Source organism: Nicotiana tabacum, chromosome 16 (assembly GCF_000715075.1).
Source record: "Nicotiana tabacum cultivar K326 chromosome 16, ASM71507v2, whole genome shotgun sequence".
In the NCBI taxonomy this organism is placed as follows: domain Eukaryota; kingdom Viridiplantae; phylum Streptophyta; class Magnoliopsida; order Solanales; family Solanaceae; genus Nicotiana; species Nicotiana tabacum.
The window spans coordinates 68,225,901-68,370,079 of record NC_134095.1 but is presented as its reverse complement, the minus strand read 5'-3'; the positions used below and the strand labels follow the sequence as shown (position 1 = coordinate 68,370,079).

The 144,179-nt window shown below is 39.1% G+C and overlaps 1 protein-coding gene across 1 annotated transcript; it reads right to left on the bottom strand.

Annotated features, from left to right (window-relative positions):
* Positions 1 to 90,288: 90,288 nt before the first annotated feature.
* On the bottom strand, positions 90,289 to 91,580 carry LOC142170552 (uncharacterized). The gene has a single exon (XM_075232467.1). It carries the CDS (start codon positions 91,472 to 91,474, stop codon positions 90,845 to 90,847), a length of 630 nt encoding a protein of 209 aa, XP_075088568.1. The 5' UTR covers positions 91,475 to 91,580; the 3' UTR covers positions 90,289 to 90,844.
* Positions 91,581 to 144,179: the final 52,599 nt, after the last annotated feature.

The window sequence follows — 144,179 nt, the reverse complement described above, 5'->3', positions numbered from 1 at the left end:
CATGAATGCCAAATCTCGAACCTTACGGTCGGCATAACTCTTTTGCCTGGACTGAGCTATACGAAGCCTATCCTAAATAATCCTGACCTTGTCCAAGGCATCCTGAACCAGATCCGTACCCAACAATCTAGCCTCTCCCGGCTCAAACCATCCAACTGGAGATCGACACCGCCTACCATATAAAGCCTCATAAGGAGCCATCTGGATACTCGACTGGTAACTATTGTTGTAGGCAAACTCTGCTAAAGGTAAAAACTGATGCCACGAGCCTCCAAAGTCAACGACACAAGCCCAGAGCATATCCTCCAAAATCTAAATAGTCCGCTCGGACTGCCCGTCCGTCTGAGGATGAAATGATGTACTCAACTCAACCTGAGTGCCCAACTCTCGCTGAACTGCTCTCTAGAAACTGCGTACCTTGGTCCGAAATGATAGATATAGGTACACCATGAAGACGAACAATCTCCCGAATATAGATCTCAGCTAACCTCTCGGATGAATAAGAGACTGCCACAAGAATGAAATGCGCTGACTTGGTCAGCCTATCAATAATGACCCATACTGCGTCGAACTTCCTCCGAGTCTGCAGGAGTCCAACAACGAAATCCATAGTGATCCGCTCTCACTTCCACTCGGGAAGCTTGATCCTCTGAAATAACCCACCAGGCCTATGATGCTCGTACTTAACCTGCTGACAATTCAAACACTGAGCTACATATGCAATGATATCCTTCTTCATTCTACACCACCAATAATGCTACCGCAAATCCTGATACATTTTCGCGGTGCCCGGATGAATAGAGTACCGGGAACTATGGGCCTCCTCTAAGATCAACTCTCGGAGTCCATACACATTAGGCACACAAACGCGACCCTACAATCTCAAAACTCCATCATCATCTAAGGTAACCTGCTTGGCACCTCCACGCTGCACCGTGTCTCTAAGGACATACAATGGGGATCATCATACTGCCGATCACGGATACGCTCCAATAAAGAAGAATGAGCGACTGTGCAAGCTAATACCCGACTAGGCTCAGAAATATCCAAACTCACGAACCGATTGGCCAAGGCCTGAACATCCAAAGCAAGAGGCCTCTCACTGACCGGAATATAAGCAAGGCTACCCATACTGGCTGACTTCCTACTCAAGGCATCGGCCACCACATTGGCCTTTCCCGGGTGATATAAGATAGTGATATCATAATCCTTCAATAACTCCAACCACCTCCTCTACCTCAAATTCAACTCCTTTTGCTTGAACAAATACTGAAGACTCTTGTGATCCGTGAACACCTCACATGCCATGTCATACAGATAATGCCTCCAAATCTTCAATGCGTGAACTATGGCTGCCAGCTCTAAATCATGGACTGGATAGTTCTTCTCATGAATCTTCAACTATCGCGAAGCATAGGCAATGACATTGCCATCTTGCATCAACACTACACTAAGCCCAATACGAGAAGCATCACAATAAACTGTATAAGGCCCTGAACCTGTGGGCAAAATCAACACCGGTGCCATAGTCAGAGCTGTCTTGAGCTTCTAAAAGCTTACCTCACACTCGTCCGACCATCTGAACTAGGCACCATTCTGGGTCAACCTGGTCATTGGGGCTGCGATAGATGAAAACCCCTCACGAACCGGCGCCCAAGAAACTCCAAATCTCTGTAGATGATGCTGGTCTAGGACAGTTCTTGACTGCCTCAATTTTCTTCGAATCAACCTGAATACCCTCTGCGGACACAACATGACCTAGGAATGCAACTGAACTAAACTAGAACTCACACTTCGGGAATTTAGCATATAACTGACTATCCCTCAAGGTCTGAAGAACCACTCTAAGATGCTGCTCGTGCTCCTCCCGGCTGCTGGATTATATCAAAATATCATCAACAAAGACTATCATGAACAAATCCAAACAAGGCTTGAACACTCGGTTCATCAAATCCATAAAGGTTGCGGGGGGCATTTGTCAACCCGAATGACATAACCAAGAACTCATAATGCCCGTACCGAGTGCAGAAAGCTGTCTTAGGGACATCGGATGCCCTAATCCTCAACTGATGGTAGCCAGATCTCAAGTCAATCTTCAAAAATACCCTGGAACCCTGAAGTTGATCAAACAAATCATCAATCCTCTGCAATGGATACTTATTCTTGATTGTAACCTTGTTCAACTGCCGGTAATCAATACATATTCTCATCAGTCCGTCCTTCTTCTTAACAAACAACACCGGCGCACCCCAAGGCGAAACACTCGGCCCAATGAAACCCTTCTCAAGCAAGTCTTGCAATTGCTCCTTCAACTCTTTTAATTCAGGCGGGGCCATATGATACGGTAGGATAGAAATGGGTTGAGTTCCCAAAGCCAAATCAATGCAAAAGTCAATATCCCTATCAGGTGGCATACCTGGCAGGTCTAAAGGGAAAACATCAGGAAACTCTCGAACAACGGGCACAGAATCAATAGAGGGAACCTCGACACTAGAATCACGAACATATGCCAAATAGGCCAAACACCCCTTCTCGACCATACGCCGAGCCTTCACAAAAGAGATAACACTACGGGTAGCATGACCAGGAGTACCTATCCACTCTAAACGAGGCATACCTGGTAAAGCTAAGGTTACAGTCTTGGCATGACAGTCCAAGATAACGTGGTAAGGTGATAACCAGTCCATCCCCAATATAACATCAAAATTGACCATGTCTAAACGCAATAAATCTACACGAGTCTCAAGACGCCCAATCACCACAATACAAGAACGATGGACTTGGTCAACTACAATAGAATCACCCACCGGTGTAGACACATAAACGGGAACATTCAATGAATCACTAGGCATAACCAGATATGGTGCAAAATAAGATGACATATACGAGTAGGTGGACCCTGGATCAAATAACACTGAAGCATCTCTATCACAAACCAGAACCATACCTGTAATAACTGCATCTGAAGGCTCAACCTCAGGCCTGGATGGAAGAGTGTAACTTTGAGGCTGGGCCCCACCACCCTGGACTACATCTCTGGGACGGCTTGTAGCTAGTTGGCCTCCACCTCTAGCGGTATAAGATCCACATCTAAATCCTCTACCTCCACCTCTATCACCTCTACCCCCACTTATAGCTGGTTGGGCGGTATGTGGAACACCTGGTGCCTGAACCATAGCGCGGGAACCCTGCTGCTGCGATTGAGTACCCACTAACCTCGGACAAGTCCTCTTGATATGACCATACTCACCACACTCAAAACTTCCACCTGAGTGTTGTGACTGAGGAAACTGAGACTGACCCTGGTGACCCGAATGACCACCTCGAAAACTCTGGAGCGACAATGCAGTGATAGGAGCTGATGGTGCACTATAGGATTGCTGATCTGAATATTGCATCTGCGAACCACGCCTGCCTAAAGCACCATGAGAAACTTGAAGAGCTAACTGAAAGGGACTAGGATGATGGCCTCTACCATATGAATCTCTGCCTCCAAACGAGGCACCACTGAATCTACACGAATGACGGGGCCTCTTATCTGACCCATGACTACCTCCCTGCGACAGAACCACCTCTACTCTCCTGGCCACATTGGCCGCCTCCTGAAAAGATATCTCACTCCCAGTCTCTCTAGCCATCTGAAGAAGAATCGACTGAATAAGTCCATCAATAAACCTCCTCACCCTCTCTCTCTTGGTAGGAAGTATGACAAGAGCATGGCGAGCTAAGTCGATGAACCTGGTCTCATACTGGGTAACAGTCATGGAACCCTGCTGGAGGCGCTCAAACTGCCTCCGATAGGCCTCTCTCTGAGTAATGGGGAGAAACTTCTCCAGAAACAACACTTTGAACTGCTCCCAAGTCAAGGCTGGCGATTCGGTTGGTCTAGCCAAGCAATAATCTCTCCACCAAGTCTTGGCGGATCATGACAGGCGAAATGTAGAAAAATTGACCCCATTGGTCTAAACAATCCCCATGTTCCTGAGAACCTCGTGGAAGCTATCTAGATAATCCTGGGGATGCTCAGTAGATGCACCGCTAAAAGTAGAAGTGAAGAGCTTGGTGAACCTATCCAGCATCCACAAAGCATCGGCAGACATAGCCGCTCCATCGCCGGTCTGAGCTACCACACCCGGTTGAACTGCTCCAACTGGCTGAACTACTGGAGTTTGAATCTGGGGAGCTATCTGCTCCAGAGTGCGAGTAGCAGGAGTTTGGGCCCCTCCTCCAGCCTGAGAGACGGCTGGTGCTACAGGAAGCAAGCCCGCTTGGGTGACACTCTCTATGAGGCCCACTAATCGGACAAGAGTGTCCTGAAGGACTGGGGTAGCAATAAACCCCTCTGGGACCTGAGCTGGGCCCACCGGAGCTGCTAGAGCCGGAACCTCATCATCAAAGTCAACCTAAGGCTCCGCTACTGGGGCTGCTGCTAGGGGCTGAGCTCTACCCCTACCTCATCCTTTGGCACAGCCTCGACCTCGCTCTCTACCCCTCATAGGAGCTGCTGCTGGGAGCTCAGGCTGCTGAGCGGTAGATGAGGAAGCGCGTGTTCTCGCCATCTGCGAAAGAACAGAGTAGAAGTTCGATTAGCATTGAGGGACCAAACCGCACAATAGGAAAGAATAAATGTGAAGTTTTCCTAACTCTGTAGCCTCTGGGGGATAAATACAGACGTCTCTGTACTGATCCCTCAGACTCTACTAAGCTTGTCTATGAACCGCGAGACCCATGTAACCTAGAGCTCTGATACCAACTTGTCACGACCCGGATTTCCCACCCTCGGGAGTCATGATGGCGCCTACTAATGGGAGCTAGGCAAGCCAAACATTAACTACTTGCTGCACTTTTATTTTTGCTTCTTTTAACAAACACAATCTAATAATATGATAAAAGGGGAATTTTAAATAATTAAGGGGAAGTCGGCAATTATATATCTTAAGGCTACGTCTATTACAACTTATAAAACCTCATATACCCAAAACCTGGTGTCACAGTGTCACAGACTGTCTAAGAGTTACTACATACAAGGTCTGAAGAAATACAATGGACTATTTCTGAACAAAGGAAATGAAATAGGAAATAGAGAAAGAGGGAGACACCGGGGCCTGCGGACGCCTGCAAGTCTACCTTGGGTCTCCGAATGGACTGACGGAAGCCCTTCAACTACTGTCCGAAAGCTACTCCTGGATCTGCACACAGTGCAGAGTGTAGTATCAGCACAACCGACCCCATGTGTTGGTAAGTGCCTGGCCTAACCCCGGCGAGGTAGTGACAAGGCTAGGTTCAGACTCTAGATAAACCTGTGCAGTTATATAATATATGGCAGAAAATAAACAGAAATAAGCAGTTTAAAATGGGAGGGGGGGTACATGCTTCGGGGTAACATATCAAGTCCAACAGAAACTTAATAAAATATGAAAGGACAACTCAATATCTACAATAATACAATAACAATACTGTTGCGGCGCGCAACCCGATCACTTATCACTTAACACTTAACATTGTTGTAGCGTGCAACCCGATCCAATATAATATCTGTTGCGCTGTGCAACCCAATCCAATATAATACCTGTTGCGGCGTGCAACCCGATCCAATATAATATCTATTGCGGTGTGCAACCCGATCCAATCTTGCTACAACATCTAACTACCTCAGCTATAACCAAACTTGTTACAACATCTAACTACCTCAGCTATAACCAAACTTGTCACAACACCTAACACTAAGAATCATCAACCTAAACATCCGTAATATCAATTAAGAACACAATGCAGGGGGAACCTCAACTCAACAATAGCCCGGCAAGGGGCAACATAATGATCTCTTCTCTTTCTTACTTTTACTTCACAATTCACTTCACAACTCGAGCCAATACCCTAGAGTTTCAACTATCACTTATACTTTCACAATTTGTTATACCACTGGAGCCAGCGCTCCTCAATGTTCATAGGTCACAATTATTTTCCACAACTTTACACAACAAGTATAAATCTTCACCAAGGCATGGATAATACAACGAAGTCATGAAAATCACAATACGAGACCCACGATCATGCTTGACACCAACGTATAGATACTCGTCACAATGCCTATACGTCGTACTCAACAAGAAGAAAATAGCAAATAGGACACAACTCCTAATCCCTCAAGCTAAGGTTAGACCAAACACTTACCTCGATGCCTCGAACACAACTCAATCTTCAATTATAGTTTTACCCCTTGATTCCACCACCAATTCGCTCGTATCTAGCCACAAGTTACTTAATTATATCAATAAACGCTAAATGAATCAATTTGAATGCATGAAAATGAGTTTTCCAAAGTTTTACCCAAAAAGTCAAAAATCGCCCCGGGCCCACATGGTCAAAACCCGAGATTCGAACCAAAACCTGATTACCCATTCCCCCACGAATCCAAGTATGTAATTTGTTTTGAAATCGGACCTCAAATCGAGGTCCAATTCCCCAATTTTTGAAAAACCTAGGTTTTACCCAAAACACCCAATTTTCCCCATGAAAATCATTGATTTGAAGTTGAAATCATGTTAAAAGATGTTAATAATTGAAGAAAACTAGTTAAAAATGACTTACATTTGATTTGGAGAAGAAAGGTTGTTTGAAAAATTGCCTCTTAGGTTTTTAGTGTTTTGAAAAATGAAAATAATTGGAAATCTCATCTATTTATACTCCTCTCAGGACCCTTGTGCGGATAGCACAAAATGGACTGTGACCGCACAGGCCTTCCTGAGGTACTGCAGTCCAGTGCCCTGTGCGGACCGCACGAAATGGACCGCCACAACATAGGCCTCCACCGCGGACCGCAAGAAATCGAGCGCGGCCGCGAAGGCTTGGCCTTACTCACCGCGGACCGCACAAATCCCAACGCGGTCGCGGAGTCTCCACCGCGGCCGCGAAGTTTCCACCGCGGACCGCGTGACCTGGCTTCAGAGACCTGCAATTTTTTTTTTCCTAAGTTCAAAACTTCCCGAAACACATCCGAAACACACTAGAGCCTCGGGGCTCCTAACCGAACACACGTGCTAACTCAACAACATCATACGAACTCATCCGTGCGATCAAATCGCCAAAATAACCTCAATAACAATGATTCAAACCTCAAAATCAAGAATTTTTTCTCAAACTTCATCAATTATCAAATTCAGCAATTTAGATCCGGATCACGTCAAACGACATCCGTTTTCAATCAAACTTTACATAAATGACTTAAATCATATATAAGATCTGTACCGGGCGCCGAAACTAAAATACGGGCCCCATACCATCATGTTCTAATCAAATTTCGTTTCAAGTTTCTTTAAACAATTTCAGAAAATAATTTTCTCTGAAAATTCATTTCTCGGGATCGGGACCTCGGAATTCGATTCCGGGCTTACGCCCAAGTCCCATATTTTCCTCGGGTCCGTTTACCCAAAACGTTGATTGAAGTCAAATTAGCTCATTCTATAATCAAAACTTATCGTTTTTCACAGATTATCATATTTAAGCTTTTCGGCTACGCGCCTGGATTGCGCATGCAACTCAAGGTGACTCTAAATGAGGTTTTCAAGGCCTTAGAACACGGAGGTTTCGTTTTAAAACAAGTGATGACCTTTTGGGTCATCACGGTTCATCGGGGTCAAATCTCAATATCCCTAACTTTCAAGTTTAGAGTTAAATCTTAGTAATCTATACAACCATGAAAATATATCCCAGTATCTCAATGTAACTCAATATTAAATTTTAATTTCCGTAAATTAGTACTCCAGTTCCATAGTTAATAACCATAGAGTAACATTAAAAAGAAAAAAAATCCTTAGAATACGTAAAGTAAAGACTATGAACAGTAGCTTCAATGTTAATGTCCAACTAGGTTCCATACATTATGGACGAATTCTTGTTAGATATCCAAGCTTGCATCGTTGCCATTATTTGAATAATCATTGTGTTCGCCATCATTGCCATAGATATAAATCATAACTCCATTACTCTAATTCATCTGTGCAATATACGTTAATATGGGGACTAAATAATATTACCTGTATGCTTGGATTTTCCATGAAAGATTCCAGAAAAGGTTAGGCCATTAGAATCAACTTATAGTCTTTCACTAATAAAACCTTGCGCCGTCACTGTTGTCTTAGAAATTCTCCGGCAATCCTTTTTATTTTTGTTGTTCTCTCTTAAGGAACTATATTATAAAATACACTATTTTAGAATCCCTTGCGTAGTAAACGTGATGCCACTACTTTTTATTTAAGGAAAACTTAAGTTGAGTTGTGAGGTTAGCCACTAGCCACTTATTTAATACACTATCTTATATTATAATAACTAGTATTAGTATTCGTGCGGATGCGCCGACACTAATTATGTTAAATATTTAAGTTATTTGGATTGTGTGTAAATAATCTTAAAATTTATACTTTCTCAGTAAATATAGATAATAATTGGATATTAACTACATGAAAAAAAATTATTCATTTCTTCTATTTTTCTTTTTTGATACCATTCTTGCCAGTGTCATTGGATCCAAAAAATAGTGAGGAAGCAAAATAATAACTCATATTTATGGCAAAACAATCAAATGTTGAGACAATAAATGACTCTTTGGATAAGACTTAACTCTTTTACTACTACTTGAACTCTTATTTGATGTGTTGATATCTCTTAAAAAATATTTCTTTCTTAAAATTTCAGTTTCTAAAACATTTTTTTTCAATAATAATTATTTTTATAATAATGTAATTGAAAATATTATTCTTAATTCAAAACTCATTTTAGTTGGCTATCTAAAAATATAAAAAAAATTTTAGCTTGTGAATTTTTTTACTCCATTTTGATATTTGACATTAACCATGTTAAATATTTGAGTTATTTGAATTATATGTAAATAACCTTAACATATAAACCTTCTAAATAATTATAGATAATCGTCAGATATTAATTAAGAGACACTACATGAAAAAAGACTAACATTTTCTCAATTCTCGTAGTGATAATTTTATTTTGCACTATTCTCATATGTGTCATTGAAACCTAAAAATAGCCAAAAAGTGAAATAATAACTCATATTTATGGAAAAGCACAAAGGTTGACACGATATAAACGATTCTTTGATTACGACGTGACTCTTATACTACGACTTGAACTCTTATTTGGTATGATATTATCTTTCAAAAAATATTTCTATTTTGAAATTTCAATTTCTAAAACTTTATATATATTATAATAATAATTATCTTTATAATGATGCAAGTGAAGATATTATCCTTAATTTAAAATTCACTTTAATCGGCTATCTAAAAATTTAAATGATTTATTGGCCGAATTTATTTCAGTAGGACTCTACTTTAAGTTTATTGATATCTCTAACCCCAGAATTTAAATTTTTAATACCCTATATATACAAAAATTTTGTTCTTTGAATCATTAAATGTTAAATTAGTTGATTATTATTATAAAACATTACATATATTATTTTAAAATTGTTAAGTAGTTTATTTTTCGACATCATACTTGGCTTAACCTCAATGCAAACTACTCAAATTGCATTCCAATTTAAATTCGAATATCATATCAGTTTGTTAGTAAAAGTGATTTTGACAACACATAATGTAAATTAAAAAAATATTCGAAGATATCTTTATCTTATAATCTATGTATTTGAATTGAAAAAAATATATTTGAAATCGATGAGATTAACTTTCAAATTTTTTATACTCAACAAATATGAAACATAAGAAGAAATTTGTTGTCATCTTTTATTTCTCGTTTTTAGATATTTCTAACATTTTTTTTAATATTTATTTTTTAATCTTATTTTGTATGTCATTATTTCTGTTGTTACAAAAAATTAATTTATTACTATAAAAGGATGAGCTTTAATGAAAATTGTCTATATATGAACTTTAATTATATTTTTAGTCTTTGGTTGAAATTATTTCATATTTTTCTTTTGGCTTATCTAACCAGCTTAAATAGGTGCTCACCCGACCACTTAAATTAAAAAATTGAATGATGTATAATTTACATATAATCCATATATAATATGTGTATAATCGTGTGTTGTCGGTAAATCATCTATTTATATTAGCTATAAAAAAGTAAACAATAAATATGGCCGGATATTATGTAAATATTCCATAAGATTTCAATTTTTTGAGTTTATCCATGATATAACTTCTATTATAATAATTTTAAAACTCTATACTAATGTTCAAAAATATCTTTTTTTTATCATCTTTGAATTAAAAAAAAAGTAAAGAAATTTTTCGAAATAATTTGTTTACATTAAAAAAAAAAAATTCATGTCATACCAAATTTTCTTTATATATAGTAATACTCTTTGTTACACTTAAAAGTCATTATAGAAACTATAAATTAGAAACCAATTTATCTCTTGTTGAGTTTGAAAAAAAACCTTTCACATAATCTAATGATTCAAAACTAATATTCTTCAACGAAAAAAATATTATACTCTTGCAATATTGGCTTTGCTACAACTAAATGAAGGAGTTTTAGTTTATACCCTTCAATTTCTTGAATGTGCTAAATTGAAATTAATGATAGCAATTGTATAGCCAAAGTTTTGTTATTTGTTTGATGTCCATTTATGCAAATTGACTCTTCAAACAAATATTCTTCAAGAAGAAAAAAGAAACAACTTTTTTTTTTTTTTTAATATTGACTGATTTTGTGATGTTTCTTTCTCCAGCGTGTATGTTTACTTTATTATATATGTAAGTAAACTTTTATTTGATTTTGTAAACTCTTTTTCGTTATTTAGATAAACATAGACGTGTACCCTATATATTACATTTATTTTAAAAGAATTTCGTTTTATTCGAATCTAGCTACAGTATTTCTAAGAATTATACTTATATGATTTTAAATGTGAAAGAGTTTTATAGTTATATGGAGTAGTTTTTTTTGCTAGAGGCGAAGTAGTATTTAAATAATTATAAAAAATAACAAAAGTTCCTAACATGATTGCATATGATCATTAACCGAATTAAGTATGATAACATGATAAAAAAAAGATAAATTTTATTTTTAATTTAAATTCAAATTTTAGAACTTTATCTATAAATTCAAAATTATCTTTTGATTCAAATTCCGTATATATATTATATTTGTATTTAACTAAAATGGTCAAATATAGAATAAAGTTACCATATACTATTGACATTTATTAGCTTTCCATTTGGCTTAACCATAATGATAAAAAAAAGATAAATTTTGTTTTTAATATAATTCGAATTTTAGAACTTTATCTATAAATTCAAAATTATCTTTTAATTCAAATTCCGTATATATATATATATATATATATATATATAAATTCCATATATATATATTATATTTGTATTTAACTAAAATAGTCAAATATAGAATAAAGTTACCATATACTATTGACATTTATTAGTTTGCCACTTGGCTTAACCATAATGTCAATTATATATGGTAACTTTCTTGCTTTAATATATATATATATAGATTTAGAGAGAGAGAGAGAGAGATTCTATTTTCCTTATACACTACAATAAATTTTCTTTCACTAGGTTAGTATTTGACTCAATAACTTCAAAGAAAATTAATTCTTTAGTCTCACAATTAATAAGTACATAAAATATTTCGGATTATTACATTCTCCCCCATTTAAACAAGCTTTCGTCCTCGAATGTGTTAGAAAGTTTACATGACATCTTAAGTGACTGTAGGTACTTGATCTACATGTCTATCCCGCACTCCAGCGTAGCTTTCTTAATCGGGCTAAATTTCGATTACTTTTGAAACTGTGACTATTTTTGAATGACCACTTGTAAATTTGGCTATTTTTTAATTTCTCCCGATATTTTTTTACAAAATTGCTCTTAACCTGTGTTCCGACGAGGGATCCCTCAATAGTAATTAAAACTAATATAAGTAAATTAAAAATGCAATGCAATAGGTATAATTTCACTAAGACCCTATTTTTCTTTTGTGGTACGTCATTTTGTTGTTGTGTATATAATACAGTAATTTCACATGCTATTTATATATACTCAAAAGTAGAAATATTTACCTACTCTATCAGTCTAAAGACATTACAGATGATTTCTTTCAAAGTAATTCAGTTTCATCTTTATGAAAATTTTGAAATTTCTCTACTATTTCATCTACATAATGCAATAGATAAACATATGTCAAAGAGTATTTAACAATTACCTATAGATGTAACATAATATTTTCCCCCCTCCCAAATAAGGAATAGCATGCAAATCATGTATATCATTGTATATGAACAAGTTCTAGTAAATATTTACCCAATTCTAGTTTCTAGGGAAGTTTTATTCAGTGATGATCTTATGACATAAAATATTTAGCATTTATCTACATTTCGGCAGAATTTGATAGTAAACTTAACTTAAGATGCTTGGACCCCCATGCTCCTTGCACCCACACAGTGCAAGGAGCCACCCTTCTTAGATGCTCGGGCCTTCTTTCCCAGTTCACTCTTCTTCTCAAATTTCTCGGTGGTCCAATACCTCTGCAGATCCTCCCATAAATGCGGTAGAACCCATGAAGACTTCTTATTAATCTTTCGAGCCGGACAGAAGGAATCAGATAGTCTCTTACGACATTTGTACTCCGAATTTGCACAAATTTCACGGTTATACAGGTCCTCCCAGGCACACTTAGTCTGCAAATAAAGTATGTAATGTTAGATGAAAATATTATTAATATAATTCTTAAATAGATAAGAATTGTATTAAAACCTTAAATTCGTTGAACATTTGTTGCATGAGATCCGGTGGAAAGTCACTCTAAGTCGGATAGGGTGCACTATACAACCAGCCAAGAATTTCAGTGATTGTCTTTGTAACCCGATTATTAGGTATGAACCTACAACATAGCAATTACATTAAATAAACAAGAGTAGCTATTATAATTTAGCAAAAACAAAGAAGTAATAAATAAATCTTACCCTTTTCCCTCAGGCCTGATGATCATCCTATGATAACGATCATACAGCACTTCATATGGTTCATCCACATCCGATGAATCTGAAGCGTGCGTAGAAGGGGAGACATTTGGCTCAGTTCTACTATCCCGAAGATGAAGTCTAGAAATGCTAGGAGACGAACTCCGTGGAGAGGGAGACGGGGTCCCTAATGAAGATGGCTGTGATCCACACCCATGCATCGATCTAGACCCCTGCTGCGATCCGGCCGGCTATAATCTAGATGGATGCGATCCAGCTAGTGGTGAATAAAATGGAGCAGATGACGGGCGTACCACATGACTCTGTGCCTGCTGACTCGATAGACTCATGTAACTACATGTAGGATCATATGGAGGAAGCGGGGTATAGCCCTATGGCGGAGAATGGTAATAGTACTGGTGGGAGGGCGTATGGTGGGTAGTCTGATGAGTAGATGGATGTGGTGGAATAGATGTGTGCCTAGAAGATTGCTGCCGGCTAGCAGCAGCAGAGGGATGCAAGTGTGGAGTGGAAGGAAGCGAGGGTGTAGCACCATCATCATGTTCAATAGGCTTTTTATCCTTCCTAGACCTACCTCGACCCCTACCAGTCATCTGCATGAATTAAAGAAAATGATAGAATTGAGAATATAAATCTATATAAGTTGAGAGCACTTGAAAAAACTAACATGCTAGTCGTCTTCGTTGACGTATCCTTCCTTGTCTGAAAATCCTTCCTCTTCACTTATTCTTTACCTTGAAAATGGTAATTACAATTAGATTTGATTTTATGGTTCTAAAACTACGAGATTTATTTTTATGCTAGTTGTTAGACAATAGATGCTAAGTTAAAGATTAGATAATAAGATAAGAGCTTGTGGATAGTGTAATAATCAAACCGAATGGCTGGAAATCGGAACCTCGAGCTTGCGTATACGGGGCCTTGAGGTCGAGTCGGGTGCCCGACTAAGGGCAGTCGATGGAGGATTAACAGTTATGATAAATTTGATGGCGGCTCTTTATGACCAATAATTAGCAATAAATGAAGAATAATAAAGAGAACACAACAAATGTAAGCAATAAATGTAAATAGTGAAACCAAGGGAATATGTTAAGTTACGAGCAAAGAGAATATTCTTGTATATTCAATATTATGTATCAGATGATGTCCCTTACAAAATAACAAGGATTCCCTTTATATATGAGGAGGAATCCCAACATAGTACAAATATATTTATTACAAAGATATGGGGCTGGTACAGCCATTTAATGTCATGATAAGGGTTTGAAATAGCCTAATAGACTTTATCAGCTCTGGTCACGTGCCTTGGGAGCTTCCCGTTTCCCCATCATAGCTGTCGATCCACATTGCCCCAGAGTCGGGCGTTTAGAAACTCTATGAGGTTATTCCTCGAGCTCTACCTCGAGCCCTAGGAAGCGTACCTACGAAGCACCATGATGACCACAAAATCGACCCCTCCGATTTTACCGTATACAGATAGTCCCCGTGTTTCCTAGAATGAAATGATAGGAAACGTTTTTGAACTCCTACTTCTTAGGCACTACCATCATGACGTGAGCCTATCAAAGAATTAAATTCCATACATCAAAAAGTCGTGCAATGGTCGCTGTCAATACGACTATCGAGAAGCCCACGAACCGCTATTAGTTGGTCCTTTCCGCTGCACATATGGCTTCTATAAATACCTCAATCGTTTAATGATTCATACTTTTACAACATCTTCAAACTTTCAAAGCCAAGGTCATCCCCTTACAGTTTCTTCTTTCTTCCTTTCTTGGTTCCTCACTTCCTTTCTTAGAAAAGCCTTTCTACCACCATGGCTAGAACCTCTAAAACAGTGCCTTAAAAAGAGGATGCTGCCTCCTCGTCTCGAACATCCAACGGTAAACCCAAAGTGGCACCCACCGTTGAACAGTGTACCCCTACCGAGTTTGATATTGTGAATGATTTTTCTGACGAGAGACCCTTATCTACACCGGGCCGATGCGAACATGTGTCCCGGTATATTAGCGTTGTGACTAATATACAAAGAGTGAGGGACGACTGTCGATGGGAGAGGACAGTGATGGTTGAGATTCCCAGTTCTAATGAGAGCATAACAGACCACAAGGCTGGCTTTCTTTATGTATATACATACCCATTCACTTTGGGTCTCGTCGATTCTTCAGATCCTTCTTCCCCGGCGATAGATCCGATTATTCTTGACTTCTTTCATAAGTATCAAGTGACGCTTGGCCAAATTTATCCATCTTTCTGGAGGATAGTCTATATGCTTAGTTATTTCTCCAAGGGTTGCGGGTATGACTTTCACCCTTTACCACTTGATTAGACTATATAGCCTTCTTCTCTTTAGAGGTCTGATCAAGCTTCACCCTCGATCCACGTATCCATTTTTCTTGAGCATTGATGAGAACAAGGATCGAGGGTGGATGAAAAGGTTTGTCCGAGCGAGGACCTCAGACATCATCCCGACCGAAAGGATGTCATTTCTGAAGAAGTGGAATATGAGTAAGTGCCTCTCTCTCGAACATGCTTTACTGTCTTCTTAAATTCTTCTCAAAAAATGATCTCCCGAAGTGGTCCATGACCTGTCCGGATGGATTAGGCAATTGGATACTTCATTCCCTTATCTCGAGCGTTCTTGGCCCGACTTGGCTAAGACACGATGGCCGGCCAAGAATCATGGTAAGCCTTTTTGTTGTCGCCTCTACCATGTTTTGATATCTCTTTCATATTGACAAGCTTTGAGTATTATGCTTGTGCAGGCCTTGGCAATGGAGTGCTGATGAGACCGCCTCCCGACGGCGAGGAAGAGACCTTAACGCTCGATAAGGGCAAGAAGAGGAAGAAAAAGGCAGCTGCTGGATCTCCTATGCCAAAGAAGCCCAAATCACGCAGGCCTCGAGCTAATGCCAAGGTCTTGGATTCAGCTTCTGGGGCAAGTCCCGGTACTGAGGATGAAGATGACGATGATGATGAGAATCTTCTAGTACAAAGGGCGAGGTCAGGCACGGATACCCCGCAGGTGGCTAGGCCGAGGGACGCTGAATCGAGAACGGTCGATTCGGCTCGAGCCCATGCTGTCGAGGTCCTCGAGAAGGGTGCGAATACGGTCCTCGAGTTCCTGACCGGACGTGGTACAGTCCCTGTCGGGGAGCCCATTGCTAATGACTCCAGAGGGCCTGGGCCCGGAGCTTTTCGGGGGCAGGATTTGCCCTTGGATATATTGATGTCCTGGGTGGCCTTAATTTGGGTCCTCGATTCTCCCCTGGGGAATTCAGGGATGCACAGGACCCAAGGGTCACCAATGTGGGGGGCCCTCATGAGGGGGGAGATGTGCTTGGAAACATCCTCGATGGTGTCAGTGAGGACATTGATCTCGATGCTCCCAAAGGTATAGAGGAGGCGGAGAGGCTCCAGCAGTAGGTGATACCCCTTTTATGTATACTTTTCGTGCTTCAAGTATTTCTCCTCATTTTTCTGACTCTTCTACTTTGTTGTAGGCTAAGAAAATGTATGATCATGCTATCTCCAAGCTGCGAGATGAGCTTATATGCCGTAGGAAGGAGGTCGAGAATCTCACCTCGTGGTTAAAGGAGTTGGAGACCTCTTCTGCCCGAAAAGAGGAGGAGCTGAGTGGGCTCCGGGCGAGGTTGGAAGGAATGTGCCGAGAAAAAGATAAGCTTGCCGAGCAGGTAATACTGTATTTGGAAACTTGCCCTTTGTCCTTGTAACTTGGTGTTTTACCAACTTTCTTCTCCCTTCAGGTCAGGCAAAAGAATGCCCTCGTGGAGCAGCTTCGAGAGGAGGCAGTTGCCAAGGATGCGGAGGTCTTCGATTTAAGGGGACAAAATGGGATTGTGGCCTCGGAGAGGGATCTTCTGAGGACGGAGCTGTCGTCGGCCCGGGACCTTCTGCAGAGTGATAAGGAGGAGGTTGCGGCACTATCATCAGCTAAGTCTGCGATAGAAGAAAAGGCATCCTCGTATAAGAAAGATGCCACCACTGCGAACAAACGAGCTCGAGAGATAGTAGTGAAGGCCAAGAAGAAGCTGACTTGGGCCGTTGCTTATGCTCGTGCGCAAGCGAGGAGCCGGGCTCTTGAGGAAGTGAGTGATAAGGGTGTCGATCTCTCAGCTGAGATCGAGGAAGCCCGAACCTTGGAGGAGAAATCTACTTTTTCAGCCACTTTAGATGAGGGTTCCGATGATGATTTCGAGGGCAGTGGGGGTGAAGAGTAGACTTAGGTCGTCTTTTTTTTTCTTTTTGTGCAAGAATTTCTTAGGGAAAGGCTTTGTAAATGCTCCCCTATTGTAAATGTGTTTTTGGAAATATAACAATTTTTCCACTTCAAGTATTTCGTGTTCCATGTTTTAATGCTTTTGTCTTCGAATTCTGATGTTTGCTCTTTGGGGCATAAACTTGGAGCAGTCAAGGCCATTGAGATCGAGCACAATCTCAAAATTGGACCGATAGTTTCTATAGGGTCGATGCCTGAAATAGTGAAAATTCTCGGGGTCTGATGACTTCCGAGTGTTTGCATGACAATGTCATTTATGTGGCATGGTTGCGAAGTGACCTAGGTGGCCCCACCGGTGCGCTTCCCAAAAAATGATATTGACATGGTCAGATTTTGTTGGTCTCTAGGTCAGGCGAATAGTCCCTGCCTGCTTTGTATATGTACTTGTTTTCCCTTTATTTGAAGATACTTCTATATTGAGCGACTATCTTCTTTATAGGGTTCTCCTTTCCTGCACCAATTTCCCTTTACCTCAATGCTTTTGCCTAAGTCTTCTATTTCCCCTTTCTTTGTTTCACCAAAGTCATGGCTACTGTGCCCACATCCGCTTGCCAAGAAGAGGAGGGTTCTTCCCTAGTTTTGCACTCGGTCGGTGGTACACCGCTGGCATCCGATGAGCTAACATCGAGGTGTTTTGTCTCGAAGAGGGACTTTACGTTAGAGAAACCTCCCAATGTTCTGGGCCACCGGGAGCATGCATCGAGGTTTATCTCCTCAGTAGAGGAGAAGCATCTCGAGACACTCAGAAAAGACTACGGATGGGGAGAAGAGGTGGTATTGCAGGTACCTTTCCCGTAGGAGAGCATTATGGCCCACGTCGAGGGGTTTTTGGACGTATATACATACCCCTTTATGTTGGGCCCTCTTGATAGGGTCGTGCTCGAGTTGTGTAGAAGGTATCAGGTTACCTTGGCTCAGGCTCACCCATCCTTTTGGAAGATAGTGCTGATGATAAGGTACTTTACGGATAAGGTCGTGCTCGAATTCACCCTAAGTCATCTCATTAGGTTATACCGACCTTTGCATTACCAGGGCTTGATTACTCTGCAACGTCGATCCACCTGGTCCCTTATCGTTAGCGATGAAGAAGATGAGGACCGAGGGTGGATAAGTCGATTTGTTAGAGCACGGACAGTCGATATTATCCCTGGAGAGTTTCTGCCATTTCCTAAGATATGGAATTTCACACGTAAGTGGTACACTTGTGTTTTTATCGTTTTTGTCCATAGTGGAGGCAGGATCCGTAAAGATGTTTCCCTTTTTATTTTCTTTAGCGATCCCTTGGCTATCGAGCAAGGTTCCTGACTTGGCTGAATGGTCCCGTAAGCTGGCAGCTTGCTCGACTTATGATAAGTGCAAATGGCGAGATCTGTCCAAGGGGAGATGGGAGGCAAAACATCATGGTAGGTGCTTAGTGGCTTGTTTTCTCAGAAAAGTACTTTCTTTTTAGCGCATTAACTCTACCACTACAGGTATTGGAGAATTTCCTAAGATGAGGTCGTGTCCCCTCGGGGAGGAGGAAAGATTGCCAACCTTGGGGCCGAGGATTGATAACAAATGGAAGGAATCTTTAAAGGGCGAGGATGCTCGCAGTGGGGCGAGCCCTGCACGGAGGTTCAAAAGAGACGTGCCGGCCGAGCCTACGGCCTCTGAATCCTCTATTTTTGGAAAAACGGTTCCTTTCTTGCCGCCGTCTCCCATTCCCGTCTAAGGCACTTCGAGGGACAAGGGTTTCCTGTCGCCTTCCTCTTCCCCTACCAAAGGTACTTCGAGGGAAATTCGAGGCCAGAGGCCGAGTGAATCGAGTGGAATATCGGGCGACCGCGCTCCCATTGGGAGTAATTTTACTGGGGCCAATGAGGCCAAGCCAGTAAATGTGTGCTCGACTTTTGACGAAGCTCAACGATTCAGTTCCATGGTGAGTTTTTGTAGTCGGTACAAACTTTTTTAGTTGCATGCCTTCTCTTTCTTATTAAGCTCCCTTTTCGCAAGCCTTCGACAAGCTCAAGTCCGAGTTGTTTTGTCGTGAATCCAGGTTGCGGAAAGCTTTAGATGGGGAGAAATCACTCAGGCTTCTTTGTAAGAAGAGGGGAGATGAGTTCGACTACCTGCGGTACGAGGCGGATCAATGTCGGAAATATGAAAGCTATCTCGAAAGATAGGTAACCTTTATTTCGAGTCGATGTATGTTCCCCCTTCTTCTTTCGAAGATTAACATTCTCATGTTTCAGTTGCAGAGAAAAACAGAGAAGCTGGAATAACTTTGTGGCGAAGTTGGCCGGGTTCGGTATGAGTGTAACGAGCTAAAGGCTCAGGCAGATGCCCAAGTTGCAGCCAAGAGGGGTGTTTTGGCCAAGGCTTCCTCCTCTAAGTGCAACTTCGGAATGCTCGTGCAAATAGCTCGGTCCAAATGAGCATGATTTTGAGGCTTGAGTCTAAACTTCTAAAGATAAAGGCTGAGGTTGTAGATGCTCGGGCTGAAACCGAAGAGATCTGAACCAAGGTTGATAAGAAAGCGGTCGTCTATTTGCAAGATGTTGTCGATGCTCGACCTGAGCTGAGTGGGGCCCTCGACCCGGAGAGTAGGAGTAAAAAGTATGTTAGGTGTAAATCTCTGAGGGAAACCCTAGAGGAGATCCATGCTAGGGGCTTCAATCTCTCGGAAGAGATAAAGCAGGCAAAGGCGGACGAATGTGATGCTAAGTTCCTTCTATCCGATGCCAAAGATAGCGAGAAAGAGGCCGATGGGCCATAGTCCCCAAGGGGGATGTAGATTACGCCTTTCTTTTCTGATTTTGTGTATAGTGATTTTAAAGAACATTGTAAATGGAGCTTTATATTTTTTTCACGTATACGTATAAAAGGAAGCCTTGCGGTTTCATTTTTCATGCACTTCCCTTTGCTTCAATGTTTGTCAGTCATTAGCCATTTGAACTAGTCTTTGAGTCAAAAGAACCCTTAGGTTTATAGTACGGCCCTAGGGCTCATTGGGCTGGCTCGTAGGCTCTTACGCATTTTGTCGATACGACCTTTTAGTATAAGCCAGCGTTTAAGCTCTTATGCTTTTGCTCTTAGGCATATTCAGTCTCTGAGTCGGGTTTCGACTCGAGCTTATTGACCCTTAAGTTTTTGAATTTAAAGTTAGCCCATAGGCTCTTACACGTTAGGTCGATACGACCTCTCATATGGGCTGGTGGTAGTGGCTCTTATGCATTAGGTGGGTATGACCTTTTATATGGGCTGGCGGTAGTGGTTTTTATGCTTTAGGTTGGTACAAACTTTTATATAGGTTGGCGGCAGTGGCTCTTATGCATTGGGTCAGTATGACCTCTAATAGGCTTTATTTTTCCCTCGTTAAGGACTTTTTGAAATAGTGTTTTCCTAACTCTTCGACGGTTCGATAAAAACCTTGATTGTGAGTCCTTATGTGGTGATGATCGAGCACCTTGGGAGGTTTTACTCGGTGGCTGAATGTTTCAAAGCCTGTAATTTGCTGACATGGCCGAAGCTCTTTTGCCTATGTTGAGGGCAGCCTGTTTAACCGGTTATTTTTGAAGTACTTTCGAAGTAATTGAAGGCCTGTGATTTTATAGCGACGTGGGGGGGTCTTACAAGTTCGAATATAGCCTTAACTTTAAGATCGGGGTAATGCCTTTTTGTAAGGTCTTATAATGTTTACATGCCTTGCTTGAGGTCTTACAGTTTTGGTTACTTGGTACAAGTATGGTTCATGCCTTGCCTGAGGTCTTACAGTTTTTGGTGTTGCCTTATAAAGGTCTTATGAGGTCGAGGTTGCCCATATGGGGTCTTATGGCCTCATGTTTTGATAAGTCGATAGGATGGCAATTGGCGGCAGTCCTCGAAACATTGAAAGTTTCCTTGGCTCTGGTCCGTTTTCGTAGACTATACGTTGCCTCATTAAGGGCTTACGAGTTTGAGGCTTCTGAGCCGGAGGCCATACGGTTTCGAATTTTTGATGCCGGTCCCCGAGTTTTTGGGACATTTTTAGCTTCTGGAGCTATTTTTGTAACCTTGATGTTGCCTTGTTGAGGTCTTACAAGTTTGAAGCTTCCAACCCGGAGGTCATACGGCTTCAGGTTTTTGGCGCCAGTCCCCGAGTGTTCGGGACGTTTTTTGCTTTAGAGCCATTTTGGTAATAAATTCCGAACTTCTTTGAAATGCGAAATACTTTGATGGAGGGGAAAGTATTATTTGATTACTTGGTACAAATATACACGTTTTTGCTATCAAGGGCTCGGTTATTCTATTCGGACACGGTTCGTTCGACCGTTTGGCCCGGTACATCGTTTTCCTATCGAGACCCCATTTAGCACATCTTGACTTCTCCGAGAAGGTGGCCTTCTGGAGGGATGCCCCCCCAGTATTCGAGGTTGATTGAAGACAAGCCTTGAATACTTGTTGAGTCTTCCTTAGGTAGCATATGGATGTTGCCTCGTTAAAAACCTTACCGGTAAAACCCTTCTTCGGATAAAAGCCCGGTCGAAGGAAAAGAGTACAATGTACGATTTTGGAACCTAAGGCCTTTGAGTTGGAAAATGCTTCGGCCATTTCGATCGGATACCTGCACTTAGGTTAGTATAAAATGTAACTACTAAAAAAAAGAGGAGATGATCATACCTTAGTGCTAACGGCGCTTCGGGCCTCGATATGTTTCAATCGTTTGTTTTGAGGATGCGGTATGGTCCTTTGCTTTGTTTAGTTGGATGTAGCCGAGAATATAGCTTGTTATTGCTATTTTACTGTTTGCTTATCCTTTGGCTCCCTGAACGGTGGAGGTATTGGCGCCTGTGCCACATCGTGCACCGCAAACATCTCTTTTGCTCCATGCTGTTCCTCATAGACGGTTTTTATCCCATCCTTTGTCGGAAATTTCATCATTTGATGGAGGGTTGATGGTATTGCTCTCATGCAGTGTATCCACGGCCTTCCGAGCAATGCATTGTACCTCATGTCTCCTTCAATGACATGAAACTTGACATTTTGGGTTGTGCCAGACACGTTGACCAGGATGGTGATTTCTGCTTTTGTTATTTCGCTTGCCATGTTGAATCTGTTGAGGGCTCGAGAGGCGGGCACAATCTAGCCGAGCAGTCTGAGCTGCTCCACCACCCTCGACCTGATAACGTTGGCCCAGCTCCCTGGATCCACAAGCACACGCTTAATTTGAAATGTATTTACAAGAAAAGAAATTACCAATGCATCGTTGTAGGGATGAGATAGAGCCTCGATGTCTTTGTTACTGAATGTGAGGGCGTCCTCGGGTATGTAACCTCGAGTTCGCTTTTCCCTGGTGATGGATATTTTTGTTCTCCTGACCATGGGTTCTTGTGGGGCATCGATGCCTCCAAAGATCATGTGGATGACATGTTGTGGTTCATCTGTTTCATTCTTCTTGGTCGCCTCTCTTTCCCAGAACTGATTTTTAGTTCGATCGCTAAGGAGGTCTCGGAGGTGACCTATGCTGAGTAGTCGGGCTACTTCTTCTCGGAGTTGTCGGCAATCCTCGGTCCTGTGACTGTGTGTGCCGTGAAATTCACACACTAAGTTATGGTTCCTTTGCGAAGGATTTGATTGTACAGGCCTCGGCTACCTGGTATCTCTGATTTTACTGATGGAAAATATGATATCTGAAATATCAACATTGAAGCTATATTCCGACAAACGGGGTGCCTCCGTCGGCCCTATGTGCCTATCGAACCCAGCTCTATTAACGAGTCCTCAAAGATTCTGGCCTTGACCCATCCTTTGGTCATTGCGGGGTATGTTGCACCTCAAGGCGTTTCTTCTATCTTCGGTGTACGGTTGGTATCTTTCTTTGTTTGGCTTTGGCTCCTTTGCTAGAAGCCTGCTAGGATATACCGAGCCCGAAGGGGCTCCTACTTGGTCGTTTTCGACCATGATCTTTGATTGATACCTATTGTGGATGTCTGACCAAGTCACGACAGGATATTCGACTAAGTTCTGCTTTAGCTGCTTCGAAGCTACTAAGCTTCACTCGTTCAAACCTTGAGTGAAGGCCTACACTGCCCGGTTGTCGGAGACTGGTGGTAGTTCCATTCATTCCATTTGAAAGTGAGATATGAACTCTCGCATCATCTCGTTCTCCCTTTGCTTGATTTTGAAGACGTCAGATTTTATTGTGGCTACCTTGATGGCACCAGCATGTGCCTTTATGAAGGTATATGCCAGCATGGCGAACGAATCTATCGAGTTTGGGTCTAGGTTGTGATATCACATCATCTCCCCTTTTGAAAGTGTCTCTCCAAACTATTTTAGTAGGACGAATTCGATCTTGTCGTCCTTTAGGTTGTTGCCCTTCACTGCACAAGTGTAAGCAGCTCGTTGGGGTCCGAAGTTCCATTGTACTTCAGAAGGTCGGCATTCTGAACATCTTTGGAATGGGTTTTGGATCCGCTCCTGTGGGAATGGCTTCTGTACAAACTTCTTCGAATCTACACCCTTCAGGATCGGAGGTGTGTCCGGAATTTGGCCGACCCTGGAATTGTAGGTCTCTACCTTCTTGTCATTGGCTTCTATCTTCTTATCGCCCGACTCGATCCTCTTTGTGAGGTCCTCAAGCATCTTTATGATGGAGGGGTTGGCTGCCGACCCGTTGTTGCTTGATCTTTCCGGTACCTGCTCGGTTTGGGAAGTCGTTTCCATTGCTATCGTGCTGGGAGTATTCTGGTGGCTTTGCAGCTGAGCAATTGCCAGTTGTTGTGCCTGCAACATTTCAAAAATAACGTGAAGGCTAACCTCCTATTCTTCCCTAGCTGGGGTTTTTTGAGCCTCTTGTTGGTCTCCTTGGCATACGTTCCTATTAGTGTGAGAGCTTATATCGACGTGTTGTGTATCACGTGAAACCACATCTATGGGGATTGTCTATGGCGCGTCCCCAGGGTCTAATGGCGGTACGCCAATACCCGGAACAGTTACATCATTTTTCTCATGGTCCTCAAGACCCTTTTTTCATATGCATTCACTGAGTTAGACATTTTGACATGAAATCAAAGATTCTTGGACAAGAAAAAGCGTGAAAGATAACTTGCGTTATTTAGTAAACCGGTAAAAAAAACAATCACTATTATTTTTAGCCCCACGGTGGGCGCCAAACTGTTTATCTTGAAAACGGTAATTACAATTAGATTTGATTTTGTGGTTCTAAAAATACGTTATTTGTTTTATGCTAGTTGCTAGGCAATAGATGGTAAGTTAAAGATTAGATAATAAGATAAGAGCTTGTGGATATTGTAATAATAAAACCGAATGGCTGGAAATCGGGGCCTCGAGCTTGCGTATACTAGGCCTCGAGGTCGAGTCGGGTGCCCGATTAAGGGCAGTCGATGGAGGATTAACAGTTATGATAAATTTGACGGCGGCTTTTTATGACCAATAATGAGCAATAAATAAAGAATAATAAATAGAACACAACAAATGTAATCAATAAATGTAAGTAGTGAAACTAAGGGAATATGTTAAGTTAGGGAGCAAAGAGAATGTTCTTGTATATTCAATATTATGTATCAGATGATGTCCCTTGCAAAATAACAAGGATCCCCTTTATATATGGGGGGAATCCCAACATAGTACAAATACATTTATTACGAAGACATGGGGCTGATACAGCCATTTAGTGCCATGATAAGGGTTTGAACTAGCCTAATAGACTTTGTCAGCTCTAGTCACGTGCCTTGGGAGCTTCTCGTTTCTCCATCATAGATGTCGATCCACATTGCCCCATAGTCGGGCGTTTAGAAACTCTTCGAGGTTGTTCCTTGAGCTCTACCTCGAGCCCTAGGAAGTGTGCCTATGAAGCACCATGATGACCACAAAATCGACCCCTCCGATTTTACCGTATACATTTATTTCATTTTCATTAGGTGATTCTTCATCCTCATTTTCTATGCTTGTTATTTCCTCCATATCAACTTCTTCTAATATGTGTTGAGGATGCTCCAAGTAATTTTCTAACTGATCATCCGACATTTGGTTAACACTTGAGGTATCGTTTTGGTAAGCAACAACTAGCACATTCTCAACTTCCACCCTATCAACAGGCTTTGTTTTGATTACAACCAACCAATCAGCCTTATCCCTTCACATTAGATATGGAGCATAACACACTTGCCTAACTCTTTCTGCAATTATAAAAGGATCATAGCGATCATACTCCCTTTTTTTATTAACCTCAATTATGTTGTACTGCGAGTGTACATTTATACCTCTTCTAGGTGTTGGGTCAAACCACTTGAATCGAAAAAGTATGATCTTCTTATTTGGCCAACCTAAATATAATAATTCTAGAATCTCTTTGATCACACCATAATGATCATTTTCCCCATCCTGGTTGCCTTCACCACCTTTGACACACACCCCACTGATATTGCTTTTTTTATACTTAGAGCATTTCTCGGTGTGAAATTTGTAACCATTCACATAATACTTAGACATAGTCGTAACCGTAGGTGCAGGTCCCCAAGATATGTCTTTCAAAAATTGATTAACACCGTTGTTTGAATTATTGACCTACATGAGCAAGTATATTTACAAGTATGTATATTCACATGTGAGAAAGTATGTAAGATGCACTTACACACTCTTTAAACCATGCCTCAAATGTAGAATATATAGCACCATGACCAAATTGACTCACGAAGTCACTGAGCGACGCATTGAAAATTATTTGTTAGTTGTATTCCCATGTTTAACAAATTGTTTACACTTGCCGATAGCCCTGCACATTGTCATATTATATGATAACATTAAAGAGAATTACAAGAATAAATCAAGGTTTGATCATTACCTCTCGAATGGATACATCCGCCTGCATTGAGCTAGGCCTCTAAGTCGTGCCTCTTGTACAAGGTGAATTGGAAGGTGTTCCATCATATCAAAGAAACCACATGGAAAAATCCTTTCCAGCTTATTACTGATTACAGGAATGTTCTAAGTCATTTGAAATAGGTTTTATTCCCTTAATATGGTAAAACATAAGTCTTTGAAGAACAAAATTATTTCTGTGATGGGTTTCTATATATTTTCAGGCAAACCACAAAATGCAATAGGGATTAATGTTTCCATGAATATATGACAGTCATGACTTTTCATGTGATTCACCTTTCCCTCAACCATATCGACACGTTTTCCCAGGTTCGATGCATAGCCCTCGGGCATCTTTAGGATTGTAACCCACTCACAAATCTGTCGTCTTTGTTCCAAAGTGAATGTGTAGCTGGCCATGGGCTTGAACACCTTACCATTGTTCCCAGACTGCAAAATATAATTCAGGTCGCCTGCAATATCTTGTAAGTCCAGTCTAGCCTTCGGGTTATCTTTTGTCTTAGTCTTCTCATCCATCACTGTGTTGAACAAATTGTCAAAATAGTTCTTCTCTATATGCATGACATCAAGATTGTGTCGGAGAAGATTATCCTTCCAATATGGCAACTCCCAAAATATGCTTTGTTTTATCCAGTTATGAGTAACACCATATCCAGAAAATCTAGAAGGTGGGGCCTCGGTAACTTTAATGAAGTTCTGAACCCTCTCCCAAATTTCCTCACTAGAATAAATTGAAGGTGGCAAATCATGTTCAACTGTATTCTTTTTGAATGCGTTCTTCATCCTTCTGAACTCATGATCAACCGGCAAGAACTGACAATGACAATCAAACCATGACTATTTTCGACCATGTCTTAAAGTGAACACTTTACCATTTTCCATGCAGTAAGGACATGCTAACTTTCCGGCAGTCATCCACTGTCACGACCCAATTCCCGAACCTGGTTGTGATGGCACCTCTCATGAAGACAAGGCCAGCCATTCAACCCAATTCAACCTTTTAAGACAATTAATTAACAAAATTATAGTATAAACATGGTTTAATGATATCCAATAGCGGAAAGTATAGATAAAATATGGAAATCCAACCCAACTCAGCCCTAACCGGGGTGTCACAAGTCATGAGTTGCTATAGAGTTTACTAAAATTCTACAAAGTATGGAATTAGGAACAAAGTCTGAAGATATCATAAATAACAGAAGATAAGGGAGAAAACGGGTCTGCGAACGCCATGCAACTACCTCGATAACTCCGATGAAAGCTGAACAGCAGAAAACTCGCTCTATGCCCAGGAATACTTGTACCTGCACACATGGTGCAGGGAGTAATGTGAGTATTTCGACCTAGTGAGTAATAAATATAAATAATGACTGAAGGTAAGAAAACACGTTAAGGCACACAACATTCTATACAGAAGCAGTGAAATCATTTAAAATAACAATTTAGTGAAACATCATGTGAAATTTCTTTTAAACCAGTAAAACAAGTAATTTGGCAGTAAAATGACGAGTAGAAATCTACCCCTCGGGCTCAATATCAAAACAACAAGTAGAAATCTGCCCCTCGGGCTCAGTATCAAAATAACAAGTAGAAATATGCCCCTCAGGCTCAGTATCAAAATAATAATTAGAAATCTGCCCCTTGGGCTCAGTATCTCAGAACAGTATTAGCCCCTCAGGCTCAGAACAGTATGAAGCAACCAGTCAATGAAATAAGAGCACATAATTATTATGGCAGATAATGCAAGAAAGGAATAAATGCATGAGTGCAATGCAATGTATATGACGGTACCCTCTGGTACCCACTGCGGCGTGCAGCCCGAGCCATCCATATTTATTTATCGTCGACGACGGTCATTGGGGGTGTGTACAGACTCTGGAGGGGCTCCTACAACCCAGGCGCAATATCAAGCCATCTCGTGGCATCAAATCTAGGCCCTCGGCCTCATATCAATATCAGTATAATCACCCAGGCTCTCGGCCTCAATATCAATGTAATCAATCAGGCTCTCGGCCTCAATATCAATGTAATCAACCAGGCTCTCGGCCTCAATATCAATGTAACACTATTGCGGCGCACAGCCCGATCCATGCTCAGTCTAGAAATGCCCCTTGGACATTCGTAAAACAATAGTTCTCAGCCCGAAATATCATTTAAGTTTTCAAATCTTAGAAAGATGGCTGAGTTTGCAAAACAGTATTTAAAACCTTGAACTGAGATCAAATGATATGCAAAATATGCGAAAACAGTGATATCAATCCCTGAAGGATTCAAATAATTGGCAAGAATCCCAAATGTAACAATCAAATCTAAGTAAGGATGATTCTCAATTTAGTTCAAGTAGAAAATACGGTAAAAACATCTCTCGGGACGGACCAAGTCACAATCCTCAATGGTGCTCTACCCCACGCCCATTATCCGGCGTGTAAGTCACCTCAATATAGCGTTACGATGTGAAATTTCGGGGTTTCAAACCCTCAGGACATCAATTACTCACCTCAAGACGGCCAAAAGTCTAGCTCGCTATGCACTTGCCTCTCGAATTGGCCTCTTCGTGCATCGAATCTATCCAAAATTAGAACGAATATGTCACATTATGCTGTAGGAACAATATCCAATCGAAAATAAATGAAAAACATCAAAATCCCGAAATTTGGCAAAACCCGAGCCCCGGGCCCACTTCTCAAAATTCAAAAAAATTAACATCAATGGATTCCTTATCTCGCCACGAGTCTATACATATAAAATTTACCGAAATCGTACATCAACTCGACACTCAAATCTTCAAATCTTATTTTCAAATCCCTAGGCCTAAATCCCCAATTTACTCCTCAAAAACATGTAATCTAATCGGATTATTCGATGATAATTCAATATTATGGAGTATAAATGATCACAAGTGACTTACCTCAAGATTTCCCATGATTTCTTGCTCAAAAATCGCCCCAAGCCGTGTTCTTTCACAAGAAAAACGTGAAAATGAGCTAAAACAACATAACAGTACTAATAAAGCCCATTCTGCTCGCTAAAAGACCTTTCCGGTCGCTATAGGTGCCAAATCTGGTCGCTAAAGGTGCACACCAGAACCTTCTGCACCAGCAATATTTATTTTCACTAAAAAGGCTCTAACTCCACCATACGAACTCTAAATTCAATGATTCTTATTCCTATGAGTCACAAATAATGATACGAACATAGTCCTTCAATCAAAACTCAATTCGGAGCTCGTTTGCTCAGTGCGATATCCATTTCGCTCGTTAAACAATTAATAGATGTTTCGCGTCAAAAACCCAATCGCGACTTGATGAAATTAGACCAAACTTTTCATATCAGTCATATAATTCATTATCAAAATTCCGGAAGTCTCGAAATCAAATTTCAATCTCTAGAACTAAAAATGGACCTTTGGATCATTACGTGCTTATGCTCAAAACGGCAAAAATCTTCCAAAAACTCTTCCAAAACTTATTCAAGCCTCATGTGACCCCGGCCAAACATGCCAACACACACCATAACATCATTCAAACTTTTTCCAATCAAAAAAATACCTCAAACAACATCAAAACCATCAATTCACATCGAATTCAAGCCTAAGTTTTCCAAAAACTTTCGAAACACGCATTTGATCAAAAACACAACCAAATCACCTCCGAATGATATGAAATTTTGCACACACATCCCAAATCACATGATGAAGCTACAGAAACTCTCGGAATTCCATTCTGACCCTTGGATCAAAATCTCACCTATCAACCGGAAATCGCTAAAATACTACTTTTGCCAATTCAAGCCAAATTCCACATCGGACCTCCAAAACCAATTACGATCACTCCTAAGTCATAAATCACCTAATGGAGCTAGACAAATCATAAAAATTCCGATCCGAGATCATTTACACATAAGTCAACTCTTGGTCAAACCTTTCAAATTCAAAGCTTTCAACTGAGACTATTTTTTCAAATTCATTCCGATTTTTTTTTCTGAAAACCAAAACCAACAATCTACATCAGTCATAATACATAACACGGGGCAAGTCATGCTCGAGAACTGGTGATCAAAGCGCAAAAGCTCAAAACGACCAGTCGGGTCGTTACATCCACCCAGATAACATTGCATACGCAGGAAAATCATTAATGGTCCATATTAAGTTAGCACGCAAGTTGAAATTTTCCTTAGTTGATATATCATATGTCTTAACTCCATCATACCACAACTGTTTAAGCTCATCAATCAGAGGTTTTGAAATATACATCAATCAAACTCTTTGGATTGTGGGGACCGGGAATAACACAATTTAAAAAAATATATGGACTAGTGATACACATTTCAGGCGTAAGATTATATGACGTAATAAAGACCGGCCTGCATGAATATGGTGTTGTAGAAACAAAAAATGACGTGAAACCATTAGCACACAAACCCAACAAAACATTCCTCGGTTCACTAGCATAATCCTGATACGTCCTATCAAAATGCTTCCAAGCTTCCCCATCTGAAGGATAACACATAAACCCGGGCGACCTTCTATTTTCATAGTGCCATCTCATATGAGGAGCGGAATTTATCGATGCGTACAACCTCTTTAATTTAGGAATAAGAGGTAAGTAATGCATCAATTTCACAGCAGCCTTCTTCCTGCGGGAAAGCCGCTTAAAATGAGGTTTTTCACAAAATTTATAACTTTCTAAATCTGCATCACCCTTATAATACAACATGCAACCATCTTCACAACAATTGATTCTCATAGACGAGAGTCCTAACTTAGAAACCAATCTTTTAGTCTTATAGAAATCTTCATGTATGTTGAAAGCTGGGTCAACTAGTTCACTCATAAGGTCAATGAAAGAATCCATTTCCGCTTGAGAAATATTGGTATCTGATTTGATACTTAATAATCTAACTACAATAGACAACTAAGAGTGCATACTCCCTTGTCTTAGTGGACGACTAGCGGCCTCTAATTGTTCATAAAAATAATTTGCCTCTTTGATTGGAGGTTGTTCAACACTTTCATGCGTTTCAAAATCAAAGTGCATCCCTAAAGCATCCGCAACCATTTCATGGTATCTAGGATGTTGAACACTATTCTCCACCGACCTACTACTTTCACCAACAACTACGTTATTAAATACACCATCAGTACCATCAAGAATTAATGTACTAGTTTATAGAATTAATGTACTAGTTTATACAATTCATAATTTACATCTTAAGTTACAATGTACTAGTTTATACAATTCATAATTTATACCGTAAGTTACAAAATTGTAGAATTAAGTCACAATGTACTAGTTTATACAATTCATAATTTAAACCTTAGGTCTAAATTTAATGTAGTTCAAACCAAAAACCTTAAAAAATTATATTTTTAGGTAGTTCAATTTTTAATCTAAATCTAATGTAGTTTAAAAACCCTATTTAGCCACACAAATACTAAATATACAAAAACCCTAAATAATCACATAAAATTATATTCCGAAAATTAAAAATTAAATCTAATAATTAAGGTAGATTACTAACCTTGAACAACAATGGCAATGGTGGTGGTCGTGGCGGCGACATAGCAGTGGTGGTGGAGGCGGCGGCGCAGCAGTGACAGTGGTGAAGGAGTGGAACAGTGGTGGCTGTTGTAATGACCCGAACGATCATTTTGAGCATTTGCACTTCGCTCGCCAGTTCTGGGGCATGACTAGCCCGGTATGATAAATTATAACTTATGTAAATTGCCGGTTTTGGTTTTTAGGTATTGGAACAGATATGGAAGAATAATTCTCAGCTTAAAACTTTAAATTTGAAAGGTTTGACCAAGTTTTGACCTTTTAGTATTCGATTTCGGATTTGATTTTTATGAGTTGGTTAGCTCCTTTAGGTGATTTTGGACTTGGTAACGCATCCGGAATGTGATTTGGAGGTCCGTGGTGGAATTAGGCTTGAATTAGCAAAAGTTAAAATTGGCGATTTCTTTAGGCATTGGAAAATTTGATATCGGGGTCAGAATAGAATTCCGGAAGTTGGAATAAGTTCATGGTGTCATTTTTTACTTTTGTGAAAAATTTGAGGTCATTCAGACGTGATTTGGTGGGTTTCGGCACCGTTTGGTGAATATGGAAATTTAGAAGTTCTTAGGCTTGAATCCGAGTGTAATTAGGTGTTTTGATGTTATTCTGAGTGTTGCGAAGGTTCGACTAAGTTCGTGTGTTGGTATGTGACTTGTTGGTATTATTATTTGATGCCACGAGGGCCTCGAGTGTGTTTTGGATGGTTGATGGATTGGTTTTTGGTGTTCGAGGGTTGTTGTGATTTCTGTTGGTGTTTCCACACCTGCAGAAGGGGAGCCACAGGTGCGAGGTCGCATGTGCGTATTGGGAGCTGCAGATGCGGATGCTGTGGAGTTTGGTCTTTTTCGTAGAAGCGGAAGATGAGTCGCAGGTGCGCATCGCATGTGTGATGGGTTGACCGCAGATGCGGAAATGCTACATTAAGTAGGTTCCGCACCTGCGATGAAAATTCCATAGGTGCGGTGCCGCAGAAATGGGAATATGACCGCAAGTGCGGTTTTGCTAGGCAAAAAACCTCATCTCGAGGTTTTGTCCACCATTTTTGATTTTAGGTTTGAAGAACTCGGGAGAGAGGCAATATTTTGAGGGATTTGAAGAAGCAACGTTGGGATAAGTGATTCTAACCTATAATGGGTTATATTTCATGAATCTATGGGCTTTCTAGTTGACTTTCGTTAGATTTCGAGACGTGGGCCGAGGAGGGGAGGGGGAGGGTGAGTGGATTTCGGGATTTGTGGAATTCATTCCATTAGCATATATTGATGGTATTGTTATGGTTGTGAATAGATTTGGAGCAATTGGAGGCCTAGTCGAGGGGCAAGAGCATCGTGGAGTAGGGATTTAACCGGTTTGAGGTAAGTAATGATTGTAAATCTAGTCCCGAGGGTATGAAACCCCGGATTTCGTATCGTTTTACTATTTTTGAGGTGACACACATGCTAGGTGACGGGCGTGTGGGCGTGCACCGTTGGGGATTATGAATTGGTCCATCCCGTAGCAACTATAAGTTGCGTATTTGGTTGAAACTATATGATACTTATGTGTTTTAGAAATAATTTTTCTAATTGGGTTGAATGCCATATTTGGGCCTTGTGCCTGAGTTGTTTGGACTTTAGGGGCCTTTTTCTTATTATCCCCTCACCATTTTGATTGAAATTCTATACTCAGTCATGCTATGTATACTGATTTCATAACTCGGTCTTTATTACCCCATTTTGATGCATATAAAATGTTATTTTGGGCTGAGCACCCTATTTTTACTGATAGCCCGAGTGGCTTGAGAGGTTTATGACTGAGTGAAGCTGAGGACCTATTTTGTGAAGATATTATGGGATCGGGTTGTACGTCGCAACAGGGTGTTACTGATTCATGATTATGTGAGGTCGAGGGATTCATTGATTTATGCCACGAGGTGGCATGATATAGCGCTTGGGCTGTAAGAGCCCCTCCAATGTCTGCACACCCCCAGTGAGCGCGGGTACCCTGAGTGAATGATATGATATTTTTACCGGGGGGGGGGGGGGGGGGGGTCTTGATTCATGTTGTGCCCGAGGGGCTGTTTACGAGTGATTATGAGGTATGCCCGAGGGGCTGTATATAAGTGACTGTGAGGTTGGCCCGGGGGGCTGTTTATGATTCATGTTGCCTGATGGGCTGTTCACGAGTGATGTTTTTCCCTAGGGGTTGTTTATGTCTTCATCATCTTTACTTATTATTTCATCACTTTGTTTGAAAACTGTTGAAAAATGTTTTAAACGGTTTATTGAAACTGGATTTAAATGAGCTGAGTTGATTCAAAACCCTGATTTTAAAAGCCTGTTGTATTCTACTGAGATTTCATGATATGAACTGTATATGTTTTATTGCTCGTCACTATTGCTCAGTCATTATTTACTTTTATTACTTACTGAGTTGGCATACTCATATTACTCCCTGCACCTTGTGTGCAGATCCAGGGATTGCGGGACGTGCTAATGAGTGTTGTTCTCATCATCACGGATCTATTAGAGTTAGCAAGGTAGCTGCATGGCAATTGCAGCCCTGCTCTTCTCCCTCTTATCTTCCTATAGATATTATTAGTTGGTTTCCTGACTGTAGTAGTCTTAGTTTTATCGGACAGTTCTTAGTAGATGCTCATAATTAGTGGCACCCCGATGGAGGGCTTTCTTTTCGCACTTTGTTATTCAGACTTATCTTATAAAGTTTTATTATTCAAATAGCTTGAAGTAATCTTTAAAATGAAATATTGGGTTGTTTGGTAAAAGAGTCGGCTTGCCTAGTTCCACGATAGGCATCATCAGGACATGGTAGATTTGGATCTTGACACATCAATACATCTTATAGAGGGAAATAGGTTTTACGAGTTATGAGAGGGTTTAGTATAGTCTCATAGATCAGTACGGAGACGTCTATACTTATCTTCGAGAGGCTGTAGAACCTTTAGGAAATCCCATATTGTTGAATTCTTATCGTGCGACATTGATTCAGCTTGAAGTGTAACTTCTTGAATTCCTTCAACGCATTCGTGTGCGCATATAAGTGCTCGGTATCAGTTGTGCATTGACGGCTTGTGATTCTATGTATGAGGTGCAAGATGTGATTTCAGTATGTTGATGATGGGCCAATCTGGAGGACTTGAGGCCGGGTTTTGATTGTAGCTTGAGCACTAAGGTGTTGATTGTGTGAGCGCGTGATTTTATATTTATATGTCCAGTAGTGTCCCTATTAGTAGAGTTTGTGGCTGGATGGCTACGTGATGAGTATGATTTGATTGTGAGATGTGTTCAGATTGTTCGAATATGGCGAGAAGAGTTTGTTGGGGATGTAGCGAGGACTATGGGGTACTTAACTTTTGTCTTGAGTCAGCGTATGGCCTCAAGCTATGGGTGTGTTAAAGGACCTCTTGTGTAGTTTAGTTGTGGAGTGGAGTAGATCTTCATGTTGTGTTATGAGTTCAGACTCAGGAAGATTAAGTGATTGCGTAATGTTTATGACGGATGAGGGGTATAAAGATATGTTCGTTTGAGGCGAAGCAGGTGGATTATCTCCTGTGGGGTGTTCTAAGGTTTGTGTGATCCCTATGTTGTTTGTTGGGAGTCCTATTTTACCAGTGAATCATATGTAGTACAATTTGAGTTTGGATCTCTTATGAGAGTGGGCTTGTCTGTTACGAGAGTGAACGCGAGATTTGTAGATGATTTAAAATACTAGATGGTTTGTGTTGCATGAGCTTACGAGAGGATCTAGTTGAATCTCACTATGGTATTATGGCAGTAATAGAGTATGGGCATTGTGAGTTTTATGTGTCTTGATCTATGTCTTTGAGCCAAGTAGAGGAGTATGCTATTGATAAGTTGATTGCACGGCTAAGTATCGTATTAGTTTCAGTTTGAGGTATACTGGCGAATCAATTGTGGCTTACAAAAGTTAAGATCGAGGATGACTCGAGTAAAGGAAATTTTGGATAAGGGTTGTGTGATGCTTTATGGGTATATGAGAAATATTGGATGAATTAGTTGTTGTTGTAAGGGATGTAACGGGTATGGAGTAGGAAATCACTCGGATGCTTAGAAGGATGGGTTACTTCCTTAGGTGTTGTTGTACTAATGGGGCACAAGTCGTTCAGTTCGTTTGATCAGTTTAATTGAAACCTGAGTACAGTGGATGACTCTCGAGAATGGTTCTAATGAATTCAAGATTTATATGTAAAAATCGGGGATCTTCAGGATGTGTAATTGGCTAGAAACCGAGGTTTACATTGGATGGTGTCAAGACTTGTGGCATTTCTATATCATTAGGGATTCTACATATCAGTATTAGGAAGGTAAAGGTGATGGCTTTAGATTCGCAGGAAGTCTCTTCAGGTTAAGTATTTTGAATGTGGTGCTTTTGGGGATATTTAAGAGAGTATTCAGTGGCTTATGAGCCTTAGACGGTGTGATTTTATGCTTGGGTCTCGTGTGGTGAGTCTGGGTTGAGGATTGCGATATTATGGCTAGGAGAAGTATCAATTTGAAGGTAATTCAGAAGGAACTTAGATAAATAGGACAGCTTGGTAGTAGATCGGATCGACATGGTAAGGGATATGATTAGTTCTTTGGGTGCTTATGAGGTAATGAGTTTCTACAGGTGTTTCATGTCAATGCTCTTGGTTTTTTGGTTACCTGCATAGCTTGGTTGAGTTAGAAGGATTCAGTCCTACGGTGTGGTTTTGTGCAAATGGGATTTAGAGAGTTTTTGATGGTTTCTACCACGGTTAGAGATGTATATTTTCTACTGGCGTGAGGAGCATGTGATGTATAGTAATTTTCTCCTAGATGGGATCAAATGGAAAGTTCTTGGCTAGTTGAGTACGTAGTTGCTTGTGGCTTGGAATAGATTATAAAGTTCTCATATTTATCATAGGATGGCTTGGTATATGCGGTATGTTGTGTAGGGTTGAGAATTGCATGTGTAAGGTCACGGTTCCGTTATAAAAGGAAGGTCATAAATTCTTAGGCAGCATGGACAGTTTCAGATGACTAGGTAAATGATATTAATTGGTGTGGCCCGCGGGAGGGGGAGGGTGAGTGGATTTCGGGATTTGTGGAATTCATTCCATTAGCATATATTGATGGTATTGTTATGGTTGTAAATAGATTTGGAGCGATTGGAGGCCGAGTCGAGGGGCAAGAGCATCGTGGAGTAGGGATTTGACCGGTTTGAGGTAAGTAATGATTGTAAATCTAGTCCTGAGGGTATGAAACCATGGATTTCGTATTGTTTTACTATTTTTGAGGTGACGCACATTCTAGGTGACGGGCGTGTTGGCGTGCACCATTGGGGATTGTGACTTGGTCCGTTCCGTAGCAACTATAAGTTGCGTATTTGGTTGAAACTATATGATACTTATGTGTTTTAGAAATGATTTCTGTAAATTGAGCTGAATGTCATATTTGGGCCTTGTGCCAGAGCTGTTTGGACCTTTAGGGCCCTTTTTCTTATTATCCTCTCATTGTTTTGATTGAAAATCTATACTCAGTCATGCTATGTTTACTGATTTCATAACTTACTGTTTATTACCCTGTTTTGATGCATATAAAATGTTATTTTGGGATGAGTACCTTATTTTTACTGATAGCCCAAGTGGCTTAAGAGGTTTATGATTGAGCGAGGCCAAGGGCCTATTTTGTGGGAATATTATGTAATCAGGTTGCGCGCCGCAGTAGGTTGTTACCGATTCATGATTATGTGAGGCCGAGGGCCAGATTGATTTATGCCACGAGGTAGCTTGATATAGCGCTTGGGCTGTAGGAGCCTATCCGAAGACTGCACACCCCTAGTGACCGCGGGTACCCTGAGTGAATGATATGATGTTTTGCCCAGGGCTGTTCTTGATTCATGTTGTGTCCGAGGAGCTGTTTACGAGTGATTGTAAGGTATGCCCGATGGGCTGTATTTGTGCGACTGTGAGGTTTTTTCCGAGGGGCTGTTTATGATTCATATTGCCCAAGGGGCTATTCATGAGTGGTGTTTTGCCTGAGGGCCTGTTCATGTCTTCATCATCTTTACTCACTGTTTCATCACTTTGTTTGAAAACTGTTAAAAGATGTTTTAAACAGTTTACTAACACTGGATTTAAATGAGCTGAGTTGATTAAAAACCCTGATTTTAAAAGCCTGTTGTATTCTACTGAGATTTCATGATATGAACTGTATATGTTTTATTGCTCGTCACTGCTGCTCAGTCTTTATTTATTTTTATTACTTACTGAGTTGGCGTATAGTATAGTATAGTATAGTATAGTATAGTATAGTATAGTATAGTATAGTATAGTATAGTATAGTATAGTATAGTATAGTATAGTATAGTATAGCATAGCATAGCATAGTATAGTATAGTATAGTATAGTATAGTATAGTATAGTATAGTATAGTATAGGAGTTTTTGGTAGAAAACATACCTTATCTATACTTTAAAGTTAAACTACATCCTTAGACTATTACATTGAACAAAGAACATCCTCTAAGTAATCTAAGCTTAACAAAAAACATCATTCCGTTAGGGCTCTGTTGAAAAATTAACAGAGGTACCCATCACGTGCAACTCACGTGAGTTGCACATTTACAATTATCTTCTCTTCCCTAAGAAATGATATGATGAGCTTTCCTGTGAACAAAAACATCTACAGGAGTCAGGACTACAATGGCATTGGAAGGCAAAGAATTAATATATGGAGTAATAATTTTTGTTCAATATTATACAAAAAATGCTGCATTTTATTTTATTCTAGTTTCATCTCAACGTTGTTAAGTTCTCCACTATACCACAAATAGTTGAGCAATTTGTATCCTGCAGGTCACCATTTCGCAGATGACATGATTAAAAGTTATGAATTTTTCCTCTTTCAAACAATACACTATATAGAAATTATATTTTGTTAGTGAATCATGTACATAATCGATGAGAGACAAATTAAGAGCATGCTCGGCCAAGCTTATGCCAAAAGTACTTTTTACTCCCAAATATTGGGTCTTGTATCTACCTAAAAAACGATGATCGATTTAAAGAATGCTCAAATTAAGACTTTTGAAAAATCTAAGAAAATTCAGGAAAAAACCAAGCTAACTCAATAATACGAATCTAGGCCAATAACTGAACGAGGTTCAGCGAAAACCCACAATAGATCATCCCCCAAACTACTGAAGAAACACAGTAAAATAACTGGGTAATCTTAGTCCTGTTTGTTCGTTGTTTTTTACTTTGTATGAAGAAGTTATTATTCAAGGTTTGAGTGAGTTTGGTGTTTTTAATTTTTTTTATTTCAATTGCTCACATACAAATGTTGATAACTCGGAATACTTGTTCAGAAAAGAGCCAGTTTCTTTGTTTCTTCCAGCTTTTGTTTGTTCTCTCAAGAAAATAGAGAAGACAGTGTGGGTCTCTGATTTGGAGAATTTTAATGGCAAGTTGCAGGAGTTGCACATGTTGGTTGGGTCTGTTAGTATTTTTAACTGGCGCCTAATGGAGATACTTGGAGGATGTTTTTTGTCAATGTCGTAGTTTAAGGATGTAGTGCAGATTTGGAATATAGTTTAAGGATGTTTTTGGCCATAAATTCTATAGTATAGTATAGTGTAGTGTGTGTGTATGTATATATATATATGCTATATTCGATTATATCTTACTATAACACATGTAACTGTTGTTGTTGCTACAACTTAAGTATTGATATAGCACTACATCTTATAGAACTATAATATATATATATATATATATATATATATATATATATATATATATATATATATCAAATAATATTAATTAAACAAAGAATATAAAAGCTCTTTATTATTTACACACACACAAATATTATTAAATTTATATTTTAATTTGTATAAAATTGTTTTTCCGACCGAACTCAGTGTTCGGTTGGTTAATTAAATATATATAATTTTTCTATTGGGAGGGAAATAAAAATTTCAAACTTTTCGATCGAAATCGGTCGGAAATTTGGAAAAATATTAATAAAAAATTATTTTTATATATTATATACAAGTATGACATGGTGTTGGTCAAATATTGACCAATTTCCGACATAAATCGGTCGGAATTTTTATTTTTTTGCTGTAGGACCATTATTTTCGGTGTGAGAAAAACTTTTTGTTGAGTTTTGCGACAAAATACATATATTTCCGACCGATTTCGGTCGGTATGGCTTGGGCGAAAAATGACAGTTTTCTAATAGTGCATCATGTTGATTTTCATTTTTTGGTCATAATAATAACATCATGTTGATTTTAAAAATCATTGTTATGAAATTATGATCCTTTATAGTTGTTGGTGCGTATTGTTTGCAACAAATTTTTTGTAATATAAAAATAAATTGTAACCACAATATAAAAATAAAGAAACATAATTTTATTGATAAAATGATGCGCGTACAATTTTTTTTGTTCCCTTGATTCTTCTCTCTAAATAGTTTTCTGTGATTTGAGGGCTTAATCAACGTATTTCTCGAACGTAGGATGATGCGAACTTCCTTAGGATGTATTTTATCTCCAGGAAAAGGAAGAACATTCATTGATCACTTCGCAGGCTCTAGGGTTTTGGGTAGAGTATCTTCCATGCTAGGGTTTCAAGTAGAGTAGCCTCCAAGTAAGGGTTTCAGATAGAGTAGCCTCCAAGAAACCTCGATGGACTTTACTTGTAATATCTTAAATTTAGGATTTTGTCCAAATTTCAAATGGATTTAATCCGATAAAATTTTAATGTCTACATGTATTATTAATTGTTTCGACCGTATATGTTTCATCGAACGTATTCAATAAGCATATCATATACCGAGTTTAAGTGGCCAACAAAGACAAGCCTCAGATGAAATGTTGTTGCCAAGTTTAGAAGATTGTCTATGTATCCCGTCAAATCTAGGATTCATGTTCACTAGCGAGTAGCGACCAAGCACTAAGGCTGAATGTGTCCACACCGTTTATTCCGCTGAATGTGTTTTACGAAAATGATAAATAATTTTTTTCCCCTTAAAATTATGATTTTCGCCTGTTTGGTCAAGCTGCAAAAATTAGCTTATTTTGAGAAGTACTTTTTCTCAAAAGTACTTTTGGTGAGAATCAATTGATGTTTGGCTAGTTAATTTGAAAAGTACTTCTGAGCAACAATTATTGTTTGGCCAAGCTTTTAAAAACTACTTCTAAGTGTATTTTTCTCAAAAATACTTTTTAATTTTGGGGAGAAACTACTTTTTTCTGTTTCTCCAAACTGCTTCTGCGTCTACTCAAAACACTTTTTTTTCTTCTAAAATCTTGGTCAAGCACTTCAACTTTGAAAAAAGGATACTTTTATTTTGAAAAAAAAAATACTTTTGAATTTGGAATAGCTCGGCCCAATATGCTACTAGTCTAGTAGTTCTATATTGAAATAATTAAAAGTTTCTATTGGAAAATAATTTATTTTAAGTTATTTCTACTCACTCCTTATTACTTGCTCCAAAATAAAAACATTATATTCGCTTTTAGCTACTTAAAAATCTATCGCCAAATGCACTCACATACTTTTTTTAAAAATTTAATTACCTAGTTGCAATGTGCTAGGTGGAGTTGAATTCACAAAAACGTCCAATGAAGGGGACTAAACCTTACCTCAGAAAATACAACTTAGTGATTCCATCACCCAAGAAACAGAAGGAGGTAAGTACAGAGGGTTCTCCTTCTGGACATCAAAATATACATCTTAACTAACAAAAAAATTAGCTTTGTCATATTTGGTTCTGATTCTGGGCATTTGCCACTTATCTAAAGAAAGTAGCCTTTAGTGCTTCTAGGTTGTTGTTGATATGAGTTGATAGTCATACTGTTGCCCAAGGTAGTAGCCAACTTCGCAAGACAATCTGCAACTTGATTGCCTTCTCTGAAGCAATGGTTTACCCTCACATTAGCTTGTAGTATGACGCTCAACATTCTATCAATCACTTGCTTGATTTTCAAATTGTTGGTGTCCCTATTTACCAGCATGTTTGTAATCACCATAGAGTCGAGTTCGAGAACAAAATTAGTGTAACCTTGTAGTTTGCACCATTTTATTCCAAACTCTATAGCAAGTGCTTCCACGATATTGTTATTATCACAATGAGCAGCCATTGAGAATACCATGATTAGATCACCATGGCTATCTCTTACGATAACTCATATTCCAGCTTTGTTGCTTTCTCTGATGTAGCTGCCGTCGATATTAACTTTGATACTTTCATGATTTGGTGTCGACCATAGAGCTTTTTCCAACTTTGAATTGGTTTCAATCTTTCAATTCTCTGGCATAGTGTTGGCCAAAGGTACTGGTTGTCCCAATTCGGTATAAGTTTCAAGATGGCAACTTTGATATTCCAGATTGCTTGATGTACCATTATATTGAGTTGGAACTTCTTCTAGTTACCATATTTGCATGATGTCCATTGTTTCCATATCTCCCAACATATTATTACTGGAGTTATTTGTAAGATCAAGTTGTGCACCTAGTTCTTGGAGCTTGTTTCCTACCACCTTTTGAAGGTTCCCAACACAAGCTCCATTTGATGCTTTATCCCTAGTGGATTGCCAATTATATTCCATGTGAATTTTGTTGCATCGCTTCCATTGAAAACATGTTCCATTGTTTCAACCTGCGGAAAAGTACAACAAGAACATCTAGAGACAATGTTAGTGCCAAATTTTCCAATAATATCATCAAAAGGTAATCTCCTTTTCATTAACCTCCGGGATAGAAATGAGATTTTAAAAGGTATAGAATTATGACAAACCTTACTAATGAAGTTATTTTTCGGCTTTTTCATTCTCACTGAATGTCAAGCCGAGTTATTATTGAAATGGCCATCCTCGGCTATATTCCAAATTGGGAAGTCGTTGAAATTTTGATTTCCAATATCAACATTGGTAACAGTTTCCAAAAGGTGAGTAGGAATTATGTCTGCTAATTTGTTGGTGTCCCATGCTCCATCATGAATAAATTTGTTAACAAGCAGCTTTGGAGATTTTCCAGGTCCCTAAATGACCTTGGTCAATGCACTTTTGCCAATCCAATTATACCACCAAAAACTAGAGTTGCCTGCTTGGATTTTCCAAATAATATTTGGCTCAGCTTTGATCTTTGCTTACATCATATTTTTTCAAATGTGAGAGTTAGAGAACGTAGGAACTTTAGTAACTGAGTGAACTCTTTTGCAATATTTGATTTTAAGGAAAGTGGCCCAAAGAGATGGTTGTATCCTGAATCTCCACCATCTTTTCAGAGTGAGAGTCTCTGTGATATTTTCCTTTCTCCTTACCCCCACTCCACCCTCATCCTTAGGTAGGTAGAGTCTATTCCAGGCAGTCCAGTGATAGTTGTTCTTTCCTTAAGAAGACCCCCAGAAAAATTGTTGAATATTTTTTCCATAAACTTGATGATGCTTTTAGGTGGATTCGTAGCACATAGTATATGAGTTGGGAGAGATTGAAGAACATGTTTGATTAAGACCATCTCCGCCCCATAGGATAGCATCTTCCCCTGCCAATCATTAAGTTTTTTCACAATCTGGGCTAACATGTCATCAAATAGGCTGATTTTCTTCCTGCCATGATATATTGGATATCCGAGATAATTGAAAGGAAATCACTTGTCCATGAATCTAGAAGCTCTTCTGATTCTGTTAATTCTACTAGCAGAGGTGTTTGGTGCAGTAACAAAGAAACTCTTGCCATTGTTCACTTTTTGGCCCGATGCTTTTTCATTCCTTCTTATCTGACTCATAATGAGTTTGATAGATTTGTTGTCTCCTCCAGTGAATATCATTATGTCGTCAGCATAGGCAAGGTGCGTAATGACATGACCTCTTTGATCCTACTAAATGGCGTGAAGTTATAATGTGTGGCAAGTTTGTTTAAGGATCTAGAAAGTACCTCAGTGCCAATAATAAACAAGGAAGGAGATAGACGGTCACCTTTTTTGAGACCTTGCGATGATGCAAAGAAGCCTTTTCTAGTATCATTAATCATGATAGAATACCACACTTCATTTACCAATCTCCAGATGATATCAATCCAAGCTTCCAAAAAACCAAATTTCCTCATGACGAGCATTAAAAAATTTCAAGACATTCTATCATAGGCTTTAGCCATATCCAGCTTGATAACCATATTACTTTCGTTGTTGTTTTGCTTTATATTGTGAACAATTTCTTGTGCTAATTATACATTTTCTGTAATCATGTAACGACCCGGCCAGTCGTTTCATGAGTTACCTCTCCGTTTCCTCCCATTATGCTTTTTTGTACCTTGTTCAACTGTAATATGTGTTATCGTATCGGTTGGTTTGGGTTCGGAGTAGTTTGGTTGAGAAATGAGACACTTAGTCTCTTAAGTTGGCCTTTTATTGGAAAAGTCAATCGGAAGTTGACTTGTGAGTAAACGACCTCGGAATTTGGTTTTTATGATTCAGATAGCGTCAGAAGGTGATTTGGGAGTTAGGATCGTGATCAGAATGTGTTTTGGAGGTCCGGAGAGATTTAGGCTTGAATTGGTGAAATTGAAATTTTGGCGTCTTCCGGTTGATAGTGAAATTTTTTATATCGAGGTTGGAATGGAATTCCGGAAGTTGCAGTAGGTCCGTTGAGTTATTTGTATCGTGTGCGCAAAATTTTAGGTCATTCAGACGAGATTTGATAGACTTTTTGATCAAAAGCAAAATTCGGAAGTTTTTGGAATCCTTAGGCTTGAATCCGAGGGTATTTTGATGATTCGATGTTGTTTTGGGTATTTCGAAGATTGGTATAAGTTTGAATAGTAGTATGTGACTTGCTAGTACCTTTGGTTGAGGTCTCGGGGGTCTCGGGGTAATTTCGGATGGTTGATGGGAAGTTGAGAGTTATAATTGTGCAGCTGAAGTTGCTGATTTTGCTGTCAAAACCGCACCTGCGGATTGGGGACCGCAAGTGCGGGATCGCAAAAGCGGAAGAGAAGCCGCATATGCGGCTAAGGGAAAGGATGGCCAGAAAGTGCAGCTGCAGAAGGCTCAGTGCACATGCGAGACCGTAGATGCGACAGTGGATGCGCATGTGCAGTTTTGAGGGACTTAAGTGGAAACCGCAGAAGTGGTTGTTTGGCTACAGAAGCGGTACCGCAGGTGCGAAAAAGGGACCATAGGTGCGAAAACCCTGGGTCAAAAAGTATATAATTCCTCCTTCGCGAATTTTTGTTTATTCCACCATTTTCACATACGGGTTTGAGCTTGGGGGAGCAAATTGAAGAGGGAATTCAAGAGGATTTCGTGGAGGTAAGGTTTTTGGACCCTAAGCTTGTTTCTATGATGGTTTTTAACTGTTTAAGCTTGAAATTTGTGGTAATTAGTGGTTAAATTGGGGGTTTAGGACTTGAAAATTAGAGACCTAAATTTAGGGATTTGAGGGGTCATTTGTGGTCGGATTTTGGTATTCTTGATATGTATGGACTCGTAGGAGAATAAGAGTTCTATTGACGTGATTTTTATCGGATTCCGAGACGTGGGCCGGGGGTCGGGGTTGGACCAATTTCGGGATTTGTGGTGTAATTTGATTATTTTTGCATGGGCTTCATTCCCTTAGCATATATTGACGTTGTGATTCTGATTTTGGATAGATTCACTGCGAGTTAAGGCCGAGTCGAGAGGCAAGGACATCGCAGAGTAGTATTTCATCTGATTTGAGGTAAGTAACCATTGTAAATCTGGACCTGAGGGTATGAAACCCTGGTATTTCGATAGTTTTGATAAATGAGGTGGCGCACATGCTAGGTGACGAGCATGTGGGCGTGCACCGGTAGGGATTTGTGACTTGGTCCATCTCGTAGCGGCTATTAAGCCACATATTTGATTTGAAATCCTATGATATCCCGTATTTTAGAGATTGATACTATATTTTGGATTGTGCGCCATGTTTGGGGCCTTATGCCGACCTGTTTAGACCCTTAGGGGTATTTTTACTACTTTCCTCACTCTAATTGTTTTGAAAGCATATCCTCAGTCATGTTTTGCCTGCTTATTGTTTAAATCCGGTTTCATCACTCTACTTCTTAATATATGAAAACTGTTTAGGCTGAGTTCCCTGACTTTCACTGATATGCCTGAGTGGCCATGAGGTTAATGACTGAGAGAGGTTGAGGACCTAATGGTGAGGATTATATATATACATTATGGATTGGGTTGCACGTCGCAGCGATATTATATATATATATATATGCCGGGTGTGCCACGGATTGAGTGGCGAGGTTCGACTAATTTTGTTCCCAGTAGGGTGATTTCGTTCTTGAAGGCCCAGCGGATGGTTGGGAAAGGTTGTCTTTCATACTTAGCCTTTGTGAGGGATGTCAGTGCAGAGACTCCTAGTATTGATTTTGTCCAGTTGTGAGGGATTTTCCCGATGTGTTTCCTGCAGACCTGCCGGGCATGCCACCGGATAGGGATATTAACTTTGGTATTGATTTGGTGCTGGGCACTCAGCCTATTTCTATTCCACCGTATTGTATGGCACCGGCGGAGTTGAAAGATTAGAAGGAGCAACTTCAGGAAATCCTTGATAAGGAGTTTATTCGGCCTAGTGTGTCGCCGTGGGGTGCGCCTGTTCTATTTGTGAAGAAGAAAGATGGCACGATAAGGATGTGCATTGATTACAGGCAGTTGAACAAAGTTACAATCAAGAACAAGTATCCTTTGACTCGCATTGATGATTTATTTGACCAGCTTCAGGGAGCGAGAGTGTTCTCCAAGATTGATCTCTGTTCAGGGTATCACCAGTTGAAGATCAGGGACTCAGATATTCTTAAGATAGCTTTTTGGACCCGATATGGTCATTATGAGTTCCTTGTGATGTCTTTTGGGCTGACCAATGCACTAGCAGCGTTCATGCATTTGATAAACATCGTGTTTCGACCTTATCTTGACTCGTTCGTGATTTTTTTCATTGATGATATTCTGGTGTACTCGCGTAGTCAGGAGGAAAACACGGATCACTTGAGAGTTGTGTAGCAAAGATTGAGAGAGGAGAATCATTATGCAAAGTTCTCCAAGTGCAAGTTTTGGCTTAGTTTAGTGGCTTTCTTGGGGCACGTGGTGTCCAGTAAGGGTATTCAGGTTGATCCGAAGAAGATAGAGGTGGTTCAGAGTTGGCCCAGATCGTCCTCAGCCATAGAGATATGTAGCTTTCTTGGTTTGGCAGGTAATTACTCTCGATTCGTTTAGGGATTTTCATCTATTGCATCACCCTTGACCAAATTGACTCAAAATGGTACTCTATTCCGGTGGTCGGATGAGTGTGAGGCGAGATTTCAGAAGCTCAAGACTACATTGACCACAACTCCAGTATTAGTTTTGTCATCAGCTTCAGGTTCATATACAGTGTATTGTGATGCTTTGAGGGTTGGTATTGGGTGTGTGTTGATGCAGGAGGGTAGAGTTATTGCTTATGCTTCTCTTCAGTTGAAGCCCCATGAGAAGAACTACCATGTTCATGATCTAGAGTTGGCTGTCATTGTTCACGCGTTGAAGATTTGGAGGAATTATTTGTATGGTGTGTATTGTGAGGTGTTTACTGATCATCGTAGCCTCCATCACTTGTTCAAGCAGAAGGATCTCAATTTGAGGCAGTGGAAATGGTTGGAGATGCTAAAGGATTATGATATTACTATCTTGCACCATCCGGGAAAGGCTAATGTGGTGGCCGATGCCTTGAGTAGGAAGGCGGTGAGTATGGGAAATTTGGCGTATATTCCTATTGGGGAGAGGCCTTTGCAATTGATGTTCAGGGCTTGGCCAATCGGTTCGCGAGGTTGGATATTTCGGAGCCCAGTCGGGTGTTGGCTTGTGTGATTTCTTGATCTTCTTTATGTGATCGCATCAGAGAGCACCAGTATGATGATCCTCAATTTCTTGTCCTTAAGGACAGAGTTTAGCACAACGATGCTAGAGATGTGACTATTGGTGATGATGGGGTATTGTGGATGTAGGACCGGATATGTGTGCCCAATGTGGATGGGCTTCGGGATTTGATCTTGGAGGAGGCCCATAGCTCGCGATATTCCATCCATCCGGGTGCCGCGAAGATGTATCAGGATTTCAGACAGTATTATTGGTGGAGAAGAATGAAGAAGGATATTATGGGATTTGTAGCTCGGTGTCTCAATTGTCAGCAGGTGAAATATGAGCATCGCCGAGAGGATTGCTTCAGTAGATGGATATTCCAGAGTGGAAGTGGGAGCGGATTACCATGGATTTTGTAGTTGGGCTCCCATGGACTTTGAAGAAGTTCGATGCTATTTGGGTGATTGTGGATCGGCTGACCATTGGGGATTGTGACTTGGTCCGTTCCGTAGCAACTATAAGTTGCGTATTTGGTTGAAACTATATGATACTTATGTGTTTTAGAAATGATTTCTCTAAATTGAGCTGAATGTCATATTTGGGCCTTGTGCCAGAGCTGTTTGGACCTTTAGGGCCCTTTTTCTTATTATCCTCTCATTGTTTTGATTGAAAATCTATACTCAGTCATGCTATGTTTACTGATTTCATAACTTACTGTTTATTACCCTGTTTTGATGCATATAAAATGTTATTTTGGGATGAGTACCTTATTTTTACTGATAGCCCAAGTGGCTTAAGAGGTTTATGATTGAGCGAGGCCAAGGGCCTATTTTGTGGGAATATTATGTAATCAGGTTGCGCGCCGCAGTAGGTTGTTACCGATTCATGATTATGTGAGGCCGAGGGCCAGATTGATTTATGCCACGAGGTAGCTTGATATAGCGCTTGGGCTGTAGGAGCCTATCCGAAGACTGCACACCCCTAGTGACCGCGGGTACCCTGAGTGAATGATATGATGTTTTGCCCAGGGCTGTTCTTGATTCATGTTGTGTCCGAGGAGCTGTTTACGAGTGATTGTAAGGTATGCCCGATGGGCTGTATTTGTGCGACTGTGAGGTTTTTTCCGAGGGGCTGTTTATGATTCATATTGCCCAAGGGGCTATTCATGAGTGGTGTTTTGCCTGAGGGCCTGTTCATGTCTTCATCATCTTTACTCACTGTTTCATCACTTTGTTTGAAAACTGTTAAAAGATGTTTTAAACAGTTTACTAACACTGGATTTAAATGAGCTGAGTTGATTAAAAACCCTGATTTTAAAAGCCTGTTGTATTCTACTGAGATTTCATGATATGAACTGTATATGTTTTATTGCTCGTCACTGCTGCTCAGTCTTTATTTATTTTTATTACTTACTGAGTTGGCGTATAGTATAGTATAGTATAGTATAGTATAGTATAGTATAGTATAGTATAGTATAGTATAGTATAGTATAGTATAGTATAGTATAGTATAGTATAGTATAGTATAGTATAGTATAGTATAGTATAGTATAGTATAGTATAGTATAGTATAGTATAGTATAGTATAGTATAGTATAGTATAGTATAGTATAGTATAGTATAGGAGTTTTTGGTAGAAAACATACCTTATCTATACTTTAAAGTTAAACTACATCCTTAGACTATTACATTGAACAAAGAACATCCTCTAAGTAATCTAAGCTTAACAAAAAACATCATTCCGTTAGGGCTCTGTTGAAAAATTAACAGAGGTACCCATCACGTGCAACTCACGTGAGTTGCACATTTACAATTATCTTCTCTTCCCTAAGAAATGATATGATGAGCTTTCCTGTGAACAAAAACATCTACAGGAGTCAGGACTACAATGGCATTGGAAGGCAAAGAATTAATATATGGAGTAATAATTTTTGTTCAATATTATACAAAAAATGCTGCATTTTATTTTATTCTAGTTTTATCTCAACGTTGTTAAGTTCTCCACTATACCACAAATAGTTGAGCAATTTGTATCCTGCAGGTCACCATTTCGCAGATGACATGATTAAAAGTTATGAATTTTTCCTCTTTCAAACAATACACTATATAGAAATTATATTTTGTTAGTGAATCATGTACATAATCGATGAGAGACAAATTAAGAGCATGCTCGGCCAAGCTTATGCCAAAAGTACTTTTTACTCCCAAATATTGGGTCTTGTATCTACCTAAAAAACGATGATCGATTTAAAGAATGCTCAAATTAAGACTTTTGAAAAATCTAAGAAAATTCAGGAAAAAACCAAGCTAACTCAATAATAAGAATCTATGCCAATAACTGAACGAGGTTCAGCGAAAACCCACAATAGATCATCCCCCAAACTACTGAAGAAACACAGTAAAATAACTGGGTAATCTTAGTCCTGTTTGTTCGTTGTTTTTTACTTTGTATCAAGAAGTTATTATTCAAGGTTTGAGTGAGTTTGGTGTTTTTAATTTTTTTTATTTCAATTGCTCACATACAAATGTTGATAACTCGGAATACTTGTTCAGAAAAGAGCCAGTTTCTTTGTTTCTTCCAGCTTTTGTTTGTTCTCTCAAGAAAATAGAGAAGACAGTGTGGGTCTCTGATTTGGAGAATTTTAATGGCAAGTTGCAGGAGTTGCACATGTTGGTTGGGTCTGTTAGTATTTTTAACTGGCGCCTAATGGAGATACTTGGAGGATGTTTTTTGTCAATGTCGTAGTTTAAGGATGTAGTGCAGATTTGGAATATAGTTTAAGGATGTTTTTGGCCATAAACTCTATAGTATAGTATAGTGTAGTGTGTGTGTATGTATATATATATATATATATATATATATATATATATATATATATATAAAATCTATATTCGCCATAAATTCTATAGTATAGTATAGTGTAGTGTGTGTGTATGTATATATATATATGCTATATTCGATTATATCTTACTATAACACATGTAACTGTTGTTGTTGCTACAACTTAAGTATTGATATAGCACTACATCTTATAGAACTATAATATATATATATATATATCAAATAAGTATTAAATATAAATTATTTAAAAGCTCTTTATTATTTACACATACACAAATATTATTAAATTTATATTTTAATTTGTATAAAATTGTTTTTCCGACCGAACTCAGTGTTCGGTTGGTTAATTAAATATATATTATTTTTGTATTGGGAGGGAAATAAAAATTTCAAACTTTTCGATCGAAATCTGTCGGAAATTTGGAAAAATATTAATAAAAAATTATTTTTATATATTATATACAAGTATGACATGGTGTTGGTCAAATATTGACCAATTTCCGATCGAAATCGGTCGGAATTTTTATTTTTTTGCTGTAGGACCATTATTTTCGGTGTCAGAAAAACTTTTTGTTGAGTTTTGCGACAAAATACATATATTTCCGACCGATTTCGGTCGGTATGGCTTGGGCGAAAAATGACAGTTTTCTAATAGTGCATCATGTTGATTTTCATTTTTTGGTCATAATAATAACATCATGTTGATTTTAAAAATCATTGTTATGAAATTATGATCCTTTATAGTTGTTGGTGCGTATTGTTTGCAACAAATTTTTTGTAATATAAAAATAAATTGTAACCACAATATAAAAATAAAGAAACATAATTTTATTGATAAAATGAAGCGCGTACAATTTTTTTTGTTCCCTTGATTCTTCTCTCTAGATAGTTTTCTGTGATTTGAGGGCTTAATCAACGTATTTCTCGAACGTAGGATGATGCGAACTTCCTTAGGATGTATTTTATCTCCAGGAAAAGGAAGAACATTCATTGATCACTTCGCAGGCTCTAGGGTTTTGGGTAGAGTATCTTCCATGCTAGGGTTTCAAGTAGAGTAGCCTCCAAGTAAGGGTTTCAGATAGAGTAGCCTCCAAGAAACCTCGATGGACTTTACTTGTAATATCTTAAATTTAGGATTTTGTCCAAATTTCAAATGGATTTAATCCGATAAAATTTTAATGTCTACATGTATTATTAATTGTTTCGACCGTATATGTTTCATCGAACGTATTCAATAAGCATATCATATACCGAGTTTAAGTGGCCAACAAAGACAAGCCTCAGATGAAATGTTGTTGCCAAGTTTAGAAGATTGTCTATGTATCCCGTCAAATCTAGGATTCATGTTCACTAGCGAGTAGCGACCAAGCACTAAGGCTGAATGTGTTCACACCGTTTATTCCGCTGAATGTGTTTTACGAAAATGATAAATAATTTTTTTCCCCTTAAAATTATGATTTTCGCCTGTTTGGTCAAGCTGCAAAAATTAGCTTATTTTGAGAAGTACTTTTTCTCAAAAGTACTTTTGGTGAAAATCAATTGATGTTTGGCTATTTAATTTGAAAAGTACTTCTGAGCAACAATTATTGTTTGGCCAAGCTTTTAAAAACTACTTCTAAGTGTATTTTTCTCAAAAATACTTTTTAATTTTTGGGAGAAACTACTTTTTTTCTGTTTCTCCAAACTGCTTCTGCGTCTACTAAAAACATTTTTTTTTCTTCTAAAATCTTGGTCAAGCACTTCAACTTTGAAAAAAGGATACTTTTATTTTGAAAAAAAAAATACTTTTGAATTTGGAATAGCTCGGCCCAATATGCTACTAGTCTAGTAGTTCTATATTGAAATAATTAAAAGTTTCTATTGGAAAATAATTTATTTTAAGTTATTTCTACTCACTCCTTATTACTTGCTCCAAAATAAAAACATTATATTCGCTTTTAGCTACTTAAAAATCTATCGCCAAATGCACTCACATACTTTTTAAAAAATTTAATTACCTAGTTGCAATGTGCTAGGTGGAGTTGAATTCACAAAAACGTCCAATGAAGGGGACTAAACCTTACCTCAGAAAATACAACTTAGTGATTCCATCACCCAAGAAACAGAAGGAGGTAAGTACAGAGGGTTCTCCTTCTGGACATCAAAATATACATCTTAACTAACAAAAAAATTAGCTTTGTCATATTTGGTTCTGATTCTGGGCATTTGCCACTTATCTAAAGAAAGTAGCCTTTAGTGCTTCTAGGTTGTTGTTGATATGAGTTGATAGACATACTGTTGCCTAAGGTAGTAGCCAACTTCGCAAGACAATCTGCAACTTGATTGCCTTCTCTGAAGCAATGGTTTACCCTCACATTAGCTTGTAGTATGACGCTCAACATTCTATCAATCACTTGCTTGATTTTCAAATTGTTGGTGTCCTTATTTACCAACATGTTTGTAATCACCATAGAGTCGAGTTCGAGAACAAAATTAGTGTAACCTTGTAGTTTGCACCATTTTATTCCAAACTCTATAGCAAGTGCTTCCACGATATTGTTATTATCACAATGAGCAGCCATTGAGAATACCATGATTAGATCACCATGGCTATCTCTTACGATAACTCATATTCCAGCTTTGTTGCTTTCTCTGATGTAGCTGCCGTCGATATTAACTTTGATACTTTCATGATTTGGTGTCGACCATAGAGCTTTTTCCAACTTTGAATTGGTTTCAATCTTTCAATTCTCTGGCATAGTGTTGGCCAAAGGTACTGGTTGTCCCAATTTGGTATAAGTTTCAAGATGGCAACTTTGATATTCCAGATTGCTTGATGTACCATTATATTGAGTTGGAACTTCTTCTAGTTACCATATTTGCACGATGTCCATTGTTTCCATATCTCCCAACATATTATTACTGGAGTTATTTGTAAGATCAAGTTGTGCACCTAGTTCTTGGAGCTTGTTTCCTACCACCTTTTGAAGGTTCCCAACACAAGCTCCATTTGATGCTTTATCCCTAGTGGATTGCCAATTATATTCCATGTGAATTTTGTTGCATCGCTTCCATTGAAAACATGTTCCATTGTTTCAACCTGCGGAAAAGTACAACAAGAACATCTAGAGACAATGTTAGTGCCAAATTTTCCAATAATATCATCAAAAGGTAATCTCCTTTTCATTAACCTCCGGGATAGAAAGGAGATTTTAAGAGGTATAGAATTATGACAAACCTTACTAATGAAGTTATTTTTCGGCTTTTTCATTCTCACTGAATGTCAAGCCGAGTTATTATTGAAATGGCCATCCTCGGCTATATTCCAAATTGGGAAGTCGTTGAAATTTCGATTTCCAATATCAACATTGGTAACAGTTTCCAAAAGGTAAGTAGGAATTATGTCTGCTAATTTGTTGGTGTCCCATGCTCCATCATGAATAAAGTTGTTAACAAGCAGCTTTGGAGATTTTCCAGGTCCCTAAATGACCTTGGTCAATGCACTTTTGCCAATCCAATTATACCACCAAAAACTAGAGTTGCCTGCTTGGATTTTCCAAATAATATTTGGCTCAGCTTTGATCTTTGCTTACATCATATTTTTTCAAATGTGAGAGTTAGAGAACGTAGGAACTTTAGTAACTGAGTGAACTCTTTTGCAATATTTGACTTTAAGGAAAGTGGCCCAAAGAGATGGTTGTATCCTGAATCTCCACCATCTTTTCAGAGTGAGAGTCTCTGTGATATTTTCCATTCTCCTTACCCCCACTCCACCCTCATCCTTAGGTAGGTAGAGTCTATTCCAGGCAGTCCAGTGATAGTTGTTCTTTCCTTAAGAAGACCCCCAGAAAAATTGTTGAATATTTTTTCCATAAACTTGATGATGCTTTTAGGTGGATTCATAGCACATAGTATATGAGTTGGGAGAGATTGAAGAACATGATTGATTAAGACCATCTCCGCCCATAGGATAGCATCTTCCCCTGCCAATCATTAAGTTTTTTCACAATCTGGGCTAACATGTCATCAAATAGGCTGATTTTCTTCCTGCCATGATATATTGGATATCCGAGATAATTGAAAGGAAATCACTTGTCCATGAATCTAGAAGCTCTTCTGATTCTGTTAATTCTACTAGCAGAGGTGTTTGGTGCAGTAACAAAGAAACTCTTGCCATTGTTCACTTTTTGGCCCGATGCTTTTTCATTCCTTCTTATCTGACTCATAATGAGTTTGATAGATTTGTTGTCTCCTCCAGTGAATATCATTATGTCGTCAACATAGGCAAGGTGCGTAATGACATGACCTCTTTGATCCTACTAAATGGCGTGAAGTTATAATGTGTGGCAAGTTTGTTTAAGGATCTAGAAAGTACCTCAGTGCCAATAATAAACAAGGAAGGAGATAGACGGTCACCTTTTTTGAGACCTTGCGATGATGCAAAGAAGCCTTTTCTAGTATCATTAATCATGATAGAATACCACACTTCATTTACCAATCTCCAGATGATATCAATCCAAGCTTCCAAAAAACCAAATTTCCTCATGACGAGCATTAAAAAATTTCAAGACATTCTATCATAGGCTTTAGCCATATCCAGCTTGATAACCATATTACTTTCGTTGTTGTTTTGCTTTATATTGTGAACAATTTCTTGTGCTAATTATACATTTTCTGTAATCATGTAACGACCCGGCCAGTCGTTTCATGAGTTACCTCTCCGTTTCCTCCCATTATGCTTTTTTGTACCTTGTTCAACTGTAATATGTGTTATCGTATCGGTTGGTTTGGGTTCGGAGTAGTTTGGTTGAGAAATGAGACACTTAGTCTCTTAAGTTGGCCTTTTATTGGAAAAGTTAATCGGAAGTTGACTTGTGAGTAAACGACCTCGGAATTTGGTTTTTATGATTCAGATAGCGTCAGAAGGTGATTTGGGAGTTAGGAGCGTGATCAGAATGTGTTTTGGAGGTCCGGAGAGATTTAGGCTTGAATTGGTGAAATTGAAATTTTGGCGTCTTCCGGTTGATAGTGAAATTTTTTATATCGAGGTTGGAATGGAATTCCGGAAGTTGCAGTAGGTCCGTTGAGTTATTTGTATCGTGTGCGCAAAATTTTAGGTCATTCAGACGAGATTTGATAGACTTTTTGATCAAAAGCGAAATTCGGAAGTTTTTGAAATCCTTAGGCTTGAATCCGAAGGTATTTTGATGATTCGATGTTATTTTGGGTGTTTCGAAGATTGGTATAAGTTTGAATAGTAGTATGTGACTTGCTAGTACCTTTGGTTGAGGTCTCGGGGGTCTCGGGGTAATTTCGGATGGTTGATGGGAAGTTGAGAATTATAATTGTGCAGCTGAAGTTGCTGATTTTGCTGTCAAAACCGCACCTGCGGATTGGGGACCGCAGGTGCGGGATCGCAAAAGCGGAAGAGAAGCCGCATATGCGGCTAAGGGAAAGGATGGCCAGAAAGTGCAGCTGCAGAAGGCTCAGTGCACATGCGAGACCGTAGATGCGAAAGTGGATGCGCATGTGCAGTTTTGAGGGACTTAAGTGGAAACCGCAGAAGTGGTTGTTTGGCTACAGAAGCGGTACCGCAGGTGCGAAAAAGGGACCATAGGTGCGAAAACCCTGGGTCAAAAAGTATATAATTCCTCCTTCGCGAATTTTTGTTTATTCCACCATTTTCACATACGGGTTTGAGCTTGGGGGGGCAAATTGAAGAGGGAATTCAAGAGGATTTCGTGGAGGTAAGGTTTTTGGACCCTAAGCTTGTTTCTATGATGGTTTTTAACTGTTTAAGCTTGAAATTTGTGGTAATTAGTGGTTAAATTGGGGGTTTAGGACTTGAAAATTAGAGACCTAAATTTAGGGATTTGAGGGGTCATTTGTGGTCGGATTTTGGTATTCTTGATATGTATGGACTCGTGGGAGAATAAGAGTTCTATTGACGTGATTTTTATCGGACCGAGACGTGGGCCGGGGGTCGGGGTTGGACCAATTTCGGGATTTGTGTTGTAATTTGATTATTTTAGCATGGGCTTCATTCCCTTAGCATATATTGACGTTGTGATTCTGATTTTGGATAGATTCACTGCGAGTTAAGGCCGAGTCGAGAGGCAAGGACATCGCAGAGTAGTATTTCATCTGATTTGCGGTAAGTAACCATTGTAAATCTGGACCTGAGGGTATGAAACCCTGGTATTTCGATAGTTTTGATAAATAAGGTGGCGCACATGCTAGGTGACGAGCATGTGGGCGTGCACCGGTAGGGATTTGTGACTTGGTCCATCTCGTAGCGGCTATTAAGTCACATATTTGATTTGAAATCCTATGATATCCCGTATTTTAGACATTGATACTATATTTTGGGTTGTGCGCCATGTTTGGGGCCTTATGCCGACCTGTTTAGACCCTTAGGGGTATTTTTACTACTTTCCTCACTCTAATTGTTTTGAAAGCATATCCTCAGTCATGTTTTGCCTGCTTATTGTTTAAATCCGGTTTCATCACTCTACTTCTTAATATATGAAAACTGTTTAGGCTGAGTTCCCTGACTTTCACTGATATGCCTGAGTGGCCGTGAGGTTAATGACTGAGAGAGGTTGAGGACCTAATGGTGAGGATTATATATATACATTATGGATCGGGTTGCACGTCGCAGCGATATTATATATATATATATATGCCGGGTGTGCCACGGATTGAGTGGCGAGGTTCGACTAATTTTGTTCCCAGTAGGGTGATTTCGTTCTTGAAGGCCCAACGGATGGTTGGGAAAGGTTGTCTTTCATACTTAGCCTTTGTGAGGGATGTCAGTGCAGAGACTCCTAGTATTGATTTTGTCCAGTTGTGAGGGATTTTCCCGATGTGTTTCCTGCAGACCTGCCGGGCATGCCACTGGATAGGGATATTAACTTTGGTATTGATTTGGTGTTGGGCACTCAGCCTATTTCTATTCCACCGTATTGTATGGCACCGGCGGAGTTGAAAGATTAGAAGGAGCAACTTCAGGAAATCCTTGATAAGGAGTTTATTCGGCCTAGTGTGTCGCCGTGGGGTGCGCCTGTTCTATTTGTGAAGAAGAAAGATGGCACGATAAGGATGTGCATTGATTACAGGTAGTTGAACAAAGTTACAATCAAGAACAAGTATCCTTTGACTCGCATTGATGATTTATTTGACCAGCTTCAGGGAGCGAGAGTGTTCTCCAAGATTGATCTCTGTTCAGGGTATCACCAGTTGAAGATCAGGGACTCAGATATTCTTAAGATAGCTTTTTGGACCCGATATGGTCATTATGAGTTCCTTGTGATGTCTTTTGGGCTGACCAATGCACTAGCAGCGTTCATGCATTTGATAAACATCGTGTTTCGACCTTATCTTGACTCGTTCGTGATTTTTTTCATTGATGATATTCTGGTGTACTCGCGTAGTCAGGAGGAAAACACGGATCACTTGAGAGTTGTGTTGCAAAGATTGAGAGAGGAGAATCATTATGCAAAGTTCTCCAAGTGCAAGTTTTGGCTTAGTTTAGTGGCTTTCTTGGGGCACGTGGTGTCCAGTAAGGGTATTCAGGTTGATCCGAAGAAGATAGAGGTGGTTCAGAGTTGGCCCAGATCGTCCTCAGCCATAGAGATATGTAGCTTTCTTGGTTTGGCAGGTAATTACTCTCGATTCGTTTAGGGATTTTCATCTATTGCATCACCCTTGACCAAATTGACTCAAAATGGTACTCTATTCCGGTGGTCGGATGAGTGTGAGGCGAGATTTCAGAATCTCAAGACTGCATTGACCACAACTCCAGTATTAGTTTTGTCATCAGCTTCAGGTTCATATACAGTGTATTGTGATGCTTTGAGGGTTGGTATTGGGTGTGTATTGATGCAGGAGGGTAGAGTTATTGCTTATGCTTCTCTTCAGTTGAAGCCCCATGAGAAGAACTACCATGTTCATGATCTAGAGTTGGCTGTCATTGTTCACGCGTTGAAGATTTGGAGGAATTATTTGTATGGTGTGTATTGTGAGGTGTTTACTGATCATCGTAGCCTCCATCACTTGTTCAAGCAGAAGGATCTCAATTTGAGGCAGTGGAAATGGTTGGAGATGCTAAAGGATTATGATATTACTATCTTGCACCATCCGGGAAAGGCCAATGTGGTGGCCGATGCCTTGAGTAGGAAGGCGGTGAGTATGGGAAATTTGGCGTATATTCCTATTGGGGAGAGGCCTTTGCAATTGATGTTCAGGGCTTGGCCAATCGGTTCGCGAGGTTGGATATTTCGAAGCCCAGTCGGGTGTTGGCTTGTGTGATTTCTTGATCTTCTTTATGTGATCGCATCAGAGAGCACCAGTATGATCATCCTCAATTGCTTGTCCTTAAGGACAGAGTTTAGCACAACGATGCCAGAGATGTGACTATTGGTGATGATGGGGTATTGTGGATGTAGGACCGGATATGTGTGCCCAATGTGGATGGGCTTCGGGATTTGATCTTGGAGGAGGCCCACAGCTCGCTATATTCCATCCATCCGGGTGCCGCGAAGATGTATCAGGATTTCAGACAGTATTATTGGTGGAGAAGAATGAAGAAGGATATTGTGGGATTTGTAGCTCGGTGTCTCAATTGTCAGCAGGTAAAATATGAGCATCGCCGAGAGGATTGCTTCAGTAGATGGATATTCCAGAGTGGAAGTGGGAGCGGATTACCATGGATTTTATAGTTGGGCTCCCATGGACTTTGAAGAAGTTCGATGCTATTTGGGTGATTGTGGATCGGCTGACCATTGGGGATTGTGACTTGGTCCGTTCCGTAGCAACTATAAGTTGCGTATTTGGTTGAAACTATATGATACTTATGTGTTTTAGAAATGATTTCTGTAAATTGAGCTGAATGTCATATTTGGGCCTTGTGCCAGAGCTGTTTGGACCTTTAGGGCCCTTTTTCTTATTATCCTCTCATTGTTTTGATTGAAAATCTATACTCAGTCATGCTATGTTTACTGATTTCATAACTTACTGTTTATTACCCTGTTTTGATGCATATAAAATGTTATTTTGGGATGAGTACCTTATTTTTACTGATAGCCCAAGTGGCTTAAGAGGTTTATGATTGAGCGAGGCCAAGGGCCTGTTTTGTGGGAATATTATGTAATCAGGTTGCGCGCCGCAGTAGGTTGTTACCGATTCATGATTATGTGAGGCCGAGGGCCAGATTGATTTATGCCACGAGGTAGCTTGATATAGCGCTTGGGCTGTAGGAGCCTATCCGAAGACTGCACACCCCTAGTGACCGCGGGTACCCTGAGTGAATGATATGATGTTTTGCCCAGGGCTGTTCTTGATTCATGTTGTGTCCGAGGAGCTGTTTACGAGTGATTGTAAGGTATGCCCGATGGGCTGTATTTGTGCGACTGTGAGGTTTTTTCCGAGGGGCTGTTTATGATTCATATTGCCCAAGGGGCTATTCATGAGTGGTGTTTTGCCTGAGGGCCTGTTCATGTCTTCATCATCTTTACTCACTGTTTCATCACTTTGTTTGAAAACTGTTAAAAGATGTTTTAAACAGTTTACTAACACTGGATTTAAATGAGCTGAGTTGATTAAAAACCCTGATTTTAAAAGCTTGTTGTATTCTACTGAGATTTCATGATATGAACTGTATATGTTTTATTGCTCGTCACTGCTGCTCAGTCTTTATTTATTTTTATTACTTACTGAGTTGGCGTATAGTATAGTATAGTATAGTATAGTATAGTATAGTATAGTATAGTATAGTATAGTATAGTATAGTATAGTATAGTATAATATAGTATAGTATAGTATAGTATAGTATAGTATAGGAGTTTTTGGTAGAAAACATACCTTATCTATACTTTAAAGTTAAACTACATCCTTAGACTATTACATTGAACAAAGAACATCCTCTAAGTAATCTAAGCTTAACAAAAAACATCATTCCGTTAGGGCTCTGTTGAAAAATTAACAGAGGTACCCATCACGTGCAACTCACGTGAGTTGCACATTTACAATTATCTTCTCTTCCCTAAGAAATGATATGATGAGCTTTCCTGTGAACAAAAACATCTACAGGAGTCAGGACTACAATGGCATTGGAAGGCAAAGAATTAATATATGGAGTAATAATTTTTGTTCAATATTATACAAAAAATGCTGCATTTTATTTTATTCTAGTTTCATCTCAACGTTGTTAAGTTCTCCACTTTACCACAAATAGTTGAGCAATTTGTATCCTGCAGGTCACCATTTCGCAGATGACATGATTAAAAGTTATGAATTTTTCCTCTTTCAAACAATACACTATATAGAAATTATATTTTGTTAGTGAATCATGTACATAATCGATGAGAGACAAATTAAGAGCATGCTCGGCCAAGCTTATGCCAAAAGTACTTTTTACTCCCAAATATTGGGTCTTGTATCTACCTAAAAAACGATGATCGATTTAAAGAATGCTCAAATTAAGACTTTTGAAAAATCTAAGAAAATTCAGGAAAAAACCAAGCTAACTCAATAATAAGAATCTATGCCAATAACTGAACGAGGTTCAGCGAAAACCCACAATAGATCATCCCCCAAACTACTGAAGAAACACAGTAAAATAACTGGGTAATCTTAGTCCTATTTGTTCGTTGTTTTTTACTTTGTATGAAGAAGTTATTATTCAAGGTTTGAGTGAGTTTGGTGTTTTTAATTTTTTTTATTTCAATTGCTCACATACAAATGTTGATAACTCGGAATAATTGTTCAGAAAAGAGCCAGTTTCTTTGTTTCTTCCAGCTTTTGTTTGTTCTCTCAAGAAAATAGAGAAGACAGTGTGGGTCTCTGATTTGGAGAATTTTAATGGCAAGTTGCAGGAGTTGCACATGTTGGTTGGGTCTGTTAGTATTTTTAACTGGCGCTTAATGGAGATACTTGGAGGATGTTTTTTGTCAATGTCGTAGTTTAAGGATGTAGTGCAGATTTGGAATATAGTTTAAGGATGTTTTTGGCCATAAACTCTATAGTATAGTATAGTGTAGTGTGTCTATAGTATAGTATAGTGTAGTGTGTGTGTATGTATATATATATATGCTATATTCGATTATATCTTACTATAACACATGTAACTGTTGTTGTTGCTACAACTTAAGTATTGATATAGCACTACATCTTATAGAACTATAATATATATATATATATATATATATATATATATATATATATCAAATAAGTATTAAATATAATTTATTTAAAAGCTCTTTATTATTTACACACACATAAATATTATTAAATTTATATTTTAATTTGTATAAAATTGTTTTTCCGACCGAACTCAGTGTTCGGTTGGTTAATTAAATATATATAATTTTTGTATTGGGAGGGAAATAAAAATTTCAAACTTTTCGATCGAAATCGGTCGGAAATTTGGAAAGATATTAATAAAAAATTATTTTTATATATTATATACAAGTATGACATGGTGTTGGTCAAATATTGACCAATTTCCGATCGAAATCGGTCGGAATTTTTATTTTTTTGCTGTAGGGCCATTATTTTCGGTGTGAGAAAAACTTTTTGTTGAGTTTTGCGACAAAATACATATATTTCCGACCGATTTCGGTCGGTATGGCTTGGGCGAAAAATGACAGTTTTCTAATAGTGCATCATGTTGATTTTCATTTTTTGGTCATAATAATAACATCATGTTGATTTTAAAAATCATTATTATGAAATTATGATGCTTTATAGTTGTTGGTGCGTATTGTTTGCAACAAATTTTTTGTTTATATAAAAATAAATTGTAACCACAATATAAAAATAAAGAAACATAATTTTATTGATAAAATGAAGCGCGTACAATTTTTTTTGTTCCCTTGATTCTTCTCTCTAGATAGTTTTCTGTGATTTGAGGGCTTAATCAACGTATTTCTCGAACGTAGGATGATGCGAACTTCCTTAGGATGTATTTTATCTCCAGGAAAAGGAAGAACATTCATTGATCACTTCGCAGGCTCTAGAGTTTTGGGTAGAGTATCTTACATGCTAGGGTTTCAAGTAGAGTAGCCTCCAAGTAAGGGTTTCAGATAGCGTAGCCTCCAAGAAACCTCGATGGACTTTACTTGTAATATCTTAAATTTAGGATTTTGTCCAAATTTCAAATGGATTTAATCCGATAAAATTTTAATGTCTACATGTATTATTAATTGTTTCGACCGTATATGTTTCATCGAACGTATTCAATAAGCATATCATATACCGAGTTTAAGTGGCCAACAAAGACAAGCCTCAGATGAAATGTTGTTACCAAGTTTAGAAGATTGTCTATGTATCCCGTCAAATCTAGGATTCATGTTCACTAGCGAGTAGCGACCAAGCACTAAGGCTGAATGTGTCCACACCGTTTATTCCGCTGAATGTGTTTTACGAAAATGATAAATAATTTTTTTCCCCTTAAAATTATGATTTTCGCCTGTTTGGTCAAGCTGCAAAAATTAGCTTATTTTGAGAAGTACTTTTTCTCAAAAGTACTTTTGGTGAGAATCAATTGATGTTTGGCTAGTTAATTTGAAAAGTACTTCTGAGCAACAATTATTGTTTGGCCAAGCTTTTAAAAACTACTTCTAAGTGTATTTTTCTCAAAAATACTTTTTAATTTTGGGGAGAAACTTCTTTTTTCTGTTTCTCCAAACTGCTTCTGCGTCTACTCAAAACACTTTTTTTTCTTCTAAAATCTTGGTCAAGCACTTCAACTTTGAAAAAAGGATACTTTTATTTTGAAAAAAAATACTTTTGAATTTGGAATAGCTCGGCCCAATATGCTACTAGTCTAGTAGTTCTATATTGAAATAATTAAAAGTTTCTATTGGAAAATAATTTATTTTAAGTTATTTCTACTCACTCCTTATTACTTGCTCCAAAATAAAAACATTATATTCGCTTTTAGCTACTTAAAAATCTATCGCCAAATGCACTCACATACTTTTTTTAAAAATTTAATTACCTAGTTGCAATGTGCTAGGTGGAGTTGAATTCACAAAAACGTCCAATGAAGGGGACTAAACCTTACCTCAGAAAATACAACTTAGTGATTCCATCACCCAAGAAACAGAAGGAGGTAAGTACAGAGGGTTCTCCTTCTGGACATCAAAATATACATCTTAACTAACAAAAAAATTAGCTTTGTCATATTTGGTTCTGATTCTGGGCATTTGCCACTTATCTAAAGAAAGTAGCCTTTAGTGCTTCTAGGTTGTTGTTGATATGAGTTGATAGTCATACTGTTGCCCAAGGTAGTAGCCAACTTCGCAAGACAATCTGCAACTTGATTGCCTTCTCTGAAGCAATGGTTTACCCTCACATTAGCTTGTAGTATGACGCTCAACATTCTATCAATCACTTGCTTGATTTTCAAATTGTTGGTGTCCCTATTTACCAGCATGTTTGTAATCACCATAGAGTCGAGTTCGAGAACAAAATTAGTGTAACATTGTAGTTTGCACCATTTTATTCCAAACTCTATAGCAAGTGCTTCCACGATATTGTTATTATCACAATGAGCAGCCATTGAGAATACCATGATTAGATCACCATGGCTATCTCTTACGATAACTCATATTCCAGCTTTGTTGCTTTCTCTGATGTAGCTGCCGTCGATATTAACTTTGATACTTTCATGATTTGGTGTCGACCATAGAGCTTTTTCCAACTTTGAATTGGTTTCAATCTTTCAATTCTCTGGCATAGTGTTGGCCAAAGGTACTGGTTGTCCCAATTTGGTATAAGTTTCAAGATGGCAACTTTGATATTCCAGATTGCTTGATGTACCATTATATTGAGTTGGAACTTCTTCTAGTTACCATATTTGCACGATGTCCATTGTTTCCATATCTCCCAACATATTATTACTGGAGTTATTTGTAAGATCAAGTTGTGCACCTAGTTCTTGGAGCTTGTTTCCTACCACCTTTTGAAGGTTCCCAACACAAGCTCCATTTGATGCTTTATCCCTAGTGGATTGCCAATTATATTCCATGTGAATTTTGTTGCATCGCTTCCATTGAAAACATGTTCCATTGTTTCAACCTGCGGAAAAGTACAACAAGAACATCTAGAGACAATGTTAGTGCCAAATTTTCCAATAATATCATCAAAAGGTAATCTCCTTTTCATTAACCTCCGGGATAGAAAGGAGATTTTAAAAGGTATAGAATTATGACAAACCTTACTAATGAAGTTATTTTTCGGCTTTTTCATTCTCACTGAATGTCAAGCCGAGTTATTATTGAAATGGCCATCCTCGGCTATATTCCAAATTGGGAAGTCGTTGAAATTTCGATTTCCAATATCAACATTGGTAACAGTTTCCAAAAGGTGAGTAGGAATTATGTCTGCTAATTTGTTGGTGTCCCATGCTCCATCATGAATAAAGTTGTTAACAAGCAGCTTTGGAGATTTTCCAGGTCCCTAAATGACCTTGGTCAATGCACTTTTGCCAATCCAATTATACCACCAAAAACTAGAGTTGCCTGCTTGGATTTTCCAAATAATATTTGGCTCAGCTTTGATCTTTGCTTACATCATATTTTTTCAAATGTGAGAGTTAGAGAACGTAGGAACTTTAGTAACTGAGTGAACTCTTTTGCAATATTTGACTTTAAGGAAAGTGGCCCAAAGAGATGGTTGTATCCTGAATCTCCACCATCTTTTCAGAGTGAGAGTCTCTGTGATATTTTCCATTCTCCTTACCCCCACTCCACCCTCATCCTTAGGTAGGTAGAGTCTATTCCAGGCAGTCCAGTGATAGTTGTTCTTTCCTTAAGAAGACCCCCAGAAAAATTGTTGAATATTTTTTCCATAAACTTGATGATGCTTTTAGGTGGATTCGTAGCACATAGTATATGAGTTGGGAGAGATTGAAGAACATGTTTGATTAAGACCATCTCCGCCCATAGGATAGCATCTTCCCCTGCCAATCATTAAGTTTTTTCACAATCTGGGCTAACATGTCATCAAATAGGCTGATTTTCTTCCTGCCATGATATATTGGATATCCGAGATAATTGAAAGGAAATCACTTGTCCATGAATCTAGAAGCTCTTCTGATTCTGTTAATTCTACTAGCAGAGGTGTTTGGTGCAGTAACAAAGAAACTCTTGCCATTGTTCACTTTTTGGCCCGATGCTTTTTCATTCCTTCTTATCTGACTCATAATGAGTTTGATAGATTTGTTGTCTCCTCCAGTGAATATCATTATGTCGTCAACATAGGCAAGGTGCGTAATGACATGACCTCTTTGATCCTACTAAATGGCGTGAAGTTATAATGTGTGGCAAGTTTGTTTAAGGATCTAGAAAGTACCTCAGTGCCAATAATAAACAAGGAAGGAGATAGACGGTCACCTTTTTTGAGACCTTGCGATGATGCAAAGAAGCCTTTTCTAGTATCATTAATCATGATAGAATACCACACATCATTTACCAATCTCCAGATGATATCAATCCAAGCTTCCAAAAAACCAAATTTCCTCATGACGAGCATTAAAAAATTTCAAGACATTCTATCATAGGCTTTAGCCATATCCAGCTTGATAACCATATTACTTTCGTTGTTGTTTTGCTTTATATTGTGAACAATTTCTTGTGCTAATTATACATTTTCTGTAATCATGTAACGACCCGGCCAGTCGTTTCATGAGTTACCTCTCCGTTTCCTCCCATTATGCTTTTTTGTACCTTGTTCAACTGTAATATGTGTTATCGTATCGGTTGGTTTGGGTTCGGAGTAGTTTGGTTGAGAAATGAGACACTTAGTCTCTTAAGTTGGCCTTTTATTGGAAAAGTCAATCGGAAGTTGACTTGTGAGTAAACGACCTCGGAATTTGGTTTTTATGATTCAGATAGCGTCAGAAGGTGATTTGGGAGTTAGGAGCGTGATCAGAATGTGTTTTGGAGGTCCGGAGAGATTTAGGCTTGAAATGGTGAAATTGAAATTTTGGCGTCTTCCGGTTGATAGTGAAATTTTTTATATCGAGGTTGGAATGGAATTCCGGAAGTTGCAGTAGGTCCGTTGAATTATTTGTATCGTGTGCGCAAAATTTTAGGTTATTCAGACGAGATTTGATAGACTTTTTGATCAAAAGCGAAATTCGGAAGTTTTTGGAATCCTTAGGCTTGAATCCGAGGGTATTTTGATGATTCGATGTTGTTTTGGGTGTTTCGAAGATTGGTATAAGTTTGAATAGTAGTATGTGACTTGCTAGTACCTTTGGTTGAGGTCTCGGGGGTCTCGGGGTAATTTCGGATGGTTGATGGGAAGTTGAGAGTTATAATTGTGCAGCTGAAGTTGCTGATTTTGTTGTCAAAACCGCACCTGCGGATTGGGGACCGCAGGTGCGGGATCGCAAAAGCGGAAGAGAAGCCGCATATGCGGCTAAGGGAAAGGATGGCCAGAAAGTGCAGCTGCAGAAGGCTCAGTGCACATGCGAGACCGTAGATGCGAAAGTGGATGCGCATGTGCAGTTTTGAGGGACTTAAGTGGAAACCGCAGAAGTGGTTGTTTGGCTACAGAAGCGGTACCGCAGGTGCGAAAAAGGGACCATAGGTGCGAAAACCCTGGGTCAAAAAGTATATAATTCCTCCTTCGCGAATTTTTGTTTATTCCACCATTTTCACATACGAGTTTGAGCTTGGGGGAGCAAATTGAAGAGGGAATTCAAGAGGATTTCGTGGAGGTAAGGTTTTTGGACCCTAAGCTTGTTTCTATGATGGTTTTTAACTGTTTAAGATTGAAATTTGTGGTAATTAGTGGTTAAATTGGGGGTTTAGGACTTGAAAATTAGAGACCTAAATTTAGGGATTTGAGGGGTCATTTGTGGTCGGATTTTGGTATTCTTGATATGTATGGACTCGTGGGAGAATAAGAGTTCTATTGACGTGATTTTTATCGGACCGAGACGTGGGCCGGGGGTCGGGGTTGGACCAATTTCGGGATTTGTGTTGTAATTTGATTATTTTAGCATGGGCTTCATTCCCTTAGAATATATTGACGTTGTGATTCTGATTTTGGATAGATTCACTGCGAGTTAAGGCCGAGTCGAGAGGCAAGGACATCGCAGAGTAGTATTTCATCTGATTTGAGGTAAGTAACCATTGTAAATCTGGACCTGAGGGTATGAAACCCTGGTATTTCGATAGTTTTGATAAATGAGGTGGCGCACATGCTAGGTGACGAGCATGTGGGCGTGCACCGGTAGGGATTTGTGACTTGGTCCATCTCGTAGCGGCTATTAAGCCACATATTTGATTTGAAATCCTATGATATCCCGTATTTTAGAGATTGATACTATATTTTGGGTTGTGCGCCATGTTTGGGGCCTTATGCCGACCTGTTTAGACCCTTAGGGGTATTTTTACTACTTTCCTCACTCTAATTATTTTGAAAGCATATCCTCAGTCATGTTTTGCCTGCTTATTGTTTAAATCCGGTTTCATCACTCTACTTCTTAATATATGAAAACTGTTTAGGCTGAGTTCCCTGACTTTCACTGATATGCCTGAGTGGCCGTGAGGTTAATGACTGAGAGAGGTTGAGGACCTAATGGTGAGGATTATATATATACATTATGGATCGGGTTGCACGTCGCAGCGATATTATATATATATATATATGCCGGGTGTGCCACGGATTGAGTGGCGAGGTTCGACTAATTTTGTTCCCAGTAGGGTGATTTCGTTCTTGAAGGCCCAACGGATGGTTGGGAAAGGTTGTCTTTCATACTTAGCCTTTGTGAGGGATGTCAGTGCAGAGACTCCTAGTATTGATTTTGTCCAGTTGTGAGGGATTTTCCCGATGTGTTTCCTGCAGACCTGCCGGGCATGCCACTGGATAGGGATATTAACTTTGGTATTGATTTGGTGTTGGGAACTCAGCCTATTTCTATTCCACCGTATTGTATGGCACCGGCGGAGTTGAAAGATTAGAAGGAGCAACTTCAGGAAATCCTTGATAAGGAGTTTATTCGGCCTAGTGTGTCGCCGTGGGGTGCGCCTGTTCTATTTGTGAAGAAGAAAGATGGCACGATAAGGATGTGCATTGATTACAGGCAGTTGAACAAAGTTACAATCAAGAACAAGTATCCTTTGACTCGCATTGATGATTTATTTGACCAGCTTCAGGGAGCGAGAGTGTTCTCCAAGATTGATCTCTGTTCAGGGTATCACCAGTTGAAGATCAGGGACTCAGATATTCTTAAGATAGCTTTTTGGACCCGATATGGTCATTATGAGTTCCTTGTGATGTCTTTTGGGCTGACCAATGCACTAGCAGCGTTCATGCATTTGATAAACATCGTGTTTCGACCTTATCTTGACTCGTTCGTGATTTTTTTCATTGATGATATTCTGGTGTACTCGCGTAGTCAGGAGGAAAACACGGATCACTTGAGAGTTGTGTTGCAAAGATTGAGAGAGGAGAATCATTATGCAAAGTTCTCCAAGTGCAAGTTTTGGCTTAGTTTAGTGGCTTTCTTGGGGCACGTGGTGTCCAGTAAGGGTATTCAGGTTGATCCGAAGAAGATAGAGGTGGTTCAGAGTTGGCCCAGATCGTCCTCAGCCATAGAGATATGTAGCTTTCTTGGTTTGGCAGGTAATTACTCTCGATTCGTTTAGGGATTTTCATCTATTGCATCACCCTTGACCAAATTGACTCAAAATGGTACTCTATTCCGGTGGTCGGATGAGTGTGAGGCGAGATTTCAGAAGCTCAAGACTGCATTGACCACAACTCCAGTATTAGTTTTGTCATCAGCTTCAGGTTCATATACAGTGTATTGTGATGCTTTGAGGGTTGGTATTGGGTGTGTATTGATGCAGGAGGGTAGAGTTATTGCTTATGCTTCTCTTCAGTTGAAGCCCCATGAGAAGAACTACCATGTTCATGATCTAGAGTTGGCTGTCATTGTTCACGCGTTGAAGATTTGGAGGAATTATTTGTATGGTGTGTATTGTGAGGTGTTTACTGATCATCGTAGCCTCCATCACTTGTTCAAGCAGAAGGATCTCAATTTGAGGCAGTGGAAATGGTTGGAGATGCTAAAGGATTATGATATTACTATCTTGCACCATCCGGGAAAGGCCAATGTGGTGGCCGATGCCTTGAGTAGGAAGGCGGTGAGTATGGGAAATTTGGCGTATATTCCTATTGGGGAGAGGCCTTTGCAATTGATGTTCAGGGCTTGGCCAATCGGTTCGCGAGGTTGGATATTTCGGAGCCCAGTCGGGTGTTGGCTTGTGTGATTTCTTGATCTTCTTTCTGTGATCGCATCAGAGAGCACCAGTATGATGATCCTCAATTGCTTGTCCTTAAGGACAGAGTTTAGCACAATGATGCCAGAGATGTGACTATTGGTGATGATGGGGTATTGTGGATGTAGGACCGGATATGTGTGCCCAATGTGGATGGGCTTCGGGATTTGATCTTGGAGGAGGCCCATAGCTCGCTATATTCCATCCATCCGGGTGCCGCGAAGATGTATCAGGATTTCAGACAGTATTATTGGTGGAGAAGAATGAAGAAGGATATTGTGGGATTTGTAGCTCGGTGTCTCAATTGTCAGCAGGTAAAATATGAGCATCGCCAAGAGGATTGCTTCAGTAGATGGATTTTCCAGAGTGGAAGTGGGAGCGGATTACCATGGATTTTATAGTTGGGCTCCCATGGACTTTGAAGAAGTTCGATGCTATTTGGGTGATTGTTGATCGGCTGACCATTGGGGATTGTGACTTGGTCCGTTCCATAGCAACTATAAGTTGCGTATTTGGTTGAAACTATATGATACTTATGTGTTTTAGAAATGATTTCTGTAAATTGAGCTGAATGTCATATTTGGGCCTTGTGCCAGAGCTGTTTGGACCTTTAGGGCCCTTTTTCTTATTATCCTCTCATTGTTTTGATTGAAAATCTATACTCAGTCATGCTATGTTTACTGATTTCATAACTTACTGTTTATTACCCTGTTTTGATGCATATAAAATGTTATTTTGGGATGAGTACCTTATTTTTACTGATAGCCCAAGTGGCTTAAGAGGTTTATGATTGAGCGAGGCCAAGGGCCTGTTTTGTGGGAATATTATGTAATCAGGTTGCGCGCCGCAGTAGGTTGTTACCGATTCATGATTATGTGAGGCCGAGGGCCAGATTGATTTATGCCACGAGGTAGCTTGATATAGCGCTTGGGCTGTAGGAGCCTATCCGAAGACTGCACACCCCTAGTGACCGCGGGTACCCTGAGTGAATGATATGATGTTTTGCCCAGGGCTGTTCTTGATTCATGTTGTGTCCGAGGAGCTGTTTACGAGTGATTGTAAGGTATGCCCGATGGGCTGTATTTGTGCGACTGTGAGGTTTTTTCCGAGGGGTTGTTTATGATTCATATTGCCCAAGGGGCTATTCATGAGTGGTGTTTTGCCTGAGGGCCTGTTCATGTCTTCATCATCTTTACTCACTGTTTCATCACTTTGTTTGAAAACTGTTAAAAGATGTTTTAAACAGTTTACTAACACTGGATTTAAATGAGCTGAGTTGATTAAAAACCCTGATTTTAAAAGCCTGTTGTATTCTACTGAGATTTCATGATATGAACTGTATATGTTTTATTGCTCGTCACTGCTGCTCAGTCTTTATTTATTTTTATTACTTACTGAGTTGGCGTATAGTATAGTATAGTATAGTATAGTATAGTATAGTATAGTATAGTATAGTATAGTATAGTATAGTATAGTATAGCATAGCATAGCATAGCATAGCATAGCATAGTATAGTATAGTATAGTATAGTATAGTATAGTATAGTATAGTATATTATAGGAGTTTTTAGTAGAAAACATACCTTATCTATACTTTAAAGTTAAACTACATCCTTAGACTATTACATTGAACAAAGAACATCCTCTAAGTAATCTAAGCTTAACAAAAAACATCATTCCGTTAGGGCTCTGTTGAAAAATTAACAGAGGTACCCATCACGTGCAACTCACGTGAGTTGCACATTTACAATTATCTTCTCTTCCCTAAGAAATGATATGATGAGCTTTCCTGTGAACAAAAACATCTACAGGAGTCAGGACTACAATGGCATTGGAAGGCAAAGAATTAATATATGGAGTAATAATTTTTGTTCAATATTATACAAAAAATGCTGCATTTTATTTTATTCTAGTTTCATCTCAACGTTGTTAAGTTCTCCACTTTACCACAAATAGTTGAGCAATTTGTATCCTGCAGGTCACCATTTCGCAGATGACATGATTAAAAGTTATGAATTTTTCCTCTTTCAAACAATACACTATATAGAAATTAGTGAATCATGTACATAATCGATGAGAGACAAATTAAGAGCATGCTCGGCCAAGCTTATGCCAAAAGTACTTTTTACTCCCAAATATTGGGTCTTGTATCTACCTAAAAAACGATGATCGATTTAAAGAATGCTCAAATTAAGACTTTTGAAAAATCTAAGAAAATTCAGGAAAAAACCAAGCTAACTCAATAATAAGGATCTATGCCAATAACTGAACGAGGTTCAGCGAAAACCCACAATAGATCATCCCCCAAACTACTGAAGAAACACAGTAAAATAACTGGGTAATCTTAGTCCTGTTTGTTCGTTGTTTTTTACTTTGTATGAAGAAGTTATTATTCAAGGTTTGAGTGAGTTTGGTGTTTTTAATTTTTTTTATTTCAATTGCTCACATACAAATGTTGATAACTCGGAATACTTGTTCAGAAAAGAGCCAGTTTCTTTGTTTCTTCCAGCTTTTGTTTGTTCTCTCAAGAAAATAGAGAAGACAGTGTGGGTCTCTGATTTGGAGAATTTTAATGGCAAGTTGCAGGAGTTGCACATGTTGGTTGGGTCTGTTAGTATTTTTAACTGGCGCTTAATGGAGATACTTGGAGGATGTTTTTTGTCAATGTCGTAGTTTAAGGATGTAGTGCAGATTTGGAATATAGTTTAAGGATGTTTTTGGCCATAAACTCTATAGTATAGTATAGTGTAGTGTGTGTGTATGTATATATATATATATATATATATATATATATATATATATATATATATATATAAAATCTATATTCGATATAACATTAGTATAGTATAGTATAGTATAGTATATATATATATATATATATATATATATATATATATATATATATATATGCTATATTCGATTATATCTTACTATAACACATGTAACTGTTGTTGTTGCTACAACTTAAGTATTGATATAGCACTACATCTTATATATATATATATATATATATATATATATATATATCAAATAAGTATTAAATATAATTTATTTAAAAGCTCTTTATTATTTACACACACATAAATATTATTAAATTTATATTTTAATTTGTATAAAATTGTTTTTCCGACCGAACTCAGTGTTCGGTTGGTTAATTAAATATATATAATTTTTGTATTGGGAGGGAAATAAAAATTTCAAACTTTTCGATCGAAATCGGTCGGAAATTTGGAAAAATATTAATAAAAAATTATTTTTATATATTATATACAAGTATGACATGGTGTTGGTCAAATATTGACCAATTTCCGATCGAAATCGGTCGGAATTTTTATTTTTTTGCTGTAGGGCCATTATTTTCGGTGTCAGAAAAACTTTTTGTTGAGTTTTGCGACAAAATACATATATTTCCGACCGATTTCGGTCGGTATGGCTTGGGCGAAAAATGACAGTTTTCTAATAGTGCATCATGTTGATTTTCATTTTTTGGTCATAATAATAACATCATGTTGATTTTAAAAATCATTGTTATGAAATTATGATGCTTTATAGTTGTTGGTGCGTATTGTTTGCAACAAATTTTTTGTTTATATAAAAATAAATTGTAACCACAATATAAAAATAAAGAAACATAATTTTATTGATAAAATGAAGCGCGTACAATTTTTTTTGTTCCCTTGATTCTTCTCTCTAGATAGTTTTCTGTGATTTGAGGGCTTAATCAACGTATTTCTCGAACGTAGGATGATGCGAACTTCCTTAGGATGTATTTTATCTCCAGGAAAAGGAAGAACATTCATTGATCACTTCGCAGGCTCTAGAGTTTTGGGTAGAGTATCTTACATGCTAGGGTTTCAAGTAGAGTAGCCTCCAAGTAAGGGTTTCAGATAGCGTAAGCCTCCAAGAAACCTCGATGGACTTTACTTGTAATATCTTAAATTTAGGATTTTGTCCAAATTTCAAATGGATTTAATCCGATAAAATTTTAATGTCTACATGTATTATTAATTGTTTCGACCGTATATGTTTCATCGAACGTATTCAATAAGCATATCATATACCGAGTTTAAGTGGCCAACAAAGACAAGCCTCAGATGAAATGTTGTTACCAAGTTTAGAAGATTGTCTATGTATCCCGTCAAATCTAGGATTCATGTTCACTAGCGAGTAGCGACCAAGCACTAAGGCTGAATGTGTCCACACCGTTTATTCCGCTGAATGTGTTTTACGAAAATGATAAATAATTTTTTTCCCCTTAAAATTATGATTTTCGCCTGTTTGGTCAAGCTGCAAAAATTAGCTTATTTTGAGAAGTACTTTTTCTCAAAAGTACTTTTGGTGAGAATCAATTGATGTTTGGCTAGTTAATTTGAAAAGTACTTCTGAGCAACAATTATTGTTTGGCCAAGCTTTTAAAAACTACTTCTAAGTGTATTTTTCTCAAAAATACTTTTTAATTTTGGGGAGAAACTACTTTTTTCTGTTTCTCCAAACTGCTTCTGTGTCTACTCAAAACACTTTTTTTTCTTCTAAAATCTTGGTCAAGCACTTCAACTTTGAAAAAAGGATACTTTTATTTTGAAAAAAAAAATACTTTTGAATTTGGAATAGCTCGGCCCAATATGCTACTAGTCTAGTAGTTCTATATTGAAATAATTAAAAGTTTCTATTGGAAAATAATTTATTTTAAGTTATTTCTACTCACTCCTTATTACTTGCTCCAAAATAAAAACATTATATTCGCTTTTAGCTACTTAAAAATCTATCGCCAAATGCACTCACATACTTTTTTAAAAAATTTAATTACCTAGTTGCAATGTGCTAGGTGGAGTTGAATTCACAAAAACGTCCAATGAAGGGGACTAAACCTTACCTCAGAAAATACAACTTAGTGATTCCATCACCCAAGAAACAGAAGGAGGTAAGTACAGAGGGTTCTCCTTCTGGACATCAAAATATACATCTTAACTAACAAAAAAATTAGCTTTGTCATATTTGGTTCTGATTCTGGGCATTTGCCACTTATCTAAAGAAAGTAGCCTTTAGTGCTTCTAGGTTGTTGTTGATATGAGTTGATAGTCATACTGTTGCCCAAGGTAGTAGCCAACTTCGCAAGACAATCTGCAACTTGATTGCCTTCTCTGAAGCAATGGTTTACCCTCACATTAGCTTGTAGTATGACGCTCAACATTCTATCAATCACTTGCTTGATTTTCAAATTGTTGGTGTCCCTATTTACCAGCATGTTTGTAATCACCATAGAGTCGAGTTCGAGAACAAAATTAGTGTAACCTTGTAGTTTGCACCATTTTATTCCAAACTCTATAGCAAGTGCTTCCACGATATTGTTATTATCACAATGAGCAGCCATTGAGAATACCATGATTAGATCACCATGGCTATCTCTTACGATAACTCATATTCCAGCTTTGTTGCTTTCTCTGATGTAGCTGCCGTCGATATTAACTTTGATACTTTCATGATTTGGTGTCGACCATAGAGCTTTTTCCAACTTTGAATTGGTTTCAATCTTTCAATTCTCTGGCATAGTGTTGGCCAAAGGTACTGGTTGTCCCAATTTGGTATAAGTTTCAAGATGGCAACTTTGATATTCCAGATTGCTTGATGTACCATTATATTGAGTTGGAACTTCTTCTAGTTACCATATTTGCATGATGTCCATTGTTTCCATATCTCCCAACATATTATTACTGGAGTTATTTGTAAGATCAAGTTGTGCACCTAGTTCTTGGAGCTTGTTTCCTACCACCTTTTGAAGGTTCCCAACACAAGCTCCATTTGATGCTTTATCCCTAGTGGATTGCCAATTATATTCCATGTGAATTTTGTTGCATCGCTTCCATTGAAAACATGTTCCATTGTTTCAACCTGCGGAAAAGTACAACAAGAACATCTAGAGACAATGTTAGTGCCAAATTTTCCAATAATATCATCAAAAGGTAATCTCCTTTTCATTAACCTCCGGGATAGAAAGGAGATTTTAAAAGGTATAGAATTATGACAAACCTTACTAATGAAGTTATTTTTCGGCTTTTTCATTCTCACTGAATGTCAAGCCGAGTTATTATTGAAATGGCCATCCTCGGCTATATTCCAAATTGGGAAGTCGTTGAAATTTCGATTTCCAATATCAACATTGGTAACAGTTTCCAAAAGGTGAGTAGGAATTATGTCTGCTAATTTGTTGGTGTCCCATGCTCCATCATGAATAAAGTTGTTAACAAGCAGCTTTGGAAATTTTCCAGGTCCCTAAATGACCTTGGTCAATGCACTTTTGCCAATCCAATTATACCACCAAAAACTAGAGTTGCCTGCTTGGATTTTCCAAATAATATTTGGCTCAGCTTTGATCTTTGCTTACATCATATTTTTTCAAATGTGAGAGTTAGAGAACGTAGGAACTTTAGTAACTGAGTGAACTCTTTTGCAATATTTGACTTTAAGGAAAGTGGCCCAAAGAGATGGTTGTATCCTGAATCTCCACCATCTTTTCAGAGTGAGAGTCTCTGTGATATTTTCCATTCTCCTTACCCCCACTCCACCCTCATCCTTAGGTAGGTAGAGTCTATTCCAGGCAGTCCAGTGATAGTTGTTCTTTCCTTAAGAAGACCCCCAGAAAAATTGTTGAATATTTTTTCCATAAACTTGATGATGCTTTTAGGTGGATTCGTAGCACATAGTATATGAGTTGGGAGAGATTGAAGAACATGTTTGATTAAGACCATCTCCGCCCATAGGATAGCATCTTCCCCTGCCAATCATTAAGTTTTTTCACAATCTGGGCTAACATGTCATCAAATAGGCTGATTTTCTTCCTGCCATGATATATTGGATATCCGAGATAATTGAAAGGAAATCACTTGTCCATGAATCTAGAAGCTCTTCTGATTCTGTTAATTCTACTAGCAGAGGTGTTTGGTGCAGTAACAAAGAAACTCTTGCCATTGTTCACTTTTTGGCCCGATGCTTTTTCATTCCTTCTTATCTGACTCATAATGAGTTTGATAGATTTGTTGTCTCCTCCAGTGAATATCATTATGTCGTCAACATAGGCAAGGTGCGTAATGACATGACCTCTTTGATCCTACTAAATGGCGTGAAGTTATAATGTGTGGCAAGTTTGTTTAAGGATCTAGAAAGTACCTCAGTGCCAATAATAAACAAGGAAGGAGATAGACGGTCACCTTTTTTGAGACCTTGCGATGATGCAAAGAAGCCTTTTCTAGTATCATTAATCATGATAGAATACCACACATCATTTACCAATCTCCAGATGATATCAATCCAAGCTTCCAAAAAACCAAATTTCCTCATGACGAGCATTAAAAAATTTCAAGACATTCTATCATAGGCTTTAGCCATATCCAGCTTGATAACCATATTACTTTCGTTGTTGTTTTGCTTTATATTGTGAACAATTTCTTGTGCTAATTATACATTTTCTGTAATCATGTAACGACCCGGCCAGTCGTTTCATGAGTTACCTCTCCGTTTCCTCCCATTATGCTTTTTTGTACCTTGTTCAACTGTAATATGTGTTATCGTATCGGTTGGTTTGGGTTCGGAGTAGTTTGGTTGAGAAATGAGACACTTAGTCTCTTAAGTTGGCCTTTTATTGGAAAAGTCAATCGGAAGTTGACTTGTGAGTAAACGACCTCGGAATTTGGTTTTTATGATTCAGATAGCGTCAGAAGGTGATTTGGGAGTTAGGAGCGTGATCAGAATGTGTTTTGGAGGTCCGGAGAGATTTAGGCTTGAATTGGTGAAATTGAAATTTTGGCGTCTTCCGGTTGATAGTGAAATTTTTTATATCGAGGTTGGAATGGAATTCCGGAAGTTGCAGTAGGTCCGTTGAATTATTTGTATCGTGTGCGCAAAATTTTAGGTCATTCAGACGAGATTTGATAGACTTTTTGATCAAAAGCGAAATTCGGAAGTTTTTGGAATCCTTAGGCTTGAATCCGAGGGTATTTTGATGATTCGATGTTGTTTTGGGTGTTTCCAAGATTGGTATAAGTTTGAATAGTAGTATGTGACTTGCTAGTACCTTTGGTTGAGGTCTCGGGGGTCTCGGGGTAATTTCGGATGGTTGATGGGAAGTTGAGAGTTATCATTGTGCAGCTGAAGTTGCTGATTTTGCTGTCAAAACCGCACTTGCGGATTGGGGACCGCAGGTGCGGGATCGCAAAAGCGGAAGAGAAGCCGCATATGCGGCTAAGGGAAAGGATGGCCAGAAAGTGCAGCTGCAGAAGGCTCAGTGCACATGCGAGACCGTAGATGCGAAAGTGGATGCGCATGTGCAGTTTTGAGGGACTTAAGTGGAAACCGCAGAAGTGGTTGTTTGGCTACAGAAGCGGTACCGCAGGTGCGAAAAAGGGACCATAGGTGCGAAAACCCTGGGTCAAAAAGTATATAATTCCTCCTTCGCGAATTTTTGTTTATTCCACCATTTTCACATACGGGTTTGAGCTTGGGGGAGCAAATTGAAGAGGGAATTCAAGAGGATTTCGTGGAGGTAAGGTTTTTGGACCCTAAGCTTGTTTCTATGATGGTTTTTAACTGTTTAAGATTGAAATTTGTGGTAATTAGTGGTTAAATTGGGGGTTTAGGACTTGAAAATTAGAGACCTAAATTTAGGGATTTGAGGGGTCATTTGTGGTCGGATTTTGGTATTCTTGATATGTATGGACTCGTGGGAGAATAAGAGTTCTATTGACGTGATTTTTATCGGACCGAGACGTGGGCCGGGGGTCGGGGTTGGACCAATTTCGGGATTTGTGTTGTAATTTGATTATTTTAGCATGGGCTTCATTCCCTTAGCATATATTGACGTTGTGATTCTGATTTTGGATAGATTCACTGCGAGTTAAGGCCGAGTCGAGAGGCAAGGACATCGCAGAGTAGTATTTCATCTGATTTGAGGTAAGTAACCATTGTAAATCTGGACCTGAGGGTATGAAACCCTGGTATTTCGATAGTTTTGATAAATGAGGTGGCGCACATGCTAGGTGACGAGCATGTGGGCGTGCACCGGTAGGGATTTGTGACTTGGTCCATCTCGTAGCGGCTATTAAGCCACATATTTGATTTGAAATCCTATGATATCCCGTATTTTAGAGATTGATACTATATTTTGGGTTGTGCGCCATGTTTGGGGCCTTATGCCGACCTGTTTAGACCCTTAGGGGTATTTTTACTACTTTCCTCACTCTAATTGTTTTGAAAGCATATCCTCAGTCATGTTTTGCCTGCTTATTGTTTAAATCCGGTTTCATCACTCTACTTCTTAATATATGAAAAATGTTTAGGCTGAGTTCCCTGACTTTCACTGATATGCCTGAGTGGTCGTGAGGTTAATGACTGAGAGAGGTTGAGGACCTAATGGTGAGGATTATATATATACATTATGGATCGGGTTGCACGTCGCAGCGATATTATATATATATATATATGCCGGGTGTGCCACGGATTGAGTGGCGAGGTTCGACTAATTTTGTTCCCAGTAGGGTGGTTTCGTTCTTGAAGGCCCAGCGGATGGTTGGGAAAGGTTGTCTTTCATACTTAGCCTTTGTGAGGGATGTCAGTGCAGAGACTCCTAGTATTGATTTTGTCCAGTTGTGAGGGATTTTCCCGATGTGTTTCCTGCAGACCTGCCGGGCATGCCACTGGATAGGGATATTAACTTTGGTATTGATTTGGTGCTGGGCACTCAGCCTATTTCTATTCCACCGTATTGTATGGCACCGGCGGAGTTGAAAGATTAGAAGGAGCAACTTCAGGAAATCCTTGATAAGGAGTTTATTCGGCCTAGTGTGTCGCCGTGGGGTGCGCCTGTTCTATTTGTGAAGAAGAAAGATGACACGATAAGGATGTGCATTGATTACAGCCAGTTGAACAAAGTTACAATCAAGAACAAGTATCCTTTGACTCGCATTGATGATTTATTTGACCAGCTTCAGGGAGCGAGAGTGTTCTCCAAGATTGATCTCTGTTCAGGGTATCACCAGTTGAAGATCAGGGACTCAGATATTCTTAAGATAGCTTTTTGGACCCGATATGGTCATTATGAGTTCCTTGTGATGTCTTTTGGGCTGACCAATGCACTAGCAGCGTTCATGCATTTGATAAACATCGTGTTTCGACCTTATCTTGACTCGTTCGTGATTTTTTTCATTGATGATATTCTGGTGTACTCGCGTAGTCAGGAGGAAAACACGGATCACTTGAGAGTTGTGTTGCAAAGATTGAGAGAGGAGAATCATTATGCAAAGTTCTCCAAGTGCAAGTTTTGGCTTAGTTTAGTGGCTTTCTTGGGGCACGTGGTGTCCAGTAAGGGTATTCAGGTTGATCCGAAGAAGATAGAGGTGGTTCAGAGTTGGCCCAGATCGTCCTCAGCCATAGAGATATGTAGCTTTCTTGGTTTGGTAGGTAATTACTCTCGATTCGTTTAGGGATTTTCATCTATTGCATCACCCTTGACCAAATTGACTCAAAATGGTACTCTATTCCGGTGGTCGGATGAGTGTGAGGCGAGATTTCAGAAGCTCAAGACTGCATTGACCACAACTCCAGTATTAGTTTTGTCATCAGCTTCAGGTTCATATACAGTGTATTGTGATGCTTTGAGGGTTGGTATTGGGTGTGTGTTGATGCAGGAGGGTAGAGTTATTGCTTATGCTTCTCTTCAGTTGAAGCCCCATGAGAAGAACTACCATGTTCATGATCTAGAGTTGGCTGTCATTGTTCACGCGTTGAAGATTTGGAGGAATTATTTGTATGGTGTGTATTGTGAGGTGTTTACTGATCATCGTAGCCTCCATCACTTGTTCAAGCAGAAGGATCTCAATTTGAGGCAGTGGAAATGGTTGGAGATGCTAAAGGATTATGATATTACTATCTTGCACCATCCGGGAAAGGCCAATGTGGTGGCCGATGCCTTGAGTAGGAAGGCGGTGAGTATGGGAAATTTGGCGTATATTCCTATTGGGGAGAGGCCTTTGCAATTGATGTTCAGGGCTTGGCCAATCGGTTCGCGAGGTTGGATATTTCGGAGCCCAGTCGGGTGTTGGCTTGTGTGATTTCTTGATCTTCTTTATGTGATCGCATCAGAGAGCACCAGTATGATGATCCTCAATTGCTTGTCCTTAAGGACAGAGTTTAGCACAACGATGCCAGAGATGTGACTATTGGTGATGATGGGGTATTGTGGATGTAGGACCGGATATGTGTGCCCAATGTGGATGGGCTTCGGGATTTGATCTTGGAGGAGGCACATAGCTCGCGATATTCCATCCATCCGGGTGCCGTGAAGATGTATCAGGATTTCAGACAGTATTATTGGTGGAGAAGAATGAAGAAGGATATTGTGGGATTTGTAGCTCGGTGTCTCAATTGTCAGCAGGTGAAATATGAGCATCGCCGAGAGGATTGCTTCAGTAGATGGATATTCCAGAGTGGAAGTGGGATCGGATTACCATGGATTTTGTAGTTGGGCTCCCATGGACTTTGAAGAAGTTCGATGCTATTTGGGTGATTGTGGATCGACTGACCAAGTCTGCGCACTTCATTCCTGTGTGTACTACCTATTCCTCAGAGCGGTTAGCAGAGATTTATATCCGAGAGGTTGTTCACCTGCTTGGGGTTCCAGTTTCCATCATTTCAGATAGAGGTACTCAGTTCACTTCGTAGTTTTGGAGGGTCGTTCAGTGAGAGTTGGGTACTCAGGTTGAGTTGAGCACAACTTTTCACCCTCAGATGGATGGGCAGTCGGAGCGTACTATTCAGATATTGGAGGACATGTTGCGCGCTTGTGTCATTGATTTTGGAGGGTTATGGGATCAGTTTCTATCGCTCGCGGAGTTTTCTTACAACAACAGCTATCAGTCGAGTATTTAGATGGCTCCATAAGAGGCTTTATATGGGAGACGATATAGATCTCCAGTTGGTTGGTTTGAGCCGGGCGAGGCTAGGCTTTTGGGCATAGACTTGGTGCAGGATGCTTTAGACAAGGTGAAGGTGATTCAGGAGCGGCTTCGTACAGCGCAGTCGATACAAAAGAGTTATGCCGACCGGAAGGTCCGTGATGTATCTTACATGGTTTGGTAGAAGGTTCTACTGAAGGTTTCACCCATGAAGGGTGTTATGATATTTGGGAAGAAGGGTAAATTGAGTCCTCAGTTCATTGGGCCTTTTGAGGTGCTTTGGAGGATTGGGGAGGTGGCTTATGAGCTTGTTTTGCCACCCAGCTTATCGAGTGTGCATTCTGTATTTCATGTTTCTATGCTCCGGAAGTATATTGGCGATCTGTCTCATGTTTTAGATTTCAGTACGATTCAGTTAGAGGGAGATTTAACTTATGATGTGTAGTCAGTGGTTATTTTGGAGCATCAGGTGCGAAAGTTTGAGATCAAAGGATATGGCTTCAGTGAAAGTGCAGTGGAGAGGTCGGCTCATGGAGGAGGCTACCTAAGAGTCCGAGCGGGAGATGCGAGCAGATATCCTCACCTATTTGAGGCTTCAAGTAAGTTTCTTGACTCATTCGAGGACGAACGTTTGTTTAAAAAGGGAATGTAACGACCCAACTAGTCGTTTTATGAGTTACTACTCTATTTCCTCCCATTTCTGCTTCTTTATGCCTTATTCAACTGTATTATGTATTATCGTATCGGTTAGTTTGGGTTCAGAGTGGTTTGGTAGAGAAATGAAACACTTAGTCTCTTAAGTTGGCCTTTTGTTGGAAAAGACAATCGAAAGTTGACTTGTGAGTAAACGACCTCGGAATTTGATTTTTATGATTCAGATCGTTTCAGACGGTGCTTTGGGACTTAGGAGCGTGATTGGAATGTGTTTTGGAGGTCCGGAGTAGATTCAAGCTTGAATTTGCAAAATTGAAAATTTGGTGTCTTCCGATTGATAGTGAAAATATTTTGGTATCGGGGTCGTAATGGAATTTCGGAAGTTCTAGTAGGTCTGTTGAGTCATTTGTGTCATGTGTGCAAAATTTCAAGTCATTCAGACGAGGTTTAATAGACTTTTTGATCAAAAGCGGAATTCGAACGTTTTTGGAATCCTTAGGCTTGAATCTGAGGGTATTTTGATGATTCGATGTTGTTTTGGATGTTTCGAAGATTGGTATAAGTTTGAATAGTTGTATGTGACCTGCTAGTACCTTTGGTTGAGGTCCCGGGGGCCTCGGGGTAATTTCGGATAGTTGACGGGAAGTTAAGAGTTATAATTGTGCAGCTGAAGTTGCTGATTTTACTGTCATAACCGCACCTGCGAATTGGGGACTGCAGGTCCGGGATAGCAGAAACGGAAGAGAAACCGCAGATGCTGCCATGGGCAAGGATGGTCTGAAGGCGTAGGTGCAGAAAGCTCAGCGCACCTGCGAGACCAGGTGCGAAAGTGGATGCGCAGGTGCGGTTTTGAGAGACTTAAGTGGAAACTGCAAAAGTGGTTGTTTGGCCGCAGAAATGATACCACAGGTGCGGAAAATGGACCGCATGTGCGAAAACCCTGGGTCAAAAAGTATATAAGTCCTCCTTCACGAATTTTTGGTTATTCCACCATTTTCACATACGGGTTTGAGCTTGGGGGAGCAAATTTAAGAGAGAATTCAAGAGGATTCGTGGAGGTAAGGTTTTTGGACTCTAAGATTGTTTCTATGATGGTTTTTAACTGTTTAAGCTTGAAATTTGTGGTAACTAGTGGTTAAATTGGGGGTTAGGGTTTGGAAATTGGAGACCTAAATTTAGGGATTTAAGGGGTCATTTGTGGTTGGATTTTGGTATTTTTGGTATGTATGGACCTATGGTAGGATAAGGGTTCTATTGACGTAATTTTTATCGGATTCGGAGATGTGGGCCTAGGGGTCGGGTTGGACCAATTTTAGAATTTGTGTTGTAATTTGATTATTTTCGCATGGGCTTTGTTCCTTTAGCATATATTGACGTTATCATTCTGATTTTGGATAGATTCGCCGCGAGTTGAGGCCTTGTCGAGAGGCAAGGGCGCCGTGGAGTAGTATTTCATCCGGTTTGAGGTAAGTAACTATTGTAAATCTGGACCTGAGGGTATGAAACCCCGGTATTTCGTATTGTTTTGATAAATGAGGTGGCGCACATGCTAGTTGACGAGCGTGTAGGCGTGCACCGGTAGGGATTTGTGACTCGGTCCATCCCATAGCGGCTATTAAGCCGCATATTTAATTTGAAATCTTATGATATCCCATATTTTAGAGATTGATACTATATTTTGGGTTGTACGCCATGTTTGGGGCCTTGTGCTGACCTGTTTAGACCCTTAGGGATATTTTTATTACTTTTCTCGCTCTAATTATTTTGAAAGCATATCATCAATCATGTTTTGCCTGTTTATTGTTTAAATCTGGTTTCATCACTCTACTTTTTAATATATGAAAAGTGTTTGGGATAGAGTTTTCCTGAATTATACTGTTATGCCCGAGTGGCTGTGAGGTTAATGACTGAGAAAGGTTGAGGACCTAATGGTGAGGATTATATATATATTATGGATCGGGCTGCACGCCGCAGCGATACTTATACGGATCAGGTTGCATGCCGTAGATATATATATATTGGATCGGGATGTGCGTCGCAGCGATATGACGTTTGGGCTGTAGAAGCCACTCCAGAGTCTGTACACCCACAATTTTGTTTAACAGAATAAATAGATAGAAGAATATAGACTATTATTATTATTATTATTATTATTATTATTATTATTATTATTATTATTATTATTATTATTATTATTATTATTATTATTATGAGATATTAATGAGCCTGAGTGCTGAGAGTGAGTACTACTTGATGAGAGGTGAATCACGAGTGACTGAGAAGCTTGCCCGAGAGGCTAGATTTATGAGTGATACCTTGCCCGAGGGGCTTGTTTATGACATTTTGCTGCTTTCACTCTTCTTATTATACTGAGCCTGTGTTGAAAAATATTAAATAAATGATTTCAAAGTATTTTAATTGAAACTGAAGTTTTACGAGATAACTAGCTATGGAAAAGCTGATTTTGACTTGATATTTCTGTTGAAAACTCTTATATGATTTTTAATTGCTCGTCACTACACTCAGACCTTGTTTACTTTAGTTACTTACTGAGTTGGCGTACTCACGTTACTCCCTCCACCTTGTGTGCAGATCCAGGTGCCCGAGCTTCAGGGTGAGAGCCTCTAGCATTCTCAAAGCTTTACCGAAGATCGCAAGGTAGCTGCACGACATTCGCAGCCCTGCTTTCCTCCCACCTATCTTAGTATTGTGTCTTTCTGACTTATTTTGGTACTATTCAGACAACATTTTGGTTGTATTTATAGGCTCATGATTAGTGACACCGGATTTGGGGATGTGTTAGTGTATTTCATACCGTTTTTCGCATAATTCTGTTGGGTTATATATATATTGCTTATGAAAGATTTGAGGCTTAATTGGTTTTATAAAATGATTTTTTAAAATAAATTTAATGTGGTAAGTGTTGGTTTGGCTTGTCTAGTACTGTGATAGGCGTCATCACGATCGGGGTATTTGGGGTCGTGATAATTCATCCCGCCGTTGACAAAATCACTCTGATTATCAGAGATTAGCTTCTCTAGCATAGGATTCAGCCTTCTAGATAGAATCTTAGAAATAATTTTGCTGGTGAAGTTGCGCAAATTAATGGGCCTGAACTCTGAGAAGCTTTTTGGAGAATCGACTTTGGGAATGAGAATCAAGCATGTGTGAGTATAGAATTTGGTCATGCCTTTGCCGTTGAAGAAATCCTGCACAAAGTCTATGATGTCATACTTGATAATGTTCTAGCACTTTTGATAAAAAGTACCGCTAAATCCATCCGGGCCAGCTGCACTTGAAGCACTCATACTAAAGACAGTATTTCTAATTTCCCCACCATCTGGAATAGCATTGAGAAAATCATTATCTTCCTCAGTGATACAACTTGGGATACAATTAAGAATATCTTGATCCTTGAATTGATGTTGGAGATCGAAGAGGTGCTGAAAGTGATTAACATCCACTTTAGTAATTTTATCATCTCCTTGGACCCATGTTCCTATGCGATCCTTGATTCTGTGAAGTTGAAGTCTGTTTCTTCTGTTTCTAATTAAGCCATGGAAGTATTTAGTGTTATTATCCCCCTCGTCAAACCATTTTTGTTGAGCTTTCTATCTTAGAAGAGTATCTTGTATACCCAACCACTTGATATATTTAGCCTTCCCCTTATTGAGCTCTTCTCTAGATTGATCAGTGTTATTAAGAGTGTCTAGCTCTTCTAGATTTAGCATTTTAGCTTCCTAGGTGTTGACTTGATCAAAAACATTTGCAACAACTTCTTTCGACCATTGAGTGAGCTCCTTACCAAGGAGCTTCAATTTCTGTTATAGCCTCCATATGGAATTTTCAGGAATGTGTGTGCGCCAAAACCTCTTCCAATAGTTTCATGAATGATGGTTGCTCCGCCCAGAAGTCAAGAAATTAAAATATTTGATACCAGCTTGAAGGTCCTTCTAACACTTAATGAGAAGTGGCTTATGGTTTGAGCCAGTCCTAGCAAGGTGTCTGACTATGTTACTCTGGAATAGGTGGGACCATAGATCATTAATAAAAACTCTGTCAAGTCTCCTCCAAATCCTTTTCCTAGCTTTCCAGTTGTTGTACCAGGTAAATTTTGGGCCAACAAACCCCAAATCCGCAACCTCACAATTATCCATACAACTACTAAACTCAAAACTTTTGTGCATTCTGTGAGGATTGCCCTCTTTCTTCTCATCTAGATCTAATATGACATTGAAGTCACCCCAATGCACCAAGGACCTTTGATTTGCGTGTGAATATTTTCGAAACTGCTCCAAAGATCTCTCCTTTCAATAGCAGTGCATTTTGCATATACTGTTGTGAGGTATATATCATAATTTGCAGGGTTGTAGGGCATCTTGATTGTAAGTTGTTGGTGTTATTGTCAATCACTCTGGTTTGGTAGTTGCCAGATCAAACAAACCAAATTTGACGATTCGTGTTGGGCACACAATGTTGAAATCCTAAGAATCTCATGTACCTGTCAATCTTGTTCATGCTAACAAAAGGTTCAAAAATAACAAGTTCTGCCTTATAAATGATGATGAGTTTTTTTTATCCCGGGAATGGCTTTTTTTGATTTCACACTTCTAATATTCCAAAAGATGGAATTAATCATGGAAACAAGAATATTAGTTTGTACTCCCTTCCATATTGGAAGAGTTCAGTTTGTCTTTTGTCTTCCTTCCGATCTTTTTGCTTCTGTTCCTACCCTTTTTGACCAGGGAGAAGCCATCATTGTCTTCATGGTTTGTTTGAGCACTTTGTATCTGATCCTCGAAAATCCTCACCGTGACTTTATTTGGAGAATTAACCTCTATATGTTGAACAGATTCCTTCCTGGGTTGTTCTCTATTTTTCGATGACTGTGGAGACTCTAGCTCAAGTTGAACCACCCTATTAATTCCTGGCATTGCTTTGACCTCTGAAGGTATGCTAACTAATCCCTCATTTGTCATGAGGTATTTAGTTAGATCGTTTGAGCTTGTCCATTTTCATCAGCGATTTTCCACCGAATGTTGGTGAATTCTTGCGTTAACTTCTCTGACCTATCTGAGGCATTGATTGCCTGATTGATGTGATTGATGTTGTAGCACTCCTTGGAATCATTGTTAGTATTGTTTTCACAAGTTTCCTCTTTGTTTCCTATCTCTTGGTTCACACAACTATTAATATCTCATGCCTTAGCTCCTTGCTCTTGTCGTTGTAGTCGGATGGCATGTTCAACCTTGTTTTTCTTTGGTTTTTTCGGCCACTAGTTTGATACCATATAGGTTTGAAGATCACATTGGATTTCTTTTTGGGAAGCTTCTTCTGTTTGCTGGGGTTTTTTTTTTTGGAGGTTCTAACATTAATGTCTTGGAATTCTTCCATTTTCTCTTTATGTTGGATGGCTACATCTCTTTGAGTAGCTTCCTGATTTTGAGTTTGGCCTTCCTCTTGATCCACTGTTTGTAGGTCTTTTTGAGCTACTTTTGAATTAGAAGCAGTCTTGTCGCCCCCTCCCCTTATTTTCCTTTGTATTTTGATTGCTATTTTCAGTTATGTCCTGTTCTGTTGTGACTAACATGGTCTTCCCAGCATTATTTGCTCCAATACTCAACTTTTGCATCCAAACCTTATTTGTCTTGGAGCATGTTGCATTCTTTATTGCATTTTGATTTTCAACCTTAGCTTCTGCCTCATTTTTCCTTGTATCCTCACAATCATCATTCTTTTTGTTTTCAGCAAATCTACATTGGATTATTGAATGTCCCAACATTTTACAATATCTCAAATATTTAGGGACATTCTCATATTCCAGTTTTTGAGTGTATCCTTTCCTTGGAATTGAGTCGTCCTCTGATCCCACAAAAACATAAATTAATTTTGGCTTCGTAAGGTCAACTTCTACTCTCACGTTTGCCATACTAGGCCTGGTTATATTGTCGGTGGCAACATCCATAGATAGAGGAGTACCAACAGGACCAAGTATTTGTTTCACATAGTTTCAAGTATGACAATGAAAAGGTAGACCTAAGCACTCACACTGGAACTATGGGAGAATCCTCGTCGTGTTTAAAATCCGGAAACCATTTTTCTAGCCACATAATTTGGCCTTCAATTTCTATTGATCGTCTCCACCACACTCTCTTGAAGTCATTTTATTAGAGAAATTTATAAATACGGTGCGAAAATCATATACACATATTTTAACATTACCTTTAACAAAGATTTTCTCAGCGAAGGAAGCTCGAATCATTTCTATTTGAGGTCTAGTTCTCAAGAATTTGCCAACAATTGTTAACTTGCATTCTTCTGCCATCACTCCATAATAGTCACTAGCTTTGAATATTACTGTTGGCATCCCATTATGAGTAGTGTATCGAGCTTTGACATCGGCATTTCCATGGCGATTTGGGCTAGGGCCCGGAGTCGTTGGGGCTTTCAAAGCAGCAGCTTAACTTGAATTCGATAATATATCTTCTCCATAAGTAGTATTCCCAGCTAGAGGGGCTGGGATTTCATCTGGACGTGACGGTACATTGCCGGCTGGCGTCCCATCGCACCCGTCGCTTGAAGAGGGCTTTTTTTTACCCTTGGAAAATAGCGTCTATTTTGTACGGAGAGCTTTTATTTTTAACGTGACCAACTAACCCCTGCACTCACATACGGCATTCCCCATTTTGATACTAGTTCGTGTAGCGCCACCCTTTATATTCAACAGCAACAAAACTGACGAGTATGAACTTTTTATCGGTTGAACATTTTATACAAACAAAACTACTTTTAGAGCGTGTTTGGTACGAAGGAAAATATTTTCATGGAAAATGAGTGGTTATATCACTTATTTTACATTATTTGGTTGGTGAGTTTAGTTAGAGAGCAGAAAATATTTTTTATTTTTTTATGCTACTCTCATCAACCCTCCCTTCCTCCAAGTCTCTAAAAATCACACAAACCTAAAGAAACTAATGCGTTGCTTTACTTTTTTAGGTAAAAATAACGTTGAAATTTGTGTTCCATAACTAAAAAGCAATACTCTTTTTTTGGTTGAAAGAAAATTATTATTTCTACAACATGAAAATAAAGTACTCATTTTATTATTAAAAAAAAAAGAAACTACTTTTTGTACACCATGAAAAGAAAATTCTTTTTCTATTGAAATAAAAAAAATACTTTTTTAAAATGAAAAAAATAATTTCTTATATCATGAAAAAAAATACTCATTTATTGAAATGAAAAAAAAAACTATTTGTAACATGAAAAAAAAGTATTATTAATAATATTTTTATTTAGGGTGGGGAGGGGATGGGGTGGAGTTGGTAGTTGGAGTTGGGGTGGTGGCTGGGGTTGGGGTTGGGGTGGGGTTGGGTGGGTGGGGGTTGGTGGGGATGGGGAATAGGGTGGGGAAGGTTGAGAAGGAGTTTTGAAAAATGTTTTCCTCTCTCTTAATAGGAAAAATATTTACCTCCAATTAGAGGAAAATGAGTTCATGAGAAAAATATTTTTTAAAATATTTAGGCCAACCAAACATGAGAAAATTAGGAAACATATTTCGAAAAATATTTTCCTTCGTACCAAACACACCCTTAATTGTTTATGTCATACCAAATTGACACTTCAACTTCTTTAGCTTTTTCTAATTAATGTTACCGTAGGGCAAATAATCTCTACAATTAGTTTTAAGTATATTTTTCTGGTACACCAAAAATATAAATCTTGAGTTATATACATTTATTTATAGAAAACAAAACCAATCGATCAAAATCAATCAATATGGAATTAAATCAGTAGATGGAACTTGCTTTTCAACAGTACCATATGAATTGAAAATATCGTGACATTGATGTGTAGAAATTCTAAATTAAGTCCTAGCCTGTGGACATAGGAATTACATGCATGGCCATGGCCATGATCAGCTTCAAATATATATAGTTTTCCCAACTTATAAAAACACAAATCTTTCCTTTTTTAATACAAGCATTATTTTCTTTTATCACAGGCTCCCTAAAACTTGAAAATTTCCAGATGTAGCTAAATGAAAAATTATATTTTGGCTAAATACTTGCATGCGCCAATTATGTACCAAAACCACGATTTAGTTATACTTGTGGATTGTGTCTAAATACCTAACCTCTTACACACCTTCACATTCTTTCTTTAGGGGTGGCAGTGGATGAGGTCAATCAGATTAGAGGAGGAGTCATAATTTGAAGTTTATGAATTCAGAAATTTAGTCCTTTTAAATTATTGAGGATTCCGTCAAAGCCATAGCCGACACACTAGCTCTACCCCTAGATGAGACAGTGGCAGAGTTACTTGGTACGAAGAGAGTTCAATCGAATTCCTTTTATCTGACAATATACTATGCAAATATTAAGATAAAAGTAAATATATTGAATCTCAAGTGTGACACTCTTGCCATTTTTTTTCAAGTTAGAAGTTTCGGGGCCGCCACGGGTGGGGAGGAAGGTGGAAAGTAGCTAGGGTTTCATTGAACAGCAGAAACACAAGAAAACTCAATAAAATTAAGCGCAACAAAAGAAAGAGAGAAATGCAAAGAAATGATCAAAGTTTAGCTTTGTTGAATGAAGTTGGAGAAGCATGAAGCAAGAACACCTTTTTCAAGACTTTGATGAGAACCACTAAGCTTGGCCTTTTGCTGGCTTTGGATAGACTCAAAGCTTGACCACATTTGAATTCCACCATTCTTCCTGGGGAAATTAGACCCTGCTTTGTATCTTTCCCACAACACCTTGTCATAATTTGGTTGGATTCTTCATTGAAATTCTCCCATAACATATCCATTTTCTCCTCCTCTTCTTCTTCTTCTTCTTCTTCTTCTTCTTCTTCTTCTTCTTCTTCTTCTTCTTCTTCTTCTTCCTCTTCATGATTATCACTTTGTTCATCTTCAATCATTCTCTTCATCGCTGCAGCACCTTCTATGTATGAGAAACTCTTTCTTTGGTTAATATAGTTGGACTTGTTGGATATTAATAGAGACATGTCAAATTTTTCTTCATGATCAACTTCTTTCTTTGTAGATGCAATATGATCATTTCTAGGGTTTTTTTCGAGGCGACCGGAGGCAATGGATGTTGTCCTCCATAAAGGTGGTGATTCAATGAAACATGGTGGTGTATTGGTGATTGTTGGGAAGCTAAAATCCTCTTGTGGAGAAAGAGAAGGAAGAGCCATGGTTTGTCTTGCTATGGTGTTTGTAAATAAGACTATGAAAAAAGTATTATTTGGGTGGTTTTGTTTTGGTGGGGAATGTTTTGGGGTTGTTTGTATTTTGGGGAAAAGTTTTAGTTCAACTACTTCAATCTTGTTCTTCAATATTTTCTTTTATATGAAGAATATAGGAGTGTACACGGGTCCCATTTTTTACAACTGTGGTTGTACAATTAATATTTCCATGAATTATTTATTTCTTTACCAAGTATTAGGGATATATATTGTAGGGCTTAAAAAGATTAAAGTTTGGTCATTACTTGAGACAGGTGATTATCCCCGTAGTATTGAATCAATTAATTTCTGAGAGCATGGATTAGTGCAATTCCAACACGAAAACTGTGATTTATCTTGTCGATTTCTTGTTTCAGGTGATGATTTTCAGTCTCTTAGGTGAATAGAAATATTATTAATTCTTCTTATTTTTTTAATAATATATGATACAATTATGATAAATAGAAAAACAAAAAAATGGCAAAAAAAAAAAAAAGAAGGCACTATCTACTCTTTGGTCATCTCTTTAGCTCTGAAAAAAAAAAAAAAAAAAAAAAAAAAAAAGGCACTATCTATTCTTTGGTCATCTCTTTAGCTCTCATCCGTGCTTTTGAACGTAAAACACCAATAGTACCTCTGGGATGAAGAATTAGTTGGTATCTGAAACAATATCTTTGTGGATATGGTAATCTATGCATGAAAAATTGTATATGACAAATTAGTCTAATATTCTAATATTTGCATTTCTCTTATATACTAGGTAATACTACTTTTTCATTATGTTAGCAACTTCTATAAATTCTTTGAATTGTTTTTTATCTCATTTTATATTTTGTGTATTTCAATTTTCTTTTTTTCATTCCAAATGTCTAATTAAATATATACATATCAAGCGTTTACTTCTATCATTGTAAATAGAACCATACATGTTAAATTAGTTAGGATTTATGTTTCTTAAACCAATAATAGTACAAGTGTTTTTTAATTGAGTTCTAGAAAATGTTGGGACCTTAAAATTAAAGAAGAATTAACCCAAATAGCCGCTCATCCAACCACTTAAACAAAAAATAGCTCATGGATCACGGATGTATAATATATATAAAATTAATATTTAATTGTTTAACCAAAAAGTAGAATTTCGGTCAAAGCTTTAATTTAGAAAAACTCGGGTTACTGATAATCAAAAAATATATAAGAGAAAGTAATTTGGCTAGCAATAAGGTAACTAGAAGAAGATAAAGTAAACCAATGTATTTAGATAGTCTTTCGTGTCCTTACAATTGACCCATTCTTTCCCTTTTATAGCTATATTGGAAATATGTGTTTTGCCTTTGTCATAATAAGACCATTATAGACAATTAAAGACATTAATTGCTACGTCATATAATCATTATATTTTAATACAGATTCTCTAACGTTTTTAGTATTTAATGCTCATTAAATACTGTATCTGTACTCTCTTGTGCTGTCAGATTCATTCTCCTTGATTCTTGGACTTAAATAGGTATGGACGTTGAATCTTTTGAGTATTCGCTCGTGCCTCCTTTTATGTCTCTACTCGTACCTGTTGCAACTCGTACCTCTTTGCCAATCATAACTTTTTGACTAGTCTACGTGTCATGACACATCATCTTCCAATCACTTTAATATGTAAACTCAATTTTTCCCAATACAGATAGTCCCCTCACTTTTATTCATCAATTGAATATTTGGGAAGTGGAATTCATTAAAACGGTATTTTTGTCACCATTAATGCTATAGCAGAATCAACACTTCATTTTTACTTCCATTTAATGCTCTTCACGCGTGGCACCCCTTTACTGGTTTTGTAACATTGCAGCGCTTTTTAGGGCTTTTTCACGGATTCACTAATCACGAAGCGTCAGTTCTCATTATGACTTTTTCATCATTGCACCTTTTCCTGTGACGGTTGCTTCGCAGTATAAATATAGTTTTCTTCTTTGTCTTTATCACATAAAGTTCTTAAAATATTCAGTTCTTGAGTCTTTGTTTGTTTCTTCCTCGTACTACCATGTCTTTATCAAATCCTTCTAGGGTCCCCATAGTTGATAACTTCCCTAATGCCCCCAGTAGGAGCAGAAGAGGAGGTAGGCTTCGTAATTTAGGATCTTCATCCTTGCGTGGTTCTTCTCTTCCTTCGCCTAGTTCTGGCCCTTCTTCTAGAATTAGAGGTTCTCTTTCACACAGATCTTCTTCTAGAGGTAAGGAATCTTCTGAACCTCTTCGTGAACCTCTAGTAGAGGAGATAGTTCCTGCGGAGCTATCTTTCTATAATGACAGAGATTCTCTTAGAAATCAAGTATTTTCTTTAGATCGTGCTGATATCTATCCCACTCAAATCACTGAAGGTTTGATTTCTTTAGTTCGTAGAGACTGCCATTGTAGTCAGGACTTTCCTATCATTATTCCCAATCCGAATCAAAGAATTACCTCTTACTTAACCGTATTTTCCTTTGTCTATACGTACCCTTTCACATTAGGATTCAAACCTGCTATTGATCCTGTTATTCTTGAGTTCTGTCGTTTATTTGATGTTTGCTTAGGTCAAATTGGCCTAATAATATGGAGGGTTGTTGCCTGTTTGAGGCATTTGACCAACATAGCCAATGTGACTTTTACTTTCTCACATCTAATTCATCTTTACTCCCCTAGACTCTTTCGCAATGGTATTTTTACACTAGTAGCGAGGAGCAAAGAGTTCTAGTTAGCCCTAAAGATGACAAAGACCGTGGCTGGAATGCCAGGTTTGTTACTGCCCCCACTTTTGGTTTAGTGGGTGATGAGAACGTTCCCTTCCCTGAGAAATGGAATTTTGCTGAGTCTTCTAACTTTCTCGTAACTTTTTCTTCAATTTTGTTGATTTTTCTAATTTTACTTTTCGTTTCTAGCAACCATGGGAGTTGTGGAAGATGTTCCCAATTTCCGTGATTGGGTAGGAAAGTTGTTGAGTATTGCACCAATGGATGGCAGATCTTGGAAGACCCTTTCCTAACATTTTGGTTGGAAAGTAAAAACTCATGGTAAGAGCTTTTATTTTATTTTAATATTGTTTTTTCCTGAACTTATCTCAATCCTTCTTTATATCAGGATTTGCTATTCGAGGAGTTACTGCTGAGGCGGTAGCGGCTTCTCGTATCTCTTTGGAAAGGGCTCAAGAAATAATTTTGGGCTCTTTATCGAAAAGAAAGTCGTTGATGACCAAAATTCCGAAGAAGAGGAAGACGGGGGTTCCTTGGTAACAAGGCCACAGCCTCATACACGCATTACTTCCGATGATGAAGCAGAAGCATCCCCCCGCCGTTCTATTCCTCTTACTGAATCTGTTGAAGTCCCGGTAGTGATCCCTGATGATGTTGATGATGCTCCCGTTGTTACTCATGATTCTGTTGAGCAGCCTTTTGACCGCGGGTTTGGTAGTGAAAGTTTAGGTCCCGTTTCTGATGAAGCTCCCTTGGCTTCTTTTTCTCCTCCACCTACTCACCGTGTTGAGGTTGGCTCCTCAATTATGAGTGGTGCTATGAGTCAAGTGATTATTGAAGTCATCGCTGAGGGCAACCTTTTAAGGAAATCGGGTCAAGCAGATGTGTGGCTAAAGCCTTTAATTGGTCCTGTTGAGAAAGCCAAGCTAGAGAGCCATAGTTCTTTGACCTTGACGAATGACATTGTGCATGCTTCTTTAAAGGTATTCCTTCTTTCTAACTTTTACTTTATCATTTTCTATCTTTGGGATTCTCATTTCCTTCCCTTTCCCCCTTTTAAGCCAATCTCATCGGCACGGAGATGATGAAAAGGGTTACCCTCTCAGAGCAGTTAGTGCGTGATTACCAATTGGAGGCATATAATTGGAAGGAGTGGTATGAAAGTCTTCAGATCAACGTGGAGTACTTAGAAGAAAGTAAAAGTACCTTGGAGCAGCAAGTGCGGGCTTTGACTTCGGAATTGGCAGTTGAAAAAGCTTTCTCCAGTCAAGCAAACAAGGAAAAGGCTCGTCTTGAAACTTCTTTTTCCGAGCAGCTTTCCGAGGCAAGTGAAGATATTAGAAAGTTGAAGGCTCTCTTGGATGCAAAAGAAGCCTATGTTGGTGAACTCGTGCAAAATTTGACTCAAGTCCAAGAAGACCTCCGGGTTTCTTCTGATAAGGTTTGTTCCTTGGAAAATTCTCACACCTCTCTTCAAGCTTCTTATGAATCTGCCTTGGCTGAAAATGAAAAGCTAAAGAATGAAATCGCTGATTGGGAAAGAGATTATGAGATCCTTGAAGATAAGTCTGCCATTGAAGTGAGTTGGGCGTTTTTGAATTCTCCCCGTGATACCCTTGTTGAATCTAGCCAAGAGAATTTTAACTTGGAATTGAGTTAGCTAAGATCAGTGAAACTATTGAAAAGACTCAGCAGAATCAAGATTTTCCTTCTCCTGTGGCCGAAGCTTCTGTAAATGTTGAAGATGATACGGGTATCCCCACTCCTTCAAGCCAAGTTGAACCCGCTGCTGTTGATGTACCTGCTTCAGTTCCTTCATCTTCTCAGTGACAAGTTTAAGTTGTTTGAATTCCTTTGTGTCTCTTTTTTTCTTTTTGGAAAATTGTGGTTAAAAGCCTTGGTCTCATTTGAGGGTTTGTTTTGGAAACTTAAGTCCCTAGACCTTTTATGGGGCAATATGTATAAACAATTTTCAGTTTATGACTAAGTTCATACTTAGTCTAAGCTTTTTAATATTAAGAAGTTTTTTGTTACTATTTGAACTTCTGTTTTGTTTATTCTTGCCTTTATTTCTAAGGACTTACTGAATAACTTGTATTTTTACTCTTCAAAAAATGCTTCTGTTAACTTCATGAATACTTAAATTAATCATGAATTTTACAAAAAGGGACCTTTTATATTCGACACTTAATGAAGAAGACGTCTCAACTTCATAACGGTGTTAATATACGATAAAAAAAATAGGAATACACATGTTTCTTGAAATAACTTTGACAAGTTTTTATTTGAACTTTGTCTAGTTTTGAATAACACTTTACATGTATTTGAATTACATCTATAACTTTCTCGTAACTATTTTTCTTATAACAGATTTAAAAAAAAAATAAACACGAGGTTTCTATTTATAACCCGTTTTAGTACATTGCCTTTACCCTAGCTATGGTAAGGTCTTTCTTTAGGCTTAGCTCATGACTTTGCTCTGTACTTGACTCATCATTGAGTGAACTTTTCAGGCTTGATCTTTGATTATTTCCCAATCTTCTTTGCCTTCATTATACACATGCCTGTATATATTATATAGTCCCCTAAATGTTTGAGCGTTGAAGTATGAAGCCTCGAGCACTTGATTGTTCCTCTCATTTGGTACTTTCCCTGAAAAGGAAAAACATACGGGATTCGGAGGTGCGATTATAGATGAAGACTGCTTAGCCCGTTTGAATTTCTATCAGAATAATTGTAACCCTAGACCGGGAAGTTTAATTTATTCCACGTTCCTTGCAGGTCGTGACTCATCATTTAGTATGGGCTAAATTTTTCTCTATCATCTAAAATCGTTAGTAAAATTTAACAATTCAAAAATTAAATTTTAAAATACGGATACCTAATCGTGGGTATTCCTTAGAAATAGTATCTTTTCAAGTGAACAACATTCTAATGTGAAGGTAGTATCTTGCCATCCATTGTTTCCAGTTCGTATGCTCCTTTACCTGCAATATCATGAATCCTATAGGGTCCTTCCCATGTGGACTTAATTTCCCCTGCATCAGCTACCTTCATAGATTGAAAAATCTTTTTGAGCATGAAGTCCCCAATTTTGAAGAATCTTAGGCGTGCTTTTCGGTTGTAGTATCGTTCTATGACCTGCTTTTGTGCTGCCATTCTTATCAGTGCAGCTTCCCTTTTTCCTTCAAGTAGATCAAGATTTATGCGCATTTCTTCGTTATTAGACTCTTCTGACGCTTGTGTAAATCTTGTACTTGGCTCTCCTATCTCAACTGGAATTAAAGCTTCAGCTCCGTAAACCAATGAAAATGGTGTTTCTCCTGTACTTGTTTTTATTGTTTTGCGGTATGCCCATAAAACATCAGGTAACACTTCTAGCCAATTACCTTTGGACTCCTCTAAACGTTTCTTTAAATTGTTGACAATGATTTTGGTTGTTGACTCAACTTGCCCATTACCCACCGGATGATAAGGTGTGGATGTAATTCTTTTGATCTGCCAACTTTGAAAGAACTCTGTGATTTGTGTGCCTATAAATTGAGGGCCATTGTCGCATACGATTTCCTTTGGTACACTGAATCGGCATATGATATTCCGCAAAATGAAATCTTTAACTTCTTTTTCACATATCTGTTTGAATGCTCCTTCTTCCACCCATTTAGTAAAATAGTCACTGAGTACGAGCAAAAATTTTACCTGGCCTTTTGCTTGTGGTAATGGACTCACGATATCCATCCCCCATTTCATAAACGGCCACAGTGCAATGACCGGATGTAGCAACTCTGCAGATCTATGCATATTATTACCGTACCTTTGGCATTTATCACATTTATCCACGAAACTTTCCGCTTCTTCTTCCATTTTGGGCCAATAATAACCTAACCTGATTAGGGTTCTTACCAGTGATCTTCCTCCTATGTGATTCCCATAATGCCCCTCGTGTATTTCTCTCATTATGTATTTTGTCTGAGAAGGTCCGAGGCATCTTGCTAAGGGACCACCGAACATTTTCCGATAAAGATTGTCTTGCTTTAAGCAATATCGAGCAGCCTTTTTTCGAAGCGCGTGAGCTTTCCTCTTGTCTTCAGAAACGATACCATTCTACAAAAAGGCAACAATCTCGTTCCTCCAATCCTAGGTTAAGTTATTAAAATTTACCTCATTTTTATCTGGATCGAGCACTGAATGAAACAAATGTATTACAGAAGCTTTTTCATTGCTTGTCACGTCTGTTGCAGATGCGAGATTAGCTAAGGCATCTGCCTCAACATTTTCATCTCTTGGTATTTGCGTAACCTTCCAGGTTTGGAATTGCCTGATTAGATCTCGTACCTTCTCTAAATACTGTTGCATTCATGCTTCCCTGTCGGTATAAGTCCCCAACATTTGGTTAACCACGAGGTTTGAATTGCTCTTGATTACAATCTAATTAATGCCAAGTTCTCGTGCCAGTTCTAAACCTGCAATCACTGCCTCATACTCTGCCTCATTGTTAGTTATAGAATGACATTTAATGGCTTGCCGAATGGTTTCACCCGTAGGTGGTACTAAAACGATCCCTAAGCCTGCACCCTTTACGTTAGATGAACCATCAGCAAATAAGGTCCAAATCCCTGGGTTAGCTCCGTTGAGCACCTGCAATTCTTTTTCTGCTTCTAATTGCATCCCTTGGCTAAAATCAGCCACGAAATCAGCTAACACTTGAGATTTTATAGCAGTTCTAGGTTGGTATGTGATATTATATTCACTTAATTCTATAGCCCACTTGGCTAACCTACCTGACAACTCATGCTTGTATAATATATTGTGTAATGGATAAGCAGTTACTATAGAAATATGATGACATTGAAAATAAGGCCTTAATTGTCTAGATGTCATGATTAATGCAAGTGCAAGCTTTTCTAATTGAGGATCGCGTCTCCGCATTTAATAAAGATTTGCTGACATAATAGATCGGAGATTATTTACCTTGGTCCTCACAGACTAAAACAACACTTACCACTACTTCTGAGACAGCAAGGTAGATGAGCAGTCTTTCCCCAAGCTTTGGTTTTGCGAGCAGTGGCGGATTTGATAAGTATGTCTTCAAATTTTTGAGTGCATGTTCACATTCCTCATTCCATTCAAAATGATCTTGCTTTTTAAGAGCTGAAGAGAATTTAAAGCACTTTTCTAATGATTTAGAAATGAATCTTCCCAAGGCTGCAATTCTTTCTGTCGACCTTTGCACTTCTTTTTTACTTGTAAGTATGTCAGGGATTTCTTCAATGGCCTTAATATGTGTGGGATTCACTTCAATACCGTGGTTAGAGACAAGAAAACCTAAAAACTTACCTGATGCAACACCGAATGCACACTTCTCAGGATTTAATTTCATATTAAATTTTCGCAAAATCTGAAATGCATCAGACAAGTGTGATATATGATCCCCGAATGTTGAGTTTTGACAAGCATGTCGTCTATATAGACTTCCATAGTTTTCCCCAAATGTTCTTGAAACATTTTAGTCACTAGTCTTTGATATGTTGCACCAGCATTTTTGAAACCAAAAGGCATTACTTTATAACAATAAGTCCCCCTGTCAGTTATGAAGGAAGTTTTTTCTTCATCTATCGGATCCATTTTGATCTTATTGTATCCTGAATACATATCCAAAAAACTTAATAATTCATGTCCTGCAGTAGCATCAATTAGTTGATCTATATGCGGTAGTGGAAAAGAATATTTAGGACAAGCTTTGTTAAGGTCTGTGTAATCTACACAAACTCGCCACTTACCATTCTTCTTCGGTACCACAACAGTATTGGCTAACCAATTAGGATATTTTACCTCACGGATAGACCCAATCTTTAGTAATTTTTGAACATCATCTTGAATCACCTGATTTTTGAAAGTTCCTTGCTTTCTCTTCTTTTGTTTGACAGGAGGATACGGTGGGTCTTCATTTAATTTGTGAGTCATTACCTTTGGTGGTATTCCTGTCATATCAGAGTGGGACCAAGCAAAACAATCCACGTTAGGTTTCAAAAATTCAATAAACTTACCTTTCATGTCCTCGCTTAGATTGTCCCTTACGTAGACTTTCCTATCAGGCCATTGTGCAAATAACACCACAACCTCCAGTTCTTCAATTGTTGTCTTCATATTTTTGTTTTCCTCTGGTTCTTGAATGGTATCTGGCCTTGAGTCCACATCTGTTCTCCCTTGTTCAGTTGAGGTTTGTATTGTGGTACCCCCAACTGGATTCTGTGATTGCTATTTTTTTCGTTTCTCGTACTTAAATCCGCTATAGAGTTGATGTTCCTAGATGTGTGTTGGTCCCTACGGATTTGACATATTCCCCATGGTGATGGAAATTTAAGAACTTGATGCAAGGTTGATGGAACGACATCCATCTCGTGGATCCATGGTCTCCCAAGGATCATATTGTAAGCCATCTCCATATCTACTACCTGAAACTTTGTATCTTTGTCAACTCCTTGTGCAAATGTAGTAAGTATTACCTCTCCTTTCATCACGACACTGGAATTGTCGAATCCAGATAGAGTATGCGCCTTTGGTATTAATTTATCTTCAGCTTGCATCTCACGTAATACTCTTAACAGAATAATGTTCACGGAACTACCTAGATCAATCAAAACTCATTTTACATTAGTATCATATACAAGTAGAGATACTACCAGTGCATCGTTATGAGGAGATAATACGCCATCAGCATCTGCATTATCAAATATAATGCTTTCTTCCTCTAAGACATGTCGCACCCGTTTCCCTTGGGTAATTGTGACTTTGGAAATTTTATTGGCTGATGTGTACGTAACACCATTGATGTCTTCACCTCCACTTATAACGTTGACGGTCCTTTTGGGAGAAGGTGGTTTAGGGGGCTCCTGCCTATTCTTTATGTATGCTTGCTTACCTTTCTCACTGAATAACTCGATGAGATAACCCTATTTTAATAAATGATCAACTTCACTTCGTAAAAACCTACAGTCTGTCATTTTATGCCCGTGATCGTTGTGAAATTCGCACCAATGATCAGGATTGCGCCTGTTTGGATTCGATCTCATCTCTTTTGGCCATCATACCTTGTCACCCATGCTTCTCAAAATAGCTATGAGTTCGGAAGTGCTCACATTGAAATTATAACTGCCAAACCTCAATTTCAAGTTTCTATCATCATCTCGTGACTCACGCGTGTTTTGATCATTCCCAAATCTTGATGACGAGACCGACTCTCTATTCATTGACCTGTGATTGTACCTTTGATTGTCCTGTTTTGACCGTGAATCTTTTCCCGATGGTCCCATGTATGGTTCGTACCTGTTTTTACCGGACTTTTTTTTGATTTTTCGCCCGTCTTAAACTTACCTTTTCTTCTTTTTGAGACCGTGAGATAATATCTTCCTATATCCTCAGCTTTATGATATACCTGTTGTAAACATCATTCCATGTTGTAGCTGGGAATTCACAAAGACTTTCCTTGAGTCGCCTCGTAGCTTCTGAGCTTTTTTCATTCAAATTACTTGTGAAGGCTATAGCTGCCCAATTGGAAACTGTCCACGAACTCTCTAAGCAATTCTGAGTCCCCTTGCTTGATTTTGAAAATATCTTCCATTCTTTTTTTGACTTTTTGAGCTCCCGAGTGTGCTTTGATGAAAGAATCTGCAAGCTCAGCAAAAGAATTTATAGAATTTTCAGGTAAAAGAGAATACCATGTTAATGCACCCTTAGTGAGTGTTACACCGAATTTCTTGACCAATACTGATTCGATCTCCTGTTTGGTCAAGTCGTTGCCTTTTACGCTTGTTGTGAATGTATTCACGTGTTCTTGTGGATCAGTTGTTCCATTGTATTTTGGAATATCGGGCATTTTGAATTTCTTTGGAATTGGGAGGAGAGCAGCACTTAGCTTCCAGGGTTGTTGCGAATATTTATCCATATTTATCCCTTTGATTACGGGCGGCACCCCGGGTATTTTCTCTATGCAGTCACTTTGCTCCTTGAGTTGTTTCTGGAATGTTAGTACTAAATTTTGTAAATCAGAATTGACTAAGTTACCTGGTACTCCCTCTTGTGATTCGCTGGGGGTTCCACCACTACCTGAATTAACAAGCCTAGAGCGAGGGTTCTCCAAAGTGTTGTTATTTGGAGTGGGTGTGGGTGGTGTAGCTGGTAACTGGCTAGCAAAAGCCTCAAGAACTTTATTAACATGTTCAGCAATTAGTTTTTGCAAAGCTTCATCGATAGCTTCAACATTTTCAAATTGAACGTTTCCATTTGCATGAGATCCATCAGGAGTGCCTTCTCGAGACCGCCAAGGAAAGCTTTGTGGAGAAGGGACCGGGGTGTGATTATCCTGTAGATTTCCCTGAAGTTGTTGATTTCCTTAGTTTCCTTGAATGTTGTCATTATTGTTCGACATGGTTGATGCAACAAGGAAAGTTAAACTAAAAAAAAGAATAGATTATCAGATTCCCGGTAACATAACCAATTTGTTTAACCAAAAAGTGAAATTTCGGTTAAAGCTTTAATTTAGAAAAACTCAGGTTACTGATAATCAAAAAATGTATAAGAGAAAGTAATTTGGCTAGCAATAAGATAACTAGAAGAAGATAAAGTAAGCCAATGTATTCAGATAGTCTGTCGTGTCCTTACAATTGACCTATTCTTTCCCTTTTATAGCTATCTTGGAAATATGTGTTTTGCCTTTGTCATAATAAGGTCATTATAGACAATTAAAGACATTAAATGCTACGTTATATAATCATTATATTTTAATACAGATTCTCTAATGTTTTTAGTATTTAATGCTCATTAAATACTGTATCTATACTCTCTTGTGTTGTCAGATTCATTTCTTTGATTCTTGGACTTAAATAGGTACGGGCATTGAACCTTTTGAGTATCCGCTCGTGCTTCCTCTTATGCCTCTGCTCGTATCTGTTGCAACTCGTACCTCTTTTCCAATCATAACTCTTTGACCAGTCTACGTGTCATGACACGTCATCTTCCAATCACTTTAATATGTAAACTCAATTTTTTCCAATACAATAATATGTGTATAATCGTATATAATCCATGTATATCGGTTAAAAAAAATTAAACATTATATTGGAACAGCTATTTGTATCTTAACCGTACATAGGGGAAAGGGTGAGAAAATTGGATCGAATATCTCGAGTATGTCCCTTATGAATGTGTTTTATTCTATAAGTTGAATATGTAAGCATTAAGGAAAAATTCTGGGTCCTACAATTCTCCTGTGGCTGTGGCAAATGGAAAAATTATTATTTTCTGAAGGACCAAAAAGAGCTATAATGAGATAAGGTAAGAGAAGAACTATTTACACAAAATAACACCAAGAGTATGACTTAAATCTGGAAATAGAAAACTTACTAAAACCTACACAGACAAAAAGTATATGAAAGATTTATCTAACTGATTAAATCTCAAAAACTTATAGTAATTCATATTTCAGTTTAATTATGACCAAAAAATATTCCAGTTAAAAAAAAGGTAAAAATTGCAAGGGCGCCCTATTTGATCACCCCCATTTAACATGTACCTATTTTTTTTAATTTTTTTAAACTAGTACCTAAAATTTAAACTTCAGGCCTTTTCTCCTCCTCCTCCTCCTCCTCCTCCTCCTACTGCTTCTTCTTCCTCCTCCTCTTCTTTCTTTGGGTGATAGTGATTTTATATGGTGTTTGTGAACATATTTTAAGGTAGTTTATGATGTTTTACAGTGGTGAGCTACTATGGCGCTTTATTTTTTACTATTGCTTAAGCCTTAAGGTTTCTTCTTCTTTTTCGTAATTGCAAAATAAGTTCGTTAGATTTATTGTTATTTTGACAAATTGATGATTGGAGTTTGTTCTTGATGACGTTTGGAGGTTATGTTTCAAATTTGAGCTCATTTGGAGTAGATTTAGGTATTAAATCTAGATTGGATTGTAAAACTTCAAATAACAAATTTCTATTTCTGGACAATTTGGACTTTCAAGCCTATTGGCCTTATGTGCATGAAAACGTTAGTTGCACTTTAGACCTATTTGTTGTTAAGTGCATCTGAAGTGCAATTTTTAACCTTCAGACTTTTTTGCCTTAAGTGCATGAAAGCATTGGTTGCACTTTAGATTATTTGGCTTTAAGTGCATCTAAAGTGAAATTTTTTCACTTTAGTTTTTTTGGCCTTAAGTGCATTGATACACGGTGAAAAACGCATATTTTTAGTGTACTTTAATCTCATAACTTATGTGAATGTGGGAGATTACATGAGTTTTTATAGTGAATTATGCTTATCACATGTATTCTTATGTGCAGGAGCAAGTTGGACGAAAAGTGAGCAAAAAAACTTGATTCGGGACTAAAAGACAAAAGAAGAACTTTGCTTGTTCATTCTCGCGTGCACAAAAGAGAGTGAACGAGCTAGCATAGAAAAAGTTTAAAAAAACAGCGAACTAGGCTAAAAAGGCATGGAAGTGCACAAGAGATTTGGGAGGCAAAGAAAAAGAAATTCCTTCGCTCGTTCACTCTCGCGTGCGCATGAGAGAGTAAACGGGCTAACTTGAAAAGTCTTTTCCAAAGTTGGCTTGTATTATTTCTCCACATGCTAACCCTATTCCATATAAATAGTCTTTAAACTCACTTTTGAAGGAGGAGCTTCGACCTAAGGAGGAGTGATTCGACCTAAGGAGGAGATTCGACCTAAGGAGGAGAATTCGACCGAAGGATGCAAGAACACGCAAGGAGCAAGGCGGAGAATGCTTCTACGAGTTTTTCACTTTCTTCTTCCTATTTCCATTATTACTTATGAATTTTAGTATTGTAGTTTTACATTCTTTTATGAGCAGCTAATTCTGTTATCTAGGGTTTTGATTGAACCTTTTGTAAGATAAATCCTTGATATGTTTTGATATAATTGAGTGTTTGAATTTTTCTATTTCTTCAACTACGTTCTTATTTTAGTTAATTGAAGAGCTCTCAATTAACATGGCCTATTTATTATGTATTTCTTGAAAAAGAATACATATTTAGGTGGTTATTGAACAACCTACGTATATCAGAGATAAATATGGTGGGTTTAAAAGAGGAATTAGAGATAACGTAGCTTTGATGTGATCATAGTGGGCGGTGAAAAAAGGCGAGCTAGCGTAATTCGAGATAATATGACTAATACATTATTGTAGTTGCTCGAGAGAGAATTACGTTAACTCGAGTGCTCACGATCAGTAGAGAATAATTAGGCAAAATTATAGAATACGTAGCGGGAAGGATTCCGACAATTGGGAAATCATAACTCTAGACCTCCTTAATCTTGTCTCCAACCCTTAGCATCTTTAGTTATTAATTCACTCCTTTAATTAGTTAGTTAGTTAGTTAGTTAGTTAGACATAAGAATCTTTATATTATAACTTAGGAATTGTTCGATCTTCTCTTCTTAATGATACTTAATAGTTACAGCAAACCTTTGTTTTCTGTGGGATTCGACTTCGGACTCTTAAATCGGATTATATTTGCAGCGACCGCTTATCCTTTTCTGGACTAGAGTTGGGGGTGATCAAATTTTGGTGTCATTGTTGGGGAACTAAAGGGGTAGTTGTAGCTGTATAGATTGCTAGGTTTTAAGTTTGAACCTTTTTTGTTAAGTTTATTTTATTTTACTTGTTGATTTGAGAAACATGACATCTTTGAATTATAGGAGTTTAGGTATTGGTCATTCTACTTTTGATCGTTACACATATTGCGAAGGAAACCACCCGTGGTAAAATTATCAAAATGTTCCTGAGAGCGAGTTATGTGCACCAACTCAATCTTATTTGAGGAATATGTGTGATGTGTGTAGTGGTCATGATGGTCACTTTTACGGTTGTGCTTATACTTCTTATCCTACCCCTTATTATGATAGTTCTACTTTTTCTTGTGAGGTTAATAGGAACAAAGTACCCAGGGATGATAACTTGAAAAAGATCAAAGATATGTTAAAGTGTCTTGTGAAACAAAATGATGAAACACAGCTGCAGATAGAAAGGCAAGAGGCAACTATTCGCAACTTGGAGGCTCAAATGAGTTAATTGGTTGAAGCTTTTAATGCTCAACATACCAATATTGTGGATATTAACCAAGAAGAACGTGAATTAGATGCAAAAAGTGAGGTGCTAATGAAGGAGATCGGATTATAACACCAACGATCTATCCAACTAGAATTTAAGGATGTCGATGTTAAAGAAGTGGCATTTGAGTCAACCAAGGACCTTAAGATGTAACTTTAGTTGACTCTAGTCTATGTCATGAAGAGGATGTGAATAAGCTTGTAAATTTTTATTTTGAGCGCATTAGTCCTCACTCCAAGTATTCTTTTCACATTGTGTTTGGATGATGATATGGAAATAGAGTCATCTGAGCCAATTGAGGAGTCAATGGATGAGGAACAAAGTGCCAATATTCTGACAATTTTTGTGCCAGAAAGACAGGATTACACATCACATCTAAATGCCAAGAAACGTAGAATATTATATTGTTTCCTTAGGCCAGATAGATTTGTTCCACTGCCCACGAGCATAATCATAAACTTGAATCAAAACTTGAGATCTAATTCATAAGCTCGAGGTGGAGGCAAAAAGTGATTCACGTCGTTCCGCGACGTTAAATCAGCGGCTTGTTGGGAGGCAACCCAACTTTACTTCTTTCATTGATTGTTAGTTTTGTTTTATTTTTTATATTATTTTTATTTTGTTATATTTTTAGTATAGGTTTTGATTTTCAAGGAGCATGAGAAGCAAAGCCATTGGAAGGAAGCAAGATGGTGGAACTAAGTGTGGGGTGCCCACATAAAAGACCAATACCCCAGAGAAGTCTGAGTACCCCATGAGCTACTAATGCTTCGGCCTTTGGCCTACCAGGGAGTTTCTTTTACCCTCTTATTATTTATGGTGTGCATCAGGGACAATGCACGATTTTAAGTGTGGGTTGGGAGAAGATCGTCTTAGTGATTTCTTGTGTCATGTTATGTATGCTAAAAAAGATATAAAGTCCAAAACTTTTATGAAGATTCTACCTAAAAAAAAACTACTACCCAATTCAAAGAGTCACCCCTTAGAAAAGAACTGTGACCATAAGAAAAACCAAGGGGGGCTATTTTTATTATTATTATTATTATATATATATATATATATATATATAATAATAATTAGGTAAAAATAGCCCCCCTTGGTTTTTCTTATGGTCACAGTTCTTTTCTAAGGGGTGACTCTTTGAATTGGGTAGTAGTTTTTTTTTAGGTAGAATCTTCATAAAAGTTTTGGACTTTTCCCGACGATAGACTTCTTTGACAGTTTTCTTGAGGGATTAAAGTCTAAAGAAAAATGCAAAAAAAAAATCTTCCTTTTTCTTTCTTCTGTGGAACTGATAATGGAATGGAAGAACTTGAGTATCAATACTTTTTGATATGTTTTATGTCGGGACTTAAGGCTGTAACATTTGAGTTGATTATATTCTATGTATTCTATGTGCCCATATGCCTTAAGAATATATGTGGCTTTATTTTGACACTTAGACTCATCTTTTGACTCCTATGATTACTTTTCATGTGTTGAGTTAATATGATGACTATGCTTAGTTGTTTAACTTGAGTGTCGAGTCTGAACCGTCTGAAGTGAATCATGTGCATTGTCTTATATGAGGCTTGATTACATTCTGTGCTATATCTTGTGTTAGTCTGGAACTTGCCCCACGTGTTAGTCGAAGCAAAATAAGTAACCTTTGTGAGTCTAGGAGATTGTGCAGGCGTTTCTTTGATTGTCCATTGAGCTAGTATGCCACCATAAATAAAATTATCCTTAGATAGCCCATTTGAGCCTATAAAACTTTTCTTTGGCACTCACTTTATAGCCAGTTCTCTATTTGTTCTTTATTAGATCTTTTGAACCTTTACCTCCGAAAGCACTTAAGTTGCTAGAAGAGTAAGGTGAGAGTTGGACTAGCTTTTGACTGGAACCACAGAAAGGTCAAAATGTGCACGTATATTTTGAAAGGTCATTGGCCGAGCAACCCAAGTTTGGAGAGTGTTGGAAGAAAAAGAGAGGAAAAAAACAAAGAAAATACAAAAAGATGAAAAAAATAGAAAATACACCTTCTATTCCTCTTAATCCGGCTAGTGAATGCATAGTCTTGCTTAAAGAAGAAGGGTTAAATTATATATGATTTTGTGGCATTTCTTGAATTGATCATGAAGAGTGTGTATTTGAAAATTAAGTGTAGTGTATTAAAGTGCTTAGGAGGGTTAGTCATTATACCCAAATATATTCTACCATTATACCCAAATATATTCTACCCATCACTTAGCCTACATTACAACCTGGAAAGACCTAATTGATACTAAACTTCGTAAGCTAAGATTAGTAGATACATACACTACGGCAAGCCTACGAAATGACCTCGGAATGCACATGAATTTCTTTGAGAGAGTGATCAAATTATTTCGATTTGTAAGTCCTTAAATTATACTTGAATGCATATTTGAATATGTGGACTAATTTATCTCTTTGGTTTGTGGTGGGGGCACATGATTTACAAAAGATTGGTTAAGTCCATGCATTTTGAGTTGAAACAAGAAGTGATTCATAGTAGGGAATATATTGGAGTCATCTTTTGAGGTTAGGATGTTAGAAGAAGAAGAAGAAGAAGAACAAGTAAAATCCCACTAATGGGGTCTAAGAGGGTAGTGTGTACGCAGACCTTACCACTACCCTAAAGGAGTAGAGAGACTATTTCCGAAAGACCACAGGATGTTAGAAGAAGTCGCACAAATATTTTAAATAGTCTTGACATGGGTCTAATTTTGAAGAAAGATGTCACTGTTTCTTATGTTGAGTTCTAAGTATTAGTATAAACCATTGTCATTGGTGTGATTCTTGAGTAATTTTTGTGAAATGTGTTTCTTTCCATTGTGCTTAATTTTAAAAGTTGCTCGAGGACGAGCAAGCGTTTAAGTGTGGGGGTGTTGATAAACGGTGTAACATACATATTTTTGAATGTACTTTCATCTCATCTTATGTGAATGTGGGAGATTACATGAGTTTTGTAGTGAATTATACTCATTACGTGCATTCTTATGTGTATGAGCAAGTTGGATGAAAAGTGAGCAAAAGAAGTTGATTTGGGACCAAAAGACAAAAGAAGAACTTTGCTTGTTTATTCTCGTGTGCGCACACGAGAGTGAACGAGCTAGCCAAAGAAAAGCTTAAAAAAATAGCGAACTAGGCTAAAAAGGTGTAACGACCTGGCCGGTCGTTTCATGAGTTACCGCTCCATTTTCCCCATTTCTGCTTCTTATTACCTTGTTCAGCTGTATTATGTGTTATCGGGTTGGTTGGCTCGGGTTCGAAAATATTTTGGTAAGGTTTGAGACACTTAGTCTCTTTTGAGTAAGCTTAAGTTGGAAAAGTCAACCGAAGGGCTCGAATGTGAATTTCGATGGTTCGGATAGCTTCGGGAGATGATTTGGAACTTAGGAGTGTGATCGAAATGTGTATTGAAGGTCCGTAGTGGGTTTAGGCTTGACTTGGCGAAATTGGTATTTTGGCATTTTCCGGTTGATAGGTGAGATTTTGATATAGGGGTTGAAATGGAATTCTGGGAGTTGCAGTAGGTCCGTCGTGTCATTTGGGATGTGTGTGCAAAATTTCAGGTCATTCTGAAGTGGTTAGATAGACTTTTTGATCAAAAGAGAAATTCGGAAGATTTTGGAACCTTAGGCTTGAATTCGATGTGATTTGGTTGATTTGATGTTGTTTGAGGTGTTTTGAGGATTGGTATAAGTTTGAATAGTGGTATATGACTTGTTTGTGCTTTTGCTTGAGGTCCCGGGGGCCTCGAGGTGATTTCGGATAGTTGACGGAAGATTTGAGTGTGGTTTTTGGCAGCTGAAGATTTTCCATTGCTGTCATAACCGCACCTGCGGCTAGAGACTGCAGGTGCGGGCTCGCAGAAGCGCCCAGAGGGTCGCAGATGCGGATTTGGCCTTGGGGAGCTGGAACCATAGAAGCGGCTGGGTGAGCGCACCTACGGTAGCGCAGGTGCGAGAGTTCTATCGCAGATGCGGAGCTGGGACTTTAAGTGAAAACCGCAGATGCGGTATTTGGACCGCATGTGCTAAAAGCCTGGACCAGAAAGTATAAAACATTTCCATCGCAATTTTTGAGTTATTCTTCACCATTTTCATGCGGGTTTGAGCTTGAGGGAGCTATTTGAAGAGGGATTTCATAGAGGTAAGGTTTTTGGACCCTAAGCTCGTTTCTATGGTGTTATTTCACTGATTTGACTTGAAATTTATGGGAATTATGGGTTAAAATTGGGAATTAGGGCTTGAGATTGGAGACCTTTGAGTAAGGGTTTGAGGGGTCATTTGTAATCGGATTGGTACTTTTGATATAGAAGAACTCGTGGGAGGATAAGAAGTTTATTGATGTAATTTTTATCGGATTCCGAGACATGGGTCTGGGGGTTGGGTTTTGGTTAATTTCGGGATTTATATTATAATATGATTATTTTCACATGAGCTTCATTCCCTTAGCATATTTTGATGTCATGATTCTAATTTTGGATAGATTCGACGCGAGTTGAGGCCAATTCGAAGGGCAAAGGCATCGTAGGCTAGAGTTGGACCGGATAGAGGTGAGTAATGATTGTAAATGTTGTCCTGAGGGTATGAAACCTCGAATTTCACATCGTTGTGCTATTTTGAGGTGACACAGATGCTAGAAGGCGAGCGTGGGGTTGTGCACTGTTGGGGATTTTGACTTAGTCCATCCTGTATGACTGTTTAACTGCGTATTTGATTGAAAATTGTTTCCTATCATCATGTTTTGAGCTGAATGCCATATTTGGACCTCGTGCCAACTCTATTTGACCCTTAGGGAATTTTTACTACTATTCCTCACTGTTTTGACTTTATACTTGTACTCAGTCATGCTATATTCTACTGTTTTCATAACTCGGCCATGTTTACTCTGTTCTACATTTTAAATGATATTTTTGAGCTGAGCATCATATTTTACTGTGCCCGAGTGGCTTTTAGAGATTTTTGATTGAGTACGGCCGAAGGCCTATATTGTGAGGTTATTATGGGATCGGGCTGCACGCTGCAATAGTGTTGTACTGATGTATGATTATGAGGCCGAGAGCCTAAGTTGTTATGCCACGAGGTGGCTTGAAATGAGGCCGAGAGCCTATTGATTATGCCACGAGATGGCTTGATATTGTGCTTGGGCCATAAGGGGCCCCTCCCGGAGTCTGTACACCCCCAGTGAGCACGGGTACCCAGTTTGTGATGTGATATAGCCCAAGGGGCTGATGTTGTTCCATGTTATTGCCCGATGGGATGATACGAGTGATTGTGAGATCCCAAGGGACTGATTCTGTTAGTATTTTGCCCGAGGGGCTGGTTTTATGTGTTTTATCTTTTCTCACTGTTTTCATTCACTCGTTTAACTGCTAAAAGATGTTTTAAAGAAGCTTATATTGAACAAAGGTGTTTACACAAGTTGTCATTGTTTTATTGCATTGTATTGGTTTTACCATTCCTTTTTGTAGTATCATGTTGTGTTTTACGTGTTTTCTTATCGCTCAGCTACTTTTACTTTTATTACTCACTAAGTTGGCATACTCACATTACTCTTTGCACCCTGTGTGCAGATTCAGGAGCTTTGGGTCCCACTAGCAAGTGCTGATTACTTCGAGTAGGCGATTCGGAGATCAGTAGGTAGCTGCTTGGCGTTCGCAGCCCAGTGTCTCTTCTTCCTATTTTTTGTTTTTCCTTGTACTAGACTGTGCAGACCTTCATATTTCTTAGATATATATATTAAATGCTCATGACTGGTGACACCCTGATGTTGGGCTGTGTTTGTTTTCGCAAATTGTACTATTTCACTTTTCTTTTGGGATTTAATCATGCTAATGACTTAATTTGAATTGTTATAATTGTTTAAATGGATTGGAAGTTTGTGTCGGCTGGCCTTGTTTGACGATAGGCGCCATCACGACTGGGTTCAGGTTTAGGGTCATGACAAGTTGGTATCAGAGCCTAGGTTACATAGGTCTCACGAGTCATGAGCAGGTTTAGTAGAGTTTTGTGGATCGGTACGTAGACGTTTGTATTTATCCTTGGGAGGCTGCAGAACCTTTAGGAAAACTTCATATTCTTGAAATTCTTGTCGTGCGAATCTATTGATCCGAGTATTAAACTTTTGTTATTCTATTCTCTCACAGATGATAAGGACACGTGCTACCGGTCAGGATGGACGACCACCAGTACCACAAGCTGGGGCCACAAGAGGCCGAGGACGCGATTGAGGTCGCGGTAGGGGCAGGGGTGTAGCCCGCACAGTAGCTAGGGCAGCACCTGCAGATCCACCAGCCGCCCCAGTTCATGATCAGGTCCCAGTTGTGGATGCTCGAGCAGCACCAGCTCAGGCACCAATTGTGCCCATCGTGATTCCGGGTCTTCAGGAGGCCCTAGCTTAGATTCTATCAGTATGCACTGGCCTAGCTCAGGCAGTCTCAGTTACTACAGTCGTAGTTACTTCTCAGGCCGGGGGAGGCACTTAGACTCTCGCCGCTCGCAAACCTGAGCAGGTCGTGCAGGGACTTCAGACACCAGGGGCACCTCCAGCCTAGCCGGTTACAACTGCTCAGGACTATGTAGCTCCTGCTATGCCAGAGGAAGAGTAGTGCAGGTTGGAGAGGTTTGGTAGACTTCAGCCTCCAACTTTCAGTGGTGTAAAGGGCGAGGATGCCCAGGGTTTCTGGGACAAGTATTAGAGGATTCTTTGTACAACGGGTATTCTGGATACCAGTGGGGTCGCTTTCACTACTTTTCAGTTTTTTGGAGCTGCCTTCACTTGGTGGGAGGCTTATGAGAGGTGTAGGCCTGTTGGTACAGCACCCCTTACCTGGTAGCAGTTCTCCGTTCTTTTTTTGGAGAAGTATGTGCCAGAGTCTCGCAGAGAGGAGCTGCATAGGCAGTTCAAGTGGTTGCATCAGGGAGAGATGATTCTGATGCAGTATGAGATGATGTTCTCAGAGTTAGCTCGTCATGCTATTTGGTTGGTTCCTATAGAGAGAGAGGATTAGGAGGTTCGTTAATGGCCTCACATATCAGCTTCGTATTCTTATGACTAGGGAGAGGGTGTTTGGTGCTACTTTTGAGGAGGTTGTAGACATTGCTCATGAGATTAAGTCAGTTCGTCGCCAAGAGCGAGATGAGAGGGAGGCCAAGAGGCCTCGGGGATCTGGTAGTTATGGTGGTGCTCCTTCGAGAGGTCAGTTTGAACATAGTAGAGGGCATCCATTCAGCAATGCTCAGCCAGCTCGACCAGGCTATCGTGGGGTGTCATCGGGTCATGGTTGTCACAATTCTCATTAGGGCCAGTCATCACCAGTGCTCTTCTATTCCAGAGTTCGTCTTGTGCTCCATCAGTTTAGGGCTCTTCTATGCCAGGTGCATCTGCTAGTCATTCTGGTGCTAGGGGTTCCCTTCAGTCCCCGTCTCCAGCACTTAGGAGTTGCTATGAGTGTGGAGAGATGGGTCATATATGGCTAGATAGCTCGGATGTGAATTTCGATGGTTCGGATAGCTTCGGGAGATAATTTTGGGACTTAGGAGTGTGATCAGAACGTGTTTTGAAGTCCGTAGTGGGTTTAAGCTTGAATTGGCAAAATTGGTATTTTGGCATTTTTCGGTTGATAGGTGAGATTTTGATATAGGGGTCAGAATGAAATTCCAGGAGTTGCAGTAGGTCTGTCGTGTCATTTGGGATGTGCGCGCGAAATTTCAGGTCATTCGGACGTGGTTAGATAGACTTTTTGATCAAAAGCGGAATTCCGAAGATTTTGGAACCTTAGGCTTGAATTCGATGTGATTTGGTTGATTCGATGTTGTTAGAGGTGTTTTGAGGATTGGTATAAGATTGAATAGTGTTATATGACTTGCTTGTGCTTTTGGTTGAGGTCCCGGGGGCCTCAGGGTGATTTCGGATGGTTGATGAAAGATTTGAGTTTGATTTTTGGCAGTTGAAGATTTCCCATTGCTGTCATAACCGCACCTGCGACTAGGGGACCGCAGGTGCCGGCTCGCAGAATCACCCAGAGGGTCGCAGATGCGGATTTGGCCCTGGGGAGTTAGAACCGCAGAAGCGGCTGGGTGAGCGCACCTGCGGTAGCGCAGGTGCGACAGTTCTATTGCAGATGCGGAGCTGGGACATTAAGTGAAAACCGCAGATACGGTGGTTTTGGACCGCAGAAGCGGTAGCAGAGAAGCGGTATTTGGACCGCAGGTGCGAAAAGCCAGGTCCAGAAAGTATAAAAGGTTTACTTCGCGATTTTTGAGTTATTCTTCACCATTTTCATGCGGGTTTGAGCTTGAGAAAGCTATTTGAAGAGGGATTTCAAGGGGATTTCATAGAGGTAAGGTTTTTGGACCCTAAGCTCGTTTTTTGGAGTTATTTCACTGATTTGACTTGAAATTTATGGGAATTAAGGGTTAAAAATTGGGAATTAGGGCTTGAGATTGGAGAGATTTGAGTAAGGGTTTGATGGGTCATTTTTAATCAGATTTTGGTACTTTTGATATAGATGAACTCGTGGGAGGATAAGGAGTTTATTGATGTAATTTTTATTGGATTCTGAGACGTGGGCCAGGGGGTCGGGTTTTGGTTAATTTCGGGATTTATGTTGTAATTTGATTTTCGCATGGGCTTCGTTCCCTTAGCATATTTTGCCATCATGATTCTGATTTGGATAGGTTCGATACGAGTTGAGGTCGATTTGAGGGGCAAAGGCATCGCAGGGTAGAGTTGGACCGGATAGAGATGAGTAATGATTGTAAATGTTGTCTTGAGGGTATGAAACATCGGATGTCACATCGTTGTGCTATTTTGAGGTGACACACATGCTAGATGACGAGCGTGGGATCATGCACCATTGGGGATTGTGACTTAGTACATCCCATATGACTGTTTAACAATATATTTGATTGAAAACTGTTTGTTATCATCATGTTTTGGGCTGAATGCCATATTTGGGCCTCGTGCAAACTGTTTTGGACCCTTAGGGGATTTTTACTACTATTTCTCACTTTTTTGACTTTATAATTATACTCAGTTATGCTATATTCTACTGTTTTCATAACTCATCCGTGTTTACTCCGTTTGAAATCTTAAATGATATTTTTGAGCTGAGCATCATATTTTACTATGCCCGAGTGGCTTTTAGAGATTCTAAATGAGTAGGGTCGAGGGCCTGTGTTGTGAGGTTATTATAGTATCGGGTTGTACGCCGCAGTAGTGTTGTACTGATGTATGATTATGAGGTCGAGGGCCTGAGTTGTTATGATACGAGGTTGCTTAATATGAGGCCGAGAGCCTATTGATTATGCCACGAGATGGCTTGATATTGCGCTTGAGCCGTAAGGGGCCCCTCCCGGAGTCTGTAAACCCCCAATGAGCGCGGGTCCCCAGTTTATGATGTGATATAGCCCGAGGGGATGATGTTGTTCCATGTTATTGCCCGAGGGGCTGATACGAGTGATTGTGAGATAGCCCGAGGGGCTGATTCTGTTGGTATTTTGCCCGAGGGGATGGTTTTATGTGTTTTATCTTTTCTCACTATTTTTCATTCACTCGTTTAACTGTTAAAAGATGTTTTCAAGAAGCTTATATTGAACTAAGGTGTTTTCACAAGTTGTCACTGTTTTATTGCATTGTATTGGTTTTACCCTGCCTCTTTGTAGCATCATGTTGTGTTCTACGTATTTTCTTATCGCTCAGATGCTTTTACTTTTATTATTCACTGAGTTGGCATACTCACATTACTCCCTGCACCATGTGTGCAGATTTAGGAGCTTCGGGTCCCGCTAGCGAGTTCTAATTGCTTCTGAGATCACTAGGTAGCTGCTCGACGTTCGCAGCTCAATGTCTCTCCTTCCTATTTTTTATTTTTCCTTGTACTAGCCTTGTACTAGACTGTGTAGACCTTCATATTTCTTAGACATATGTATTAGATGCTTATGACTGGTGACACCTCGATGTCGGACTGTGTTTGTTTCTGCAAACTGTACTATTTCACTTTTCTTTTGGGATTTAATCATGCTAATGACTTAATTTGAATTGTTATAATTGTTTAAATGGATTAGAAGTTTGTGTCGACTGACCTTGTTTCACGATAGGTGCCATCACGACCGGGTCCTGGTTTAGGGTCGTGACAAAAGGCATGGAAGTGCACAAGAGATTTGGGAGGCAAAGAAAAAGAGAAGTCCTTCGCTCGTTCACTCTCGCGTGCGCACGAGAGAGTGAACGAGCTAACCTGAAAAGTCTTTTCCAAAGTTGGCTTGTATTATTTCGCCACATGCTAACCCTATTCCATATAAATAGTCTTTAAACTCACTTTTGAAGGAGGAGCTTCGACCTAAGGAGGGGAGATTCGACCTAAGGAGGATATTCAACCTAAGGAGGAGAATTCGACTGAAGGATGCTAGAACACGCAAGGAGCAAGACGGAGAATTCTTCTACGAGTTTTTCACCTTCTTCTTCCTATTTTCATTATTAGTCAGGAATTTTAGTATTGTAGTTTTACATACTTTTATGAGTAGCTAATTCTGTTATCTAGGGTTTTGATTGAACCTTTTGTAGGATAAATTCTTGATATGTTATGATATAATTGAGTCTTTAAATTTTTCTATTTCTTTAACTACGTTCTTATTTTAATTAACTGAAGAGCTCTTAATTAACATGGGCTATTTATTATGTATTGCTTGAAAAAGAGTACATATTTAGGTGGTTATTGAACAACATCACTCCTAACGCATATGAGAAATCAATATGGCGGGTTTAAAAGGGGGATTAGAGATAACGAAGCTTTGACGTGATCATAGTGAGCGGTGAAAAAGGGCGAGCTAGTGTAATTTGAGGGAATATGACTAATACATTATTGTAGTTTCTCGAGAGAGAATTACGATAAGTCGAATGCTCACGATCAGTAGATAATAATTAGGTGAAATTATAGAATACGTAGCGGGAAGGATTCCGACAACTGGGAAATCATAACTCTAAAATATCCTTAATCTTGTCTCCAACCCTTAGTATCTTTAGTTTTTAATTCACTCCTTTAATTTGTTAGTTAATTAGTTAGACATAAGAATCTTTATATTTATAACTTAGGAATTGTTCGATCTTGTCTTCTTAGTGATACTTAATAGGTACAACAAACCTTTGTTCTCTGTAGAATTCGACTCCGGACTCTTAAACCGGATTATATTTGCAGCAGCTGCTTATCATTTTCAGGACTAGAGTTGGGCGTGATCATGCATGAAACCATTGGTTGCACTTCATACCTATTTTTGCCTTAAGTGCATGAAACTATTGATTGCACTTCAAAACCTATTTGGCCTTAAGTGCATCTGAAGTGCAATTTTTTCACTCAGACCTCCGCATGAAAATAGTTTTCATACTTCAGACCTATTTGGCCTTAAGTGCATCTTAATTGCAATTTTTGCACTTTAGACTTAATTGGCGTAAGGTACATTATGCTTCACACTGATTTTTTTTAAACTTCGGACATGATAAGTATGAAATTGATCATAAAGTGGGTAAGTCTGTAATTTTATTTTACAAAATGGGTATAGCTTCAATTGTGACCCCAAAACTGAGTATAGATAAAAAAGCCCAGGAAAAAAAGGAAGTTTTTATTGACCACCAATCATATGACTAACTCGAGATGAGGATGGTCAAACATATTAGAAGCATTACTGCCGGATTTGTCGGGTAATAATTTATGGGATCAAATTTCTAGTTTTGAAGAATTTTACCTTTTTTCTTTTTTCCTGGTGGAATTTCTTTCAATTGATTTAATTAGTTTTTGCCTTTTATGTAAAGAAATTTAAAGTCAATAACCTTAGCTGTAATTCTCGATCAATCATTTATGATCACGTTTATTAATTAATTCTTAGATTTTAACTAAAGCAGTATTTAGAAGTCGATTTTCTATGCGTTCTTATCCATTGATTGGTAAGCACAAGAAGTGGATCAGTTATGTTCTCATCAATCTCGCAACAAAGAAAGAAAAAGGCGTTCATAATATTTGAAGTTTTGAAATAATTAATTTGTGAAAAAGTTCTAAAATGTTTTTGGAGCTTTACAACTCAACTCGCTACTATAATTTGATTATTTGTAACATAATCTAATGGAATATCTATAAGTGTATAAAAATGTCATTTAAAAAAAATATATCTATCAAATTCGATTCGTTTCTAAACCAGGGGAATACGAACTTCTACTGTCATATTTATCCGGTACAACTACACTAATAAATTGTTAAACAAATAAATTATTTCATATTTGAATCAGAAACCAAGGCGGTTGAACATACATATTATTTGCAATTATTGTGTTTTACAATTTCGTCCATTATTTTAGCTTTAACTTGAAATAAAAAAATTAAAGTTGAAAAAATGGTTTGACAAAGACAACACTTACCGTCACCTTGAAAAGCGAGTGCTAACTTTTCCAGGTGAGGGTATCTTGATTCGGTATCACCTAGAGTTCTGCTGACATAGTAAATAGGAAATTACGTATCTTCTTCCTCCCGGACCAAGACATCACTTACCGTCACCTTGGGAACTACCAAGTAGAAGTACAATTGTTCGTCTGCCTTCGAAGTATACAGTAGAGGAGGCCTAACAGGTATCGTTTGAGTTCTTCCAAAGCTTGCTGGCATTCCGGAGTCTAGGAGAAATTATTCTTTTTCTTCAATAGTGAGAAAAATCGGTGGCACTTGTCTGAGGACCTCGAGATGAACCGACCCAACGTAGCTATGCACCCGGTCAGTCTTTGAACCGCCTTGACATTGTCTACTATGGTGACGTTGTCTACATATGGTTTACTAGGCATTGGTAGGTGGCACCGGCATTCTTTAACACAAACGGGATTACGTTATAGTAGTATGTGCCGAATTTGTTTATGAAATAAGTCTTTTCTTGATCGTCCGAGTCCATCCGGATTTGGTTGTACCTGGAGTAGGCGTGGATAAAGCTGAGTATCTCTTGTCCGGCCGTTGCGTCGATCATTCAAACGATGTTAGGTAAAAGGGAAAGAATCCTTAGGGTATGCTTTGTTTAGGTCCTTATAATCTACACACATCCTTAGTTTATTTCTCTTTTTAGGCATTACCACTACGTTAGCTAACCAATAAGAGTATTTAATGTGATGACACAAAGGGTCAACTTTCGTTCTAGAATCCGATTCCGTGTTTCGAGGCCTTAAAACCTCATTTTCATTCTCTTCAGTTTGCGTGCACAATCTAGGCGCGTTTCTGGAATGCCTTTATGTGAAATTTAAGAAAAATACTGAATATTTCCTTTAAAATTGATTAAAGTTGACTTCAGTCAACATTTTTGGCAAACGAACCTAGATCCATAGCCCGAGAAATAAATTTTTGAAGAAAATTATTAACTGAAAATATATGGAGTTTATGGAAATTGAATAATATTTGGGCTTGTTGATATCTGGCCCATTTTGGTTCCGGAGCCCGGTATAGGTCCGTTATAATATTTAGGCCTTATCTGTAAAATTTGGTGGGAAACGGAAGTGATTTGACGTGATTCGGACCTTAGGTTGAGAAAAAGGGAAGTTTTAATTATCTTGAAAATTCCATGAGTTTTGGTGTTAAATTCGTTGTTTAAGATGTTATTTTGGCGATTTGATCGCACGAACAAGTCCGTAGGATGTTTTTAGCTGTGTGCATGTTTGGTTTAGAGCTCTGAGGGCTCAGGTGAGTTTTGGGTAGGCTACGGAGTGTTTTGAGGCTTAAGGAATTTTCTTGGATGTTGCAGATCTGCAGAACTGCGAAGTCTGGCTCGCAAATGCGAGCATCGCATTTGCGAATAATCATCCATTTGCAATGAATGGGCTGGGTGGGGACCTTCACATTTGCGAAGTTCATCATCACAATTGCGACCTGAGCAGTGACCATATTTTACGAACAATTGTTCACATTTGCGAAGGAAACATGCCAGGACAAGCTTCGCATTTGTAAAGCATTGGTCGCATTTGCGAACATTTGATTGCAAATGTGATACCTGCAACTGTGTAAAACATAACTTAGACGGGATTTTCAACTCATTTCTCAAATTTCCAAACCCTAAGCTCCCATAGATAAACAATTTTCTACTTGTTAGTTTTTAAGTACGACGTATAGGTATGGTGACGAGTATCTATACGTTGTTGTCATGTCATAGCATGCGAGTGAGTTCTATAATTGTGATAGTTGTATTTCCTTATATGTGTTATTCCTGCTTAAGCTAGTTATTGTTCATGTTAACAAGTTTTACTATGTTGTTCCTGGTTTGGATATTGGGTGAGTGGCTCAAGTTGAGATTTCTATTGTGAAATTAAATGATGAAACAAAGTTGTTTGATTGTGATGCCATTTCCAGGTTGTTGTTGTTTCTATTGTTATTATGGTGAGCAAGAGTGATAAAGCATGAAGGGTGATGCCATGCACATTTATACTATTCATATGGTGAGGAAGAGTGATAAAACACGAAGGGTGATGCCGTGCATATTTACAATATTTATATGGCGAGGAAGAGTGATAAAGCACGAAGGTTGATGTCGTGCACATTTACATTATTCATATGGTGAGGAAGAGTGATAAAGCACGAAGGGTGATGTCGTGCACATTTACATTATTCATATGGTGAGGAAGAGTGATAAAGCACGAAGGGTGATGTCGTGCACATTTACATTATTCATATGGTGAGGAAGAGTGATAAAGCACGAAGGGTGATGCCGTGCACATTTATATTATTCATATGGTGAGAAAGAGTGATAAAGCACGAAGGGTGATGTCGTGCACGTTTCTATTATTGATTGCATGGTGAGGATTGAGAGTAAAAGCATAAAGGTTAATGCCGTGTATTTTCTATTTGCTGTGTTTATTTGTTGTTATCGGTTTAAGTGTACTAGCTGCTTAGATTCCTTTATTGCTGTGATTCTTTATGTAAGAACCCCCATAACATGTTGCCCCTTCCCGTTAATTTCTGCTTAGTTTTTATTACTTGTTATTCTGTTATTATATTGATTAACTGCAGATGTTTATGATGTTTGTCATGTCCTAACATCGTCACTACTTCACCGAGATTAGGCTCGGCACTTACCAGTATATGGGTTCGGTTGTACTGATACTACACTCTGCACTTTCTGTGCAGATTTCGATGCTGGATCTCGTGAGTAGAGTTTGGGTTGCTGCCTTTAGCCCACAGGAGACCCAATGTAGATCTGTCGGCATTCGCAGACCCTGGAGTCTCCTTCCCTTATCCTAGATTTTCCTGTCTCTTTTCATTTCGAGAACAGTTGTATTTCCTTTAAACTAGTATTTGTAGAAATTCTTAGATGTTTGTGAAATTGTGAAACCAGATCATTGGGGTAGACTTGTTTTAGAGTTTCGGATCTGTTATAAAACTTCTGCACTTTATATTTGTTTAGCTGTAGCTACTATTTTCTTTATTATTTAAGTTAATATTTAATGTATTAGATTCATATCTATTGGCTTGCCTAGCTTTCAGGAGTAGGCGCCATCACGATCCCGACAGTGAGAAATCTGGGTCGTGACAAGTTTGTATCAGAGCATTAGGTTGCCTAGGTCTCACAATTCACGAACAAGCTAGATAGAGTCTGAGGGATAGGTATAGAGACGTCAGTTCTTATCCCCAGAGGCTACAAAGTTTAGGAATAACTTCACATCTATTCTTCTCTATCGTGCGCTTTGATTTCTCAATGTTAATTAAACTTCTACTCTGTTCTTTTGCAGATGGCGAGAACACGTACCACTTCATCAGCTGATCAGTAGTCCGAGCCCCTAGCGGTAGCTCCTACAAGGGGCAGAGGACGAGGTCGAGGCCATGCTAGAGGCCGAGGCAGTGGCAGGGATTAGCCCAGAGCAGCAACACCAGCGGCAGAGCCTCAAGTAGAGTTTGATGATGAGGTTCCGACCCAGTCGGTTCCGGTGGGCCCAACTCAAGTCCTAGAGGGGTTCATTGCTACCCCATTACTCCAGGATGCTCTAGTTTGTCTATTGGGCCTTATGGAGAGTGTCACCCAGGAAGACTTACTTCCTGTAGCACCAGTTGTCTCTCAGGGTGGGGGAGGAGCACAGACTCCCGCTACTCGTACTCCGGAAAAGATGGCTCCCAATTTCAGACTCCAACAGCTCAGTCAATTGGGGTAGTTCCACCGAGTGTTGTAGCTCAAACTGCTGATGAGCTATGTCTTCTGATGCTTTGTGGAGATTGGACAGGTTCACCAAGCTTTTCACTACTACATATGGCAGTACATCTTCAGAGGATCCCTAGCATTATTTGGACAGTTGTTACAAGGTTCTACGGAACATGGGGATAGTGGAGACCAATGGGGTCGATTTTGCTGCTTTTTATCTGTTAGGTTCCGACAAGAAATGGTGGAGAGATTATTGTTTAGCCAGACCGGCTGGGTCACCGGCTCTCACTTGGGACCAGTTTTTGCAGCTATTTCTCGAGAAGTTCCTTCCCGTCTCTTAGAGAGAGGAGTATCGCAGGCGGTTCGAGCGTCTTCAGCAGGGTTCTAAGACTGTCACTCAATATGAGATGAGGTTTATCGATTTGGCTCGTTGTGCTCTTCTCATACTCCCCACCGAGAGAGGGAGGGTGAGGAGTTTTATTAAGGGACTCGCTCAGCTTATTAGATTGCAGATGGCTAAGGATACCGGGAGCGAGATTTCTTTTCAGGATGCAGCCAATGTGGCCATGTGATTTGAGATGGTGTTAGCTCAGGGGAGTGGTCAGGGGTCGAACAAGAGGCCTCATCATTCTGGTAGGTTTAGTGGTGCCTCATATGGAGGCAGGGATTCTTTTGGTAGAGGCCATCCTCCCAGGCCGTTTCATTCAGCACTTTAGGCTTCTCACGGTACTCTAGGTGGACGTGGCCCTCACGTGCAGTATTCTGATCAGCTACCCTATAGTACACCACTTGATCCTATCAATGCACCACCGCTCCAGAGTTTTTAGCGTAGTTACTCAGGCCGTCAAGGTCAATTTCAAGGTCATCAGTCTCAGAAGCCGAAGTCTTGTTATACTTGTGGCGATATGAGGCATATTGCTAGATTTTGCCCTCGAGCCTCGAGCAGTTCTTAACATCAGGGTTCTCGTGCCATGGTTCCGGCATCAGGTGTTCCATCGCTCGCTCAGGCTGCTAGAGGTAGGGGTTAGGCAGCTAGAGGTGGAGGTCGAGGTGTTAGAGGTGGAGGTCAGGCCGCTAGAGCTGGAGGCCAACCAACAGGAGGCCGTCCCAGGGACATAATTCAGAGTGGTGGGGCCCAGCCCTGATGTTATGCTTTCCTAGACAGGCCTGAGGCTGAGTCCTCCAATGTAGTTATCACAGGTACTGTTTTGGTTTGTAGTAAAGATGCTTCAGTTCTGTTTGACCCAGGGTCTACATACTCCTATGTGTCTTCTTATTTTTCTTCATATTTGGTTGTGCCTCATGATTCTTTGAGTTCTCCTGTATATGTGTCCACGCCGGTGGATGATTCTATTATTGTAGATCGCGTCTATCATTCATGTGTGGTTGTTATTGGGGGTCTTGAGACTAGTGTAGATCTCCTATTTCTCGATATGGTAGACTTTGATGTTATTTTGGGGATGGATTGGTTGTCACCATATCATTCTATATTGGACTGTCATGCCAGGACTATGACCTTACCATCCAGGGTTGCCTCGATTAGAATGGAAAGGGACTCCTGGTCATTCTACCATCAGGGTTATCTCTTATATGAAGGCTTAGCGTATGGTCAAGAAGGGGTGTTTGGCTTATTTGGCTTATGTCCACGATTCTAGTGTTGTGGTTCCTTCTATGGATTCTGTGCCAATTGTTCGGGAGTTTCTCGAGGTATTTCCTTCAGACCTGCCGAGGATGCCACCCGACAGGGATATTGACTTTTGTAATGATTTGTCTCTGGGCACTCAGCCCATTTTTATTTCGCCATATCGTATGGTCCCGCCAGAGTCTCGCCCCGGGGTGCACCGGTGTTGTTTGTTAAGAAGAAAGATGGATCGATGAAGATGTGCATAGATTACCAGCAGTTGAACAAAGTCACTATCAAGAACAAGTATCCATTGTCGAGGATTGATGATTTATTTGATCAGCTTCAGGATGCCAAAGTGTTTTCGAAGATTGATTTGAGATCTGGCTACCATCAGTTGAGGATTAGGGCATCCGATGTCCCTAAGACAACTTTTCGCACTCGGTATGGGCATTATGAATTTTTAGTAGTGTTATTTGGGATGACAAATGCCCCAGCAGCATTTATGGATTTGATGAACTGGGTGTTCAAAACCTATCTGAATTCCTTTGTGATTGTTTTCATTGATGATATATTGATCTACTCCCGCAGCCGAGAGGAGCACAAGCAGCATCTTCAAGTCATTCTTCAGACTTTGAGAGACAACCAGTTATATGCTAAGTTTTTGAAATGTGAGTTTTGGTTGAGTTTAGTGGTGTTCCTGGGTCATGTTGTATTAGCAGAGGGTATTTAGGTGGATCCTAAGAAGATTGAGGCAGCCAAGGACTAGCCTAAACCCACATCAGCTACAGAGATCCAAAGTTTCTTGGGTTTGGCGGGTACTACCATCGGTTTGTGGAGGAGTTTATATCGATAGCAGCCCTGATGACCAGCTGGACCCAGAAGGGTTCCCAGTTCAGGTGGTCGGACGAGTGTGAGGCAAGCTTTCAAAAGCTCAAGACAACTTTGACTACGGCACCGGTGTTGGTATTGCCCACAGGTTCAAAGGACATATATAGTATATTGCGATGCATCTCGTAGTGGACTTGTTGCGGTGTTGATGCAGAATGGCAAGGTTATTTCATATGCTTCGCGACAGTTGAAGATTCACGAGAAGAATTATCTAGTTCATGATTTGGAGCTAGCAGCCATTATTCACGCGCTAAAGATTTGGAGGCATTATTTATATGGTATGTCGTGTGAGGTGTTCACGGATCACAAGAGTTTGTAGTACTTGTTCAAACAGAAGGAGCTAAATTTGAGGCAGAGGAGGTGGTTGGAGCTATTGAAAGACTATGATATCACCATCTTGTATCATCTTGGGAAGGCCAATGTAGTGGTCGATGCTTTAAGTAGGAAGTCAGCAAGTATGGGCAGCCTTGGTATATTCTAGTCGGTGAGAGACCGCTTACTTTGGATGTTCAGGCTTTAGCCAATCAGTTTGTGAGGTTGGATGTTTCTGAGCCCAGCCATGTTCTAGCATGCACAGTTGCTCGTTCTTCATTATTTGAGCGTATCCGAGATCGGTAGTATAATGACCCTCATTTGCTTGTCCTTAGGGACACAGTGCGACACAGAGGTGCCAAGCAGGTTACAGTTAGAGATGATAGAGTTTTAAGGATGCAGGGTCAAGTTTGTATGCCTAATGTGGATGGACTTCGTGAGTTGATTCTAGAGGAGGCCCATAGTCCCGGTATTCTATTCATCTGGGCGCCCCTAAAATATATCGGGATTTGCGGCAATATTATTGGTGGAGGAGGATGTAGAAGGATACTGTTGCATACGTAGATCGGTGTTTGAATTGTCAGCAGGTAAAGTACGAGCATTAGAGACCTGGTGGGTTGCTTCAGAAGATTGAAATTCTCGAGTGGAAGTGGGAGCATATCACTATGGATTTCGTTGTTGGACTCCCACAGACTCATGGGAAGTTCGACGCAATATGGGTTATTGTGGATTGGCTGACTAAGTCAGCGCATTTAATTCCTGTGGCAGTTTCCTATTCTTCTGAGCGGTTGGCAAAGATTTATATCCGGGAGATCGTTCGTCTTCATAGTATGACCGTGTCTATCATTTCTGACAGAGGTACACAGTTTACCTCACATTTTTGGAGGGTAGTACAGTGTGAGTTGGGTACGCGGGTCGAGTTTAGCACATCATTTCATCCTCAGACGGATAGATAGTCCGAGTGTACTATTCAGATTTTGGAGGATATGCTCCGCGCATGTGTTATTGACTTTGGGGGTTCTATGGATCAAATTTTGTCGTTAGCGGAGTTTTCCTACAACAACAGTTATCGGTTGAGCATCCAGATGGCTCCCTATGAGGCATTATATGGTAGACGGTGTCGATCGCTTGTTGGGTGGTTTGAGCCGGGGGGAGGGGGCTCAGTTGTTGGGTACAGATTTAGTACAGGATGCCTTGGATAAGGTTAAGATTATTCAGGATAAGCTTCGTATAGCTCAATCCAGGCAAAAAGGTTATGCCGACCGTAAGGTTCGTGATGTGGCATTCATGGTTGGGAAGCGGGTGTTGCTTCGGGTGTTGTCCATGAAGGGCGTGATAAGATTTGGGAAGAAGGGCAAGCTAAGCCCTAGGTTCATCGGGCCTTTTGAGATTCTTGATCGAGTGGGACAGGTGGCTTATAGACTTGCATTGTCGTTAGGTTTATCAGCTGTGCATCCATTGTCTGATGTGTCCATGCTTTGGAAGTATCACGGTGATCCATCCCACGTGTTAGACTTCAGCACTGTCCAATTGGACAAGGATTTGACCTATGAGGAGGAACCGATAGCCATTCTAGTCCGGCAAGTTCGTCAGTTGAGATCAAAGAGTTATCCATCGGTTCGTGTGTAGTGGAGAGGTCAGCCTATTGAGGCAGCTAACTGGGAGTCCGAATCCAATATGCGGAGCCGATATTCCCATCCTTTCAACGACTCAAGTACTTTCTATGTCCGTTCGAGGACGAACAGTTATTATAGAGGTGGAGAATGTGATGACCCAAAGGGTCATCTTTTGTTTTAGAATCCAATTCCGTATTCCGAGGCCTCAAAAACCTTATTTTCATTCTTCTCGATTTACGTGCATAGTCTGGGGCATTTCCGGAAAGCCTTTATGTGAAATTTAAGTAAAATATTGAATTTTTCCTTTAAAATTAATTAAAGTTGACTTCGGTCAACATTTTTGGCAAACGGACCTAGACTCGTGATTTGATGGTCCCGTAGGGTCCGTAGTAAAATATGAAACTTAGGCGTATGTCCAGAATCGAATTCCGAGGTCCCTAGCTCGAGAAATGAATTTTTGAAGAAAATTATTAACTGAAAATATAAGGAGTTTATGAAAATTGAATAATGTTTGGACTTGTCGATATCGGGCCCGTATTTTGCTTTCGTAGCTTGGTATAGGTCTGTTATAATATTTAGGCCTTATCTGTAAAATTTGTTGGGAAACAAAAGTGATTTGACGTGTTGGTTGAGAAAAACGAAAGTTGAAACTATCTTGAAAATTCCATGAGTTTTGGTGTTAAATTCGTTGTTTAAGATGTTATTTTGGCGATTTGATTGCACGGACAAGTTCGTAGGATGTTTCTAGACATGTGCATGTTTGGTTTAGAGCCCCGAGGGCTCGGGTGAGTTTTGGGTATGCTACGGAGTGTTTTGAGGCTTAAGGAATTTGCTGGTATGTTGCAGATCTACAGACATCGCAATTGCGAAGTCTGGCTCACAAATGCAAGCACCACATTTGCGATGATTGGGCTGGGTGGGGACCTTCGCATTTGCGAAGTTCATCGTCGCAATTGCGACCTGAGTAGTGACTGCATTTGCGAAGGAAGCAGGCCAGGCTAAGCTTCGCATTTGCGAGTTCACATTTGCGAACATTTGATCGCTAATACGATGCCTGCAACTGTGTAAAACATAACTTAGACGGGATTTTCAACTCATTTCTCAAATTTTCAAACACTAAGCTCCGATAGGTGATCTTCTAAAGATGAGTTCTTCCCCGAATCATAGGTAAATAATTTCTAACTCATTTATCTCAATCTATTCCATTTTTTTACAAGACTTCGTCATAAAATCTAGGGATTTTCATGGAAAATTGGGTGTTTTTGGGTAGAATTTAGGAATTTTGAAATTTGGGGATTTAGACCTCAAATTGAGGTTGGATTCCAAAACCAATTATATATCCCGGCTCGGGGGTGAATGGATAATCGGGTTTTGGTCCGAACTTCGAGTTTTGACCAATCGGGCCTGGGGTCGATTTTTGACTTTTTGAGGAAAATATTGGGAAACCTATAAGCATTAGAGTTGAGTTTTTTAGCATTTATTGATGTTATTAAGTTAATTATGACTAGATATAAGTGGATTGGAGGTGGAATCGAGAGGTAAAGCGGCATTTGAGGCTTGAGTTTGGCCATAGAATCGAGGTAAGTGTTGTGGCTAACCTTAGCTTGAGGGATTAGGTATTTTTTGCCCTATTTGCTACTTGTTAGTTGATGAGCACGACGTATAGGTGTGGTGACGAGTATCTATACGTCGTTGGCAGGTCATAACATGCGAGTGAGTTCTATAATTGTGATAGTTGTGTTTTCATATACGTGTTATTCCTGCTTAAGCTAGTTATTGTTCATGTTAACAAGTTTTAATGTTGTTCTTGGTTTGGATTTTGGGTGAGTATTGGCTTAAGTTGAGATTTCTATTGTGAAATTAAATGATGAAACAAAGTTGTTTGATTGTGATGCCCTTGTCGGGTTGTTGATGTTTTTGTTGTTGTTATTGTGAGAAAGAGTGATAAAGCATGAAGGGTGATGCCATGCACATTTATACTATTCATATGGCGAGGAAGAGTGATAAAGTACGAAGGGTGATGCCGTGCATATTTACATTATTTATATGGCGAGGAAGAGTGATAAAGCACGAAGGGTGATGCCTTGCACATTTACATTATTCATATGGTGAGGAAGAGTGATAAAGCACGAAGGGTGATGCCGTGCACATTTATATTATTCATATGATGAGGAAGAGTAATAAAGCACGAAGGGTGATGCCGTGCACGTTTCTATTATTGATTGCATGGTGAAGATTGAGAGTAAAAGTACGAAGGATAGTGTCGTGCATTTTCTGTTTGCTGTGTTTCTTTGTTGTTATCGGTTTAAGTGTATTAGCTTCTTAGATTCCTTTACTGCTGTGATTCTTTATGTTGGAACCCCCCATAGCATGTTGCCCCTTCCCGTTCATTTCTGCTTAGTTTTTATTACTTGTTATTCTATTATTATATTAATTAACTGCACAGGTTTATGATGTTTGCCATATCCTAGCCTCATCACTACTTCGTCGAGGTTAGGCTCGGCAGTTACCAGTACGTGGGGTCAGTTGTACTGATACTGCACTCTACACTTTTTGTGCAAATTTCGGTGTATATCTATTTAGCTATAGCTACTATTTTCTTTATTGTTTAAGTTAATGATTAATGTATTAGATTCATATCTGTTGGCTTGCCTAGCTTTCAGGAGTAGGTGCCATCACGATCCCGATGATGGGAAATCCGGATCGTGACATATAACTTCCCGGATGGATCCTATTTTCAGAAGTTTGGATACCTTATCCTTGATGAACACGTGTTTGATCTCGGACTGTGGCCTCCTCTTTTGCTTAACCGGATGGAACTTTGGGTTCAAACTCAGCTTGTGAGTGGTTACCTCCGGTGGGATCCCTGTCATGTCAAGATGGGACCAAGCGAAACAATCGACATTAGCTTTAAGAAAATCAATAAAAAAATTCCTGAGCTCGGGTTTAATCCCATGCCCAGGTATACCTTTCGATCTGTTAGGTGCTCGATTAATATGACTTCCTCTAATTTTTCAACCAGCGATTTGGTGGAGTCGGTGTCATCAGTAGATACGAAGGATCTCGGGATACCGTAATCGTCCTCCTCATCTGTTCCTCGTTCCTCTTGTTTCTCCGATTTGGCCGAGGTCAGTATCAGTGATTACTATTTAATCTCTTCCTTATTGGTCGGTTCGGCATTCCTCGATGTCAAAACTGCGGGCAACGAGACTACCTCATCGACATCAAACATCTCCTTTGCAGTTGGCTATTCTCCGTAGAGCGTCTTGACTCCCGCCGATGTGGGAAATTTCAACGCCTGGTGCAAGGTTGAGGGTACATCCCTCATTGTGTGAATCCACGACCTTTCGAATAGAGCGTTATACTTTATGTCCCCCTCGATCACGTAGAATTTTGTTTCTTGGATTGTCCCGGTGGTGTTTACTAGAAAGGTTATCTCTCCTTTAGTTGTCTCACATGCCATATTAAATTCGTCCAACAACCAAACTGCTGGTACAATTTGGTCCCGTAACCCCAATTATTCTACGACCCTTCATCTGATTATGTTGGCCGAGCAACCTGGATTAATTATCACATGTTTAACTCGAGATTTATTGATAAGTATAGATATTACCAGAGCATTGTTGTGGGGCTGTACGATGCCCTCGGCATATTCGTCATTGAACGAAATGGCTCTCTCCAGTACATAGTCCTGGGTGCATTTTTCCCTTGTAATAGATACTTTAGTGCATTTTATCATTGGTCCTTGGGGAACATCGACTCCTCTGATGATCATGTTAATCACGTGTTGAGGCTCTTCTTGTTCGACCTGTTTGTTGGTGTCCCTATTCCTGAAGTGGTTTTTGGCTTGCTCGCTCAGAAATTCTCGGAGGTGGCCATTGTTGAATAAATGGGAAACTTTTTCTCTTAACTATCGGAAATCTTCAGTCATGTAGACATGATACACATTAAATTAGGATCTCTTTGGGCAGCAACAGACTGCAATGGTCGAAGCCACTTAGTCTCTTTGATGCGCTCTATGGTTGACACGATGCTGGCAGCGTCCATGTTGAAGTTGTACTCTGATAATATTAGTGCCTCCCTACTCCCGAGCGACCTGTTGAACCCATTATTGCTTATCAGACCTCGGCCACTGGGCCCTTGATTGCTTTTCTTCTCGTTTTTGGCAGGGTGACGCCCAAATCCATTTCCCCTCTGGTCTGTGTTGTATGGTTGATACCGATGTCGGACCGGTCTTGGCTCTTGATCAATGGCTGTCTTAGATCTATCATCGGCCCTAACGGGGTAAACTAACCCAGAAGGGTCCCCTAGTTGGTCTTCCTTGACCCTGATCTTTGACTTGTACCTGTTGTGGATATTGGCCCAGGTTACCGCTGGGTACTCTACCAAATTTTGTTTTAGCTATTGAGAAACCAAGGAACTTCCGGGATTGATCCCCTGAGTGAACGCCTGAATGGCCTAATCATCTATAACCGATGTTAGGTCCATTCGTTCCATCTGGAACCTTGACTCGAACTCCCTTAGCATCTCGTTATCCCTCTATCTGACCTTGAAAAGGTCTGACTTTCTGGTCTCGACCTTGATGGCCCTAGCATGGGACTTTACGAAAGCATTGGCAACCATAGCAAACGAATCAATGCAGTTAGGAGGGAAGTTGTGATACCATATCATTGCTCCCTTGGACAAAGTCTTCCTAAACTTCTTCAGTTATATCGACTCTATCTCATCATCTTCCAGATCGTTCCCTTTGATTGTGCATATATAGGAGCTTACATGCTCATTTGGATCCATGGTCCCATTGTATTGGGGATGTCGGGCATACAAAACCTCTTTGGGATCTGTTTCGGTACCGCGCTCGGAGGAAAGGGCTTTTGAATAAATTTTTTGGAGTCCAGTCCCTTCAATACGAGGGGAGAGGGGGGGTTCCCCCGGATCAGATCGACCCTGGAGTTATATGTTTCCACATCCTTGTCGTTAACCTCAATCTTTTCCTCACCCGACTCCACCTATTTTGTCAACTCTTCGAGTATTTTCATCACCTCGAGATTTACCCTGGGCTCGGCTTCACCCAGACTCTCGATAATTTGCTCGTCTCTTCGAGCGCTTTCCCGGGATCGTTTGGGCTCGACCCTGTTGGGGGAGTGGCTTTGTTTCTGCAGCTGTGCTATTACCGCTTGTTGAGCCTCCAACATTTTGAAAATTAGCCGCAGGCCTACCCCATCTCCTTCACATTCGGGGGCTTCTCGAGTTGTTGGTTGGGGTCCCCTGCGAACACTATTTTTGGGATCAATTGGAAAATTGATGTTGGTGGCCACCTACAAGTTAGCATCGACCGGGTCAACAGCTGGGACACTGTTGGGATTGGTAGGAGGCATATCATTGATGTGCACCAAATTATTATTTTCGCTGTGATAGACAGGCTCAGCGTCAACATTTAAGAGAGCAGACTGAGAGTTTGACATTTTTAGGCTGACCTAAATTAAGATTTCAAAGAACAAGCATAAACTAGGGTGTGTTATGAATTTTCGTATCAAATTACCACTATTATCCTTAGCCCGGTGGGTGCCAAACAGTTTACCCTGAAATTGAATAACAATTAAATTTGTACGCGGTTTTAAGGATAAATGGTTTAATTCAACACAAATAATTAAGAATATTGAATAAATGAATTAGAGGTGAAATAAATAATTAAACCAGTTGTGATGTTATGACCAAGCCCGAATTTAGATTGAACAACGACCCTATCCTCGATCGGACCCTCGGTTCGAGTTAGTTGTGAATAAAGAACAAAATAATTGAACAAGGATCTCAACAGTAGCTAAAAGACAAATAATAAACTTGTATTGCTTTAATTTCCGTGTTACAATGTGTGTTACAAAAGAAAAACTTTTACTTTATATAGTAGGAGAGTTTCATCCCCAGTAAAAGTCCAAAAAAGTAAAAATCTTTCTTTTTTTGGTAATTACTTATCCATGATCGACATCGAGCGAGATCCTCACCGTGATATTCGATTGAGTGTGAATATCATGGTCCTTTATCCGTCATGAGTAATCGTTCACAGTGTCTCCCAAGGTCTTAGAACTCATTCTTGGCATGGGGTGCGTCGCTTTATCATACCCGATGACAAACACATCTGTAATGACCCGATCGGTTATTTTGAGCATTTGCATTTCGCTCGGTAGTTTGGGAGCATGATTAGCACCGTATGATGAATTAGGACTTGTGTGCAAAATTTGAGTTCATTCTGAGTTGATTTAATATGTTTCGGCGTGAGTTTTTGGAAGTCGAAAGTTCGAAAGTTCATTAAGTTTGATTGGAGGTGCATTTCGTCGTTTCGATATTGTTATGTGTGTTTTGAGGCCTCGAGTAGGTCCATATTATGATATAGAACTTGTTGGTATGTTTTGATAGGGTCTCGAGGGGATCAAGTGAGTTTCAGATAGGTTTGGGTTGTGTTGCGCTTGTTTTTCTTATGTTTCGACGTCATTTCTTCAAGCATAAATGGTATCACATTGAAATAATGAGCTCTGATTTCTGCTTTGATTGAAGCATTAGATCCGTATTGTAATTACGGAGCCATAGCAAAAAAGAATCGTCAAATTTGGACATCGTATGAGGATTTAATGGTCATTTTACTAAGAATTGGGTTGCCAAATTTTTTTAGATTAATTACGAAATCACCACTGACTGCGTATTTAAAAATCTGCACTATTTTCAAATATTAAAACCAACATATCTCCTTCAATATAAAGTCAAATGGAGTGATTCAAGAGCCTAACTTAACTAAAATTTCACAAGGAATACATTGGAGGTATAAAAAGTGAGTTTCGAGATCTTTTGGCATAAGAAACGAGGCAGAATAGTGTTAAAACGAGGGTTAGGCGCATTTTACATATTTTGAGCTGGGGAGCTCGAAATAGGGCAATTTTCGAGGCGATTTTCAGCATATGAATTGAGGTAAGTGTTCTCTACTCGATTTTGGTTATATTCCGTGAATCTATCTTTGATTTTAGCTTTTGGTTGATGAATTTTAAAGAAGAAATTGAGGGTTTTGGCCTAAAGTTTCATAATATGAATTTTTGAATTTTGAACATTGATTCGGAGTCGGACTTGAGTGAAACTAGTATGGTTGAACTTGTAATTGAATGGGTTGACGGATTTTGTGAGTTTTGTCGAGTTCCGAAGTGTGAGCCTAGGTTGGGCTTTTGATTAAAAATTCGACCTTTTTCGATTGGGATTGGTTCCTTTAGCATTATTTGATGTATTTGAGTTGTTTTTGATTAGTTTTGAGTCGTTCGGAGGTTGGAACGTGCGTGATGGCATTGTTGGGGCATCGTTTGGCTTGCTCAGTGTTAGAATTGGCTTGTTTAAGATAAGTAACTCTTTTAAACTTAGTGTTGAAGGTATGAAACTCCAAATTATATGTTATGTGATTGGTGTTGAGGTGACGCACATCCTAGGTGACGGGCGTGTGGGCGTGCACCCTGTGATCTGTGACTCTATTGTTTCTAGGGCACTGTTTAGTGGCCCACTTTGTTGATATTTATGTTTTTTCACCATGTGATAAAGTAATTGAGTTGTATATCATGCTAGATATCTTGTTTATGTTTTATGCTGATATTGTTGGGACCCCTAGAGATCGTTTCTTGCTGTCATCTTATTGATTTCATTGATATTTCGTACTTAGTCACATTCATGCATTCATTTTATATCTCAGTCTCAGTTATTACTTACTGATACATCATATTATTATTCCGGGTCAGTTGTCATGATATTGTGACCCAGTGGGTGAGACTGGAGAGATTGATGACTGAGTGAGGCCGAGAGCCTGATTATGAGTGATAGTTATGGGATCAGGCGGCACGCCGCAACATGTTTTATTGATTTATGCCATGATTGGCTTGTTATAGTGCTTGGGCCGTAGGAGCCCCTCCGGAGTCTGCACATCCACAGTGGGTACGGATGATATTATTTAGGGATAGATTTCCCTGGACATGGATTTGTCCGAAATATTTGATATCTGGAGATGGATTTCTCCACAGGGTTGGATTGCCCTTTTTCCTCGGTACTGGGTGATTTCTAGTCAGTGATATATATGTTCCGGGATGGATTTCCCTAGGCCTCATGGGCCATATATAGTACCGAGTGGTTGAGCATTGATATATTATTGAGGGATGAATTTCCCTGGGCATGGATTTGTCCGAAGAAATTGATACCTGGAGATGGACTTCTCCACAGGGATGGATTTCCCTTTTTCCTCGGTATTGAGTGACTTATAGTCAGTGTTGTATATGTTCCAGAATGGATTTTACTAGGTTGTATGGACCATATACAGTACCGAGTGGTTGAGTATGATGAGTGAAAAGTGTGATACGGTGAGGTTGAATACTCTAAGAGTGTGAGTACATGATTCATCTCTGAGATACATGGCATTGGTATGCATATATTGCATACATGCATAGAGACGCATTTTCCTCATGTTGTACAGTATCGCATTATTCATGACATTTTATACACATTGATATGCGGGCCTGGAGTGGTATTTCACATTTGTTATTTGGAAAGGTAATGAAACATTTTTATTTATAGTGTAAAGGACTCTTCAGGAAAATTACAGTTTTCAAACTATCTCAAAAATTTTCGATGATTTCGATAAAGGATTTGGATTTTTGCTGATATTCTTAGAAAGCGAAACTATTTTTGGAAAACTGTGCAAAAGCTAAACATTTTTACCTCTGAGATTATTTCCTTGTTTATATGCTCTACATTGTATGAACTACTGTTGGTTATTTCTGTTGGACCTGACCTATGTTCCAACTCGTTACTGCTTTCAACCTGAGGTGATGTTTGTTACTTTTTGAGTACATGGGGTGGGTTGTACTCATATTACACTTCCTGCACATTGCGTGCAGATCCTAGATGCCAATGTTGCTACGTTCGATGGTTGTTGGATTTGAAGGCGTACCTGTGTTCCTACTGTAGCTGCCTCTTGTTCACGGTATCCTTAGATTATAAAAATTCAGTTTATGTACTATTCAAACAGAAGATGTATTTTCTTTATATCAGCTTTGTAAACTCTATTCTTAGAAGCTCATGATTTTTACCACCAGTCCTTGGGGAATGTATAAAATTCAGTTAACTTCTCTATTTAATTATTTGGTTGACTTTAATGAAACTGGATAGTTATTAGTTGGCTTACCTAGCGGGTTGGGTTAGGTGCCATCATGAATAGTATATTTTGGGTCGTGATAGATTGGTATCAGAGCTCTAGGTTCATAGGTTCTACAAGTCATGAGCAAGTATCTAGTAGACTCTTGCAAATCGGTATGATGACGTCCATACCTATCTTCGAGAGGCTACAGGACATTTAGGATATACATCCCATCTTTCTTTCCTTATCGTGCGGCATTGATTCAGCTTGAAGCGTAACTCTTTGATATCCTTCCACGCATTCGTATGCGCATGTGAGCGCTCGGTATCAGTTGTGCATCGATGGCTTGTGATTCCATGGAAGAGGTGCGAGATGTGATTTCGGTATGCTAATGATACGCCAATCTGGAAGACTTAAGGCCAGGTTTTGACTATAGCTAGAGTACAGAGGTGTTGATTGTGTGAGCACGTGATTTTGGACTTACATATCCGGTAGTATCCTATTAGTGGAATTTGTGGCTAGATGGCTACGTGATGAGTATGATGTGACTGCAAGATGTGTTCATATGATTTGAATGCAACGAAAAGGGTTTGCTTGATGTGTAGAAAGAGCTATTTGGTGCTTGATTTAATGTATATCCCCGAGTTATAGGTGTGTTGAAGGATCTTTTCATGTTTTTAGTTGAGGAGTGAAGTAGATTTCATGCCGTGATATGAGTTAAAACTCAGGAAGATTAAGTGATTGCGTAATGTTTATGACTATAGAAGGTTATAGAGAGAGGTCAGCTTGAGGCAAAATAGGTGGGTTATCTCCTGGGGTGTCCTGAAGTTTGTGTGATCCCTATGTTGTTTATTGGGAGTTCTCTTTACCAGTGAAATATATGTGTTACAATTTGAGTTTGGATCGCTTATAAGAGTGGGCTTGACTGTTCCAAGGGTGAATGCTAGATTTGCAGATGGTTTGTGTTGCATGAGCTTATGAAGGATTTAGTTGAATCTCACTATGGTATTATGGCAGTAATAGAGTATGGGTATTGTTAGTTTTTGTGTGCTTTGATCTATGGCTTTGAGCCAAGTGGGGGAGTCTGTTATTGATAAGTTGATTGTACAGCTATGTGCGTATTAGTTTCAGTTTGAGGTATACTGGTAAATCAGTTATGACTTGCAGAGGTTGAGATCGAGGATGACTCGAGTAAAGGAAATTTCTGGATATGGGTTGTATTATGCCTTGGGAGTGTGTGTGAAACATTGGATGATTGAGTTGTTAATTGTAAAGGAGGTAGCTTGCATGGAGTAGGGATTCACTTGGCTGCTTAGAAGTGTGGATTACTTTCTGGGTGTTGTTAGGCTAATGGGTCATAAGTCATTTGGTTCATTTGATCAGTTTAATTGAGACATGAGTAAAGTGTATGACTTTTGAGAATGGTCCTAATGGATTTAAGATTTATACGTGGCAATTGAGAATGTTGCGGATTTGTATATGGCTAGAAGCTGAGAGTTACATTGGATGGTGTCGAGACTCATAGTATTTCTATATCATAATGGATTCTACATTTAAGTATCAGGAAGGTAAGATGAACAACTTGAAATTCACATAAGGTCTCTTTAGAGTGGGTATCTCGGTTGTGGTGCTTTTGTGGTGCTTAAGAGAGTATTCAGCGGTTTATGAGCCTTAGGGTGACGTGGTTTTATGCTTGGGTCTCGTGAGGTGAGTTTGGGTTGAGGATTGTGGTATTATAGCGAAGAGAAGTATCAATTTAAAGGTAATTCAGAAGGAACTCGAAGAAATATGATAGCTTGGTAGTAGGTTGGATCGACATGACAATGGATATGATCGGTTCTTTTGGTTCTTATGATGTAGTGAGTTTCTACAGGTGTTTTGTGGCGATACTTTTGGGTTTTGATGACCTGCGTAGCTGGGTTGAGTTAGAGGGATTCAGTCCTGACGGTTTGGTTTTGTGCAAATGGGATTCAGAGAGTTCTTGATAGCTTCTACCACGGTTAGAGATGCATATTTCCTACTGGCGTGAGGAGCATGTGATGCATAGTGATCTTCTCCTAGATGGGATCAAATGGAAAGTTCTTAGCTAATTGAGTGAGTAGTTACTTGTGACTCGGAGCAGATTATGAAGTTCTCATATTTTTCATATGATGGCACAGTATATGTGGTGTGATGTGTGGGATGGATATTTGCATGAACAAGGTCATAGTTCAATTATGAAAGAGACTAGGTAAATGATATTACTATTTGGTATGGCTTGATGAGAGTATACAATTCAGAAGGGGCGATGTGTTTTGGTTTATGGATACTTCATTGGTATTGCGGTGCTCTCCTAGTTGATCGACTGTCAATGTTCAAATTTTGCTTTGCGGAACAGAATAATTATAGAAGTATTCCTCATGGGATGATTGTGTATTGGATAAGTGTTAGACATTGAAGCGGTGGAGTTGAGATAAGATATGGTGATTCGTGTGCTCTATGGATTTGGAGACCGGGAGTTCTCGTAAGTAGATTGTTTGGTGGTTGTGAACTGTGAAAATATAGGAAAGGTTAGTCAGAGGTTAGTATGTGTTGTGATTCAGTCATTGTGGACTTTTGGAGGGTTATTTATCTACTGTGGGTGACCAGAGTTGATTTGGGGTTTATTGGTAGGCCCTATATGGATGTGTGTTCTATACCAGGTCGGATTTGTTGACTCTGAACTGCTATTGATGAGGGATGTGCCATTTAGTTGTTGTTAAGCTTATTCATGTTCTGAAATGAGCTGTGAGTTACCCTTCTATATTACGAGGAGTTGTGATTGGTTCGTTATATGCACATATGGTGCGGTTCTATTTGGGCTTTATAGTGGAAAAATTGAGCAAGATGAGTCTTTGGGTATTACATGGCTTATTGCGCGTTGGCTATGTCCTTTCCTGATCATGGTATTGTGTTATTTGCTCTCCGTAAGATAATGCACTTTGGGTACTTGATGTCAAATTTCGTGTGGTTATTGATTTTGATCAAGGCGGCTTGAGGAATATAAAATGGGTTGGTGTTTGAATGGGGCCTTGTGTTGCAGTAAAGTTATGTTGAGATATGATCCTTGGTGTCGGATTCGTGTGTTTTGGTTCTACGACGTGTGCTAGGCTCTTAGCCTGGTGTTGTGATGGTACTTGTTAAGCTGGCAGGACAATCCTCTTGTTTGAAGCATTTTTAGGATTGAGTATATTTGAAATGTTGTTATTTGGTACACGGATTGCACGGGTTGTGGCTTTAAGCTGTATTAATGTGTCATTCACTAGAATGATTATGTTAGCTGGAATGAGGTCATCGTACCTAGAATGGGTGCTATCGGATCAGATTGCGGTATATTTGGAAGGATATTGACGTTGATCAGCTTAGAAATTTGTTATAGTTCCTATCAAAGGAGAGGGAGTTCCACAACTTGTTGGTCTGACGAATGGTTATGAGTTTATGCGTGTTTCTTTCATCGTTGGCAGTATATGAAGGTGTTAGAATGAGGCTTTGTTTGATAAGAGGTTTATTACCGGTATTGGGTTGTTTTGAGCAGCTACTGTGATAAGAAGATATCGCTATGAGTGTTTGAGTTACATGGCATATCATGTGATTTCATCTTGAGTTATGGCTATGGCTTGATACAGCTTATTTGGACTTATACAGTGTGTAGATGCGATATTCTGATCTTATAGAAAATTTCGGATGTGGAAATTAGACTCTAAGGCTTATGGGCTAGGTTGGATTAAGAAATTTCAGTCATGTTGTGTTATCAGATCTATATGGGATAGGTTGACGTGGGATCACCCCCGATTATGTGCATAGTGAGTTGACACGGCGATTTGATCGCTTTTGGAACAACACTAGGCACGTTCGGGGATGAACGTATGTTTAAGTGGGGGAGAATGTAACGACCCGGCCAATCGTTTTGAGCATTTGCACTTCGCTCGGTAGTTTGGGAGCACGAGTAGCTCTGTATGATGTATTAGGACTTGTGTGCAAAATGTGAATTCATTCCGAGTTGATTGGATATGTTTCGGCGTGAGTTTTTGGAAGTCGAACATTCGAAAGTTCATTATGTTTGATTTGAGGTGCGTTTCATCGTTTTGATATTGTTATGTGTGTTTTGAGGCCTCGAGTAGGTCCGTATTATGATATGGAACTTGTTGGTATGTTTTGACGGGGTCCCGAGGGGCTCAGGTGATTTTCGGATAGGTTTGAGTTGTCTTGTACTCGTTTTTCTTATGTTTCGACATCGTTTCTTCAAGCATAAATGGTACCACATTGAACAAATGATCTCCGATTTCTGTTTTAATTGAAACATTAGATCCGTATCGTAATTACGGATCCATAAGAAAAAGAAACGTCAAATTTGGACATCGTATGCAGATTTTATGGTAATTTTACTAAGAATTAGGTTGCTAGATTTTTCAGATTAATTACGAAATTGCCACTGACCGCGTATTTAAAAATTTACACTATTTTCAAATATTGAAACCAACATATCTCCTTCAATATAAGGTAAAATGGAGTGATTCAAGAGCCTTACTTAACTAGAATTTCACAACAAATCCATTGGAGGTATCAAAAGTGAGTTTCGAGATCTTTTGGCATAAGAAACGAGACAAAACAGTGTTAAAATTAGGGTTTTGTGCATTTAACATATTTTGAGTTGTGGAACTCGGAATTGGGAAATTTTCAAGGCAATTTTCAGCATATGGTATGGGGTAAGTGTTCTCTAATCGGTTTTGGTTATATTTCGTGAATCTATTTTCGATTTTAGCTTTTGGTTGATGAATTTTAAAGAAGAAATTGGGGGTTTTGGCCTAAAGTTTCAAAATATAAATTTTTGAGTCTGATTTGAGTGAAACTGGTATGGTTGAACTCGTAATTGAATGGGTTGACGGATTTTGTGAGTTTCATCGGGTTCCGAGGTGTGGGCCCGGGTTGGGCTTTTGGCCGATTTTGGGCTTTTGATTAAAGATTCGACCTTTTTTTATTGGGATTGGTTCCTTTAGCATTATTTGATGTATTTGAGTTTTTTTATTAGTTTCGAGCCGTTCGGAGGTCGAAACGCACGTGATGGCATTCTTGTAACATCATTTGGCTTGCTCGGTGTCAGAATTGGCATGTTTAAAATAAATAACTCTTCTAAACTTAGTGCTGAGGGTATGAAACCCTGAATTATGTATTTTGTGATTGGTGTTGAGGTGACGCACATGCTAGGTGACGGGCGTGTGGGCGTGCACCTTGTGAGTTGTGACTCTGTTGTTTCCAGGGCACTGTTTAGTGGCCCAATTTGTTGATATTTGTGTTTTTCACCATGTGATAAAGTAATTGAGTTGTACATCATGCTAGATATCATGTTTAGGTTTTATGCTGATATTGTTGGGATCCCTAGCGATCGTTTCTTGCTGTCATCTCATTGATTTCATTGATATTTTGTACTCAGTCACATTTATGCATTCATATCATATCTCAGTCTTAATTGTTACTTATTGATACATCATATCATTATTTCATGTCAGTTTCATGATGTTGTGAGCCTGTGGGTGAGGATGGAGAGATTGATGATTGAGTGAGGCCGAGAGCCTAATTATGAGTGGAAGTTATGGGATCGGGTTGCACGCCGCAGCATGTTTTATTGATTTATGCCATGGTTGGCTTGTTATAGCGCTTGGGCTGTAGGAACCCCTCCTGTGTCTGCACACCCACAGTGGGCGCGGATGATATTATTGAGGGATGGATTTCCCTAGACATGGATTTATCCGAAGTATTTGATATCTGGAGATGGATTTCTCCACAGGGTTCGATTGCCCTTTTTCCTCGGTACTGGGTGACTTCTAGTCAGTGATATATATGTTTCGAGATTTCCCTGGGCCGCATGGGCCATATACAATACCGAGTGGTTGAGCATTGATATATTACTGAGGGATGGATTTCCCTGGGCATGGATTTGTTCGAAGAACTTGATGCCTAGAGATGGATTTCTCCACATGGATGGATTTCCCTATTTCTTCGGTACTGGGTGACTTATAGTCAGTGTTGTATATGTTCCGGGATGGATTTCCCTAGGCCCTATGGGCCATATACAGTACCGAGTGGTTGAGTATTGTTACACCCCACATTTTCATACGTAGAAGTACGCCATGAGTAAATTGATGAAAGCTCAAAAATGAGATGTTACATCCCGCATTTTCGTACGTTAAAGTTTCATCGTAAGATAATCGACGTAAGTTCGGGAATGAGATTATTTTTGGATTATAAGTATTACACTATTTCAAACAAGTGATAAGTAAATTAGTGAAGGTGAAAGGGTAAGTGAATCGAAGGAAATGAATTTTTGTCAAAGTTTGACATTTTGGGATAAAAAAGGCTTCTCAAAAATAAGACATCTCCTTACCTTATTAAAGTTGGATTCTAATATTCCTAAGTAACTGATTGAAAACCTTAAAGACTCCAACAATTCTATACGTATTGAAGGCAATGGAGGAAGCTTCAACACGAATTTTTCCCTACTTCGATCCATCGTTATGTGGATTTTCGCAATTAACAAGTGTTAGAGGGATTGTCAAGAGAATTGACTCAGATATGTTAAGGCTATCCCTTCTTTCTTTCTAGCATGATCCATATGATACTAATGAAACGAGCAAATGCACAATTTCCAAATGACTTTATTCATAGAAATATTAAAGATGCTTATGTTATTGATTCCCTATGTGTCATATTATTCTATCATCTATTCATGGGTTTCAGAAAATACGTAAGTTGATAAAGTTTACTTTAAGGTATTATTCAAAGGCAAAATGGTCGTATGACACTTCGAAAGATTTATTGACGTACTTTTCATGCATTGCATTCATGTACATTGATTCATGACCAGATGGTATTATATACGCGTATATATGTATATTATATGTATATGGAATATGGGAAAAGGTTATGGCGTTATATACGTACCACCACCTAATCAGCTGGTATACGTTGATGATTTGTCCATAGTGGCTGAAATGATATGATGGGATGCCCTCAGAGGCTTGATGATGTTATAAACGCATATACCCATACATGGTATGACATTTATACGCATATGCATAACATTATAAAAAATGAAATGATTCACAGAGTTATGCAAAAGTACATGTCGAGTGTTTTACTCTATGTTTCTCTCATGTTTATTATTTACGTATTTTTATTCCTTACATACTCGGTACATTACTTGTACTGACGTCCCTTTTGCCTGTGGACGCTGTGTTTCATGCCCGCATGTCCCAATAGAGAGTTTGAGAGCCCTCCAAGTAGGCTATCAGCTTAGCGGAAGATGTTGGTGCACTCCATTTGCTTCGGAGTTGCTTGTTTGGGTAGTATGATTTAGATGTGCATTGTTTGGTATGGCGGGACTCTGTCCGGACCTTTATGAAAATTATGTATTCTTAGAGGCTTGTAGACAGATGTCATGTACGTAAAAGATTGTATGGCCCTGTCGGCCTATGTTCAGTGTACGAGTGCTTATTTTGGCCTTATAGGCCCTTATTTATTATGTATAAGTTGGTATCACATGTTGTATTCTACTTATCTCACAGCAGCCTTCCGGACTAGTTATCTATGATAGTATAACATGAAAAGATACTTTATGTTGGTACTCAACTGAGTAAGGTACCGGGTGCCCGTCGCAGCTCATCGGTTTGGGTCGTGATAAAAGTGGTATCAGAGCAGTTCTGTCCTAGGGAGTCTACAAGTCGTGTCTAGTAGATTCTTGTTTATGGGTATGTTGTGCACCACACTTATAAGCAAGAGGCTACAAGACATTTAGGACTTCCACTTTTTCTTCTTACTCTAGATCGTGTGGTAGAGCTCAGTTGTAAGAACTCAATTTCCTAAACTCTATCTTATTCATAATACAGCGACGCCTACATTCAAAAAGATGGTCGGTAAGAGATATAGCTATGGAAGTGTTGAGTCATAGGAACTCGATTTTGTAGCATGCTTATGATGAGTAAATGTTAGGTCTTCAACAGACCATGCGTGTACTAAAAGGTGTAAGGTTCTTGATAAGGAGTTTTAAGGTGAGAATACTTATCCACTCTTATGGTAAAA

Coding starts and splice junctions, on each gene's coding strand:
- LOC142170552 (XM_075232467.1), bottom strand. CDS start 91,474: ATGGCTCTTCCTTCTCTTTCTCCACAAGAGGATTTTAGCTTCCCAACA.